The sequence below is a fragment of the Poecile atricapillus genome, chromosome 2, assembly GCF_030490865.1.
Source record: "Poecile atricapillus isolate bPoeAtr1 chromosome 2, bPoeAtr1.hap1, whole genome shotgun sequence".
NCBI classification, from domain to species: domain Eukaryota; kingdom Metazoa; phylum Chordata; class Aves; order Passeriformes; family Paridae; genus Poecile; species Poecile atricapillus.
This window is the reverse complement of record NC_081250.1, coordinates 49,848,280-49,992,458: the sequence shown is the minus strand read 5'-3', so window position 1 is coordinate 49,992,458 and position 144,179 is coordinate 49,848,280. Positions and strand designations below refer to the sequence as shown.

The 144,179-nt window shown below is 38.7% G+C and overlaps 2 protein-coding genes across 10 annotated transcripts; one reads left to right on the top strand and one right to left on the bottom strand.

Moving 5' to 3' along the window:
- The first annotated feature begins 27,352 nt into the window (after positions 1-27,352).
- On the top strand, positions 27,353-81,249 carry CUL1 (cullin 1). Of its 3 annotated transcripts, XM_058831775.1 has the most exons (22): positions 27,353-27,494; positions 43,914-44,206; positions 56,515-56,689; positions 57,372-57,539; positions 58,585-58,635; positions 59,579-59,669; positions 60,389-60,552; positions 63,793-63,955; positions 67,594-67,724; positions 70,399-70,506; positions 70,607-70,713; positions 71,876-71,924; positions 72,276-72,407; positions 72,946-73,063; positions 74,021-74,097; positions 74,871-75,002; positions 75,807-75,899; positions 77,015-77,062; positions 77,156-77,238; positions 78,708-78,813; positions 79,569-79,682; positions 80,620-81,249. In XM_058831775.1, exons 2-22 carry the CDS (start codon positions 44,067-44,069, stop codon positions 80,698-80,700), a joined length of 2,331 nt encoding a protein of 776 aa, XP_058687758.1. In that variant the 5' UTR covers positions 27,353-27,494; positions 43,914-44,066; the 3' UTR covers positions 80,701-81,249. The 3 variants fall into 3 exon arrangements, with proteins under 3 accessions (XP_058687758.1, XP_058687756.1, XP_058687757.1); XM_058831773.1 differs by lacking the exon at positions 80,620-81,249 and having other exon boundaries at positions 79,569-79,781; XM_058831774.1 differs by lacking the exons at positions 27,353-27,494; positions 80,620-81,249 and adding an exon at positions 42,212-42,361 and having other exon boundaries at positions 79,569-79,781.
- A 1,947-nt stretch (positions 81,250-83,196) lies between these two features.
- Positions 83,197-134,033, bottom strand: EZH2 (enhancer of zeste 2 polycomb repressive complex 2 subunit). Of its 7 annotated transcripts, none has more exons than XM_058832694.1 (21): positions 133,023-133,191; positions 131,386-131,451; positions 112,059-112,182; positions 111,462-111,590; positions 108,560-108,676; positions 107,054-107,192; positions 104,764-104,895; positions 104,108-104,210; positions 103,377-103,540; positions 96,805-96,896; positions 95,646-95,886; positions 95,054-95,223; positions 94,580-94,674; positions 88,865-88,905; positions 87,576-87,701; positions 87,022-87,200; positions 86,063-86,158; positions 85,361-85,442; positions 84,488-84,568; positions 84,288-84,372; positions 83,197-83,538 (listed from the first exon to the last, which is right to left on the bottom strand). In XM_058832694.1, the coding sequence occupies exons 2-21, from the start codon at positions 131,421-131,423 to the stop codon at positions 83,478-83,480; spliced, it is 2,295 nt and encodes a 764-aa protein (XP_058688677.1). In that variant the 5' UTR covers positions 131,424-131,451; positions 133,023-133,191; the 3' UTR covers positions 83,197-83,477. The 7 variants fall into 7 exon arrangements, with proteins under 7 accessions (XP_058688677.1, XP_058688679.1, XP_058688676.1 ...); XM_058832696.1 differs by having other exon boundaries at positions 104,752-104,895; positions 111,489-111,590; XM_058832693.1 differs by having other exon boundaries at positions 104,752-104,895; positions 133,023-133,190.
- Positions 134,034-144,179: the final 10,146 nt, after the last annotated feature.

Below are 144,179 nucleotides of genomic sequence, written 5' to 3'. Positions count from 1 at the left end.
CATCTGTCCAGGAATGAAAATACCTCACCAAGTTCAGTGTCACGGTAATGAAAATTTCTTTAGGTGCTTAGCAGGGCAGGTCTCAAATTTTGCAACAGTCATGGCTGCTCCACTGGGAAAGGTAGCTTCTCCCTCTTAGGGACTCCAGCAGAGAAGTGGAGTGCCATGGGAAAGGCCCCTAAGACACTGGCCATTGTAGGAACATCCCTGCTGAGTGGCAAGCTTTCCTGGGCTGCTGCAGGAAGGCATAGGAGGAATGCCAGCAAATACCAAAACCCTCCTCTGTCTTTCTTTGATGGTTCCTTGCTTCAGTTCCCAGCACACCTATTCAGCTCCATGCCACGACAGGGCCACAGGCTGTCACCCTGATGATTATCTGCTGCATGCTGAGAAGACATGGTCTCTATTTTTTGAGAGATGTAACAGGCTTCAAGCTGTTTGCTTATTACAGCTGCTGTCTGGGCAGCCACTGGAACATGCCAGCATCTCCTTTGGAGTAAGTAACAGTCCTGGGAGGAGGATTAAAAGGGGTGAATGTAAAGCCAGATAGAAAGGGGCATCCAAGCAGTTGAAGTGGTTGGGTTTGGTCAAATGTGTGCCACTCACTGAAGCAACATGCCAGCTATAGAGATAAAAGAAGGTTAGCTTTCTGCAGGTAACCTGCAAGAAGTAGAAGTCCAGCCAGCAGATGATGAGATGTGGATGGCTTATGGACAGGAAAAAAGTGCAGCAAGGCTTGAATGTTGGTCTGAACAGAAGCTGTTCCTGCAGCTTTTCCTGTAAAATGAACAGCATTTCAGAAGCTCTGAAAATCCCTCTCTAGCTTATTCAGTCAGGGGCTAGATGGCACTGTGTACCCAAAGAATAAGATGTTAGTCACAGATTTTATAGTCAGATGTTTCTGTACAGGGTGTGAAAAGTGAACAGCAGTGAAAAGCTTGACAAGACAGGAGCAGCAGCCAGAGAACCAGGCTTCTGATGTTGTGGTCATATATACAGGAGCCTTGTTGACTGAGAAAAAATTTGAAGGACCCACCCTCTGAGCTGAATATCCCCATCTCTCCCCATCTCTCACATCTCTTTCCAGACCTGCACATCTCTTTGCAGTCCCTTGCCACCACACGTACCTGGTGTGTCAGGCTGGTTGTTAGTGTTGGGAAAGAGCACAAGGTCCTTTCTGTCAAACCACAAGCTGCTTTTCTGCCAGAAGCATGTGGCAGCACCAACACAGCTTGTCCCCACCAAGCGGAAGCTGACCTCCTCCCACAATACCTGCAGGGCTGCTGGGACAAATGCCAGGGCATCCAAGCAGCAGATTTCTGTGCCTCTCATGGGAAAAGAAATTTTTGCATCAAAATAATTGATAAGGCATGATAAAACACAGCAAACTGCAATCACCTCTGAATCTAGGGGGATTTAAGACTTTTATAGTAGGGAGAAGGTCTTTTTTTCCTTTCCTCATTAAAGCCATGAAGGCAGACTATTCAGTTTGTCTTAAAGCTACAAGAACTTTTCAAAAGCTGACAGTTTTCAAAAACCTGGTATTTGCACACGCAGAAGTATACGGAAACTTACGTTGGCAGGTTGTTTGGGGTTTTTTTCTGCTTGCCCCCACAACACGCACAATTTGGAAAAGTGGAAACAGTTCCCCCAGAATTACCCCACAATGATTCATTCCAGCAATGATTCCCTGCAGCACCAAGTCTTGCTTTCTTGATTATGGTACATTGGCACACAGTGATGGGAAATAAAGCAGCAGCTTAAGCAGTGAATTCTTTACAGGCTTGACTCTGGAGCTCTACCACTGGTAGAATAGGAGGAAAACCAACCTGGATGGGGAGAGAAATCCTGTGTCCTTCAGGTAATATCTTCTGAGGAGATCATTTGGCATTTTGTACGCACCATTTGAAGCAGCTGAGAGTGGGCCAGAAGCCACAAGCAGATATGGATGAAAATGCCACCATGTTATTTTTCCTGCTCCAAGAGTATTTGATGTCTGAGTTGCAGATGGAAGCCTGCAATGGTGGGGAAGAAGGACCTCCTGAGGAGGTAAGCCATTCTCTGAACCATCTACAAATTACTAACAAACCCTCCACCACTGTCCTGCACACACATTGATTGAGCTGCTGGGTACTTGTCGCAACATGCACCTTTTGATTGCTTTCAGCTGTCCTGAGGGGATGAAAGATTTTTTTGGCTCAGAAGGCCATCCTTCCTGTCTGCTCATTATAGGGGCTGTTGTCTCTGAGTTCCTCAGACCAATAATCCCAAGCAAATCGATGGTATGGCTGACTCTTCCTTGATTTGCCTTAATGGGTCATGGAGATGAATACACAGATTAGGTGTCTTTAGAAATGCTCTGCCCCACTGAAAACAGTAACATAAACAGGAATACAACAAATCCAAGTTGCTTCTATATAATGCTTTCCTGAAATTGCCATTTAGATATTTTCTGAGACACCAAGGAGTTATGTTTTGTTAAACCTTAGGGAGATGAGCTTTGTTGCTATAGAAAACTAAATGAGAAGTAAATGCAAAGAAAAAATGTCCAAGGTAGTTGATATAAATAAGTGCAAGTGGAATATGAAGACTCAAGTCTTTTGGGAGCATACAGGAAACAAAAATGCTCCCACCAAGTGGGCAGGATCAAATAGCAACACCACAGTAAGAAATATTTTCTCATATCATCAACAAAGGTCTCTGAAACCATAAATCCATTTTAAAAAATCCTCAGTTAATTTTCTGCTACTTCCAGCTCACATCTTCCTACTTATCCTTCTTATTCTTCTATTTACCTTCAGGTAAATATGTGCAGACATACCTAGAGCAGCCATTAACACAGAAAAACTGGTTACCAGCAGCAGTCAAGTCATAGGGCACATCCACATGATGTTTTGCAGGGAGTTATGAAGTTACCAGCCCTGAACTCCTGGGCTGTCCTGACACAGCTGTCCCCAGCCTGGGTGATATCCACAGCATGACATTAAATATTTGGAGCCTTGAGTGGACTTTTACAAATGATTGATGCATGTGCTGGTAAATCTTCACGTCCAAAGCATCAGCCACTGTCAGGTCCAGAATATGCTCAAGCCCATTTCCTTGTCTTTCCCTCTTTTTTTTTTCCTTCTATTCATCCCTACACCTTCTAAAACACTACTATAATAGGAAGTTTTAATGAACTACCAAGTTCATCTTATCCTCTCCAACCATCATCTTTTCTTGCAGAAAGGAATGATATCAAGTATTTGCAGTGCATCTTCGTCCCGTACTCCAGCCTGCTCTCATCTCCAGCACAGGGAAGTTTGAGTTTCAAATCCATCTCACCAAGCAGGTCACCAAGCACAAAATACACATTATCTTTTCTTTCCAGCAATCAGAGAAACTTGGGCAAAATTAACCTGCAAGCAAGTAATTGATCTGATGGCTACGGAAATGAGCCACTGCATTTTACGTTCTTGGCTTGCACAGTACTACTAAGGTGCAGTCTGAGTTCATCTTCAAATGAATCTTGTTTTCATGATCCAGCCCTGGGCAAGCTGGCAGAGTGAAGCAGCCGTGGTAGGTGAGAGGCATGGCAGGTGAGTTGTGAAACTGACCAGAGCATTATTTAACTAAGTGATGTGGAAATGCACCAACAGACTCTCGCTTCCATATGTAAAGGGATTTCTAAAGGGACTGGTTGAACTGGTTGTGATGACTGATTTACATAAGCAGAGTAGAGAGAACCGATTATGGCAATGCCAATATTTGTCCAAAAGTGTGGATTTACCCTGTATTCAACCATGTAAAATGAAAGGACAAAAAATTTCAGCAACTGTTCTGCTTCTAGAGCATGCTAAATCACACCTACTGCTCTTAATGGCAAGGTTAAGCTCGGCATTAACTTTCTCCTGTGGATCCTCGGGAAAATTGCAAGCAATTGCTCAAGTGCAGGTTCAGCCAGGGTGTGTGCAAAGCTAACACAGAGAGCAAAGGTGTTTGGGTGTAGCTGAGGGCTTATTTTGGTCTGGAGCATGGCTATAAACAACAAAAGGCATGATAAGAATGCAGTCAGAGTTCAGCGTCCTTCCGTAAGTATACAGGACTAAGAGTTAATAAAAACACATCCTTACACATGCAGAAGGTAAATATACACCAGCCTCCACAAAAGCATTGTAATAATTTCATAACTATGATAATTTAATAATTTTAGAGAGTATCAAAGCTTTAGTCATCCTGAACTTACAGGTTGCATTACAGGTAGCATCACCACTGACCTGGGTGGTGACCCGGTTAGCTGACCTGGAACTTAGAGGGAACCTACAGAGAAGTGAGAGGGATTGATTCCAGATTAAACTCAAAGCCTGCATCTGCACAAATATTTTTACTGCTGTTTTGGTTTTTTTTTAATCTATAACATGGTTATTCTGCAATATCAGTTTTCCAAAGCCTGTAAATTATTTCCAGCTATGCAAGTTTAGACTGTATCTCTACAAAGATTGTGAGATATTGTTGCCATCTCATGAACTAAATTTTTTGTCTGCTATGTGGATGCAGTCAAAGAATGAATTATTGAGCAGTTGTCATGGGTTTTTTTATGATTTACCGCACAATAATTTAGAAACTGTAGCTCCTGCTAAATTCAATTATTTCTCCTGCAGCTTGGCTTTTAAAGGTGCCATGTCTGTCTTACATCCAAAGGACTTTTCCTCTGCCTTAGAAGAATTAAGAAAATTTACAGGATGAAGTTTAAGTGCTAGTAGGGGTTTAAAAAAAAAAAAAAGGGCATTAAAACCATTAAAAGCAAGCACTATAAACTGTAGATGAACAGCTAGTAAGCTGAAGGAAAAAAAATACCCAATTTAGCTTTCATACATGCACCTGATAATCCCTGAATATTTTTAAGTGTCTCTGGGATGGTTTTTGGGTTTTTTTTACAGCTATACTGCTAATACAGACATGTAAGATTAGCATGAAAGTTCAGTTAGAAGTATTTTTTTTTAATATTACTGAAAGTATTAGAATTTTTCCTGCTTTATATCACAAATGCATAGCTGAATTCACATTTATAGCACCAAAAGCTCTGGGCAGTCATTACGAAAATGTAGAAGCACTGCTAGGAAAAGAGGGATGTGGGCAGCAGTGATAGGTCTACTGGGTTAATCAAGACTGATTCTGTCATTAAATATGTATAGCTATATGTATTACATATGCACACTCACATATATATATATATAGTATGTGATAGAAGATATGTATGATATACAGCATATTGTATACCACATATACCACATATTACATTACATATGATATACTACAAATATAATACATACTCTGTATTCTGCTATACTGTGTTGTGTTAAATTGTTACATTATTTATAGATATACTTACTGTCTTTTAATGTTTTTTTGATAGCTGACTATATTAGAAATGTCCAGAAATTCATAGATTCAGCTTTTTTCACCGTGTTTCCTGCCAAACATGCCTACTTTCACTGGACCAGTCTTTCTGAGAAATCAAGTGTTTTACTGTTCTGGAGGAATCAGTTTTAGGGAAGACACAGGAACCACATACACTGCCATGACAGAAAGTCAACTTTTGTACAAAGTTCATCCCCTTAGTGCTTTCCTGTGGGAATGGGGTGCAAATGAAGGGGAAATCCAAGATTTTGAAGACAAGATCTAAAGCACACAGTAACTTGCCTTCCGCATTTCAGGAACTGCAAGGATATTTTGTCCTGATTATATCAGCTGTCTGGGAGTGCCTCTTTTCTAGTCTATTCTGTAAAGATAACTCTCATGCAAATTGTGCATTTGGGGTTCAAAAGGTGGGCTGGTGTAGGAGTAATCAGGCTGTTGTTACTTTTCAAACAGTTTGAAGAAATTTCAGTAAAGGTTGGGAACCACGTGCATCCTCTCTTAGACTTTTATTTAAACTTTGTATATGATGCATGAGAGAACCCTCTGGGCAAATACCATGGTAGTTCAGCCACGGTCTGATGGTTATTTTTCTAATGTGTGGTAGTCTTGATAAGTGCATTAGACCAGGGCTGTTGATAAAGAGCTCCTGAAAGCAAACAAGTGGTAGTGCCGTATTTTTACAGAAGGGTTGTAGTTTACACAGCAGGCATTCCTGGCACTTGGACAACTTTGAGCTAATCTACAGCATGCCTAATCTCCATCAATGCCTAAGCTGTGACCCATTAAGTTCTCAAATCAGTTTGGCTTCTGTTGTTAAATTGTACAGCCACTTACACTGTAACATCATGGAGTTCCTCAGCAACATATTCAGGCTGAAAACCCGAAGAAGAAGTGCAGATCAGATGGAGCTTTGAGCAACCTGGTCTAGTAGAAATTGTCCCTGCTCATGGCAGGGGGGTTGGATCTAGATGACCTTTAAGGTTCCTTCCAACCCAAACCATCTGTGATTCTAAGTATGTGCATATAATGTGAGCTTGTGTGTGTCCTCATATGTGCACAGAATATACCTATGTGTGTGTATACATGTGCATGGAGATTTGTGCACTTGCGTATACTAAAATACATGTACATAAAAAAAATTGGATACAGAATGGACTACTTCAGCCAAGCATTTCTGGACATGATTTCTGAACCTGAGAGAATTTCAAGCTCTCAGACACTGACTGTTCCCAAGGGAAATTCTTGGGAACCTTTTCTCGCTCAAGGATTATTTGTGTAAATAAGGAATTACTTTCCCAAAATAAGACACAGATGTTCTGAGAGTGTTGTCTCTCTTGTCCCACCAATGAGATGAGGGAGGTGTTGTTCCTTCTACCAATCAGGATGACCTGAACGAAACTGCTTATATAAGGGTTGAGAAAACCCCACAAGAAAGGCTTTTTTCGCCTCACGAAAAGTGGCTGTGTGTATGATTATCTGAGAACCATCAAAGTACTTTGTGTCCTCTAGCAACAAGCATTTATAAGCAGATGATCTCACAAACAAGAGCAGTGTATCATATTCATCAGTGATGAAAAAAATACTTTGTAGGGTAGCACCCTGGAGCCTGCAAAATTCTCATTACAGATCCTCAGAGCCAGCTTTTGCTCTGCCAGAAGATACGATGCAGGCAAGTCTTGCCCACTTTAGAAATATTACTCCCATTGGTTAATAAACCAATTTGGTTTTCTTAGCACAGTCAAGTTTTGTTCTTTAAAACTGCTGGTAATATCTTAAGCAAATACTTTGCATCAGTCCTATTGCTTCATTTAAACCAAATAACACATGCTGCTAATCCAATCTGTTTCTCAATCACACAGCCAGCTGGGTACTTACTGTGCTCCTGTGCTAAGGTAGTTTCAGGGGTAGTTTCTCTGTATGCATCTATAAACCACAGCTAAACATAGCATGGCGCGATGAAGTGACAATGAGTTGCCAACAAAACAAGAGACATCAGCAAAATGCCTCTGACTTCTAACCCAGCCCTGGGTTCCTCACAGAAAAGCTTCCTGTGGGTTTGGGAAAACTGTTTATCTCTTCCAAGTAACAGGAACCAAAAAGAGACCATGACAGATTTTGTACACAGAGTACATGTTTTATAGGTATATGCTCTAGCTCATGTCAACAAAGCCAGCAAAGGTGGAAGAGGGTTGCAGAATGGCCCATGGGTTGGATTTTCTTCTTGTCCTCTGACCTGAAAACACCTGGCACTGATACTACTTCATTCTGAAGGCAACTATTTGCTGTGCAGAGTACTTGCAGGGAGAGCAGAAGTTATTGCTACCTGTTGCCAGACCAAAGAATTTACTCAAGGAGATGAAAGACTTCATATTCCTTCTACCTCAGAAGAAGAAATTTAATGACATACTTCTAGGATATCCCCCCCCATACTATCCAGGATATCCCAGGATATTTATTAATGAATAAATGAATAAAGAGCTAAATAAATAACTTTAACAAAAAAGTCATTATGATCTGTATTTACCTAAGTTGCATTTAGGGAAACTGAACAGATCAGAATGGAGATTACGCTCTGAGAGAATTAAACCAAAAGTATCCTACTAGTCTCTGTGGAAATGCATGTGCAAAACAGATATATTATTTGCATCTGACCAACAGCTTGCTATTACAAAAAACAGCTGGAAGTCAGCCCATGTTTGCTTTTCCCTGCTGATCATCTTTCTATTCATCTTCTATTCTTTCACAGCAGACTGAAAAATACCTTGAAAAAAATTATTAACTGATAACTACACACATACACCCATGCCTCTCTGAACAATACCACAGTCTTTCCCTGCATCTAGAATTGAAAATAATTTTCCTATACGTAACATTAACATTTATTTTTTCAGCATTGCTGGTAATTTGTTTTTATTTTACACAGTATCCTAAAAAGCAATTCTTGTGCTGCGAGTGCTATGAAAATTGCATTTTTTTTCACCTTTACCAATACCTGTTGTTGAGAATTCATCCTGCAGGATAAATGAGAAAAAAAGCCCACATCTTATCTACCCAGATAGAAAGTAACATGAATTTATGGGGCAAATAAGATCTTTTATAGGTGCCTAATATTTGTAGGGGACAAGTCTCCAGTTAGAAGTCAGGAGGAGACAGTGAAAGGATATCCATGGAGCTGGTTTTAGCCACAGGAGTAGCCAGTATCTTCTTAGTCCAGGGGCTGATTGGACACATACCTGAGGTCATTACTTTCAGTCCCTAGTGTTTGTTAAATGATGAAATTAAGTTACAACCAGACATGAAGTAGGGAGACTTGAAAATATTCCTCCCCAAATTGCCCTGCTTTAATGGAGCACTGGCTTGTGCTTTTTTAAGCAGTTACACTTTATGACAGCATTTTAAGGGCAGTGACTTTGATTTACTCCCATCCTCATGTCAACAGAGGTCTTCTATTATTTTCACCAGAACATTTTTAGTTGCTTCCCTCCCTGTGTCAGTATCTGGAAGTGACACAAAGAAAAAAGATTTCCAGTGACACAAAGAAAAAAGTACCCAGTTGTGCATCACAGAGGATGTCAACCTGGTTTAAGGTGTGGAAGTCAACAGCTAATAATATTCAGATTGAATGAAAATAATGATACTGAGGATGATGGGTTGGCTTTTTGGTTTTTTTAAGACTTCAAAATTTTATATTACAAAGTATTTGCTAACAGTACAAACAATATATAAAGTTTTCTGCTGTTTTTTTAATTAGAAATTGTACTCATGTTATACAAACTTAAGGAGCAGTGATTCTGGAACAAATTACCTGAAAAAAGATTAAATAGTATCTGTTCCTAAATGCAACTAAAATATGAACATAGAAATTTCTAGAGCACCTTAAAACAAACTTAAGGAACTGAAGGCTCTGCAATACATAGTGCAACCAGCAAGAGCTTTCAGTGTACTCTAACTGGGGCATATTAATTTCTGTTAATACCTTCTGGTGTACTCATCATACAAAGAGCTGGTCTTAGATGACTTGTGCAACAGACTGGATGAATTAACTATGAATTAACTATGTTATTTGCTAGGCAAACATGTCACAAAGTATTTTTGCAATAAAGATAAAAAATTATTTTATTTTAATTTGAGAGCTTGAAAGTTTTGTAGGGTGAGGATTTTTAAAATTTTTTAAAGTTTTATTAATTTTTCATTAGAAGCGTGAAGAGACATGCTTAAGTTCAAAAGATTTTCTATACTGAAAAGAACTGAACTGAATTCTTAGTGAGATAACATTACATTTTAATTCAACCTTTTAAATTTTTTTCCATGAGAATGATACCTGAAATTGCTTATTTTAAAATGCCATTTATTTGAACTGTTTAGGCACTAATTTGTTCTCTGTTTTATGTGTGTTTTCCTTTCTTCTTCTTTGGGATCAGATTCATAGCTGGTTACAATATACACCATTAATATTGAGGAACTGAAAAGGTTAGTGTTAGATTTAGCAAGACCCCAAGAATGAGAACCATTTCTCAAAAATCCAGAATATCCTCCCTCTCCCTGAGCTCTCCCACTTGAGGAGCTTTCCAGATCTATTAAAATAGATGTGAATACCAGGTTATTGCCTGTAACAGATCACCACTCACCATGGGTGATAGTGCAATCTCTTTCACTTAGCCAGACTTGACCTAGAAATACCAGTCAGCTGAAAAAGCTGAAACATTCATGGACCAAGAAGACGCTGTCAATGTCTCACTGTGAGGCACGGAGATTTGGAGACAGTCTGGTTTGTGGGTTGTTTCTCCTCTTTAAAATGGTCATTTTACTTCCCATTTCCAACTGGGGATATAGCACCATGCCTGCTGTGAAGCGAAAGCAGCAGCTGGGCAGGGGAGGAAAGGGCAAGGGGGGAAGAAAAAAGTTTGTCTGCAAATCTTTTAAACATGAGCTTATTGAAATGTTGACATCTATGTGGAAACAGTCAAGAACAGACCAATCTTCTTGCAAAAGCCAGCTGTGGCCTTCTTGGTAAGCTGTAGCATGTCTTTGTGGGGACAAAAATGTTCATGAACGATTGTATGAAATGTACATATATATATATATCTTTAGGATCTTGGTATTTCTATGTTAGCTATTATTTGTATTTATGAGTTTAATTTTATTTCTATTTGCAAGATTCCAAAGTGGGGGAGCAAAACCAAAGCCACAACATCTAAGTCATGACCTGGTCAAGGCTTAGAGTGGCAATAAGATCACAATCGTAACCTGTCCCATGTTCCCTGGGTATGATAGCATCCTGTCATGGGGTTACTTTACCTTTAAGAAGGTTAAAGTTGCTGGGGACTGCCTGGAGTCTTTTCTCCTGACCAATTATCGGTCATTGCTGAGAATTGACAGCAGTTTAGGCCACTGAAAAGGGGGATCAACTTGTGAACCCCACCTTAAAGTGTAAAACCAGAGCTTTCTTGCTCTCCTTGTTTCCTGGCTGTGAAAGGTAGCAGAGCTCCAGCTGGCCTCCGGTTCCCTGCCCAGGCCATGCGGCCGCGGGCGGGGGCCGGGCCGGGCCTGCCGTTCTCCCGGCCGGGAGATGGGTCCTGCGGGGGGCTTGCCCCGAGCCAAGCCGAGCCAGGCCAGTTCCTGGCTTGGCTGCAGGTTTTGCTGTGATGAAATTCACCAGAAACTGCCGAGTGAAGAAAGAGAGAAGCTCTGGGCCTGCTGCAAGCAGAGACGGTGACCACACTCTTCAGAGCAGCTATGAAGAACTTTCCATCGCAGACGGCTCCAGCTCCTGTTCAGCAGAGGTCACCGAACCATCTACAAAAGCTTGGGCAGGATTTTAACTCTTTCTTACCCAGATGAGACTTGTGGATTAATCTTTTTATCCAGAGAGAGAAAAGGAGAGTGATCAACATGAAAAGAGACTTTATAAACTACTAGTGGCAAGAAAGAAAAGAAGCGTCAAGAAAGGTAGAGAATTAAGAAGATGCTTTAATTAAGCTGAAATATCTTTCTGTTAAAACTATGGGGATGGACAATGAAGTTCTGAAAATAACTCCTTTAATTCATGATGGAGTATGGGGAGGAATAGAGTGTTCAAAGTAAAATTTGAGTAAAAAGTAGAGTGATTGAGGTATAATGAAGTGCTAGAAACAGTAAAGCAAAAATTTGAAGCCTTGGGAGGGCAATGAGAAAAACTGTTTTCTGGTGAAGCTCACAGAAAACAGATGAAGAAAACTTTTGCTTTTGAACAACTCATCCTTAAAAATGGTATCCCTAGACTCATGGCCCATAGCACACCTCAGAGTGATGTGAGAATGGGAGGAGTGAGCTCTGATAACCGCAGCTCTGGGCAGCTGATATCAAGGAAATGGAAAACTATAACAAAAATAGCTTTCTTGAGAGAAACTCCATAAATTAACAGAAAGAAACTTCTGTTTCTCTACAGAGACTGGTGAAAAGACTGTAGAAGGAATTGGGACTGTTTAAACCATCAAAGTTCTAAAGTTTTTGTCTCTGTTGTCATGTGAACAAAGGAATGGTGGGCAGTAAGAAATGAAAAGGTTTTTCTGGAAGTTTATTCTGGTGTTCTTATTATTGTAGTTTGTCAATAAACTTTATTTATTCCTTTTAAAATTTTATGCCTGTTTTGCTCTTGTTTTAATCCATATCTCACAGCAAGAAATAAGTAAATTTTTTTCCCCTTTTGTTAATTACTGGTTTAAAACCACGACACATCCCCGGCATCTTCCCTGCTTAGGATGCTTGGGTTATTACAAAATACTCCTACTAATAAAAACAAGCACCCCAGAGCAGGCATCAGTGTTATCCTTATAGCTGGTGGATCATATATATCTTAGGCTAATAATTTCTCATTTCTAAATCACAAGGCAGAAATCACTGTAAAATAAAAGATAAAACCAGACAGGAATCTTGCTGGTTAATAATTCCATTTCTTTAAGCATCTTTGTAGTATTTTCTAAGCATTATTTTAATTGATTTAAGGTAATCCCAAGCAGTGAATGTATTCTTTCTGTTCTACAGTGAATTAGAAAGCCAGTTAAAATTAAGAGGATGTTATTTTTTATTCTTATTTTAATAATTTCAATTGCTATTATTTATTTTATTATTTTTAAGAGGATGTTAGTCTTTTTTTCACTCTCACCTCCTGCAATCTCAACCCCCCTGAACAGCTTAATCAGCCCAGGTTGTGCCTCCTGCTTTCCACTCCACAACTGCTATGGCCTAGTGAACGTGTCATTGTTGAGCAGAGGGATCCAACCTCAGCTGCCTCTCTCCCTCCTTTTCCTTAGGTAGGCTTCACACAGGGCCCTGATGAACCCCAGATAGGCAACACCTCTTCTCCAGAGGCTGCAGCATCAAAGGCAGGTGAATCCTGACTGAGCTTCCCTGCATCCATACTGGTGTCTTCCCTGCTGCTGCTGCTCACCCTTATCCAGGGCCATCCTGCTGAGGTCAGGCACCATGCCCAAAGACCTGCCCAGCAGCAGGAGGGCAAGCAGGTTCAGCATCTGCTTTTGGCTGCAGCACAAGCCAACTTTCCCAGACCTCACTTCTGCCTTTCGTAAATAGACACGGTCTTTTCACTGTGATTTTGAGATCTGGGAAGGAATTTGAAAGAGTTATTGATGCCAGCTATAGGCACTGCCAAAAGAGGTTATTGTCTAAGCATAGACTTAATCCAGCTTTCAGATGATATGGAGCTAACCTGAAAACAGACCCAGCCACATCCTTTTAGGCCTCTGCCAGGTATCTTACTTTACTTTCTGTAATGATACATCTGCAGGAATGCAAGCTGAAACAGAGCTTAAAACAGAGACACCCTATGAAAACTTGGGCATGCCACGTACAAAACTATTTGCCTGTTTATATTTTGTAAGATTACCCATAGTACTATTGCACTATGTATATTTAAAAACCCAAGGACAACCCATGATGAACAAAGTTGACATCTGGAAACCCTGAGATTTGAGTGATGGTTGTCCCAGTTTTTCATGCAACTTGTACCAACCTCTTGCAGATAAATATTTCAAAATCAGTGGCCTGACTTCATATACTCTAATAAAGTTGATCTCTTTGCCAGAGCCACTAAGTTTAGCTGCTGCTTATAAGCTATGCAAAACCTGGGGGTACTCAATAATTCTGATAATCAGGCTTCCATTTTCCTTTCCGGTTACTAAATTGAGATAGATCTCAGCACAAGGTGAAATTCATCTTTGTAAACCTTGTTCTCTGTTTTGATGAAATTTTCCCTTGAGAAATCTTACATAGGCATTTAAAGCCTAGATGAATATTAACTTTAGGACCAGGAATAGGATTTTTCTTGTTTGCATTTAATTGTAAAATGGAGGTATGGGTATTAACCTCATTCACCAAAGGCATGAATAAGCACATCCATTAAATTTGTATATTGCTAATCTTGTGTTTGAGGTTCTCCAAGATCAAGGACTTTTTGATCAATTGAAACTGTCCCCTGAGCCTATCTTTCATACCAATGATATCTTCTCTTTTTTGTGTTCCAAAGATTGTCTTTCAGTCTTTGAAGTCAACCTGAACATTTTCTGGCATGTTTTGAGTGTTGTCATTCATGATTCTCAAAGATAAACCAGACAGAAGACAGAGTTAAATAGGTTTGGAAGACTAAAGAGGCAGTAAAAAGAAAGACACTAATAACTGGAAAAGATAAATATGAATGAACAAAATGCAAAAGGTTAATTTCAAATTTCATAAGAGAAACAAAATACCAGAGAAGAAAAGTTCAGAAATGAAAAATATCCAGGAAATCAAAGACAAATGTCCAGAACTAGTTTTGTTGCTTTGTTTTGCTTTGCTTTTAAATTGAAAAGGTCATATAGCCTATTAAAACTTTTAGGATTTAAATGGTTAAAAAAAAAAAAAAAATGAGGTCATGAAATAGAAAAATTGGTAAAGAAAGGCAAAAGAAAATGGAGAGAAGGGAAAAAGAAAATATTTGTGGTGACTTGCATTGCTTTTTTAATGACAGAAATGCAAAGACTGAGAAAAGTTACAAAGAAAGACATCAGCCTTTATTTAAAGTCGTGATTACTACACATTTTAGCTGTAATGGCTTTGAGACTCCTCAGGTTTTCATAACTAAAATCCTCACTGCTCAGTACCTATGAAGGTTACAATGTTATAAAGCAATTGCAGCAGATTCTATGATTACTGTGCAACAATAATTGAATAACTTTTAAGCATGTCTTTAGAAATACAAAAACTTGACATTAATAATTATTAATGCAATAATATTACTATATAGTTTTAGTGTTAATAATTAATATAGTATTAATGCAGAAACAGTATTTTTCTGAGATAATAATTTTTCATCTTCTGTTTCAAACAAATTCCTTCCCTGAGCATATTTATTTCCCCAGACATTTTATTTCCTTGGGCATGTTCAAATGTCACTGTTTTCTTGACTGACTGTGCTAGACCCAGCACAAGAGACAGAGTTCATAACCAAGCAAAGAAGGCATAAATTGCCCATGAAAAGGAAAAATGGGTGTGGCTTCACAGCCAACAACATCTGCCCTTTTCTGGCAAGGAATTGCCCTTCCTATTCCTGGCTTTGATGCCACTTCACAGAGTTAGAACAGGGTAGATTAGCAGGGCTCAAGCACGTTCATTGCTGGGCAGGGTTGGTGGGATTTACATTATTTTAGCAGTATGAAGGTCAGGTGCCTTGTCTCTCCTACACTCAGCTTTCACTGGCATTTGTTTCCCTAAAACTCTCAGCAATCGCTGGCTAGAACAGAAGTTAAAAACTTGCCCAGTTCACTGACAGCTATAGAATGGAGAACAACCTCAATTCACAAAGTAGCTGAGTCCTGCATCTAATAAACTCTGCACAGGTTGTGGTGTTAACTTCATAAATATTTGCTTTTGATCAACATTTGAACACAGAGGTAGTGAACAGATCCTGGTGCTGTATGAAAGGCCTGTGATGGTAAATACCAGCTCACTGCCCATCTCTGTCCAGCTGGGAGCATGTTATGGTTCAGGCAAAGGGATTCTTACCTCAACATGTGCCATTCTCTGTGCTGCCTCCATCTAACAGCGCATCACTTGCCAATGGTTGCAATATATTTTTCCTCTGACTCACCATATTTTTTCAAATGCTTTCAGTACTGAAGGTTTCTCTATTTTTTTTCCCCAGAGCAAATTCTATAGAGCTAGAAAAGAAACAAATGAGAGGGAGGGAATCAGTTCCTGCAGGCTTTTGAAAAGGAATTTATCTATTTCAACTTGCAAATCACAATTCAGGTAGTATTTTTAACACTGTGTCCATGCTTAACTTCTCTTTAATGCATGAGGGGCTTGGAACCTATGTGTTTGGGAAATCTCCCTGTGTACTTGTCTTCATCTTTAGATGTGAAAAACAAGACCTTAGAATTTCAGTGCCTCTTGCAGTTTCTTACAAAAATAGTGCCTCCCTACAACACGGATGCACTTTGAAGAGAATTGCACAAAATTAACACTGAAAGATTCTTAGATTCTCTCTTGTCAGGATCTTATAAATTAAACAGCAATGTTAACATGCTTTTTTAGTTGCTGTGGTGTTCCTGCTGTTGGTTTATTCTGGTATGTTGGTGGCTTCAATCAGACCAGCTGATTGCTTTTGTTAGGCAATAATTCTGTAAATACTGTAAGATTCTGGTATTTTATATTTATACTGCAGAAATTCAGACTGCACCTGCAACTAGCACTATGCATTTGACTCCATCATTGATCAGTTTTTCTCTGGCACACACCCCTAAGAGAAATCAAGTCTTTTCAATCCATCATGAGCTGCTGTAAAAACTTGCTTCACAGAATTTTGCACTTTCCACTAGCAATACTCAGAGATGAAAAGGCACAACAGCTATATGGAGCACACTGCAACCAAGTACTACGCTCATAAAGTCATGGAAGAATAATCTTGCTAAGTTTCTGTGCTTTTTTATAAAGGATCACATTTTCAAACTTGGAGCTGTAATTGTTAGGCACTTCAATAAAACACCTTCAGTGCTGAATACCAACAGCAGGCATAGAAACTTAGATTTCCTCAGCACCTCTAAAAGGTAATCTACATGCAATTTGACTGCACAAATATGAGGCAATATACCTAACCCAGCTCTGAAGAGTTGTTCTATGTTATACAATATCCTTCCAGCTTAAAAGTGGGACATTTCAAAACCCTCCAGCTATACTGAAATAGAAACTTTGCCTGTTAAGATACCATTATTGAAAGATTCCTTTCCTCCTCCTCCCCCTCAACCAATCCACTATCTTTGGAAGCACAGACACCATCCATTCTGAGCACCACTGACTTCCAATAGAGCAACACTGGTCCATTAATAACCTCTTTGATAAAAATATCCTAATAACCAGCACATGGGAGCAGCAGAGAGGGTGGGAGTCCCATTTCTTCACCAGGTGCCCCCACACACATGCAGATCACTTACTGCCTAATGGTGCACAGGGACTGTGCTTTGTGCTGGAGCCAGAGCTCAGCACTTACCCATCATCTCCTCCCATTGCTGCATTTACAGTTTTTATTTAGCAAGAATTTAATGAGACCGATTGATGATGCCTGGAATTTTGGAGGGTAGAAATGTCAGGGACAGTAAACAAAAACAACAGCCACCATATGTCCTTGCAGAAAATCACACAAGCCTTCTGAACAGCCTCAGCAATGTGAAGCAGCCAGGACTCGAGTGTCTCTAAATAATTTGTAATGCTTTGTAAAAATGGCTGCCCAAACTTAATAGATAGACCTCTATCTGTAGAGGTCTGTAATTCTTACCTTTAAGTAAATTCTCAAAGTCTTAACAAGAAGGAATCAGGCTAATATAAGACATTTACAGTAATAATAGTTTAATAGAGCTCCTTAAATCTGTAAAAAATTGAGAGGCCATTACAAAATAAGAAACACTTGACTTTACATGATCCTTATAAGGCAGATCAGTATTGCTTTAGAAAAAAATATTAAAAACCAATATATGAATCACTTTATTAGAAGTTAGGATAATTTCACTGTTTATTTAATCAGAAGTAAACTGAGAACAGATCACAGCTCTGAAGTAATGGAGGCTTTAATGATAGTAATTGAGTCAATGAGCAAATGAAAATTTTTGGCTCACTAGAGATCAGTTTAACAAATATTAACTAATAGTTCTCTTAAGTGCTAGTTTCTGAATATTTTGAAAACCAGATCAATAACTAACTATACTTCAGTAAAATAAAGTGCAAGAATGTAGATTCCCACTTAAAAATCTCTCTGTGTGTACTTCCTTCATTTGGACAGTAATAGATTTTCTGGAGATTCCTGTAATAGAGTGTAGTCTATTGGCAATGGTAGTCTTCCACTACTGAAATAAATCTCAGTTGCATTTCCAATATTAAGCAATGGTATTCAGGATGTTTCAAATTAAATGGAAAGCTGTTCATGTTTGTGTCAAAGAGGAGTAATATTTAGCACCTCGAGTATGTTTACACCAGCTGCCCTGCTTGAGTACACAGCACCTTTGTGGTGGAGCTTATCTGCAGTGATGCATCAGTTACTATCAAATATTGACCAACGACACTGATGTTAAATATTTGGCAAAACCAAAATTATTCACATTGAAAACTAAATCACACTTAACATTTTATTCACTTACGTGTTCTAAAGCATGGTAAATATTCCAATTTAGACAATCCATTGGGCAAATTTCTTGAACATGGCAAATAAATAAAAAAAATAAAACCCTTAGCAGCAAGCCCAGTGCACGTTGTGTAGAGAATCTTGGTAATTATCAGACGCAGCTTTATCAAGTCATCTTATACAGCATGGAAACAAAAGGAACAATCAGTATCGTATTTACTGGTAAAAACAGAGGAAAAATAAGATGTCTGCAGTCCAGCTGCAGCTGCCCTGTGTTCAGTCTACAACTCTACACCTTGTGAATTGACCATTCACAGTGTGTACTCTGAGGGTGTACAAAGCACCTGCATGATTTACTAACTTTGATGTCATTAGAATTATTACCAAGTGTTTTCATATGTTGTGGCCCAGGGATTAGTTGCCTTGGGAATCACTTGTATTATTTACCATTATTTTCCTTACTGACATAGCATGATCTTGACTGATAGCCTTAACTGGTGCAAGAGGTGGGGGTAGTATACTTTTTGACCATCAGTCTCATACTCTGATGTAACAAAATTGCTGTGATTTTAAAGATAAGTAATCCTTCCCAAGCATAGAGCCAAGCTTGTATTAAAAAGTCAATATTTATGCTATTCTGTGTCTTCAGCAGAAAAAAAAAGCCAACAGGAGTTAAAAACTGATCTGCATAGAGCTGAGGGGTGTTGTGGTGGCATAACACCCCAGATATGGCATCTAGACCCAAACACTGCATTTAGTTCTGACAAAACATTTTGTTGTCTTGCTATATTGTATAACTGAAGTCCATGAGGCTCCTACAGATATGTGAATCCATTATTATTATTATTATTATTATTATTATTATTATTATTATTATATTATGGGAATACCTTGTTTCTGGAAACCAAAATGTGAAGAGTAAAATGAACACATTTTCAGCTTTTGGGGCTATTTTTGTGTGTTTATTTCTAACAGAGGTGGATGTCTTTGAGACATTGGGTAATGTCTCTAAGTAGATGGCATTCTAAACTGCCCCAGATTTTAATCAAGTTTAGTGTAATCACAGTTTCTATGATGAATTTCAAGGAGTGGAGACATTGTTGCCTGGAATTATTGCTCAAGTGTACTTATAATGGCTTTTTGGAGCACTAGGTTTTTCAAATACTAATACTACTATTATTCATTTTATGTAGTCTTTTGCTTAGCAAAGAGATAAGAGTATTTATTATCCAGCAAAGTGGGCTAATTTTGCAATGATATGCAGAAAACCCACTGTACATGGTTGAAGAAAAAAAGCAGACATAATGACAACTAAGAGCATCAGTCATAAACAACACAATGTACTTGGTTTCTTTTACAACAGCAATTTTAATTCCTTCATAATTGACTTGTAAATTACCTTCCTTTTTAACAAAAAAATGTACATCATCTGTTACTATCTGGGTTTTGAGTACTTCACTGAAAAAAACCCAAGAGAATTAGGGAAAAATTGATTACTTGCTCCTCTAAGTCTACCACTTTTTTCTGCAATGGTGTGAAGGCAGTTCCTATTAGCCTACAGAATAGGTGTCCAAGCTATATAGATTCATTATTTTTTTCTCAGATTTCTGAGATAGGAACATTAAGGCATTTAGGCAGCTCTCATTAGGCAAATCACTAAAATCTATCTGATCTAGACAGTAATCACACAAACTAATTTTGGACATTTAGTGATTATATTACCTCAGTATGGCAAATTAATTCAAGGTTTTGACTTTATTGGACCTTTAAAGACTAGAGACTTGTGCCCAGGAGGTTGTCCCTGCCCTTGGAGGCCATGTGTTGGGTATAGCTGCAAGGCATCCCTGTAAATTCATCTGGACATCCAGACTACGTAAAGAAAGGAATTTATACCATGGGTATAAATGAGTTCTCACCAGGGCTTTACATAATCAACATCTTTCCTATGGGAAGGCTTGGAGCACTTCAGAAATCTCCTTTGCTCTTGTTACAGAGAGGAATTTAACATGAGTATATGTCTAGTTTGGGAGTTTACCATTTGTATTACTATTGCTGGTCTCAAATGCAACACTTCACTGACTACTGCTTAATTTCATGTTGTTGACAGATCAGTAAAGCCACTTGGATCCCAATTTGCTTTAAGCCATGGGGAATGAACAGGTTTTCCCTGCAACACTCAGGGAAATCAAATAACTGACTCAGTTGTGTAGATCAGTTTAAAACACCTCAGCTAAATATACCTGAAGGAAAGGGTCCTATATAGAGGGTAGAGATTGAGACTTTGAGAATGTATCACCCCAGCAAGTTTGTTTGCAACCCTGGAATGCAGAAAAACTATTGGTCTCTCCACCTTAAGGCTTATTTCTTGAGTGGTCTACAGGGGAAAAGGGAAAGACACCCAGTGTGTCATTGGAGATGTTGGTGTAAGCTACTGAAGACGGATGGATTCCTGTCTGAAATGAGGAAATATTTGTGTCTGTCTGAACATACTTCTTTTAAGCAAAACACCATTATTCACATTGAAAACAGCAGCAGAAAATGGTACTGCCTCTGCCTACTTCTGGTACAAAACAAGCAGAATGATGTCTTGGAAACCAGGAAAAAAAGATGCAGGCACACAGGCACACATCTATACCTATGCCTGTATCTACCCCTCCAGTGAGCTTCTGAGTTAGTGCCCACAAACCTCACATTCCAGCAGCAGTGGTAAGGGCAATGGAGGGCCTGTGCTGAGGATACTAGTTAGAGACAGCAGAGCTGCATCCAGGCAAAGCTGGAGGAAGCTGCAGCAGCAGTGCTCTTGCAAGAGCTGTTTATAAGCAAAGGCAGGAAACAGAAGCCATGAAGGAGCAGCTTGTTTCCAATTCATGAGATGTCCTGAACTAGTACCAAAAGGGAAGTCAACCCTAGAACTAAAAGCTCAAGAAACAGTGACCTCCCTAGCTGATAGAGGAGCCAGACCATGCGGGAGAAGAGGCAAAGGGTTGAAATCTCTGTGTTAGAGAAACACATTACATGCTCAGTAAAGGGCAGCACTGCTGAGTTCTGCTGTGCCAGGCAAAGGACCAGTGTCCTCTGGCACCGGCTGATGTGTCTGTTCATGAGCCTCACTATCAGACCCACACCAAGGGTCTTTTCATGGAAAGAGCAATCTTCAAAGCCTGTAGATCCCCCAGAGGTGCTGGAGCTCCTTTTGACTGTCATAGGTACCCACAGACCCACACACAAATATCAAAAGCAGAGACTTGCAGAGATTTCTGTGGACAAGGCTACATTTCAGACAGCTTTTCAGGTATCATCTGATTTTCTGACTGTGCAAACCACCTGTCTTCTTACCATTCCTGCCAACATTCATCTTACATTGGTGCCATACACTGACATGTACAGATAACACATTAACTTACTACAAATCATTCTCTTCAGGATTGTTTTAGAATCAGAATGTTAAGGGGCTGGAAGGCACCTTAAAGACCATCTAGTCCCAACCCCATTTCCATGGGCAGGGACATCTCCCACTAGACCAGATTGCTCCAGGCCCTATCCAACCTGGCTTTGAACACTGCCAGGGTTGGGACATCCACAACCTTCCTGGGTAACCTGTTCCAATGCTTCACAACCCTTAAGTAAAGAACTTTGTCTTAATACCTCACTTAAATTTTCCGTCTTGCAGTTTGTACCCACATATTTAATATATAACAATTCACTAGGTTTCCCTGTCAAGCTAGTGAGAAGTTAGCATACAAATATTTCCTCCCCCTATTTTCTTACTAAAAACCACTACAAGACCAAAACTATAAGGTTTAAGCACATAAACTCTGAAGTTTCATGGCACTGAAGGAAAAAATCAGAAGCTTGTCAGTATTAAATACACTACAAAAAAATCTCCTGCCATGCTCCACCCTAGACCTTCCTGCTTCTAGGAATTCCTTGCAGAGAGGCTAGACCCAATGCTGATAAGGGAGAGTCTAATTACCCTACAAGACAATGTGTTCTGTGAAGCATCTCAGTGGGCTCAAACCAAGGAAAGTGAGCCTTGGAAGGTCTGAAGGAAGCCTGAGGAAGAATGCAGCCAGGATAAACTCTTATTTTGAATATGCTGAGTGTGAAAATCTGACCTACGGCTTGCTCCTGTGACACTGCTCTTCCTTGTTCTCCCTCCCTCAGGTGAAAATATAGTGAGAAAAAAGCCCAAAGAGCAGTGTTCCTCTGCGTAAAATGTTCATACAGAACATCAATTTCCTTTGTTACACATGCTGTGTCTGAACAGCTGCCTGTTAATCATCACAAAATATCAAATAACTACAGAAAAAAAACCAAAAAGAATACTAGCTTTAGTAAAGATCAATGAAACTTAGAGTTCTGCTGCATTAGCAGCAGATTAGCTGCTACTCAAAATTTACAAAAGAAAAAAGAGAAGCATAACCAAGGTTGTCTTTCAGTCTATAAAAACTCCTACAAAGAAAGAGCTCTAATGAGTTAAACCAATGCCAAGTCTTGGATCTCAGGCCCAAGAAAAATCTTCAGCCCTATAAAGGACAGGATGGAAAAAGAAAAGGCAGTGGATCAGTGCATTATTTGCCACAGGAGAGGCATTAGTAGAAGGAGACTATTTTTGACTGAAAGCTTTTAGTCTAGAAATTATTGCAAAGAAAAAACCAAACCAAAACAACAACAAAAACCCAACCAACCAAACAAAAAAACTACCACCATCTTCTATTATGAATACCCAGAGCACATGTGTACCTTTAGATGTATGAACAAACACTCTTCATTTTGTAATTTAAGTATCCTAAAATTGAGCACAAGGTAAATATTTGCTCATCTTCTACCCAAAGAGATGTTAATTGTCTTTGCTCTGGATGGGCAATGATGCTTCACTTCTTGTGATCCTACTCTGCATAACACCTCCACATCCCAATTTGAGGTCAGAGCTGTTAGAAGTGATTAGGCCAAAGTGCTCATGGAGCAAAACATGGTTGTAGCTCTCTTCTAACTCAACTTTTCTCTGTTCCTTTTCTCTGCTCTAATGCTGGAATTCAGACTGCTGCAAACCTCTGGAAAAAAAAACAATTGTCCAGGTGACAGACAACCTGTCAGAGAAAAAAACAGAAAGCTTGAGGAGAGCTGGTCGTGTGCCCTCTATACAAACGTCTGTATACACATTGTATTGCTCCTGCTGGTGATATAGCCAGAGTGCTTAACAATAAAAACATTGGCCTGTGCTTATAAAAGGAGCAGATTAACCAAAGGTTACTGTGTTTGTGAGCGTTCCTAGGCTGCCTTTTCATTCAATATAGGAGCCTGGCACTACCTGTCTGACACATGCAGAGACTGGCCTTTGTGAAGAACAATTTCATCTCTGCAAAATGTTTTTCACCTTCCCATAAAGGTTCACAGCACAAGAAGCAGCAGAGCAGTGGAGTATCATCTGTCATTCACAGATTCTTTTAAGCACCTTTGAATTTGGAAGCACAGAAGATATCTCTTCTCAGTTACTTTATACAAATGTGTGTGACAGACTGAGCCCAAGACTGATTACAAGCAATCATGGAAAATCCTGAAACTCAAATTTTCAACTCAACAAAAAAGCAGAAGAAATTGGTAGTATGTTCACATACTGTACACAACTATACATCCCTTTCCCAAACATGCTGTTTTTTATTTTCTGTGTCTTAACTTGCAACCCTCCCAAGAAGAAACATTAAGAGGAAAACACCTGCAGCCTCTCACTAGCTCAAAAACAGAGGCTCTCAGAGCTAAGGAGAAAACTGTGCTCAGCTCAAAAGCAGGAATAAAGCATTTAAATGGGGAACCACCACTTAGGAGCTTAGCCAAACATTCTTGACAAAAACACTGAGGAAAACAGATCTGCCAGAAAAAGCAAGAGATGTTCAATACAGCCATGCAACCTTTACCAAATCTGGTTGTCATCTACCCTGCCTATACCAAGCCTGTCCTCCTGGCAGCGTGGAGTGGGTGATACAATTACTGTTTTCAGACCATCACTGCCTTTGTAGCTAGCAGGGAAGGTATCCCTCCAAATCAGCCTAGATTCCTGACAGTAGTAATAAACTAGCAGCCTCTGCAACTCTGTGTCTTTGAATGACTCAGGCTTTTCTTCTTTGCTGAGGGAGCTACCTACCTACTTAAACTGACAGCAAACATAGTCATGATAATTTTCTTGCTTAGTGTATGCTGATTCACTGCTGATGCAACAAGTGTGAGACCTGCAAGTTATTTTGAAAACAGGCCCCCCTCAGCAGCACCACAAATTCATTTTAGTAAAAAAGAGTGGATTTCTCTCACTGCCTCAGTCTCTAGGGAAAGTTTCTCTCCTTTCATACAAAGTACATAAATTCCATTGGACAATTTAAAATGCATTAGCCATCCTGCTATGAGTACTTTGGTAACAGGTATTTTGGCATTCAATTCCCTGCATTCAATTCCCTTTTCTCTCTGTCGTTATTGCTTCATGTACCCTGCTGTTGGAATTCTTTCAATGGATGTATGGAACCATGTTATGCACCATGTCCAAACTGTGAGGCTTTTTTTATGGCCTACCTTTTCAGAATGTCAACTTAGCTACCACTATCATGAATAAAACCAGGGAACTGGGCCTTGCCTCTATAAAGTGAACACAAATCGTAATGCAACCCTGGGGAAAAAGAGAAACAAATTTCAACACTCCAAACTGTCAGATCTCAGGCTGCAGTTAATCATAAAAGCTAAAAAAAAAAATACAGTTTAGTGGAAGGTGGTGACAATCCAGGCCTTCCTTTTCCCCTTGTTTTGTTCCCCTCCTGTCATCTCTCTTCCACTTTCTTTGCTATCCATAGCTCTACTGTCCCCTTGTTTTAGGTTTTAAAACAATTATGCCTTTACCTCTTGCTAAGTCAGCTGCTGTAAAAGACAGCACCAAAATTTAATTTTCCAAGACTAGTCTTAAAATCAGCCCTTATTATTATTCATGATCAGTCCACCATCCTTTGAATTTGGTTCCTGTCCCCCACAGACTATTTTGTTTGCCCTCACTGTCCCAGCCTTTAACACACCATGCAGAACTAGCCAAGCTGATACTGACCCACACAAACGCTCCTCTACTACAATTCACATATGTCAGCAAACCAGAAATTTAGTCATGCCCAGGAATGGTATTTGCAAAGTATATCTACATAGGCAAAACTAATATAAGTGTTGTGATGCTACCCAACCAACCGAGACAGTGTCCCTGCTACACATTAAACCAGTTCCTCAGACAGTGCTCCTTAGTCAGCACTGTTTCATTGGAAGAGCTGTGTCACTGACTTTGCTTGTGTCCACTTCAGTAGGCTGGGTCATGGGAAGACATTATTATACAGGGAAATAATTTTTCCAGCACTTACATGACTAAGGACCATTAGCTTTGAGAAGGCCAATTTTCAGGAAAGGTGAACAGCTGGTAGAACCAGAATGCAAGTGAAGCATTTTGCAAAGAAAAGAAATCTTGTGTTTCTTCTTATTGCTTCCCCATTTCTCTTTCCTTTCCCATGAAGATACTGACTTTCATGGGTTTAACTCTTGATACTAATAAAAAGGATAAGACCTTTTTATGACATCTTTATAAATCTTGTTCTTTTCCTTCACAACACTGCTCCAGCAATTTAATTTCAATCTTCAGGAATAAATAAGACAGAACTGACACCAAAACACTACTTTTCTGAAACCTGTCCTAATTTTGGTATGATTTTGTATCATCAATTTTATACTTTCAGAAAGAAAAAAATCACTGCCCCACTTTCAATCCACATATAAGTGATTAAAATTTGCTAGGAGGTTTGTTTTATCATCATACATTAAAGTTATCTACAGTAGGTAGCTTTGCTTAAATTTGTTTGCAGATTGCAAACAGGTTCATGTAACTTATCCTTCAATAAGTCAGACCAAAAACCTTAACACATCTTCTAAGCAGCTCACAGTTGAACAATATAATATCCTTTCTTTCAATTTCTATCCTCTTCTCTCCACAGTGTTGTTTCCAAGTTGTCTTCTTACTACTCTGAAACTCACAATTACAGAAAGATTTCTATGTTCTTATAAAAGCCACACTTTAATCAAAGTTTTCAAAGCAATGCTCATGCACTTAGAGATTCCTGACATGAATAACTCAGAGAAGCTTCACAGTTTGATTTAACACTCAATTGACAAAGACACACTGTTCATACACAGCTGTACCATCTACTCAGGGTCCCAGACTTGGTGTGGTGCCATTCACTGTGTCCAGGACACTTTAGAAACCCATGTTTATCATAAATACAGAAGCAGCTGCTTAGCTATGGATGGAGGAAAGTCCTTATCATATCTAATGATGTCATCCCGAAACACATGGAATCATATGTAATGTAACATAACCATGTTAAGTGTTTGGAATGGATCTCAAAGATCATCTAGTCCCAACACCACCAGCCTTGTGCAGGGACACCTCCCCCTAGACCAGGCTGCTCAAGGCCTTCTCCAACCTGGCCTTGAATACTGTCAGGGTTGGGGCATCCACAACCCTGGACAATTTATTCGCTTGTTCCAGCATCTCACGACCCTAACAGTAAAGAACTTCTTCCAAATATCTAACTTAAAATTCCCTTCGTTGAATTTCTACCCATTACTCTGTGTCCTATCACTACAGTTCCTGACAAAGAGCCCCTCTCCAAGCTTCCCACTAGGATTCTTCAGACAATGGAAGCTTGTTGAGGTCTCCACACAACCTTCTCTTCTCCAGGCTGAACAGCCCCAGCTTTCTCAGCCTGTGTTCATAGGAAAGGTGCTCCAGTCCTTTTATCAACTTAATGGACTCCTTTTGGCTTTCTCCAACAGCTCCGTGTCCTTCTGTTGGGGACACCAGAAGTGTACACAGCACTCCAGCTAGGGTCTCACCCAGAGCAGAGGGGCAGAACTACCTCCCTCGCCCTGCTGGCCCCAGCGCTGCTTTTGATGCAGCCCAAGTTGGACTGGCTTTCTGGCCTGAGGAGCGCACACTTGCCGGCTCATGTTGGATGTTTCATCAATCATCACTCCCAAGTCTTTCAGCTCACTCTTCAGCTCTTCAGGCACTGGCCTAACTCGGGGAGGGGTCGGCGCAACGGGCAGGGCAGGGCAGGGCCTGGCAGACAAGGAGATGGCGGTGTGCCGGCCGGCCGGCCTCCCCCGCCGAGCAGCTCATGCGGGCGGCCAGGCTCCGCCAGAGGCAGAGACCAAGCCCCAGCCCCACCGGGCCCTGTCGGCGCGGGCAGCCGCAGCCCCGCTTGCCCCGCTTCCCCCGCCCGCCGTGAGCCGGGGCGGGGCGATAGCGAGGGGCGGCGCCTCCGCGATCCCCGGGCCGCGCCGGGGGGAGGCGGCGGCGGCGGCGGATCCGGGCCCGGCGGAGGCGGAAGGGGCGGGCGGACGTGGCCCTGACTCTGCGGGACGCGCGATGCTGGTGAGTGCGGGGAGGCCGCGGCGTTGTGTCGCAGCGAGGCCCGGCCCAGCCTGACCCGGCCCGGCAGGACGCGAAGGCGGCGGCGCGGGGCCCGGCACTGAGTCACGCCGCGGGGAACGGGGGAAGGGGCGGTCGGGCCCGGCCCGCCCGCCTGCCAGCCCGCCTGCCTTTCTTCTCTCGGGCGCGCTCCCGGCCCCGGAGCGCGGGGGCGGCGGTGGTGGCAGCCCGGCCCGCTCGTGGATCCGGCCCCGGAGCCGCGGGCCGGGCCGGAGCGGGGAGGCCGCGAACTGCGCACTCAGAACGCATCGCCCCCGCCGGGGTGCGGGAGCGCCCCGCTGGCTGCCCTAGCCCCGCAGGATCTGCCCGGCCGCCGGGGGGCTGCTCGCTTCCTCCCTCCCTCTCTCCGTCCTTCCCCGGCCTTCCCCCGTGACCGCGGCCCCCGCATGGCCAGGGCGTCTCGGTGGCTGCCCCAGCCTTTCCGTCCCGCCCTGGCGGCTCTCAGACCTCGGGCCGTCCTCCCGCAGCCCTCGCTGTGCTCCCCTCGACCCCGGGACTGCCCACCTCAGCCATCCCAGGCCCTGCTCGTCCCACGCCTCTGCCCTCTTTTTTTCCTGTGAGCTTTTGTCCGTAACTTCGCCGGGCACTGTTTTGGGGTGTTCACTTGCTCAGTGTCCTCCCTGTCCTTTTCTGTGCTGCTTCCTTTCACCCTATTGTATCCCAGAAACCCTCATAACCCTAGTGATACTCAGGTCTGTCTAGGAGCTTTTCGGTTCTACCTAGAGAAATTCCCTAGTGCTCCCAGTACCATCGTGGCTGAGGGATATTTGCCACCGTTCATCTTTGTCACCTTCTCTAGGTTGCTCTTGCTCTCAAGGACTGTGCACCGGGCTTCCCCTTGTTGCCACCTACTGTTGTGGCCTTACCAGAGAAGGTGCCCCCTGTAACCTTTTGTTTGTCTGTGTATTTATTGTCTCTATCCAGATGACTAGTCCTGCATTTTTTGTTGTTTCAAATAACCAGCTCATTTGTTTCCCAGTAACTTTGCCACTGCAAACTGTGTCTTGATTGGGATCCTTTCCCCATCCTTCTTGTTTCCTCTTGAAGTTAAATTCCAGTACCATCATTATCCCTCTGTTACCTTTCCCCTTTCTGTTCTCTTTTTCCCAGTAACCATTTCCTTCTTCATGTTTTTTTGCTCTTCTGATCTTACTTTCCTGTCATTAAAATCTTCCTTGTGATCTCACCTAATACTCTTTTCTTTCCATGTACTCCTTTCCTTTGCAGATTCATATGCTATCTCCCCCACTTTGTATTTAAATCCTCTAGCTATGCCTTTGAGGAGAGAACCTAGGGTAAAATTCCTTTCTGAATACTTGTGTTCTGGTTTCAGCTGGGGTGGAGCTAAGCACTGAAAAGGCAGAGATGACTTACTTGTTTTACTTTGTTTTGTTTTGCTTTTTTACTGACTTCCTCAGCAACCTTTCCCTTGGCATATGTGTGCATATATAATCACATACCTCAGCCCTGATACAGTCACATGCCCTGATGCTACTCAGGGAGAAAAAACTCTGTATTGGGAATCCTTTTGGCAGGACTGGGAGGAATAGTCCACAGGGACCAGAAATACCTGGTGGGTACATAGATTGAATTAGGCCAAATAATGTTTGTAATACCATATTGTGAATTGGTACTCAATTGATATGGAGTGTATTTGGGATGTCTCCTCATTGTGAAGCAGTAAAATACTATACAGGTACTACTGTATGTAGCTTTTACTCAAAATGAGCTGCTGTAATATTGTGTGTTGATGGTTAGGTGTCCATGTGGCATTGGCACTTTGTGTCTCTGATGGTGACTTGATCAGAAAGAGGTCTTCTCCATCTGCTTTGTAACTTGTTTTTAGTATTTGTTGTCCAACTTCTTATTTTGTGCCTGTCTTTTTGCTTTGATTTTAAGATTGGTTGCATTTCACGGTCACCCCGTGACCACATATTTGAGGTGCAGTTTAAACACTGGACACACTTGGCCCATGGAGGCATGGTGAACACATTTGATCTCAGGGGTAATCTGTACACCTAACTCTAGAATCTCGGTTCAGTGCCTTGTGTTAACAATGTCTCTGGAGGAAGCTTCCATTGCTGATCCAGGTATCACATAGAAAACAGTCTTAGTTTGGGCACCTAAATTAGGCATATGTGTTCTGCTCCTTGGCTGACAAAATAATGTGGTGGTTTAGTGAAATGATTCTTCTTCCACCTTACTCCTTTGTATGTTGGTTTGAACTGGCCTTAAAACTTGGGCCTTCTACACAAACTGCTGGCATGAGAAAATCACATTGCTTTAATTTAAATAACCTAAATTCATTTAAGCTAAATGGATGCACATCCTTATTTGGGTACTGATTTGAGGGGGTGCCTCCTTTTTTCATTTAACTTATTTGTAGTCTTGGTGCATTATTATGTATTATCTTAGATGTATTATTATGAAAACAATACTGAGTCCTTAGAGAAAGTTCTCAGATACTCAGCTTAAAAAGCATTATCCTACAACTTAAATGTTAAGATCACGGAATACTGCTTTTCATCTGTTGTATTTCTTAAGTAGTGCCTAGTTTTGTGTAGTTACAATTATTTCAGTAGGGCCTGACTTAATGATGAGTCATATCCCAGGTGCCTGTGGTTGCCTGAATTGGGAATACCTGGAATTTTCTCTCTTGCCACTGAAGTCTGATTTTTTTTTTTTTAATTACTAAAAAACCCCACAAAATTCTAGTGAATGAAACAGCTTTAAAGATGCTCCACTTGCACTTACACTACTCTCAACATAAAAAATTTGTGTTAAGAGCATGAAGTGAGGGATTTCCTAGTGAGAGAGGTCAGTGTGTTACCAACTCCGCTGTTGTACTTCCCATGCTGTCCAACAGGGTCTGTCTCTGTGCATCAGAAAGAAGACAGGGCAGATGTCTCACTTGGATGGGATATCAGGAGGATGTGCACAGGCAGTCATAGCAGCCTGCAGATTGATGCAGTCTTCCTGCTTCACAGACCTGGAAGGAAGAAGAATATGGAAAACATAGCCTTGGAAATTCTGCATATGCTTTAGGAATGCATGATCTCATTTTAAACAGAATACTTAGGTGCTAGCATGTTTTATAGGTAAGAGTACATTAATAGAAAAATTTTAGTTAACTGTATCTTTCAAGCTTATCTCCGTGTAAAGAAGTGGTTGTTGGAACCAACATTCAGAGGTCTGGTTACAAATTATAATCTATACAGCAAGCAAACTTAAACTATTTTTTTTCTTGGTTTGTTATGGAGACCACTGAGTTTCTCTTGCTTGATAAAGCAGAATTTTCAATAAGAAAATATAATGATTGGAAAATTATAGAGACATGTTGAGCTTGTCTACATGAGTAACTTACTGTTTTATTGTAAGAATTGTAGATTTTTCAATAGAAGAGCTACTAGAACAAAAACAGATTGACTGTTCCTGTTTCTACAGTGCTGCAGTCCAGACCTGTTACAGACATGACTAAATGACTTGGTAATAAAATTGCTCTGAGCTGATGTGCCCTGCTGTAGTGCTGTAACTTGTAGCCTTTAATGTAACCACATGTTTAAACACTCCTTGCACTATCCCAGCTTCTGGAAAGAGCGCTGCTTTAGGAAATTATCTGTGTCCCAGTGGATAGTTCTGTCAGTTTTCTCGTTACCCACAGAACCTCCAATGTCACAAGAGAGAACTTCTTCCTGTTGCTGCCTTACCTCTTATAAATGATACAAGTCAAAATCAAATACATATTTTTTTTTTTTACTAAACATTGATTACATTCCACTTTATTTAATGCAGTGTTTTTCAAATCTTTCTTTATCTGTGAGCCTTAGTAAAATGAATGAAGGCTACTGTGAAAATAGGAAAATTCGTAGGAATAGTAATTTCATTTTGCACTTCAGGGAATGCATATAGAGTCATATAAATTTTTGCCAGAGGTGTCTCTTTCTCTCCAAAACTGCACTACTTTCTTTGCTGGTTGTATCCTGAGCTTGTAAATAGAAGCAGGTGATTCTCACCCTCTGTTTTGCTCTCTGGTGACCTTACCTGGAGCACTGCATCCAACACTGTGGCACCCAGCACAAGAATGACATACATCTATTGGAGCAGATCCAGGGGAGAGCCGCAAAAGTAATCAGTGATGGAACACCTCTCCTGTAGCAGGGAGAGTTTGGGTTGTTCAGCCTGCAGAAGAGAAGGTTCCAGGGTGACCTTATTGAAGTTTTCATTCACTGTATAAAGGGGGATTACAAGAAAGATGGAGAGAGACTTTACAAAGGTCTGTAGTGACAGGACAAAGGACATAAATTTTAAAGGGAAGGAGGGTAGATTTAGATAGGTTTAGACAGGAATTCTTTACTGTGGTGGGTCGTGAGGCATTGGAACAGAGAGCCAGAGAAGTTGTGTATGCCTCGTTTCTGGCAATGTTCAAGGCTAGTTTGGATGTGGCTTTGAGCATCCTGATCTAGTGCCAGATGTTTGTGGCAGAGGGGTGGTTACTTAGGTGGTGTTTAAAGATGCCTTTCAACCCAAACTGTTGTATGGTTTTTGAATAAACAGTGTAACTTCAATGTGATGTTCTTCCAAAATCTCAGGAAAAAAAAAAATTATATTATCTCCTTTTCTTCTCCTTTGGAATGTTCTGGTTTTGGAGTCAAAAGGTTCCCTGCTTTAGTTTTGTCTAGTGGATACAAGGCATTGCTTGACAGCAGGACTAAGAGTAAAGGATTAAGAAAATATATTTTCTCTGACATCTTTGTAGTTATGTGCTAGATTTGAATATTAGTTCAATATAATTGACTTCTGCTTTTCTTAAAATTAAAAGTACCTCAAGGTGATATAAAATTCTTGTCTTTGGATTTCATTAGATTTGCTCTAGTTTATGTTGCTGTATGTCTCAAGCTTGGTGTTAATGTGCAGAAGAAATGGATTTTCATGTAAGATGGTGAGGATCATGATGATGGAAAGTTTCTGCAGTGCAGGGAGCTTCTCACTCTGCTCTGGTAATGTACTTATCTTTTGAAGATATGCACATGCTTCTCCCATTTTATTGGAGATGAGTGGCTTTGCTACTGAGACCCAGATGTATTTGATTCATTTATATTCAAGGTAGACAAAGGTGAAGTTTTTTAATTTGAAGCAGGGACCTACAAAAATTTGGGTAATTAGTAAGGCAATTTCAGCCATAACTGAACTCAAAAACTTCTTGTATTTTTAATATGTATTTGATGTAACTTGGCTTTTTGTTGCTCTTTGTTTCAGGTTGGACAATATCTTAATGGGGATTAGAGTTCAGAACTTAGGCTGGTGGTGTGACCTTAGTTCACCGTATTTTGCTCTGTAATTTAAACTTAATTGCATATGTAAATTTGCAAGCTCCTCTAGTCTCACTGGCAGTGGAGACTGTCACTTGGAAATTTTTTCTAAAGTTTAAAGGACTGAATTAGGGGAAAAAAGAGTATTTTAGGAAATAGTTCTTTGTTAGCTGTTAGTAATAATTTCATTGGCAAATGCTCTGCTTGCTTCTGGGTACCCAAAGGATAAACTTTTCGCTGTACAATTGAAAATGCTTTTTTAGAATGTTTGCATTTTCTTCTTAAGAAAATGGACTGTTCTCTTACAATCTTTTTTTTCTGAGATAACTTTGAAAAAGTTTCGTTATTTCTGAAAGTGTGCTTATGCTAGGATGCCATCACTAATAGGAGTTGCATAAAACCAAAGTTTATATCCTTAAGTAGTTAACTTGATTTTGTTAGATTCTAATGGACGCTTAGCTTTAAAACTTAGTGGTGCAAGCCTAATCAACAAGAAGGAGAATTTAAATGTGGGTGTTAGAAATGTGTGGCAACTTTAACTTTTACAAAATTAAGTTAAATTGTTTCACTTCTATACCAAGGGTGCCTGCAGCAGTCATTGGAGATCAAAACTGATTAAAAACTTGCTGAAAATGATACTGAATTTAAGCAGAACTAACTTTTTGTGAGGTATAAATACTTTGCTGTAAGTTAAGACTGCTAGAATTCAGACTTCATAGCTGAACCAGAAAAATTGCATATGAATCCCTTTCTAGAATTCAATGAGAAAGCTCTCATTCTTTTTTGGGCTGATTGTATTAGGCATCTAGAATAAAATATGAGAGTTCTACTGTTCATTGCCAGCAGTGTTTGCAGCATTACACCACAGTAGGAATCAAGATCACTAGCACGTATTCCGATACTTAATGTAGACACGATTTAAAAGGAAAAGAAGAAAATAGAGGGACCAGCTTTCACAGGTTGTGATTTTGTCACATGCAGGAAATGAATGTAAGTAATTGCAACAGTCCTTGATTGGTCCATTATTTGTCACTTCAGAATGAAACATTAGTATGAAGGTGAATATGGGAGGAAGCTCTTCAGTATTTAAGCTGTGCTCTTGTGGTACATTGGAATGTCTGAAAATATCACTGTTTGCAAGATTAGTCGGTGTGACTATCATCTTTATATATAAATTGAAGTGGCAAACTGGATTGCCTTGACCAACTGAGCTCTTGCACAAGTAACAAGAGGGAAGAAGTTGTAAAATTAGCAAGCTGTTGGGAAGAGATTCCAGCCAGAATTGGTTTTCACTTTTTAGCAACATGTTAATGGTTTTAAAGTTATTGGTAAGAACTGCTGCCTTCCAAGAGCATGGAAAAACCGTTGAAAAATTATTGCAGGTGAAAATTCCTGTTTGTGTCTTTAACAGGGCAGTATGGAAGTGTGTGTTGTGATGCATTGAGTACTGTTGAAATGTTGGGGATTTGTGTTAGGGATCAGAGGCTTACCCTAGACGTTCTGGTGGAGGTCATGCTGTGTGTGAAGCAAACTGTAAGACAACACTAATGTTTTCTTGTTGAAGATCAGTAGGATTATGATGTTTTAGCTTATTAAGTTGGATTTAGTTGAAGTTTTGATGTCTGATAAGATCTTTTGGGAAAACAGTTGTGTGTAAGAATTGTCCTTGCAGGATCATTAATGTCTCTAAACTGGCCCAAGGTATTTCAGAGTTTCCAGCCCTGTGTGTTTGTTCTTTCTGAATTGCATTGGATTTAACTCCCTGCTGCTGTTGGATTTTTCTTTTTCCTTTTTTTTTTTTTCTTCTTTTTCCCTTTCTAAGAAAACAGGTGTATTACTCTGTCTTTTGCTTGGCATATTGGGTATCTAGCAGTTTTCATAGTTTGTCCTCCCTCATTTTCCTTTTCTGCTTCTTTCTGACTGATTCAAGATTTCTTCATGTGCATTGTCCTTCATTATCTATGTTTATTTGGGTTTCATTGGGCTTTGTTTAGTCTTGCTTTCTTGCTTGTTTTGATTTTTGTTTGGGTTTATTATGCAGGTTGTATCATATATATGATTTAAGCCAGAGAGAATGTGGGAATACTCAAGGCTCTTTATCTTACTGTGGTGGTTTGACCCTGTCTGGATGCCAGGTATCCACCAAAGCCATTCTATCACTCCCCTCAAGTAGACAGGAGAGGAAAAATACAATGAAAGGCTCGTGAGTTGAAACAAGGACAGGGACAGATCCCTCATTGATTACTATCATGGGCAAAACAGATTGGACTTGGGCAAATTAACTGAATTTATTATTAATCAAAATCAGAGCAGGTTAATGAAAAGGAAAATATTGAAAACACCTTCCCCCCACCTCTCCCTCCTTCTTGGGCTCTACTCCTGCCCACCAGCAGCACAGGGAGACGGTCTGAGGTACGGTGAGTTCACCACAGGCTGTTTCTAACACTGCTTGGGGAGAAGAGTCCTTCCCCTGCTCTGATATGGGATCTTCCCACGGGAGACAGTTCTCCATAAAGTTATCTTGCATCAGTCCTTCCCATGGGCTACAGCTCTTCATGGACTGCTTCAATGTGGGTCTCTTTCCACAGGGTGCAGTCCTTCAGGTGCAACCTGCTCCAGTGTGGGTTTCCTCACAGGGTCATAAGTCCTGCCAGGAAACCTGCTCCAGCATAAGCTCCTCTCTCCATGGGTCTGCGGGTTCCTTTCAGGAGGAGGAACCTGCCCTGACACGGGTCTCCTCCTTGGGCTGCAGGTGGAAATTTGCACCCCTGTGGGCTTCCATGGTCTGCACGTGGGTCTCTGCATCCCGGTGGTCCTCCATGGGCTGCAGGGGCACAGTTGTGTTTCACTGTGGTCTTCACACCGGCGGCGGGGGAATCTCCGCTCCAGTGCCTCGTCCTCCACTGACCTTGATGTCTGTAGAGTTTCTCTCACATATTCTCATTCCTCTCTTCTCTGAGTGCAATTACATCTGTGCAATAATTTTATTTTCCTTCTTAAATATGTGCTCACAGAGATGTTACTGCCCTCTCTGCTTGGCACAGGCTTGGCCAGTGGCAGATCCATCCTGGAGCCGGCTGGCATTGGGTATCTTGGACTTGGGGGAAGCTGCAGCCAGCTTCTTACAGAACTCCCTGCCACTACCAAAAACTGGTCACATAAACCCACTACACTTTTGTAAAACTTTCTTCCTTCTATTGCACCCATATCTTGACTTGATTTTCTTTGTTTCCTAATCTGCAGCATTCCTTTTTCCAAAGTGTAAAGCCTGAGCATAATCAGTGTTTGAAGAAGCTGTGAAGCACATTAACTGCAGGCTCAGTTAAAATATACTGTAGGGTCTGCATCATGTTTTTGACACAGGAATATGCAAGACCTTAGGTTAAAAAGGACATTTCAGTTTAGGAGAAATCCACAAACTTTGTGCATAAGAATTACTTCATCAACAGCAAACTGAACTCTGAAGACGGCCAAGCAAAACTGAGAAGTTTTACCTACATAGTACTTAAGGATGTAGTCCCATGCACTGTTTTCCAAATTGATGTTGATGCAGTAAAACAACCATGAAACTTACTGTAGGTGGGGTTCTAAATATTGACCAGTGTTTACTTTGGCTGAAATTGCAAAAGGGAAAGTTTGCTTGTGTAGAATACAACAGCAAACTTTGTTGAATGTAGATCTTGCCTTTGTTTATGAGGCAACATGTATATGTTGGGGTCTGGTGTGGGTTATTTGGGATTTTTTGTATTAGCTATGGCATTATTGTAGGGAGATACCTGTCAAAAGCTACTGGAATTGTTTGTTCAAGGAAGACAAAGGTAAAGCTGAAAGGAAGAAATAAAGAAAATGTTAAAGAACTGGTAAAAAATAGGCAGAGAGAAGGGAAAAAGTGGCACACTCCAAGTTTCTTGGTTTTCTTCTGAGGAATATTAATATTATAGAAAAATCCCTATATTCAGGCATACAGATAAACCACATCAGTTAAAAAGGCTTTTAGTGAGCAAAATCATGTATAATTTAAGTAAGAAAAGTGTGAAAACTGCAATTCCAAGTTCCTTCCATATATTGTGTTTAAATTCAAACACAAATGTGAATTTTAGAGTCTTTCTAACTGTGAAGAACATGTCCAGGCTTTGTTTTATTTTTTTCAGCTGGCAACTGTACCATTGGCACATGAAGTAAAGTAGGAGTGTATTAATTACAGTGCTTTAGATATCATTGATCAGAGCTGTAAAACACGGAGGAGGGGGTGTGGGGAGAACATTGAAGCCTAAATGAAGTCATCGTTAGGAAGATACAGTATTAACCACCCAAAATTTACACCGAATTTACACAACTTGGTCTTAAATTACTGCCAAATTACACATACTCACTTCTGCTTTTTTCTTTTTTAAAAAAAAAATCTGCACAGAATTTTTTACCACCCAAAGACAACTTTTGGAAGGGAGGAATGAATGCATAAATCTCTGCCTTTTCTCATAATGAGGTGAATTTAACTCCCTTGAAAATAAGATGAGCTAAAACTTTTCACACTGCATGTAACTCAGTGTTTTATAATAATACAGAGGAACTGAACATTGTAAATTTTGTAATTTCTCTTAAAATACCTTTATTGAAAAGGGAGAAAAAAATGTAGTATTTATCTTCTGGTACTGATTTCTGGAATAGCCATTTTTACAATAGTTGTGTAATTTTGCTGGGGCACAGTGAAAATGTCTGCTATAGGCAGATTATGTGGATGTTGATTAATTGAACATTTGTAGCATGTGAAGTGCTATGGACATTATGCTTGTTCCTAGTCTTGCTTTAAGGATTGTGTCATGTGAAATGCATAAACTGTCTCCCTAGCTTATAGCCTTTATATTTAGTAGCCTGAAATAATTCTGGACAGAAATGTGAGTGCTGTGTAATGTTGCATGCAGGACCATGGCTCAACTAAGCAATGTTACAGTTTAGAGCTTATAATGCTAGCCTCAACTGAAGTCAAGTAAACACTAAATTAATTTGCAGGTACATGGATATGAAAGGTGTCTTTGAAATCATAAATTGTGAGTGCAAGTGATTATAGGGACAAAATAGAAATATTTCTCTTGTCTCCTTCCATCAGACAAATATGTGCTGGAATGGAGATTGCATCCTTTAGGAGTCAAGAGGCATTTTTTTAACCTGGAAAAAATTTCAAAGAGATAACTTATAAATCATAAAGGCGAAGAAGTAAAAGGTGAAAACAAACAAATATTAAATCTCTCCCCACCTTATACTTAAATACTTATATAAGTATATACATATATAAGTATACAAATATATACTTATGTCAGGCTCCCAGCACGTATATCTAATTAATCATGTAGGTTGTATCTTACAGGCTAACTCCACAGCAGTAGAGGGAGGTGCATTGTTCTTAGCTCTGTACTTAGTGTTTGCATGCCTTTTTCAAAAGGTGTTCAAGAAGAATCTTAAGCCTGGTTTGTAGGCTGGATCGTTGGCAGTATCCTTCCTATCTCTGAAGCTGTCCAGGTTTGGTAAGAGAGGATATATGAATATTGAATTGACTACTTTGGTTGCAAGAGGGGTTTGGTTTATTTTTTGGTATGTTTTGTATCGAGCTTAATGCTGAAAAAATAGGTGTACCTTTGGATGGGTATTGCAAAGCAAAAACTTGCCAAATATTTTGATATGGTAATACCTAAGGGTCACTTCAACTATAGCCATTTTGAAATTTATGTCAGCTAGAGTATAAACTAGCATGCGATGTTTTAAGTTGTTTTTAAAATAAGAACAAGCACATGGCTTGTGCTAGACCAAAGGTAATGTTTAGTCTGCTTCTGATTCAGGTTTTTTAAAATACTTGCATGCTTGTGTCATAATGTTCAATCACTATTGAATATCTTGGGTAACCTGAGTAGTTGCCTTGGCTCTGTGAAGAGACTTAGAGGGAGTAAAACTGGTCAAGAACCTTATTCAGTGTCGCTGTTTGGTGAACACAAGAGCATCTGTTGAATTTCTGAACCAGACTTGCTGAAATACAGCATCAGGAGAGCAGAATGAAGTAAGTTAGAGGAGTTGGACTGGAAGAATGTGGGAAAAGGGAGTTTAACAAGAGGATTTTCATCCTGCATATTTAAGAGAGTGACTGTACCAAATTTAGTAATTTTTCTTGACTTTTAAAGCCAAAGATTAAACTTTTGTTATGCTTTATTCTTTCAGATATATTTCTGTATCAGAGGGCTGATATTTTGCTTTTAGTGGCCATTAAAGTGAGCATGGTCACTGCACCAGTTTTTACAAAAGATACCAATCTGTAGCCACTGTCCAAATGAACTAGCACTGTACTCTCGTTACTGAAGAACTTGGATTCAGTTTTAGAAAATGGATTTGAGCCAGTGTACAGAGGTGAAATTCTGACTTTTAATATGCATTCTTGTAAACTTTGGAAACTTAATAATGCTGAAGGTTTTTGAACTTATTTTTAGTGTCATTCATTCCACCATAGCTTATTAGTGAAACTTGGTTTTCTTCCCAAATGGGTTTGGGTTTAGTATGATTAAATCCGGTCACTTAAACTCATGCTACTAGACATGGCAAGAGTTATGCCTCTTTACTGCATCTTTAAAACAGTGCTATCTGGGCTCTTGCATCAGCTGGGAAACCTTACTCTGAACCTGTAAGTTCTTACTGTGCAAGAAGCTTGACAAGTTCAAATTCCATCTGTAATTACTGAAGTAAACTATCTTGAAGTATGTAATTTAGAAATAAGGGGTTGTAGGAGAACAACAGGTGATGCACAGGCCTTGAGGCTGTAAAGCTGAAAGTTGTATTGTGTTAGGATGTAAAAATTAGGTATTTGCTCCAGCAGATGGCTTGGGATGCTGAAAATCCAGTGGGATTTATTATGTTTTTTAGATAAACACAGGGTTATCTTTCACATTTTCCTGAAGGCCTCTTCTGGTGTACACATCGTTTTCCAAAGATGCGTGAAATCTAAAAAAATACTCTTTATTATTAGATTATCAATAAAAATAAGCCCAGTGTTTTCTAATGCATATGAGGTTTATCTATCATGATGTGTGTCTCCAAGTAATGAAAAAGAGGGAGTAACATTTCTTCTAAGTCCTTCAAGGCTGTTCTAAAGTTTTGGCAGAAGTGTTAACTCCTTTTGTTTGGACTGGTTTAATTGCAGAACTTGAGTGCAGGGTTGAAAGATCGTCTGGCACTGAACACTGTCATCCTGCTGCCTCAAACTGTGCATATATTGTCTGGAAACTACAGGGGTAATATTTCTCATGCAAATATAGCTGTTTCTGAATCTATAATGAAGTCTGGGTTCTCTGGTCCAAAGCTACAGAGTGGATGTTGCAACTCAGGCAGCTGGTTTTATTCTTGAAGCAGGTCGGCAGCAAGTCGCATCTGTTTGGGTGAGAAAGTGCAGTGATGGTCAGTTCAAGACCTGCCTGTACATTGTCCTGCCAAGAGCACTTTGCAAGGGAGAGATCTCAATGATTTAAGGGTCATGACTTAATGGTGAGGTTTTCATTCAGGCAGTAGCGCACAGCCTGGGCACTGAGAAATCTGGCTTAGGAACTCTTTCTCCCTCTTTTCAGCAGTTGGGATGTTGGGTGAAGAAATGCGTTGTGACTGCTGTGGACTTGCTTTGACCTTCAAGAATTGTTTGCCTAGGAAAGGGTTTCTTTGTGTGTGTGAATCAGAATAATAGCACTTTTCACATGAAATAGAATTTCATATGTTTGTGTATAATAACAACTGTGCCAGGTAACAAAGCCTTGCGTTACCCCTGCTCTTTCTAAGAATTTAATACCATAGTTTAGTTTAACCACTAAATAAGAATAGATCTTTTCATAAATATGCTTTTGTAGTTAAAGTCGTATTACATATTGAAATTTTATTCTTGTTAAAGTAATATATTAATAACTACCTTTCTGTTTTTCTGCACATTAATAAATCTGGAAAAAATTGATAGTAGCTTATAGAATTACTCATCTATTGCTCTATTTTCTGATTGTTAACCAGTAATTAACTGGAAAAAGTAAATTGTTTGATTCTAGGAAGTTAGTGAGATGGTACTGTCATTCTGTATTGATGTGTTTAATTGCAAAATTCAAATTGGAAGCCAACCAGAGGACAATGAGGTAGTGTCAAATGCAGTGGATTTATGACTTATAAAGAATATTTTTATGTAATGGACTTAATGAGAAAATAAAAACCAAAATTAAGTTCTTTTTCATAGTGTTTTTTTTTAATACTGCATCCTGACTTAAATACAGAGGTTTACTTTAGGGGAAGGGGAAGGAAAATAAAGTGTGAATGAGGAACACCGAAAGTTGAAAATATTCTGGGAAAAGATGGTATTCATCGATGCACCAGGGTTCAAGCAAACTAGGAGATGTTTTATTAGAGAAGAGAGTTAAATATATCCATCATCATAGAGGGGGAAACTCAACATCTGCTGGTTATGCTTTCTGTTAGCTAGCACAGGGTTGGCCTTTTGTTAGAAGCTCTTATACAGCAATGAAGTATTTTTACACAACGTTTTTACACAAATGCACTCTAACCCCAGGCTGCTTGCTATTGGCAGATTAATAAGCGAGTGACAGTGAGTTAAATCTTACACATACTGCAGTTGTCATGGGATTGCAGATTCAGAACCATGTCTTCTTTAGTACCAGATTTAAGAAATCAAAGTGTTTCTGCTCTCTTGGATTGTAGACATTGAATTAATTTTCTTGCTTTTATTGCCATGCTGACTTTGGATCACAGTCTAAGACAGTGGGTGTGTAACAGGCACAGAGTATTTCCCACAGCAGAAGTGAATGGCCACTGGTGGACCTTTGCTCTTCCTGGCATTTGTTGCTTAGTCCTGAAAGTCCATCATCAGTAGTACTGCAGCAGGTTCAATTTCCAGAAATTAAAGAAGTTAAATACAAGCAAGGTATGATCTAGATTGCACTTCAGCATTATGATGCACGATTGTCATGCATGTTTAATAAGTAGTTTGCTGTAATTAGAGAAACAAAAATGGCAGGGTTGAATTTTCAGTGTGTGTTTTTTAAGATGTATTATCAGTTGGAATTCTTGCTTTTCCACTTAATCCTCTGAGTAACTGTTTCCCCTGTAAAAAGGAAAAGCTACATAATCTGTTGTATGTCAGATTAAAATGAGACAGTACTTGTTGCTGAGACTCACATAATGAAAATACTGGTATTTTCGCTTAGAGCTTGAGATTTAAATGCATATGGGTGTTGGGAAAGCAAAAGACTGTGAGGAGTGGTAATTTCTGTATTACTGTACTAAGACAGTCATTGACTGAAAAGAATGAAGAAATGTCTGTCTCTCAGCTGGTCTTTTTAGGGTCCAGAAGAAAAGGCAGAAGAGAACTTCAGATAATTGGGTGGAGCTCAGAGAGGGTATAACAGAATACTTAATCTTCAAAACTCTGTGAAGCCTGGAGTGGAACATAGAATAGCCTAGAAGTATGACTTAACGGTAGGTCCTGAAGGAATGTTTTTTATTTTCTGCTGCTCAGAGATCAAGAACAAATAATAGGATTTCCTTGGTCTCAGCCTGTACTATTCTCAAAATTACAGAAGGGTTCATATGAGCCTTGTATGATAGATTTATCATAAAGCTGTATTGTCTGTAGAAAACTAGAAAGCCATATTGTTTCACTGTGGTTTGAGTATTCCAGTCAATGAGCTCTGGGGTGTAGAATGACAGAGTGGTTTGGGCTGGAAGGGATCATCTAGTCTAGTCTCTTTGTCTTGGGCAGGGACACCTTCCATTAGATGAGGTTGCTCAAAGCTCCTTTCAGCATGGCTTTAAACACTGCCTGCGTCAGGCACCTGCAACTTCTCCGGGCAGGCTGTTCCAGTGTCTCACCACCACCCTCACAGTAAAGAATTTTCTCCTTATATCCACTCTGAATCTCCCTCTTTTAATTTAAATCCATTGACCCTTCTCCTGTAACTTCAGCTGCTAGTAAAAAGCCTTTCTCCATCTTTCTTACAAGCTTACTAGATGAATGGAAAGACTTCAGTAAGATTAAGTTGGTCCTGACTTGGTACAACTCTCTTACTTGTGGACTAATTTTTTACATTGTCATTTTCTGATATGTTCTTAATTTTATTGCTTTGGAGGATAAGGCATGTTAAAATTGCAAACATGTTTTTATGGACTTGTGTAAAAATGGATCTTCTCTGCCTGATGTTTTCAATGGGCCTTTCCAGGTGAATGTGTTCTTTCTCCATAATATCAGGAGGCTGATGAATTGGTAGCCATCTCTTCACTGTGTCCTGAACATTGTGCACTTAAAACTCATGGGACTAGTGTATTTTCTTACTTTCTTATTGTTTCATTCACAATTCATTCAATATTTATCCTGTGTGCTCCTATTAGTAGTTCTTTCTTCCCACCATTACTGACTGTATGTTCTCTTGCTCGTAAAATGACATTGAGAGTAGTGGTGTCCTACTTAGCAAAGAAATTAATGTAAGCATATGCTTGCCAGGTATAAACATTCTCTGCTACCAAAAGGCCTTAGCCTTTCAGGTAATCTGCAATAGAATCTCAAGTCTGGAAGAGTTATTGGTAACTGAAGAAAAAGTTACCTGTAGTATCTTCTGGTTAATCTTTGATACCCATAAGGGGGTTTATTAAACGATGAGCTACCACAGAACCCAGAGTTACTCAGAAGTACTGGATTTTCACTGTTGAATGGGAAGGAACTATTTACACTTGCTGGTAGGTAGTGTCTGCTGCTTGGAAAGCTTTTTACCATTATGTTTTGTTGTTAGCATTAGGGTTTTGTTGTCAGCTGTGCTGATCTAAGTACCTACAGCCTTTGGGTAATTCTGGGTATTGTCTCATTTTGCAGTGAATTGTAAAACCAAGGAGTTGGTATTTCACATCTTAAGATGGATTTCTCATCTGTGTAAATGACAGTATTTCAATGAAATATAAATAATAATAAATTTTGAATCTTTAGTGTGGATAAATCTGGGCTGTCATATAATGTGAATGTTTTGTTTTCCTGTTGCAGGTTATCTTCTTGGGAAGCATCACTTTTTAAGTGTGAAGAATATCTTGCTGAGTTGCTGCAACTGAGTTTAGAATGTTACTTGACTTGTGATTCTGATGGAGGAATAACAAGAGCTCAGGCTGCTGCACTGGAAGACTTTACAGGAAATACAAAATGTCATCGAATAGGAGTCAGAACCCACATGGACTTAAACAGATTGGTCTTGACCAGATATGGGATGACCTAAGAGCTGGAATTCAACAGGTTTACACCAGACAAAGTATGGCGAAATCCAGATACATGGAACTCTACACGTATCCTAGCACCCATGATAGTTAGTGCTTTCACTGCTGGTAGATTAGAGAGAGCTTTTTACTTTTTTTAGACACAAAATTGCTCCATAACTATTTTACTTAATGGTTTTTAAGAATACATGGTTTTCTTCTGAAGATTGTCCTTTTCTATTTAATATTACTGGCAAATAGCAGGAACATTCTGTTGTCTGGAAAACTGGCTTCCATAATTATTAAGGCTACCTCTGTATTTCAGGTTTGATTACTATTATCTTTAATAGAGCACATGTTTAAAGAGATTTTATTAATATGTCAAATTTTGAATCCACAATGCACACAAAGAAAACAGAAATTCTTTTTTTTTCTGTTAGTCTCTGGCATTATGCTTCAGGTCTTACTGATAATCATGTCCACTTACCTGGAAATGTTTCAATTGTCATTCTCTATGTAATACTTCACTCTTTACTAGATTGTGTAGTTTTCCAGCTGGAGTGAGAATGTCTCCAGTGGATTTTGCTTCAATTCCTAGCTTGCATTGGAGAGCTATTTTCCAGCATCTCCCCATTCTGGGTGTTGTTAAAAGATTCTAGAAGGAGGTTCACCTCCTTGTAAAAGTGCGCTGAGGTACTGTTTGGAAGATTGTAGGAAACTTGTTTCTGTCTGGTAGTGTATAAGGATTTTTTAAAACTAATTTGAAGGAGAAATGTGTCTCTTGTATTTTAGCTTCAGTGTTTGACTTTTCTTAGAAAGGAAATACAGTTTATTTCACCTATAAGGTGGCATGTAAATGGACGGGGAGTGATCTTTGTTTTACATCTCCTGTTCTGCCTTGACTCTTGTAACCTTGTATTGCTCAGTAAAGTCAGCACTGCTTAAGAAGGTGGTGGTCTACACACTTCGCTGTACATATGTTAGAAATGAGGACTGAATACCTTTCCTATCATTAAGCAGTTCTGTTGTTTTTCTCTATCATTGTTTAGAGTTGGGATTTTTAAATTAAGTTATTATTCTGAACTAATGTCTAGCTATTGCTGGCACTGATTTGGAATTGCAGCATATGAAATTTTAGTCTGTATTGATTTTTTGGAAAAGACAGAGCTTTTATAAAAGAAAGAGACATTTGAAGGCTATAAACCAGTCAATTCTGTAGTTTCCTGGACTTTCTAAGGAGGTAGGAAAGTTTTTCTGTACATGTATCTTAGCATCAGCGTGTAATCTTTTCTATCTGTGCCTGCAGAATCCATGCTCCAGGGTGTGGTGGGAGTACCTCTGAGCAGCCTGTTTCTAGGATACTTCTTTAATATTGATGGGAAAACATTTGTTTAGGGTCAGAACTTTTCCTAAGATTTAAAATTAAGGATTTCTTGCAGCACTAGGTACAACGTTGGTTTTGAAGCAGTGAAACAAGTCTGTAAAAGTTGTCTGATAGAAATTTGACATGTAATACAACCTCTGAGTTATTTCTACTGAGTGCCTCTTGTTCATGAGGTCTCTTAATCAGGGCAGCTGAAGACTAAGTACTGATTATAATGGTAGTGGTAAAACACTGGCTTTTTCCCTCTCCTGATGTTCTCAAAGATGCTCAGAATGAAGCTGTAAAAGGGTTATGCTGTCTGTTACTCATTTCCTCCTTGCTTCAGCTTCAAGGAGCACTTGGTTCAAAAATAAGGACTGTTTTTGTTAATTTTGTAAGTGAATTAATTTAGAGGGTAATTTTGGTGGTCAACTTGGATTAATACGATAATTCAATAACTCAGAATATTTGCTACTGGTTAGGCTAAGTATGTAATCAGCTATGAAGATAGCAACACATTTTGCATCCTATTCCAAGTACATGTGTTGAAAAGTTGTGCTTAAAAGATTACACCCCTTCCAAAGCAGAAACTGTGACATATTTGCTCATTCTTTGTGTACAGCAAGTCTTGTAGTCTGGTGGACTTTTATTTCAGGAAGCTTTGCTTATCAACCGGCTTAGTTTGGAAAGGGGAACAGCTGCAGATGAGTTTCAGCTGCAGCTGTAATTGGTGTGAAGATCAGCCCTACTTACAAGAATGTCTTGACAATTGACAGTTTAGTCTTTCCTCATCCTCTTTTGTCCTCTTGCTTTCTTTCCCCACCCACCCCTTTTTTTTCTTGTCAGGATATTGCTCCTGAAATTGATTTCATTTCATCCCTCTAATTTTTAAGAGCAGAACCCTGCATACAACCAAACCTACCTTCAGTCCTATATCTGCTATCAATTTTTCAACCAAAATAGATTGGAAATGTAGAAGATTTTGTTGTGCCTTGGTCAAGTCCCTCTGGAAAAGAATTAGAATAGTTACGCAATTCAAGCATTCAGACTTCTCACACCTGCACTTGTTTTCTTCATTCAGAGGGTCTCTTTTTGTGAAGCACTAAATTCAGTCTCAGTACAGGCTGGAGCCTGTGCTTAAGGTGTTTTTTTCCCCCTTTATTTCAATGGCAGCAGAAACAGGTTGAATATCCCAGGAGTTTTCTAGATCTGAGAATACTGAAGAGGTGAATGAAAAATTTTGTTTCTGCATCGTGGTTACCAAGTTCCTCATCTATACTTCTTGTAATTTAGCTTTTAATTGCTAGGTACCTTTTATTGTGAAATCATCTGATTATGTATTTCCTTCTTATGTGGTTTGTTGTTTTAGTGTTTCCTTCTTTTCCCCCACATGTGAGATTTTTGAAAATGAAATCTAGATTTTTTCTGTTCCTTAACCAGATAGTATGTAATTTCTAGTACTGAAGAGCCTAGTTGTTCCTACAACAGTAACTAATATCCTCTGACAACCAGTATTACAAGCTAGCTCAGAATTACATGCCTAGCATTGACTTTATGCCAAAAAGATAAATAGTCAATAAAATTAACTAGAATTCTAGGAACAATAGACCTAACAGCACTACTGATATTGTGAGGGAAGGGCCTGTTCACCCTGTTTTCCATTTAGTGATTATTAGTTTGGAGGCTGTGATCCACAGGACTCTCTTGCAAAAGTCAGTGTTTGTGGTATATGTATACAGAACATCTCCTGGTGTCATTTAGTCTGTTTGAAGGAAACTTCAATTAGTCTGTCCAAGAAAGAAGTGTATTTTTGTGTAACAAGTTTGGAGTTTCTGTTTTGAATTGTTGGTTGAAAACCTATTATTTGGTTTACTAGAATTATTCTTACTCAACTTATTTATGTTGGTGTAGGCCACTTGTCTTTATAGCCACCTCTTCTTAACTCCATTTGGCAGTGATAAAATATTCATACAACTTGTGCTGTTTTCTTCTCTTTTGGCAGAAACTGATGTCCATTTTTTACAATAATTGTATGGTGAGCCTGCGATTTATTTTCCTCAGACCTCATGGTATGAGAGGATGAATTGGAGTTTACTCGACATTTGTATTGAAACTCAATGGAGAGAAGGGTTTTGTTGCTTTTCTTGTTTTATGTATCTTGAAAGATTCTCAGGCCAAGCACTGAAATGTCAGAAAACTTTGCTGCACTGTATCGAAGTAGTGTAATTTTTCACAGTGACTTAGACAAAGAGCTGAGTAACTTTCCTAAAATACTTCTTTCATTGTAGCACATATCAACAGTTTTCAGATAGCACTGGTGAATGGAAAGATTAGTGGTGTACTTCTCTGTTGTACATGTGCCTTGTTCATTTGAAATGCCAAAATTTTTACATAAACTCATGCTTTCACTGCCCTGATTTACAAAACATAAACTGATAAGCACTTTTAGGGATTATTTTAAACAATGTAGTTAATTTATGCCCATACAGAACAGATTAATGTTTTTGTCCAAGTTCAATATTTAAAGAAAAATTGAGAAAAATGAGTTTAAAGATTCCAATTGCTATTAATTTATAACAAATATCTGCATGAGGATATCTAAAAATGTTTTCATTGATAAGAAGAGTTTATAATACTGTGGAAGGTATGATGTAGTTGTTTAACTAAGGTATAAATTGCAATGTCCAGATTGTAGTGTTCAGGTTGGCTTTCAAAGTCTTTCAAATGTTATATACATGAAAATTACACTGTTGATTTCAACAGGTTCCTAGAATACATTTGAGTAGTTGATTGGCATCATTATCATGACATACCAGGAAATTTGAAGAAAATTACTGAATTTATTATGACTTAAAATTTGCTGAAGTCTTACACTAGTAAATTGGATCTTAAAATGTGTTTCTTATATTATTCCAGTATTAGCCATCATTAGTAAATATTTTCAAAATAATTGCTTGAAGTTTGTCAAGTATAGGTAAAGGCTAGGCTGTTCTGTCTCACATTTCATTATTTTATGAAAAAGCCTTGCTATTGTGATTCAATCTTGTTCACTTTAACAAAGTGGTGGATATTGAATATCCATTGGATCAAATATAAGTAATTGTTTATCAGAAAAGGTTACTGTAGTAATTTTATAAAATAATTTTATAAAATAATTTTATAAAATAATTTTATAAAATGGGATTTTTTTTTTTCCTCACATGTTAGCAAGTGATATTGGAAAATACTGTGTTGAACATGAAATAATTAAGTGTAATATGCTAACACTTCAAAAATACCAGATGATTCAGGATAATCTGTCTGTAAAATAGAAAGTATAAATATATTTAACTTTTTTTTTTTTTTCCCTGTGAGTAGATTCAGCACCAGTAGTATATGTTGACCAGGCAAAACCATGATGCCCTTTTCCTGGCATCCATTTGCCAAGGTCTTTTGTAGTTGCTTCTACTGCAATCTTTTTCCTTGTTGAATTCCTGTATTTTTGTAGGATTTTAGATCAGCAGATGCATATTAAAACTGTGAAAATAGTTTATTTTCTAATCACATGAATCTGTTGTTACCAGGCAGCACGGTATGTTCTTGTTTTTTTCTTTCTGAACAGATTATTATGCTCTTTCTATGCAGAAAAGATACTGAGGTGTTAGAGGATGCACTTTTTATTCACATCTCAGACACTGTTCACTTTCTCTTAAGATTCTGTCACTCTAAGCCATCCTTTCACTTCAATGTCAAGTTGTTTAAGGTCATTTTGGATGCATCAAGACAGCCTCTTCTGTCTGCTAGTGTTAGTCCTGCATATATTCAATATCCTATTTCATAGGACTTCTCATGTTCCAGTTAGTGCTTGTGTGAAACATGAAGATAGAACTAAATGTATTTGTTGACATGTTTGAAGGGTGCATAATACATTTTTTTCTTGTGTGGAAAGGTACACAATTGTATGCATTTGTGTATATTTACAAAGATTGCATCTTCAATTTGAAAGAAGGGCAGAATATGTTTATATTTGTGCACTCATTCCCTTTCTTTATGCACTCTTCCACAATGATTGCTTGCTGTTCTACTTGCTTTTTATAGTAACCAATAATGTTCTGTTCAGAACCAAATTCTGTCAATGCAAAGAAAGAAATTTAAAAGCAACCTCAGTTATGGAGTTTCTTAGACTCACTGGCATAAAGACTGTGCACTTTGTTTATACATTTGGCTTTGAAATTTTGTGTTTTCCTTATAAAGCAGTGCTTTTCTTGAGTTTATGCCGTGGAGAGGGAAACAAGAAGTTATGTATTAGTCTTCAGATGGCTTTTGCTGAAAGTGTGTCTGACCTCAGACTTGTAGAAACGTGTTTGAGCTGAGTTATGCCTGGATTTTCATAGCAGCTGCATGGCTGATGCTGTAATAGCTCCTCAATCTCTTGCCTCGGTCCTTCCCTGACTAAAATGGTTTGTCTCAAATGGAGTAATTTAGCATAGCAGTTGTATCAAACCTAAAGACATAAATGTATCAATTAAAACTTAATAGCTTAATCAGTTTTTAGCACAAGTGGTGAATGTGTGGGGTTGAGGACAGGATCTTGATTTTGTTTGTTTGTTTGTTTTCTCTGAATTGTTTGTGGGGGTCCTTACTTACTGGATGATGAACTGAACATACATAAAATCATTTGCTGATACCTTCCTGAAAAGAATGAAGGTTTTTGGGCTGTTTGTTCTACTGCTACTCCTCACAAAGCTAAAGTGAGTGCTCAAAGCACCTGTTCTGAAAAACGATTGGTTTTTGACAACCTCATAATTTCATAAACTCATGCAAAATTTCCTCATCCATTTGACTCACAAAACATTAAAGCCATATAGGCATGTCCAGTTCTCTTAGCAGCCTAAGTCTGGGGTAATCCAGCCTAGACTTCTGGATTTCAACAGGACTTGAATGGCTTTAATTTTGAGGAAAATATGTAAAGCTGTTCTTTAGTAAATATAATAAGCTGTGTTGTTTGTATTAGAAGTGATTCTACAGTAATACAAAGCTTCTATAATCTTCCCTAGCAATTTTCCTATCAGTGTTTTCAATAACTCTCTGTATGGTATTCTTGCATGCCTTTGGTCTAATCTAGGAAAACACAGATTTTTGACAAAAGTGGAACTAATCTCAATTTAGTCCTGTAGGCCAGCTGCTGAGCGTGAAGTTAATTACTGCTTAAGGTCTGTGAAATAGCAAATTTATGCCTCAAACTGATCTTTATAAGGATATAAGGAGACTAGAAGTAAAGAGAGAGAAATTGCAATTGAACAGTTGTTCGGCTTGTTTTTTTTGTTGTGGGCATCTCTGCACTTTAGTTTTCTGCTGTGTTGTGTTAATTCTGCATCCCTTTCAGTTCCTTTAATTTTACATACCTGTTCCTCATGCAGACTTCTTCCAGTTATGTGAACTTTTCATAGCAAAATGGAAGAACTCCGGGGACTTAGTTGTGCTGGTGAAAGGTGAACCAGTTACTGCCTCAGCAGAACTGTTTTCTTTTAAAAACTTTAAGAATCACACAAAGCTCAGTGATTTATACTCATCAGTGTAGAGTCTGAGTGCTTTCTTGTTGTGTGTTGAGTTACAAAATTGATAATTTTTCTTATATAACTTTGGTTTGAAGTCGCTTCCAGAGGAAAAAAACCTATATGGAGTACTTTGGTACTTTTCAAGGGCAGAGGGTAGATTATAGTTGACCACAGCATGCTCAACTTGTGTTTTGTTGGCATACTTGCTCAAAAAATGTATGCAGTGCTGCTGAAAGAGCCTGTTTCACTTCCCCAGTGTGGGCACAGAAGTTCAGATCTGCTCACCAAAGGGTTTGGGGACAAGGGGCCACAGTTGGTTTTAGTGTTGGTTACTTCCCCAGTCCATGTGACTGACTGCATGAACTCCCATGCTACTGGAAACTAGTTGGCAAGTAAGCTCTCCAGCTAAATTGTGTGTTAGGACCATTTCCCTCAGTGGAAGTGATCTTATACAAGGCCTTAAATCCATTAGGGTGTTGCAGCATGGGTTTTTTGGTGGTTTTTTTCTGTTGCCCATCTTTAGAAACTGAGCCAAGGCTGTCAAAAGTAGTGTAAATTATATTGATGACAGAGGTGGTAAAATTAATTTGTCTTTGGCTATTTTTTGTTGTGAAGACTTCAGGAGGAGAATAAAGTTCTGAAAAATATTTTTCATCTTGACCAGCACAATGGTGAATTATTTCATAAATTTTCTTGCAGTTTTCCACCTCAAATTTACTTTAGACAAGTAAATTAAATTTCACCTTCACTGTAGAGAAGGTGTAGAGAGAGGTTAGAGGAGATTGATCTTGATCAGTTCCTCCTGTAGATAGTTTGTCTGCTTGGCCAAATCTGAAGTTCAGCAGTCCAAAGCTTAGGGATCAGCACAGCTTCACTGTGGTTCAAACTTTTCTATTGATGAATTAACTTCACTGCTTGTTATGGTAAGCAAATTACTATACAGAATTGTGCAAACGCCCCCGAAAATGTTTCCTGCTAGCTGTTTGCATATGTATATAGCTTCCAGCATACAAACCATTGAGGGATTTATTTTGCATTCTCCAACTAAGAATTCTTTTCATAGCATTCCCCTTGTGATTCTCAGATGGACTGTCATACACTTTGTTGTAAGCAGCACAAATCTGATTTTGTTTTGAATATGTCAGTTTTTCTGTCAGTGGCTGGCTCTAGCAGATGGGGGGACAGATTGTAAACAAAGTGTGAGAGAGCATGCTTTATGTAGAATATGTCAAAGAGTTACACTTGCAAACTGCCTTCTGCATGAGCAAACTAACTTCAGTTTGACTTGTATGGAACAATGAAACGAGAGCACTTCAAAAGTGCTATCTTGAACCCTTTGGCTAGCAAATCTCAAGCCAGAATAAAAGGTAAAGATGAGCATTACTGGAACTGTAGCTCTGAAATGATTACTGTCACGCATGGACAAAAGGTCTCACTCTCTTTGTTTACTTTACAGGGAATCCTGGGTTTAATAGTAAAATGTATGGGGTAAGAAAAAGGCTTATGTCTTCTAATCTTGGCCTTTTATTTTTCTGAAGTCTGTTGTGATTGCTTGTAGAGATGAATAGAATGTTTTTGTCAGGCAGTACTCTCAAAATTGCAAGAATTACCATTCATCTGAACAGTTTTCATATTTTCAGGCTTGCTCAAAACCACTTGGGATAGGAGAGTTAGGAGAATAAGGAGGCAAGACTGTCAAGGGGGTGTTTATGAATGAACCCTAAATTCCTAGTATAATGATGGAGAGGTTTTCCATAAACAATCTAGAGAAATTTATATATTAGCTATTTTAAAATTAACCTGTGGGGTAAACTTGCTTTTCTTGTTTGTAGCAAGAAAAAGAAGGAAAATGCTTGTGCTGTGTGGTGTTCTTCACTTGAACAGGGAATTCTGAAATCAAAGTGTAGATAGTAAAAGTAGCAACAGTGCCAGGGAATTTGAACAAATAAATAACTAGGAGGTGAAAGAAATCATTAATGTCCAGGAAATCAGTGTCTGATTAAGAGGCTGATTAAAAGTTCAATTGCTTCAATTCAATACAAATGAAGGCTTTATGTTATTGGTTGACATCGCTGGAAATTTGGTTACTGACATCTGGATGAGCTGACAGATAAGAAATAAATGTACACTGTGTATTTTCAACATGGGGTAATCTTAGGTGAAGAGCATTACTTCTTTGCACAGAATGCAGTGACTTTCTGAACAAGCATGTAAATATAGACTGTGAGTAGGCTTTCCTTGCAGTTTGATATGAAGACTCTGAGCCTTGCTCCTGACAGCATGCAGGGTCATGATCATTAAACCCAGTTTAAGGGTATGTTTTGTCCGTGAAGTGTTTTATAAAATTAATTACAAGGAAGTTAGTTGGATATTTGGAGACAATTTTCTTCCTGAGCTTTACTACTTAGAAGCAAATCTGTTTATTATGACTGTAATGCATCATATATTTGTGGTTTATAATTCTCTTGGTATTTAATTGTGTTGATGTCTTCCCATTTTGTTGTGCTGGACTTCGTGAAGGGGAAGATAAAGTCAAGTCCCTGCAATATATTAATTTCCTAATTTGTGTTGTGCTGTGGAGGGAACCTGTCTAGTGATTAAAGCTGGGTCCACTTGTGTTGAGTGATGAAGTACTGGAATGGTCTGCCTGAGCAGGTGGTGGAGACACCATCTCTGAATGTGTTTAAAAAATGACTGGATGTGGCACTCAGTGCCATGGTTTAGTTGAGGTGGTGTTAGTGCATGGGTTGGACTCGATGATCTTGACAGTCTCTTCCAACCTATTGATTCTGTGTGAAAACACGAAGCCAAATTAAACCTTCTGGATTGGTTAATCCAGTGATTTACAGGGATGTGACTCAAAAGCCTGTCCTTGGATTGCCAGTAGAAGAGTAAGTGCTCAGTAGCTTCATTCCTGTTGGCTGATTGTTGTTTGTGTGAATCATTAGGGTGATTTTTGTTGTCAGATCTGAGTCCTCATCAAGTTAAATTTGAGTGGTACCTAGCTAGTTTCTTTTTCTTGCTTGTGGAATGCAGCTTCTTTAAGGATGCCATCTTATTTGAAGTGTTTGGGGCAATGTGACTTCCACTTACTGCTTTGGCAGAATTCTGAATATTTGAGTTTTTTAGATGAGAAAACAGAATGTGTTCTTGAAATGTTACATTAACAGTTACAGAAAGTCTTCCAGGCTGTAGCAGTATAAGAGGAAAAAATATTGCTGCCACTTGCTAGCATCATCTGCTGCCTCTCTGATACCTGGCTTAAAGAGGTAAAGATCAAACTTCCTACCCTGGGACAGTTCTCAGATTTTTCAGGTAGACAGCAGTGAAGTTGCAACAAGAACTCTCAAGGTAATCAAGAGACACTTCAGGGACTTGGGATGACAGGTTAAGAGACCAGAAGCTGAAGCAGTTTTCACCTTTCTCTTTCCAGTTGCAAGGAATGGTGAAGGAAGAAACAGGAAGAGCTGGCAGATCAATACTTGGCTCTGAGCCTGGTATCAGTGCCAGAATTTTATCAGGGCTAAGTTTATATGACACTAGGTCTGCTAGTGACAGATGTGGTACACCTGTCTCAAAAAGGGGAAAGTATCTTTGCAGATACCAGAGTTACTAGGCTTAGAGAGAGCTTTAAACTAGATTTGAAAAGGAAAAGAGGCAAAACCAGGGGGAAGTATCCTGATATTTGAGGGATGGTCTGCTAGTGAGGTCCTTCAATCTGGTATCTCAGTGGAGGTAGGTGATGGAGATCCATATGGTGGCAAAGAAATAGGGGTCACTTGTGAGGAGCCACAGAATTCCCTGGTCACATTGGAATTAGGTCTTCTAGCCGAAAAAAAAGGTGGTGGGATCAACAGCCCAACCAAGCATATCTGTATGAATGCATACAGCACAGGCAGCAAGCAGGCAGCCAGTCACAAGCCTTCTTCCCAAGGGCTCAGTGCTGGAGCCAGTTCTGTTTCATTTCTTCAGCAATGACTGGGACAAGGGGATCAAGTGCACCCTCAATCATTTGGCAGAGGGTACCAAGTTGGGTGAGAGTGCTGATCTGCTGGAGTGTGGGTAGGCTCTGCAGAGGGGTCCAAAGAGGCAGGACCAGTGAGCTAAGGCGTCACTCGTACATGGTACGAGGTTCAGCAGGGCGAAGTGTTGGGTCAAGCACTTCAACCAAAACGACCCCAGGTAGTGCTACAGGTCAGGGGAAGAGTGGCTCGAAAACTGCCCCATGGGAAAGGAACTGGGGGTGCTGTTTGACAGCTGTCTGAACATGAGCCAGCTGTGCCCAGGTGGCCAAAAAGGCCAATGGCATCCTGGCCTGGATCAGCAATAGGGTGGCCAGCAGGAGCAGGGCAGCAGATTGTCTCGCTTTACTCAGCACATTGAATCCTGTGTCCAGTTCTGGGCTTCTCACAACAGGAGAGACATTGAGGGGCCAGAGCATGTCCAGAGATTGGCAGTGGAGCTGATGAAGGGTCTGGAGCACAAGGCTGATGAGGAGAGGCTGAGGGAGCCGGGTGTGTTTAGCCTGGAGAAAAGGACCTTGTTGCTTTCTACAACTACCTGAAAGGAGGCCATAGCAAGGTGAGGATCATCCCCTTCTCCCATGTAACAAGCAGCCGGACAAGAGGAAATGGCTCTAAGTTGCATCAGAAGAGAAGGTTGGATTTTGGGAAACTTGCTTTACTATAAGCTTTGTCCTGCATTGGAATGATATGCCCAGGTGGAATCAATCAATGTCACTGGAGGTATTTAAAAGACTCTTAAGATACGGTGATCAGGGAGATGATTTAGTGGTGGACTTGGCGGTGTTATATTAATGGTTGGACTCAGAAGTCTTTTCTAATCTAAACAACTCTATTTCAAATTCAGTGATTCTACACTGAAATTTTGGGATTAACTTTTAGCCTGCAATTGGGTTTTAGTGAATCTTATCTTACGGTGTGCATTTAAATATGTGTGTGTCTCACCATTGTTGTTTTCCAGGTTTGTCCAGCTTTGTCTTAAGTGGCCAAATCTTTTATAGAGGATGCTGTTTGAAGGAATGCAAAAATATTCTCTTGTGTTTTCAACTAGTGAATGTTGCTTGAGGCTACTATTGAAATTTCTTTCAGTTCAAATGAAAGCCTGTGTATTTGTAGAAGACCAATATAATAGATCAAATAAGTTCCATTTAAAAAATCTTATCAGCAAGTTCCACTGCTTTGTTTTCTTGGTGGTCTTGTTAAGTGAGCATTAAATAAATTTAATGTTGGCATAAGTACTTGCAGTGCCCTCAGCAGTCTGACACAATTTCGCTGCAGATAATTCTGCTGAAAATTACTTAATTTTCTTAGCAGTTTCTTAGTGGTTTGATTTGACGTGGGCTAGTGCATCTTGTCATGCATTATGTTTAAGTCATTCACAGTTGTATAAATAACAGCATACTGAAATTAACATTGTTTTTCATTGTATTTTTAATGTCTTACGGTGGCAAATGTATTCCTTAACTTTCCTGTCAGTCACGTTTATAACTACTGTACCAGTGTACACCAGTCTAATCAAGCACGGGGAGCTGGAGTACCTCCTTCTAAATCAAAAAAGGGCCAGACACCTGGAGGTGCTCAGTTTGTTGGCTTGGAATTGTACAAACGGCTAAAAGAATTTCTGAAGAACTACTTGACAAATCTCCTTAAGGTAAGATGGGTTATGAGATCAATAAGCACTTGTAGTAAAATAAACTGGGGTTAGAAGAAAAGCTGTATCAACAAGCCTAGAGCTGTAAGCAGCCACTGGAAGTAAATGGAATGATCTTAAAATGTGCTTTTGTCTCTGTAGCCATTAGAATGTTTTGTTGGCTTTACCTCAGACATTGATCAGTCCCTAAGCTTGTACCTGTTCCTGCTGCTTTTCCTCTTCAAGCTGAAACAGCATTCCTGGGTTTTATAGAAGTGATGTTAGATGACATCTTAAGCTGTCCTATACTTGAGCAAGAATAGCTAGACTTTCCAAGCAATTAACCAGCATATTAGGAATACTGAAAAAGTGAATGCCTCTCATGTTGAAGATGCCTGATGGTAGCCTTTATTTTAGTTTAATAAATAAACTACCAATAGAGCTGGATGTTGTTTTGCGTCCAGAGGGACAGGGATGTCTTCTGGAGCTTTGTCTGTATTGTGCATTTTTTTCCCAGCCTTTTAATTTCAAAATCTCATACTGGCTTTGTGCTTTATTAATGTAGAACTAAATGTATTAGCAGTATGTTTCCTTTAAATACTTTGCATGGTATACATTTATTACACAGTCAGTTTGTATACCCTCATACGTCTTGATTGTACCTTAAAATTGTGCAACAGTATTGGCAAACTTGTAATTTCAGGATGGTGAAGATCTGATGGATGAGAGTGTGCTGAAATTCTACACTCAACAGTGGGAAGATTATAGGTTTTCAAGCAAAGTACTGAATGGGATATGTGCCTACCTCAATCGACATTGGGTTCGTCGTGAGTGTGATGAAGGTCGTAAAGGAATATATGAAATTTATTCAGTAAGTAGCTTTTTGAAATGAGTGATTTATCCATCCCATCTGCAATGTTTGCATTATCATCCTGCAGATCACTCCTTGAATCTTGCAGGAGGTTCATAGAAGTTTTGAAGAAGTGGGCAACGTGGCATTCTCCTTCCTTTCCCTACTCCTACCCCAGTATATTTGTAAAAATTCCAAAGGTCTAAGTCTATGAGATGTTTGATCTGCCTTGTATGTATTGGGACTTCCAGTAGTAGACTACTGAGGGTTGTCTGTGTCTGAATATTTGCTGCTTAGTGTTACCTCTGTGCCTCAGCGTGGCCTTGTCATCCCGCTTAGAATTCAGCCAAGCATTTCAAACACCAAATCAAGCAGTAAATAGTTTTGTTTTTTTTTTTTTTCTGGTTACTTCAGTACATTTCTACAAATTTTTTAGAATCCAAGCTAAGATTCAGACAACCTTTGGTTCTTAGTGTAAGTTATTTTGGTACAGTTACAAAAGATTGATATGTGATTTTGATTTTTTTTTTAACGTGAAGTAATATAAATAAGAACTTAACAGAACTTCTGTATCTCAGGTAACTAAAAGGACTTTTTTAAAATAACAGATAATTACTGTCCATACTGGTAAAGCATTAGGAAAGTGCTGTGCTATTTTCCTGCTTCACTAAAATAATCTTGCATACGGTAGAAAAACAGTTGGTATCCTTAGTTCTCTTCTCTTAACTTTAGTAGCCTAATGCTAAGGGACTATGTCAGCTTGGAAACTGCCTACAAAAAAAGCTGCATGTTTTCAAAGTAACACAAACTGGGTTTTGTTAATTTCCAGAGTTGGCAGTGGATCCCCTGGTAGAAAAAGGAACAACCTAGCAAAGTTACTGGTAAAGCCGGTTGTAATTTTAATGTGAAACAATCTCATTGCTTGAAAAATGTGTCAAAATATAATTTTAGAAGTTCTGATTGGTTAGCATACCACATCAGGTTTCATTAAAGGGAGTTACATGTATATGTATATATGTAAATATTTTCATTTTTCCATCTTTCTTCTCCCTTCTTTTACTTCTAGCTTGCCTTGGTGACCTGGAGAGACTGCTTATTCAGGCCATTAAATAAGCAGGTATATGCATTACTATATTACAACTGCAGTGTTATTTTATAGGGTTAGTTTCATATATTGTTAGTAAGGAGCTTCAAGGACTGGGGAGGGGGTGGGGGTGTGCACAGACCTGGAGAATAAAATAGAGCTTTCTGCTTCTCCTTTTGTAATACTAAAAAAAACAAAACAAAACAAAAAGATAAATATTTGAAGGATTAGGCCTTTGTGTATTTGATTGAACCTTGATACCAAGACTGTTCTGTTATCTCTCTGCTGAGAGAGCCTTTGGCTTTTCTTAAAAAAGCTAAGGGGACTTGAAGTAGCAATTTTAGTGGTTGCTAAGCTAGGCAGGAGTACAGGCTGATGACAGTCATGTCTTCAGGTTTGGTAGGCAAGATTGGATGAGAACAGATAGTGACAGCCTGGGATTTTGGTCTCTCCTAATGTTATTGTGAGCTGTTACATTTACATTGATGTGGGAGACTGAGGTCAGCCAAGTGTTTAAAATTTGTGAATCAGCACAATATGAAACAAGGCATTCCATCACAATTTTTAGGTACGTGTATATGTTGATTTCACTTCTTACCAGTACTTCATGATGAAGTAGTTGCAGCAGATTATTTGTCCAAAGAGCAGGTGGTTAGTAAAGGTCTTGCTACAGTGTTCTGTATTTCAGGTAGGAAACAAAGAGGATTTTGGCTTAGAAGGTGTTTTTTTGAAATAAAAGTACCTAAGCACTTTAATATCCGTATACACCTTGCCACTAATCAGACTGTAATTTTGTTGTATAACTCAAGGGTGTCATTCTCTGTAGGAGCTTTAAATGTTCAGATCTCCTTAAATGTTGTTCTCAAGGAACCTGACTTCTCTTGAATATGGAAATACACTCCTAATTAAGTATGGTGCTTGATCTACCAGCTGCTTTCTCTGTGCTTGACTTAACTTTTAATCCCTGTTTTCTAAGGTAACAAATGCAGTGTTGAAATTGATTGAAAAGGAAAGAAATGGTGAAACTATCAATACAAGGCTGATCAGTGGAGTTGTACAATCCTATGGTAAATGTGATTTCTTTAAGATTCCATTACTTTCTTAAAAATAAATAAATTTATGTACCCTATCAGAGCCCAGAAGTAACATCCCACCTCCTCAGATGTCCAGTAAAGATTTTTTTTTTTACAGTAACATAAATGCAGTTATGTATTGCTAACTTCACATTTTTACCAATACTTTATACAAGAACAATTGATTATACTGTATTTGTAAAACTTGAGAGTGCAACTGATAGACAAGAGTGTTCATTGTTTACAAATCAGTTACTAAGGAGCTAAATTTAGAAATGAGGAAGGATGATAGCTCGCATAGCAGAGTGGAGTTGCTTTTTCCCTTTTGCATAATATTGAGAGCATTGCCATCCAAATTGCTGACTAGTTTCATTAAAAAAAGCAAAAGCATATAACCTGGAACTCTCAAGAGGAGAAAAATGAAAGGAGAATTTGGACTAGTATTTAAGATCGTGAAGTTTTCCAAGTCCTGTAATCTTACATTTAAGAAATGTATCCAAAAGTGTAGTTGATATTAGTAATGTCTTGTAGTGATACTTTTTAAAATGCAAAATCAATGTACTTTTTTAAAAGTGGTGCTGATACAGTCCCAATTGATTGCTTTCATCTAAGTTAGGAGGAGTGTCCTTGTTTAATCGAAGGAGACCACTTCATAAAAAACAATTTTGTCATTTCTTGGTCTTTTTTGTTTGGTTGTGGTTTTTTTCCTTTAGTGGAGCTGGGGCTGAATGAAGATGATGCATTTGCAAAAGGACCTACACTAACTGTCTATAAAGAATCCTTCGAATCTCAGTTCCTTGCTGACACAGAGAGATTTTATACACGAGAAAGTACTGAATTCTTGCAACAGAACCCAGTTACAGAGTACATGAAGAAGGTAAATTACTTCATCTGCTTTGTGATTTTTGTTTTTCTGGATACATATTTTTTTAGAGGTAAAGGAATATAAATTTTAGGCTTTTATTATCAGTTTCTTAAAGTGATGGTTATTTTTCAGAAACAGCTGGTTTTCCCTGTAGTGATTTGCTTCTGTATTTATCTGGTCTGAAGTTTTTCTCCTTCCTGCATTTCAGTGAGTGCAGTGAAATTATATAACTTTCTGAACAGTCAAAACAGAAGATTAAGTTAAAGTAAATTCAGATTTTTTTTTAGACTTCAAGACACCAAAACAATAATTCTGCTTTAATACCACAAGTTTACCATTCCTGTACAAAAAACAGTATGTTGACACATTTATTGAAATACCTTCCTGAGCAAGCTGGCTAAGGAAATACATCATTTATTAGCTTTAATACTCTCAGAATACTTTAGTGTCATGAACCCCTATACAGTACTCCTTATCAACAGAGGCCAGATCTAAATTCTTAATTTGTGTCTGGTTTTGGGGATCCCAGACTGGGCAACTGAGAGTAAGCAGAATAAACATTGGCTATTTCTAGCCTGGTTATTAGGTCAGTCTTACTGACACAGGAGTGGATAGAATCATCTTCCACCTTGGACAAGTGTTGCTTTATATATCTTTTCTCAGCACATTTCTTCACTTTCTTAGTTGCTGCTTGTTTATTCCCTTTCATCTTAGTTAAAAAATAAGAGAGCTTTTCAAATAATATACAGATACACATCCCTCCCTGCAGTATTCTTTGTGGAATGCTTTTTACCACAGAATACATCCTTTCTTGGCATTAAAGTCAATGAATTACGCAAAAAGAAAAAAAAAGGATGGGAGGGGAAATCCTAGAAATAACACAGTAAAAGGAATTGTGCCTTTAGTAGTTTCCCAAGAATTACCAGACCAACCTATGTTTACTTTTCTGTTGTTGAATTATTTTTTGCTACTTCCCTTTCAAGTTCTTGTTTTACCTTTCATCCTAATATATGTATAAAGAGAAAGTAAGAAAATTTCAGTCATTCAGAACCTGAATGACTGGCTCATCCAGACTTCCTTGGTACAGGACAGTAAGAAGCTGTCTCAAGGTCATTGCTATTTCAAGAACTAGAGATTACTGGCAAGTAGAAACAACTTATTAGTACCCCAAACAATCCTGAATACTTCAGAAAGCCACAAAACAGCAACTTGCTTTGCTTGAAGCTGATGTTGAAGATGAAAGCACATACAAAATTAGCAGACAGCAGAGGAAATGTTCATCAGGAAAGTGTGTAGCCTTATGTATCTGCTCAAATTAATACATCATCAATTTGGGCACTCATGGCATCTCCTTACAGACTAGTGGCTATAAGATTTTACAAGTAATCTGATGGAAGTATGAACTGTGGATGAAGTCATCAGCTGTTAGTATACTTACTTGACATTCTCACTGGAGCACTATACTTGGAGTTCTGTCTGGCAGTAAATAGCATTGCATAATAAAAAGAAATGGTGGAGTACCCTAGGGCACACCACTATAGCATGACTGTTACTGGGTTACAGTAGAATTGTGGTAGTGTCTTGTAGAAAAGTCAATGAAATCTTAACTAGTGTGTGTATGTAGCTATATAGGCAGACTTACTGAGTTTAGAAGGACTGTGAATTTTTCTTCTCAGGCCAGAACTCATGAGTAAAGCTGGCATAGCCTGATGTGCTGTAGGGAAAAAGGTCAGTACTTCTTAAGACTATCCCTTGAAATATAGTCTTACACTGAACTTTTCATCTTTATAGTTGAAACAAGTGAAGATACTGTTGTGTGAACTGATTACTTTTCCCTTGTTTCTGAAATGTGACTTTAAAAAGAAAATGGAGTTATAAGAATACCAGAAAAAAAAGAGAGTATAAGGAAACACGACGTTAGAGTAAATACTTCTTTTCATAAAAGAGCTTACAATGAGAGTCAACTGTTAATATTAAAAGTGAAGGTGTAAGGATATTTTAAGAAGCAACATTAGAAGCAGTGGAATTTCCTGAGCTACAGAAATACAGACTTGGTTAAATACAGCATAAGTTGTTCCAGTGTTCATAAGAAAGATTTGCGGCTATTTCCTGTCAGTGAGGAAGTTGATTGTAATTCCTTACTGGTAAGAAACTGGCAAGTACTCTGGAGCTGAAGCTTATATCCCTTCTCAAATTGCTGATTTCATTTCCTATATTTTGATCAGTCCTGGTTTAGCTCTAGCAGACAGTAATCCCAGGACCATTTCACAAGACCTAAGTGCAAAATCATTACTGAGTGAGTGAAGCTAACAGTAGCTGAGATGATTTAAAGCTGTCCGTATATGATGCAGTGCACTTGCAGTGTAACTGTTCCTTTTTTATTGTCCAGAATATGATCTTTCATGCTTACTTGTTACTTTGGCAAACTAGGAAAATGAATTAACCTAATTCCATTTTCTTGGTGATGTTGTTAATTTAAATAATTTGGACTGATAAGAGGACATATACACCCTTGGTCCCTAATAATGTGCTGGAATTAGAAATGGTTTGTAATGCGAATCCTTAACACTTTTGCAAACAAAATAGAGGTAACTGTTATGTAAACAATTTCAGTTTTACATTTCGGCATAAGTTCTATTCCTTCAGTGACATTTAGAATTTTAGTTTGCCAGGAAGATATGCATATGTAGCATTTCATATGCCAAATTAAATGCTAGTATAATTTAAATGATTGTAGTTTATGGGCAAGGTTTTCTGTGTAAGAATGTAGATGAGAACATTCAAATAAATTTGTCATGGGCATAGTGTTAAATTGCAGTTTCCTGCCCTTTAGTTTTGTGGAGCCATGAAATACATTCATGTTTGTCTTAAACAAAACTACCTCTCTAGCAGGAGAGCTTGCTGATCCTTAAACTGTCAGCATCTCATGTCAGTGGCTTTCTCTTTTTCTGACAGCAGATTTCTATCTGCAAACTCCTTATTCACAAGCAGCAGGAAAACAGTCTTGCTGTGATTTTCCCCTGCCATTTAAACAGCACATAGTATTTTCATCAACATAAACATCAATTCCAAATGTATATTATGATTCCTGGAAAAAGAACTGTTTAAGTAGGTGGCCCATAACACCAAACTAGAGAGAGGTTTGCTTGTTTTTGTTTTCTAGAAGAATTTTTTGAACAGTCACCTGTTTTCTGTTGTTGGATTCGTGTTCTGCCTTCCCTGCAGGTTTCATGTTTATCTCTGTTTCTGTAGGCCGAAGCTCGCCTTCTTGAGGAACAGCGTAGAGTTCAGGTGTATCTCCATGAGAGCACACAAGATGAGTTAGCACGAAAGTGTGAGCAAGTACTTATCGAAAAACACCTGGAGATATTTCATACAGAGTTTCAGAATTTGTTGGATGCTGACAAAAATGAAGGTAAGGAGTTTCAAACACTGGTTTTAGGCTTAGAGTTCTCCTTCCTATGATTTGTGAATGATGTAAAATCTGGTGCTAGCTAAATGTCACTTGTTCAGGAATTAGGTTAAGATAGAAGATAGTCACTAAACTGATGGGCAAGCAGGTTTTGATGAAATAAGGATGACTGATGATACTGTTTCAAAGGACCCCACCCCAATCCCAGATATTAAGGCAGAACAGCACCAGTTTGATTTCTCTTAATGTGGCTGGAAGAGTTGCAAGAGCACTTGAGCCATCTTTCCAGCAGGAGCTGAAGCTTATGTGAGAGAGATGGGAGGTGAAAAACAGACCACTACTCTTTCCAGCTGTTTCAGTTTAATCCATGGATCTTCTTGAGTCAGCACTGAGAATTTTAAAATCCAGAGCGTTCAGAAGTATGTAAAGGAAATGCTAAAAGAGGAATAGATGCAAATAAGTAGCTTTTAAAATAGAGTATATAAAATACATAATATTGCATATAGAGCACAAGGAAAGGGTGGAAATTGTTAACTGATGAGTTAATTTTGGCTGTGAAAGTTATCCTTAAGTGTTGCTAATGGATCAAGTTTATATTGTCATAAAGAATACGTAGAATAAAAACTTCTTCAACACTTTCTCTGCAATAAGTGAAGATTATTTCAGATATAAATCAGATATATTAGGTATCTTTAAGTAATTTTCAATTGTATTGGTTTGTACGAGTTTCTTCAGGAATTAATAGCGAGCACAAAATAACAGCCAGAACTAATTCCTGTGGATCATGCAGATGATAGTGATGAATGATGATTCTGATTTCCCAGTTGGGAAACTAATCAAATCTGTATTTCAAATCTGAGTGTGTCTGTATAACTGAAACACTGCTCTTACAAAAGTGGCAGAATGTAATAGATGCTATGGTTAAGTTACTAATGATGAAATTGTTCATTTGAGAGTTTTAAATTGTAACTATGACTCTGTCTCATTGTATATCAGTCTTAAAATAGCAACTATGAATTATTACTATCTGTAAATGTTATGTTGATAACAAAGAGATGCTTTGAAATCAAAAAGGGCAATTCAGCATGATTAGTAGGTCAGAAGTTAGCTGATTCAAATGTAAATCATCTGTACTAGTATTTGAGTCAGATGTTTGTGTTTGTAAATATTTACTCCGTAATTGGAAGAGATTTTAATGGCTGTTGGTTTGTGGAATGACTTCATAAATGACTAAATTATTTCTGACAATTGAAATAGCAATAGAACAAAGAAAGTTTTTTCTAGACTCAAGACGCCTTCACAGACTTTTTTCTTCCTACTTTATCAAGCTCATGGTTTATGTGACCTCTCACTACGATCACTTACCATAGTGCAATAGATGCAGTTCCAAAAGTTTGTCTGGATAAAAAAGAAAAGAAATACCTTGTGTCTTGGGCACTGTCTAGTTACATATCTTTGGGTTTACTTTCATGTGGGTTATTTCTAATATTAACTAGACTTTCTTTAAATGCTTGATTTTTTTTTTCCTTCTTTTTCAAAATATTTTCTCTTCTGTTATCTTAAGGAAATTTGGTATCTTAAGGAAACTGTAGCAGTTCCCTCACCCTTTTTAAGATTCACAAAGTTTCAAGATTCAAAAATTTATTTTCAATAATAGTCTGGTAATTTACTCTTTCATCTCTGTAATCAGTTCATTATCCAGTTTGTCATATACTAACATAGCCTTTGGTAGACTACCCTTAAACTTACAAAAGGTTGTTCTTGATTAAAATATTTATTGCTTTGCTCTTGAAAGTACAGTGGTTTTGGGGTCCTCCCATGCAAATTATGTTTGAGCATATCATATTACAGGCCACTCCTGTTGGTGCTCTGTAACTTTTTAATCTATTGTGCAACTAATGCATAAACTGGTTGTAAAGGTTGTGGGACACATTGCTCATGGGTTAGGTACTCATATCAGTATGATACCTCTGGGAAACAATTGAGTTTATTGGGAGAGGGCTGCAATGACGTAGGTGGAGTTACCATGCAAATCTTCCACGTGACTTTGTAGCATCTCTTCCTTATTTCACCTAACGCAGACATCCTGGTAAACCAATCTGTGAACACTTGTTTTTGGGTAGATACAGCAGCAGCTTATTGTATCTATGCATGGCATTATTTTCCTACCTGTTCTCTTAAGTTCAGCAGGGTATTCTTATGTTCTTATAAAAGTTAGTATCGGGTTGCAATCGTGGTTTTCACAGAGAGGAAAAAAAGCTTCATTTTCAAATCTGCAAGTTTAAGTTTGACAAAGTTTTAAGGAAAGTGTTGTACAGAAGCCTAACTGAACTGGAATGTCATCCCTTCAGTATTAGAAGGCATAAAACTGTGTTGTATCTCAGAGTTAGGTAGAGCACCAGCTCATTGATTGCTCTGTTTTGTTTAATCTGATAATCCTCTGGTGGTAATAAATTGCTCACAAGCCCTTCAGAGAAGTCCTTGCAGTTGAGAAGACCTAGATGCAGCTGTCAACCTTTAGATGGGTTTCACAAGGTGAAATAACCTCCTTAGTTTACAGTAAGTAATCTGATTGTTTACAGTTTTACTGGAGTGCCTGTTCAGTGAGGGCAGGATTGCAAGAGGTGACTGGAAGCTTTGATTTATGGCAAATTTAAAGTTTGCTTTTTTTTTTAAAGAGTTCTGCTCTCAGAAAGTACAAAGCATCTATCCTGTTGAAACTAAATAATAAAACCCAAAACCCTCTTCAGTATTAGACTTTCCAAAATTGCAAATTGATTCAGAAAGTCTTGGCTGAAAACTGGTGAGATTTTAATGTGAAGCATTAACGTATGTGAAAAGATAAGCAGTTTATTTTTGCCTTAATTGTATTAATTCTATTGTAATACTTTTCAGATTCTCTTTTGTCTTTCAGATACAATTATTGCTACTGACAATCAGTCACTTAAAGTTTTTTGTAAAGAGTTGTCTTTTACTGACAGTGCTTTATTGAAGTAAATTTGATTTATAATCTTCTGCTAAGGTCATATCAATATGTAACATTTTACCTTAAATTTCTAACTGTTACCACTGATGCTGCCCAAAGTAAAAGTGTTGATATGCAAAGGGCTACAAATAATATTAGATCTCTGAGAACTGTCTTGTTCAGAATAAGATTTAAAGGACAGTGGTCAGCTGGAAGATGTAGTGCTTGTAGCACAGCCAGCAGTAACATTAATAACAGTCTCAAATTCATGGCAGCACCTCAAAATGTTATTTAAATAATAAGACAGGTTTAACACCATTTGCAATAAATCATTGCTTTAAACCTGTGAAAACTAAAAATCAGAAGTAAATTTTCTACTGTTCAAATGGTAGGTTTTTATTCTTGAGATTTGTTGCATTGTGAAGCTAAATAATACCTAATATAACAGATTGTTTTCTTTTTAACTAGTGCTAGCTTTCCAGGTGAGTGCAAAGGTTTGCTGTACTGCATAATCGTTTACTGTAATTCTTTCTGGCTTTTTACAGGAGCAGTTGCCTGTGTGTTTTTGTTGACAATGGATGTTTAGCTCCTGTTGACAGCTTGTAAATGAGAAATTGAAGTAATAGCCAGTAGAGATGGGAGATGTTAGCTTTCCTTTTTTTTTTTTCTTTTACAGACTTGGGTCGCATGTATAACCTTGTATCTCGAATCCAGGATGGCCTTGGAGAGCTGAAAAAACTTTTGGAAACCCACATTCATAATCAGGGTCTAGCTGCAATTGAGAAATGTGGAGAAGCTGCACTAAATGCAAGTATCCCATCAAAACAAGTCTGTGTGTAGTTGCTGCCACTTTTACATTAGAGGATAGTTAATGCTTCCTGATAAAACTTCCAGTTTGATTCTTTCCCTCACTAATTTAATTTGTAAGGATTTGGCAATTCTCAAATGTTGGTAGAAGGCTTAAAACAAAACTTACATCACTCTTTCTACTTTTCATATTTTGGGAGTCTTTGGGGTGGTATTTTTTTGTTTTCATTTGGTTTGGGCAGGTTTGTAGCGGTTTTTGGTTTTGTTTTGAGGGGAAGGATGAGTTTTCTTCTGAGATTTTGCTCTTTGTCAGGTTGTCATGCTGCTTGGAAAGCTGGCTGTGCAAATACAACACCCATTACTTAAAATACAAGCACACCTGAAAGTCCACTATTTCAAGAAGCATTATCTCCATTTGACTGTATTTTATTTCATCATCTTAAGGAATTCTGACTTGAATGGGACTATCTAGAGAAAATTTCTGTTGGTTTGTTTTTTTTTTTGATAATGTCTTTATTCTGTTTGGAAAAACATGTGTAATAGAAGAAGGAACTGAAATAGTAGGAAAGGTCACAATATAAGGAGGTCAGTCTTTGGAAAGGCTGCTTTTTCGATTTTTATCCCATGGTTGTAATTTCAAACTTAGTTTTGTATTGATTAGGGTTGTATCTTGGCAACATTAAGTTGTTTAAATCCTTTGCCAACCTTCCTCTCTATAGACAATATGTTTTCCAGGGTAAAAGAAAGAATAAAACACAATGTTTCAATGCACAAGGATAGAATATAGAGTCTGGTAAATTTTATTTAAAGTGGAATTCAAGAAGCACTTGGACAATGCTCTCAAGCATTGGCACTGATAATAACATCAGTGTGATTCTCAGGGTGGTCCTGTGCAGGGTCAGGGGTTAGAGTTTGATCCTTGTGCGTCCCTTCCAACTCAGGATACACTATGATTCCATGATTAACTTTGATTTTTGACAAAGTTTATTTTAACTTGTTGCTTTCCTTAGAAATTCTTGAAATGGCTTCATACTAAAGCAGTGATCTGTATTGAAGAGTGTAGTGTTTGTTGTTCACTTCTACAGCGTTAAGTGCATAGCTTTTTAGCAGTGTTGATCTTTTACAAATCATAAAGTAATCATGAAGAGAGTTCAGGAATCTTCAGTTTAATTTGTAGACATCTCTGTAAATTTTGAAATTAGATCTGTTCTATGCTTGGCACATCCCCCTAGTGGTTATCAGTCTTGAGGGTGTTTTCCTGTTTAGGCCTTCAAGAATTAGGCCAGAAAAAAATAGAAGCTCTTTCTCCAGGAATTGTTTCACCTTTCAGAGTGGGGAGGTCCAAGATTTGTATGTATTAGTTGACTCCAACCATGTACAGAACCCTTCCTGCCTCTGACACTTTTTCTTGTTTCCTCATGTTTTGCTTTTGTTCCTTATTCCACACATTTGTTCTTCATTTTCATAGCAGTATCTCTGGCTGTTTCCCTTGGGAACAATTTTGCCTTTTCTTCCAGAATCCCTCACACCACTGTATTGCTGTTCATTATTGCACTGTTAGTCCTCTATCACACTTCAGTAGGATTGATTCTTCCTAGCTTAAGTTACGTGTACTGAACAAATGCTTCTCAGTTTCTCTGTAGTTGGTGCAGAGAAATAGTCATACCAGCCTGACTCATTTCACCTATTTTAGTTTTTTACTGCAGAAGTACTCTTGCCTCTGTTAACTGTGTTAACAGGACTGCTTTTCAGTCAGATTTGCTACATTTTGTGCCTTTGGTTTGTTGTTTTGTTTTGGTTTTTTTTAGTCCTTGTAATTAGTACTTTTCTGAATGTCCTTCAAATCCACTTGCATTCCTTATCTCAGAAGTTCTCAATAATCTCAGCTCTGTATCTCAAGCATGGCATTAGATTGGTGGTCCATGGTAGTCCGTGTCTGTCTTCAATGGCAACAGGAAATGCTTTTCAGGATCCTAATAAAAGCCTGCCCGTATTCTGGCACTTCTTGCCAATGAGGCCTGATCTCCAAATTGAAGACTTCAGCCTTTTTCAGTCTGTTGTGTAGTAGCTGTCCTACGTGCATGATGATTCACTTGCCCGTCATTGTCCCTAGTCCTTGACTCCACTTCATCTTTATTGAGAGGCAAAGATCAGTAACTGCATATAGAACTCAGTCTGAGTACAATAAACTTGATGTTTATTGGCATTTGGCTGCCACTGGGTGTGGAGCAGATAATTTTTAAAAACTGCCAATGACTGAGCTGTCTGTACTAGGTTGTACCTACTGGATATACAGCGGTCACATTCTTATTACAGAGATTTTCCTCTATAGCAGCTGCCATTTTATGATTGTCCAGCTCTCTCAGGGTGTGGCTTGAAATAAGCTTAAGTCTTTGAAAATATTTGCAGTGGTTGATTAAATACTTTGTTGTCTGTTGTGTAATGTGGTACACTCTGCACTCTGGTTGCTGCAAATGAAAGCTTGCAGTAACATCAGTCAGTCCTGGACACAGCACCTGAACCAGTCTGGGTACTAGTTTACCTTTAAATTATTTCTAATACTTTATAGACTTTCCCCACACAAATTTTCTTGGGCCAGTGAGTAGCTCCATTTTGGAGGAAGTAGAAAACAGAAAGTCAGCAGGTTGCAAAATCCAGTCTTTCCTTATTGCAGGATCCAAAAATGTATGTACAGACAGTGTTGGATGTCCATAAGAAATACAACGCTTTAGTCATGTCTGCGTTCAACAATGATGCTGGCTTCGTGGCTGCACTAGACAAAGTAAGTGCATGTCATAGCAGATGCTGGATTTAATTTTTTATTTCCATGCAAAATAAAAAAAATTGTCTCCCAAAATTTCACTTTCTTTCGTGATTTATAGGCTTGTGGTCGATTTATAAATAATAATGCAGTGACGAAAATGGCTCAGTCATCCAGTAAATCCCCAGAGCTACTGGCACGATACTGTGACTCTTTACTAAAGAAAAGGTATGTGCTCAAAGGCAAATTATTATTTCATGTTGGCTTTTATTTAAAAAGGTTTTAGCCTATGAAGTTTTATACTGTCTTCAGAAACAGAAATTCACTTTGCAAGAAATGAATTGTATCAAAATCTGGATAAAAACATTTCAGTAGAACAGTTCCTAAAGGTTGTGTTGTTCGCTTTTCTTTTTATGGAAGAGTGGAGGAAATAAGCAAACCTTTCTTGTCATATAGGAATCTTAAGTTTTTGTTTTTCAATAAAACTGAAGTAGGAGGTGTAGGTAGGGTTTTTTACACTGAAAAACTTAAATTGGGTCATACATTGTAAAGAGCTAAACATTCCCTTTTTCCATTAAAACTGTTGCTTTCCTCCTGTTGTTTTTTCAATACCTTCTTCCATTTGGGCAGAAACTGAGGACAAAAACTGCTTTCTAACTTCTCATAGTTCATATTTTAATTCAATAAAGCCAAATTTTATTTGGCTTTAAATGATTCAGCAGTTCTTATGCTGAGTTGGTATCAGTTCAGTTCATACTGGATCGGTGTCAGTTTTGTCCCTGGCAACATTTATAGTTGTTTTGGCAGAGGAAAAAAAGCCGCCACCGAACAACCCAAAAATGGGAGGACTTGCTCACTTTTCCCTTTCCCATCCCCTCCTTCATTCAGCAAAGGGTTTATTTTCTCCTTTACAAATACTGACAGTGTGCAGGGTAGGTTTGGTGTTTGCCTGGTGGACAAGCATGAGATGGAGGAAGACAATGTGGTGCCACTTGAGCTTTCACCCACTCAAGTCCCATTTCTGTGAGCTGGTTTCTTCTCACTGTACTATCTAAGATAAGAAATAAAGATAGCATTTAGCATCAGGAAGAGAGAGGTTCATGTTTAAACTCATAAATCCTGAGAAGTACCAGACTACCAAGTCACGATCAAGTCATGGTCCGGGACTTCAGCCTGTGACATTGGGAACATCAGAACTGCTGACAGGTGCATTGAATAGGTGGAGCAGTGAACTGTTAACTTCATTACATTGTTTCCTTTTTAAAGAGATTTTGATCCCAGAACTACTCAAATTTGCATTCTTTTATTTCTGAAGCTTCCATATGTATCCATATGTTGATTTAATTCTGCCGGTTTAGGACTCATTAAAAATGCACTTCTTTAATTGCAGCTCAAAGAATCCAGAAGAAGCAGAATTGGAAGATACACTCAATCAAGTGGTAAGATGTCCATAAATACATATAAAATAGAAAAATTATTTTGTTTATTAAAAACTCCTTTACAGCAGATTTAATGTGGCTATATTGAAGCTATGCTTTTACTTAATCTGTATATACATATAAAATATATAGTTTTCACTACATCTTTTTATATCATTATATATACATATGTGTATGTGTTAAAATAGTATCCATATTTAAAGCAAACACACACCAGCAGTCCCTCCACCCTCCCCCAAAAAAGCCAAACTAAGTTTAAAATTTAGGTGCAAATTAAGTAGCTCCTGCTGCAGCTTTATCAAGACAAATGTTTAAATATTTTTTCCTTACAAATTATATTGGCTTTTCCAGATGGTTGTCTTCAAGTACATTGAGGATAAAGATGTGTTTCAAAAATTCTATGCTAAAATGCTGGCAAAGAGACTTGTGCATCAAAACAGTGCTAGTGATGATGCTGAGGCAAGCATGATCTCCAAACTAAAAGTGAGTATTCCATGACTGTCCCATGATCTACTGCCCTGCAGGTCTTCACACTGTTTGGGAAAGCATTGATGTACATCCTTTCATTTGTTTATTTTATGCACAGAAAAATACACAACCTAGATCTTTTTTTCTGTTTTGTTTTTCTTAAATCATAAGAACTTCTAGTGTATATCTGTCTGATGGAGCTAAGCTTATTCTTAACCAAATGAATGACATGGATTTAATTATTCAAGGGAATGAGTACTGAGAAGTTGCTTACTTTTGTTAACCCATATTTATACAGAGTTAAGCAAAATACAATCAACTGCCCTTTTGAGTAGTCTATTTCATTACGTTTTGCTTAATTTTTATATAAAATTTTCTTCAGTTTTCAATGACAGCTAAAGTTCATATCCCAGGGGTGATTGATACGTTGAGTAGGGGAAATACAGAACTTTCTACATCTTCTGTTAACAAAATAAGTTCCAACACTTTGTTCTTCTTATCATCCAATGTCAAAAATGTGTCTTCCTGATGTATCTGTGCTTTTAAAATACAGCAAGCTTGTGGTTTTGAGTATACCTCCAAGCTGCAGCGGATGTTCCAAGATATTGGTGTAAGCAAGGATTTGAATGAGCAATTTAAAAAGCACCTGACCAATTCAGAGCCATTAGATTGTAAGTAACACCTTTACCTAAGTTACTGTTGCATTATATAGCTTCCTCTTACATCTACAGAACTAAGTGTGTGAGGGAAGTATTTGTCTTACTCATACACAAATTAGTGTTCGTCTGATCATGATAGCTGGGATGTTTAAATTATTCTTCTAGGTCTGTTCTTTGTCATTTAGTAGCTCTTTATATATTTTGTGAGTAGCCTCCTCCTGATTTTGCAGTTCACATTTAGGTACATAACTAAATTAAGTTGAATACTGTCATGTCTTTCTTCTTCCTTTTTTTCTTCTATTTTTAATGTTTGATTGGAGAGATGTTTTTCTTTAAACAGTTTTGATTTTTAACCCTTTTATTACTTAGACTTATGTGAAAGTATTAAGGATAAAAGCATATTGCGTTCCAGGTTGTTAAATGCCCCTTTTTATACTTACCAATTTATACCTTTTTATACTTTCCAATTGAAGCATGTTGATCAATTCTGTCAAGAATTGATAATTATTTCTTGGATTACAACTAGAGTTGTGTATTGTCAGGCTAAAAATTTACTTAGTTTTGGTATTATTCATGCTTGACTTGACCAAAATGCCTTACAAGTATAGGTGTGAAAGGTCTGTTCCTGCAGTTATGTAATGTGGAGTGATGATGAGCACTTAAAATTTTCACACTTCTGTGTTAAAAGAGAAACCCACTGTAGGGATAAAAACAGAGTAGTAACTTCTCCAAATGAGAGAGGATTGAGTGCCTGTAACAGTAGATCTAAGGCTCTCAAACTGCAGGGATGCCTCTCATTAATAGCTTTGGTTATACTCTGATAAAAATAAATAGTGCTTAATGATTTTTTACCATGTTAGTTTTACCACAAGGCCAGGACCATTTCTGTGTTAGAATTGGGACTGTGTTTGAAGAGGGGGTTAGGGGAGAGTAAGATAATGCAGCTCATCCTCTTCACCACTCTTTCAGTGGATTTCAGCATCCAAGTGTTGAGTTCTGGATCGTGGCCGTTCCAGCAGTCCTGCACATTTGCTCTTCCATCTGAGGTGAGGCACTTGCACTTGGTTCATCTGAACATGGAATGATGATGTGAGAAATTTATTTTACGAGGCTGGTGTCTCCTTCTGTTCTGTTGTGTATCAGACAGGACTATAAGTATCTCTGGTATTTGCCTATTTGGCCTGAGGATATTTGGAACAAGATAATTGAGTCAGGTAGTAGGGGGGAACTGTGTGAAATATGTGTTTTCATATCTTCCCCATGAAAACTCCCTGGTTAATGAATCTTTCTTCAAAATATTCAACAGCAACTAAAGCAAATCTTTGTTAGTGCGTTTTTCTGGGTATATTTAATTTAAGAAACTTTTTCATACCATTGCTTCAACTTTGCCCAGTAAAATCTTTAGATATTAAAAGCATTAGTTTTTGCTGAGTGCTTATCCAGAAAAGACAAGAATATATAACATGAGAGATAAGTTTAATGCTGTTACCTGGAGGATGAAGGTGGTTAAAACAAATCGTTTTTCTAGCCATGCTTAATGTAGCCATGCTTAATTTTAATCCTAAAAGGAAGAATGAACTTTAAATGCCTGTTTACATTTGTACTGTAAATGATACTTTAAAGGGGAAGTTCATAACAGAGGGGAATTTTTCATCCAGTCTGCTGAATTTGAATACTTTGAATTTGTTTGTGTTATTTAGATGACATAGTGGTTGAGGGTGATCAAATTTGATGATCCCCTGTTGCTTCCATAATGTGGACAGGTAGGTAAATGAAGGTAAATAATATTTATTTATTTCTTACTGTTGTTTTTATACAGTTAGAACGGAGCTATCAGAGATTTACTGCATTTTATGCTAGTCGTCACAGTGGAAGAAAATTAACATGGTTGTATCAGCTGTCTAAAGGGGAATTGGTTACCAACTGTTTCAAAAACAGATACACATTACAGGTAAGGACAAGTCATGCCAACAGAAACACTTGGTGAGGGCTGTATTCAGAGGACTGGATGCAGCCAGTAGAACCTTTGTTATATGTTTATTTACTGTACTGGTACCAAAGATCTGTGTTTAAAAGAAAATTGACTTAGGAAATGGAACACATTGCCTGTGGTTTGAACAGGTGTTGAAATGCATTTTGTGAGACAAATGCAACCTCATGCTGTTTATACTTTCCTGTCTGCTTTCTCTCAACAAATAGATGGGATAGGGAGTTCATAACAGTGAGAAGAAACAAGATAATGTCAGACTTTGACCTTGTCATCAACATATGTTAACCCTGATGTATCCATGTGATAGACATGGATAAGCCATTGATAGCTGCTTGGTGTATAAATTTGGTTTTCTGCTTGAGCTGGGTGGATGAATTCAGTAGTCTGTATTGGGTTTAATGAAGATTCAATGAGTAAGAGTTGGAGTGACTGAGGAAAACAATTTAAAACTGTATTAGCCAGTAGAAGGATAATGCTTTGATACCATAATAGAAGATTTGATGAAGTGTCTGAAGCATGCTAAATGATCCTAATCCTGTCATTTATGTTTAGATAATGCTGGAAGGGGGAGTTCTGGTTGTAAAAGCAACATTAGATTTTTAATTTTTTAATATTTTTATTAGCACATTTGGGTATTCTTTGTTGTCGAAATATTCCAGTGTATGTGTTTAACTGATGAATTTCAGGCTGTTCAAATTCAGAAAGTGCTCATAAGTTCTCATTTTCTGATTTCCCCCCTCTCCCCTCTGTTCTCGGATCTGTTAGGCATCCACATTCCAGATGGCGATTTTACTGCAGTACAACACAGAAGATGCCTACACCGTGCAGCAGCTGACAGACAGTACTCAAATAAAAATGGTAGTGACTTTGCACATTTTACCACACTCTTGTGAGCAAGTGTTTTGGTCTTCAGGACTCTTCCTGCTATCATAAGATATTTGGATTACACATGCTTGGAGCCAGAATCAGTTTCTGTCCCAAGGGAGACAGATGTGCTCTATTCTTAGTCAATTCACTTTCCTATAATCATAATTGCCTAGTGTTCTGATGAATCTTACTGCTTGTACATTCCTGTTCATGACTGGAGTGAATTGTCTATCTTCCTGCTCAGCTCTGGCTGGAAGTTTTCAGTGTTTCAATGCATACATTCTAATGTTAAAAGACAACATTCTAGCAAAAACAGTGTTTTTTCTAAATGACTGATCCATGCATCTGTCATTCTTTTGTATCTCAAGGCTTTTTTACATGAACATAGTAAATCTGCAGTTCATTAGCTAACTCTGTCCTGTGGAAAAAGTTCCCTCCTTTTCTTTCCAAGCAGGCTTTATGACCCACAATTTGGCATTTATTTGACCTTTAGTAGTGTGTTTGAATCAGGTCTGCTCTGACTTCTGGAAAGTTAGGTATTCCTATTCAGTAGGATCTTTACTTCTAGAAATGCATATCTAGAAAGTTATTGTTGCTGATGGATTGCAGCAAACCCAGAAGTCTTAGGGTTTTGCCATTTATTACAGACTGGTAACCTTCTGGGTGATGCAACAGCAACCAGAATGGATCCCTGTAAAAACAAAAATATATTAATCAGAAAGCAGAGAGTGCTTGCTTTCTGAAGTTTAAGCTTGCCATGGTATATATATTTGCATGGTTTGGGAAAAATGATTTCTTAGGCATATAAATCTACTTGCAAAATAGTTCCTAAAGCAGCAATTGGAAAGGTCTCTTGTTTGGAATTAGTATTTCTTAAGAATTTTATGTTATTTGACCAACCACAAGGGGGATACGTCATAACACCCAAAAAAAGAACATTGTTTTATTTATGTGAACTATGTTTTTACTGCTTTTTTTACCTCCTCATTTTGCAGTGTTCTGCACTTATTAGTTCTTAGTCTAAATATGTACATTCTTGTTCAAGTTTCCAGGTTAGACAAAGGTGCTGTCTGTCTGTGCTGATAATATTTTCTTTAATTCTGTAGGATATCTTGGCACAAGTTCTACAGATACTGTTAAAATCAAAATTGCTTGTAAGTACTCTTGCTTTCTTATGACCTGCTTAACATACAGTGAAATATGTTAAAGACTATTTATTTATTTGTTTGTTTGCTTATTTCTTGCAGGTTTTGGAAGATGAAAATGCAAATGTTGATGAAGTGGAGTTAAAACCAGATACTTTAATAAAACTGTATCTTGGTTACAAAAAGTAAGCAGCATACATCACTTAGGTGTAATGGGTAGCATCCTCCTCGGCTTTCAAAATCTGGGTGAAACCTAATATACTTGGGATGAAAGCTTCAGGGCTCAAGTGCCAATTCAAATGTAGATCCAATGTATACCAGTATTAAGGGAGAGGGCTAACAGGTGGTGGGGGATGGTTGTGATTTCAGCTCTTTGACCTGTCATAGTCTGTCAAGGCCTGACATATTTTCATGTCCTTTTTATTTCTTGCTTCCTGTCTAATTCTTGAATAATTGATTCAAGTGCTGCCATTTCACCAAGGTGTGCTACTTGTATGCACTCAGCAAAATCTGTGATGTTTTATAAGGTTACAGTAGTGTCCAGTGACCAGCAAAGGCATAAATGTTCATCCACTACTGCTAACGTGAGACAATCAGGCTTGTTATATAACCACAGAGTATAGAGTGATTTGAAGACTTAATAAACATAATTTTCAGTAGGTTTTATCACTTACTTTAAACAGTTATGTATTTTAAGCTGTTTACAGCACTGTGGTACTTCTTATCATGCTTACCAGAGCATAGATATAAACACACATAAATTCAGTGTGGTGTTCAGTACTTCCCTAAGATAAGATCTCAAGTGAAAGAAACATTTTAAAACCTCTCCTTGTACCTCACCCTTTATCTGCTTTCTATTCCCCTTTACCAATAATTAAAGGTTTGAGAATGCATGGTCTGTTGCATTAATGCAGTGATGGAAACAGCTTGGTGTTGCTGCATTGTGCAGCTGCTGGTTCCCCATTTATGATGCATGCTAAATAAACAACTCTTTATTTATTTACTGGGATCGTCTCCCCAGTGCAGCTAACAGGCTGAGCACTACCTGTGCTCCCTGGTGCTCCGGTGCTGAGGTTTGCTCCCCATTTCTGACACAGGAGTGCGAGAGGTCTTGAGAGTGGCCAGGTGTGGTGATGGGCTCACCTCAGCACAGCCATCAGTGCCAGGGAGCATGTGAAAGAAAGACAGAGCTCAGTTCTACAGAACAAACAGATTTCTCCACATTATGGTCAGAATCCAGTCTGTAAATCAGAAGGGTGATTCTTTTTCCATTTACTTCCTTTGTCCCCTTCACTGACTCCCAAACTTCTTACTACACACAGAAATGTTTTGAATTCAGTGTACTTTTACAGGGCTAGTTAGACCTCACATATCACTAGGATGGATTCAATAAGTTGTGAAATACACAGACACCCACCAGAAGGGTATTTTGTTTTGTTGGTTAGTTGTGGGCATTCTTTATTTTTATTTTAATTTTTTTAAACTTGAATAAGAGCATCTAAAGTTTTCAGAAGAGCAAAAGTCCTCTATTGTTGTAAAATAATTATGGTGGTCTGGCATTTATTTTTGAGTTGGGTTTTGTTTGGAGTTTTCTCTGTGTTTCTTTGGTTTTTAAACAGTACAAATGTTCATTAACTTCTGCTTTTCTTTACAGTAAAAAGTTAAGGGTAAACATCAATGTGCCAATGAAGACTGAACAGAAGCAGGAGCAAGAAACCACACACAAAAATATAGAGGAAGATAGGAAACTACTGATTCAGGTGACTTATTGCAGAATGCTGCCATGAACTCAGAATTGCAAATTTGTAATCATTTAATGAAGTTTCCTAATTTTTATTAGAAGACAACATGCCATTGCAGTGCACTCTGTTAGAGTTCAAAAATGTGTTTAAAATGGTCTTAAAGGTGACTGGAGTCTGTAGTAGAAATTCTGGAGGAAGGCATTTCTACAGACAGGATGTGTTCTTCACATTTGTTCTAACCTGATGTTGATGAATGGTTGGGTTCCTTTGTTGCACACATTCACCAGACTTTGTCCTGGGTGAAAACTGAGTAATAAAGAACTAGTGATACCCGGGTAGTATGAAATTACCAGTGGATCTGTGTTAGTTCATTTGGAATCCACTTGAGAGGCAGGGGAAGAAAATAAAGAGGGACCACTAAGAGAGTGTCACAGTTAAGGTTAAATATATAAAGGCTTTTTGCTACACAAGTAGTTTTGTGTGGCTCCTGTTACCGTTGGTGCTATTATTACTATGACTGACTGACTGTAAGTACAGTTCTAAAAATTCAGATGTCAAAACCTCTTTTGATGACTCTGTGCTGTGGAGACTCTGAGTTCTTGAAGTGTATGTGAGTAACTGACACTCATGGGCAAGCTTCTCCCCGTCTGGTGCTTGAGCTGGTTGTGGTGGTGCTTCTGCACGGGCAGACATGATTTAGGGGAGTTCAATGGCTTTACACAGAGGGACAGGTACTTTGTTCCTAAACACACCTTCCCAACTTTGCTGTGCAGGCTGCTATTGTGAGAATCATGAAAATGAGGAAAGTTCTAAAACACCAGCAACTGCTTGGAGAAGTGCTAACACAGCTGTCCTCAAGGTTCAAGCCACGAGTTCCTGTAATTAAGGTATGTGAGACCCACATCTCTGAACCTGGATTCCAGGAGGCGAGGAGGATATATAAACAGACAAAATGCATGCTTCTGAATTGAAAAGGAAAGCTAAGGAGATGGGATCAGCAATGACAGATTTTTTGAGTTGCAAGTAGGAAATATTTTAACCAGAAATACTGTATTTCTCTTAAGGTAACATCCATTTTTGCATTGGTGGTAAAATAGTAGCTGGATTCCATCTTTTCACATCAGTGTCAGCTTACCATAGCCCTTGGTGGGCTTACCTTTTGTTCCTGCTCTTCCAGTTGTGGGATGACAGTCAGCCTTAGGGTTGGTTCAATAAAACAGCTTCCTGCTTTCCTTTACAGTAAAAATGTTGGGGAGGGGAGCATTGTATTTAATGCTTTATTCGTAATTATATTGGTTATTCATTTATGTATATTAATTGTATAAATGTATATGTATATTAATTGCTTTATCAGTTTAAGTGAGCCCACCAGCAGTTTTTACATCCCCAACCAAGGGGTATGTGGGGCAAAGGACAGGCAGTCAGAGCAGTTGCATAAACTGGCACCAGTGCTGGGCAGTGACACAGGCAGCTCCTCACTGCTGCCACTGTCTTTTGTGACCTTACATAAGCTCTCTGCATCTCGGTGTAATTCTTTATTTGCTGTCTTACTATGAAGTTGCTCAGCATACCAGTGATCTCCCAGTCACACCCCTGGAATAGCATCCAGTAAGTGTAGTTCAGTTTAGTAGATTAGCAAAGCCTTCTGCCTGGATGTGGTCAGAAAGAGAAGAGTGAACTGCTGTGGTTTGTGTCCTTTGCTTACTCCCATCCTCTGCTTGGAAGGGAACTCCCCCAGGGGTGAAAATCAAAGTTTGGAGCAACCCCAGAGAGGGCTTTTATGCCCATGTCCCACCTCTTACCTCCGTTCTGTTCCTCCCACAGAAATGCATCGACATCCTCATTGAGAAGGAGTACTTGGAACGTGTAGATGGTGAGAAGGACACCTACAGTTACTTGGCTTAGCATTTTTATTAGCAATTACCTGACTGTGTGACACTCGGCAAGTAGGTATGTGATGGAAAGAATGAAAGCGACAGAACTTCATAGCAGCCACCCTGCTGCCATTTGGACCTCCCTTTTTAATGACTGAGACCAGGACTCCATCAGCCAGTCTCAGATTTACATCAGAACTGCTCAGGATTGATACATTTCAAGTATGTAAATATGGACACCAATGCCATTTAACCTAATTTAAGAACAGAAAGGAATCAGACCCTTCTCGTTTAAGGGTTGCATGCTACTGCATTTAAATCAATACATTGGCTATATGATAAATAGCTGCCATCACAGGCAGCACTTATACATGTTGGCAGCACTTGGAGAGCAAGTCTGAATGGACCCATGTGTAATCTGCTATGAAAAACCATTTGTATAGTGTGTTTCATTTTTTAATGTGTGATAAATAATAAAAAAAAATTTAAAAGATTTCTGTACAAGTTGCATTTGGTTTTATTAAGTTTCATGACTTATCTTTCTAAATGTAAATAAAAGGTATAATGGTTATGAAAGCTATTAGAAATTCGTTTTGCTTTTCCTCCCTATCTTCTGGTGCTTTAAGAACATTTTGTTCTCTGAAGATATTGTCATCTATCATTATCTGTGCATGTTATTTCTTTTGGAAGAGGAAATGTCCCTTTCAAAATAAAAGAAATTTGTCATGATTCCACAAGATATGCAGCATAGAAAATACTCAGAATATATGTGGCAATGCTTGGTCATCTGAAATTGGAGCTGGTTTTAATATTGCTCATTTTGCTATAAAGTGCATCACACTTGCATAAATGCTGCCTAGAGTGAAGGTTTAGGCTGCTCATTTCTGTGACTGGAGCAGAAAATTGAGTGTGTTCCTGAAGAACAATTCCCATTAAATGCAACCTGTGATTGGAATTAAAATACTTTCAAGTGTTACTACACTTGATTGACCAGGCCTCATTCCACTTTTCTCACATTTTATGAAATGAGTATTGGCTTTCCGCATGCTACAAGCAAAATGCTGCCATCCTCACAGGTCTCATTTTTGGTAAATCTATATTTTCTAATATTGATCATGAAAAGGACTTAACTTCTGTAGCTATTTTACCCTTTATGGGAATTGTGAATTGTTCAGTGTTCCTTCTAGCAGGAAAGGAGCCAGGTTTTGTGTTGCTGCTGTTTCTCTCTTGAGGGAAACTAATGGTTAGAGTTGAACTCAGGGTTTAAAAAAAATATTATGGAGCAGTACTATCTGTGATCCAAACTGATTTGGAAAAAGGGTGGGGTGTCATCTGCACTCTAGATTTTGTATGCTTGCTATTTCTGTTATGAAAGAGCTCAAGACTGCCATTAGGGGCAAGAGAAGCATCTTGCTGCTCAGTTCTAAAATTGCTTTTGAAAATTTAGAAGAGTGGAGCTGGTGATGCCTCTTAAATATTTTTTTCTAAGATGCAGTTTTGTTTTTGTAAACCCTTCTTGCAGAAAGTACAGGGCTAATAGATTTTTTTAGCAGGATGTGTGTGCTATGATGACAAAGAAGCAGCCTGAATTCCTTTCTTAGTTGGAAGGCCAGAAATCACCTGCTCTCAGCTGACTTTCCAAGCCCTGGGCTGATTAAAGCAGTGCTTTGTGTACTGTGCATCCAGGTTCAGACCAGGAGCTGCGCTCTACCCGAAGAGGGAGAAAATCAGGTTTTTACTTTTGGACTGTTCTTTTACTCATGAACACTTCATTCTTACTTGGGCCACCACCATGGTGGAGGGCATGTGGCAGCTGCTGCTGTACATGGAGTGTGGAAGCAAGAGCTGAACTCAGCCCCAGGCTTGGTGCCCCCTCAGTGCAGCAGGTAAATGGTCACCATGACCAGGATGTCATGAACTCAGTTTGGCAATACTGCCACCCTCTGCCTGCCCTCTGACTCCAGCTGATTTGACCAGAGCATTGTGATCTTTGCAAGAGGCTGCAGAGTTCACAGTCCACTAGAAGAAATAAATGTGGTAGCCCTGTACAGAGATCTGGCTGCAATCTAAATTATCTTGGATGAAAAACTATACATTTCTCTTCTGAATCTCTTAATTTTTTTTAATATATATATGTAATTACCGTTACTCATCATTCAGTATTGTTTCAGAGAAGCCACAGTGAGGGCACCTTGTACCACACTTATCTTGAAAATAGTTTGTTTATGAAATCACAGATATTCTGGTAATTGTAGGAGTTTCTGGGCTGCAGCCATTATCCCAGAGACCATGGATGTATCTGCATGCAAAGGGAGCAGAGAAGCTGCAAGACCACACCTGTGTCACTTGGGCACTGCAGCACCACAAGCACCTGACTGGCAGCTAACACTGCATCTTCACACTCATCTGAAATGTGACCCAAAGCAACCATAGCAGAAGGAGACAAGTGTGGAGCTGCCATTGCACAGAACTTACAGGTTAAATTCAGATTGCTTTCTCAAGGGGCTGACACAAAATTCCAATTCAATTCCAGTAAAAATGAAGAAGTTCAAGTATCCTTTATTCAAGGTTGAAAAATGTACCACACCACATTATTGCAAAAGTTCATAGGTACAAAACACTTTGCAGCTGGTGAGAAGGCAATAAAAAGTTGTTTTTTTTAAAATTTGTTACTATAAATTACTGTTACAGTACTTTGCAAATACAGAATTTCAAATTGCATCATTTTTATTTTTCTAAAATTGCCCACAGTACTAGAAATTCCTGAAGATAAGGCAGCTGTTTGTTTAAAAGAAGAGGTAGCTGGTGTCAAGGGATTTCCATTTCTCTTTCAATGCCCACATACTTAAGGGCATCAGCTTGGCTATATCTGAAATTAAAAAAAAAATAAAAAAATAATCAAAATCAGTATCATGGAATGTTTCAGCTTCATTGTTCTGACTGAATGGCACCACAACCTGGAATTCTCTCAGATTTCCCATTGTTTCCTCACCAGCTGTGGTGTTTCCTCCTTGTGTGATTGTGCAGGTGCATAACACTGCTGATGCACTCAAGAAACTACTTTCAGTAGTGTTTGATCAGGAGGAGACAAATCACTAAAATTCCATATTTTTCACCTTGAATCTCATAGTCCTGAAGTTCATTTTCAGTACTGGAAAGCAACTGCATTTCTCAAGGTTAACCTACACAGTAGTGCCACTGGACAGTTTACTTTTTGTCAAGTGTGGTAATTGTAGAGGAAAGATAAGAACACATCCTTAGCAAGCACTTGTCTGTAGTAATTCTGAAATTTCATTCTCTGAAATTCTTGTCTATTTCTGAATGATGGGGGAGTTAACTTGTACTGGTACCTAGGGAACCCAACCAGAGAAAGTCTGTTGCCATTTGTCACTACACTCTGCTCTGCACAAGCTGCTGTTCCAAGTTTGCAGGCTGTTAACCAGCTGCTTTCTCAAATCAGTCTTCCTATGGCATCTGGGTTAACAAAACCAGTGTGGGGAATGCTGCCTCTCTGCTGCTGAGCCAGGCCTGAGGTTGCAGGGACCAGGCAGGCACGGGAATTAACTCTGAGCTGTGCAGATACTGGAAGTTAATCCCATCTGAAATCTGTCCACCCACCTGTAGTCAAAGAACAGTTCTTCACCAGTCTGAATGGCTCTTTTAGCAAATATTCCTATTCTGTGATCGCCATTAACCATCATAACTGTTTTAAAAGAAATTATTAAGTGTGTTAGTACAAATACTGACAAAATGCAGGCTAAAGAAATATCTCACAGTATTTCATACATTGATGAAAAGCAAGTAAATGTGAAACTTACCTTTTGCATAGCAGTTGGGATTTACTGAATGGTTTGCAAATCTAATTTTGTTGCCCTTGCGTGTTGCATCAACCACAAAATCTACGGGGGGCAGAAAGAACAACAAAACCCACAAATGATGGATGGGTCACCTACAAGCACATTTTTGAGTTTAATACCTAGTGTGCTTGGATCTTAGCAGCTGGAGAAGATAACAGCACAGCTTCCCCCATGGAAGAGCTGGCCCACCACCCTACAACAGCTGAACTCTGCTGTCTCACACTGTGCTTTTCCTTAACCTCCTGCCATGGTGGCACCACCTTAGCTTCTCATTGAAGCTTCTCTACCTTTATTCCACAAGGACAAGCTCCATAAACATGCTAAGTCAACACTGACATAAAGCAGCAGGGGTTTTTTTCCCTCATTTCGATTATTTTCTAGTATTTTATGCTTGACAGGGGGAAGTTTGTGTTCTTCTAGTGGCAGCAACCACACAGCACATATCTGTGTGGCTTTTTTCTCCCCAACACAATTACCATCATAGCATACTGCTGATTTAATTCACTAAAATTACTTCAGACAACACCTGGCAAGCCTTCTACATTCTTTCATCTACTTAATGTCTGCACATACTTTTACTCCATGAAGTTCTACTCTTGTACAGTTGCTTGTGCAATAGGCTCCATCACTACATCTAGCTGACTAGTGTTTAGAGAAAAAAAAACAACCCAAAGACTAGCTATCAACAGGATGAATCCACACACTGATAGGGAAAAATGTGTGGAAAAAAATTCTCATTGCTGGCTGCTGTCTGCAGAAGAACAGGGCTGAAGGAAATCTTGAGTATATGTACTTTACTGATGCTGCCAAGGGTTGCAACTAATGCATACATACCATTATTCAAGTTAAACAGAAAGCTGCACATGTATTTGTCGTACACTTTTCCTCTTCTGTCTGCCTCATCCTGAGAAATAATCTGAAAGAAAGACTACTTGTAAAAAAGAGAAGCACTCCTCCATTGTGTGTAACCATAGCAGCTTAATGTCAAACCTCCCCCCACAACCTTCTGAAAGACAGGTGGGAGATTTTTATTCTCTGAGATTCAAAGTATTCCCAAACAAAGTGTTCTTTTCAGCAAGCATTCTGCACTTACCAAACATCCATGCTTTGCTCTTAGCATAAAAAAAACTCTTTCAGAGCAGCAGAAAAGCAAGAATTGCTTCTCCTCCCAAAATCAAGACTGCATACCTGACTCAGTGTTTTATTGCTACAGAATATAGCTTAGTGAAAGCTCCTACTAACTGACTTTCAGTACTACACTAAATGATTTGCCACCAAATTCCAAACATGTCTGAACTGAAATTCCATCTAAGATAAAAAGAACATTCCAGCCTCTCCTTCTGACAAGAACCTGTTTCAAAATTTTTGTGACATTTCAGTTGTGTAGCTCCTGGGGTTTGAGCCTGTGACACTTAGTCAGGCACATGGCTCTGTCTGAACGTGATACCAGGTTACAGACAATGGTATCCCATAGTCGGTCCCTGTCAATGCATAACTTCACCAATTAGACTCATATCCAGTGTTCTCCATCCTTACCTCACCACAGTATTCAGAGATGAATTCATTCTTCTGTACAGGATCTTTGATAAAAATTCCCCAGCCTGCCACATCTGAAGGTGCCAATAGTAAATGCTGTGGAACAGAAAAACCAAAAAGTTTAGATATGCTTGGCTTACATTTGAGTTCAGGGGGTTTTTTTTTCCATTTTGTTTTGTATCACTTAGTGAAATGTATATACTGGGACTTCAGGAGAGTAGACAAATCCAGAGTCTTCTAATGAACAAATACACACTGGAATGACAGTGTGTGGATCAGAAGATGCGTCTAAAACAAAAATTACCAAGTATTTGAAAACTAAATTAAAAATCTTAGTTTAACCACCCCAAGACACCTTGAAATGAGGGGGTTGCATAAAAATTCATTTACTAAAGACTTCAACCTCAAAAGGTCTGCAGACAAAAGCCCACTACTGATTAACTCAGGAATCAACTATTTTGTGATGAGACGTTCCAGAGTAGAAATAAACTTTGGCTTATTTATTTATTTGCTGGAACTGAAAGGACTTTCAGAACTTAGTAGACTGTATACAAGTCTATGCCTTAGAATCAACAACTGAATAAAGAAACAGCTTCTAGACTCTGGGATAAACTTCTTTATGCTGACCTGGGGAAAAGCTGCTGAGGTATCACTTTAAAACAGCAGCCTTTTTGTAATTAAGCAGCAAAGCCTGAATAGGGAAAAGGAGATATTCTGCTGCAGTGCTGCACAGAAAACACTAATTGGTACATGACAAAATGTAGATAGAGCTTAATAGCACCACATGAACAAGCTAACAAGTCACAACTCCCTTCCTTGCTGTTTGGTTTGGGGTCTTTTTTGTTTTCTTTTCCTGTTTGATGACATGAAGGCAAAGAAATTCCATTCTCTGGTTTGAATATACAAGAACACCTCAAAACCCAGGCAATAGAAATGCAGTTGTATAACTCTGGACGTACTTTTTTGGATCCTCTCTGAATGCTGCAGTTCTTGCAAGAAACATTTTTGCTGTCCCAATGGTCAGCTGCTCCACAAGTCAGGCAGAGGTCAGGATCACACTCACGGACAGCCAGGTAACAGGGGCATTGCTTGGTGTTGCATTGTGCTTTACAACGACACCCAGGAAAACGATTTTGGCCTACAAAGGAAGGTGTGGAAAAGAAAAAGAGCAAGTATGAAAAAAATACAGCGTAAAAATTCAGACTGTATAGATTACAGCATATCAGAATATTGGTAACACAGCCACTGATATCTGCATAGGACATTCAGAAGTACTGCAGATTCTCTCCTTCCCTGATTTTAATTACTCTTCCTCCAATTTAAGTCTAAAGACTGCTTCTGACCTCATGCAATGGCCAGTTACAATGACCAAATTGAACTGAACGTGCTGGAACTGTTTGACACAATTTGCTTCTCCTGTAACTGTCTGCAGTATGGACAGACTTGGTAGTACACAGCTCGATGGTGGGACAGTGAGACAAGTTTAGAGACAACTTTTAAATGCTTTACTTACATTCTGAGCTGCACTGACAAAACTTCTCACAGAAGTTTTGAGCAATTACACATGGGCATGAGCTATCACAAGGCTGACGTGGGTGATCACATGGCTGATAGTTGTAAACGTGATTCGATGACCCATCTGAATAAAAATAGCAACATTTTGTAAAGTTGAAAGTTGCAAACAAACAATATACAGTTCCCCTTGCAGTAAGGCAGAAATTCCCTTTTAGTCATTTAACTAAGAAAGCCCAAACATGAACAAAAAACCCAAACCCCCAACGAGTGGGGTATAAAACCCAAAAGACACAAAACCAGAACTGTAACGTTAGTGAGGTGTTTTACACCATTACCTGCCTTCCTAGTGCACCTCGTTCTGCCACTGCTCAGCTGCTTTGAGTATTCAGAGCTGTAAACTGTTTATGTGGAAAACTGAGAAACGAAACTACAATAGTATAATTTCCTCTCTGAACATGTTTTGGAATAGCACCGATATTAATTCCGCAAAGTAAATTTGCTTAAATACCCAAAGCAATTTTTAATATGGAACAACAGTCAACTTTCAAACAGGTAACACTAGCAATGTAATTCTATTATTATTATTATTATTATTATTATTATTATTCTACCACTGTGCTTTCCCAAGTCAATTTTCCAGTACAAACAATGCCGAAGTCTTCTAGGCAAGAAAGGAACTACCAGGGGCAAGTCTTTACTTACAGAGCAGATAGGAGAATTTGGTGCTATATAAATTATATTTGCTATTAATACTCCTGAGCTTGTTTTGGGTTTGCATGAATTTGTAAACTTGTAAAAATGCTCAAGTTGGCAATCAGCAACAAAAAAGGAGAGACAAGCTGATCAATTATTTATGCTGCTAGAAGTCCCCATCATTTTCAACAACTTTTCAGAGAACTATTTCTAAATTAAGTTGGCTTACAAAAAAAAAAAGGGGGCACTTTTTAATGCAGCTCATATTCTTAATACCTTTTTTACCTGTGCTTTAATGAGGCCATACTAGAAAGACTATAAACTCAGCCTCCTTTCCTTTTTAGGGAATTACACAGAGCTCTTCCAGCTATGTAAACCAAAGAGTACCTTTTTTCTCTATAATATGTGTAGCAAGAGTTTATGTTTTTAATTTTCATTCCCCTACAATTTCTAGCTCCCCACAGAACATATATAATGGCCTAACACTAAAAAAAACAAACAACCAGGCCCCTCCCCCACAAACAACCAAAACCAAAAAAAGCAATAGTAGAATCTTAAAAGTTCAGGACATAAATTGAATGGAAAGATGCTAACCCTTTTTCAGCTGTATCTTTCTGCAATGAGCAGCCCACAACCTGCAAAAACACAAAACAAACAAGAAGGTTGACAGGAACTCCTCCTGCAGTGGGCTGGGAAAGGCAGCTGCATCTTGCACCCATACTTGACTTAAGATGGGAAAGTTTCTGGAGACATGAACACCTGCTAACTGCACACAAGTCAGAGGGGCTGCAGCAGAACCACCCTGTCCCAGTCTCTTGGGCTTGACAAGATCAGAGCTCTGCAGGCTGCTCCCCCCGCTCCCACACCACTCCTCTAGTCCCAGGATTGTACAGATGAGCAGTCCCCCCCAGCCCAGCCTAGAGATGCTTAAATCCAGATGGCCTTGAAGGAAACCCTGCCAAGAGCAGGCTGCTGGAGCTGCATCGGGCAGGCAGGAGCAGCAGCAAAGGAAGGACACGAAGTTGCAGATCTGGAGGGAGATGCCCGAAGAGAACAGGGGGTCAACACGGGACAGCTGTTTGCTTCACAGGACTTGGCCCCAGCACCACTCTGGTTGTCACCTACAGATCACAGCCAGGTCCTACCCTTCCCCTGAGGAGCTCCAAGTACTTAACAGGAGACAGTGTCTGCCTGGCACAGCCACACTGATGGGACCTCAGTATTCCTTCTGGCTGGATGCTTTTCCCCAGTTGTCTTGCGGAGCTGCACTGAGCCTTTCCCCTCTGCTTCAAAGTCTACACTCCTTTCCCTTCTGTCCTTAGTTTTCCTTCGGTGTCTCCTTTCTCAGGTGGCTCAGCCAAGCACACCCTTTGCCAGAAGTGGTGTTTGTGTTGTGTGGTGGATTTTATTGTTTGTGTTGGTTGCTTTGCTGTGGTTTTTTAAAGAATAACATAACGTAACTCACTATACTTGAAGGTTCTTGCAAGTTACATTTACCCCTTTATTTTGTATCAATTTCAGATTGCAAACTCTTTGGCCAGGGAATATCAGCTATTCCATAAATGGTGTGTCAGATACAATCAAGCAAAAACACCTGACTGGACCTTTAGTACTAAAGGTAAACCAGACTTTTAATTTCAGTAGCTTTAAAATTAAAGGAGAAATCAGTTGTTTAATTTTTTTTTCTTCAATTCTATGCATTCTAGTTACCACCTGTATTTCAGTGAACACACATAACAAAAAAAAATTAGATCAAGGATTTTCAAAGTTTATACTTCTTGGACTTCCTCAGTGTATCATATATTGTCTAATATGGGAGAAGCCTCATTCCTTGGCCAAATAATACATTGCCAGCTGCACAGAGCAACTTCACTTTCTCTGCAGATTTACTGAGCTGCCCAAAACACTCCTGAACACAGGTAACTGAAAGATCCCCAGCATAGAACACCTACAAAAGCTATTCTGCCTTTCAGTGAATGCAACAGTCCTCAGAAGTTTGCACTCTGAAAAAAATATCTCCCACTCTAACTACTTAAATAGGACTTTTTAGCTGCTGCTTCTTTCATAAAAGCATAGCAGCTTTTACTTCAACCAAATGGTGTGCAGGGCTCTCCAACAGCTTCAGATAAGTAAGATTCTCTATAAAATTGCCCTTCTAAAGCATTACGATGGGATTTAACTCAACAACCAACTTTCTTACAAGCACTGAAGGAGCCCATACGAGTTAGAAACCCACAAAGGCCGATTTGTTCCAGTAACTAAGGCTGAGGGGAGGGAAGAAGCCCAGCATCACAGAGTACTATAATAAATAGATGACATTCCTATTAAGAGTGTTTCACTCTAGAAGAAAAGGCTACCAACATATATTTATGAATTATGAGACATTGACTCTGCAAGAAGACACTTCCCATTACCTGAAAGGAGCGCAATTTTGACTTAAATTACTCTAATGCACAAACTACTTTCTTTCTTGTCTACCTGGTATTTGGAAAATGTAACATACCACATTTTTTAACAAGTCTCCCACAGAAATTTTTATGTCACCCCAAGATAGTAAGAACCTACTAGCACAGCAAACACTTAAAAGCATTCTGTGGCCAGACTTACAATACTCTTTCATTATCATTAGCAGCTTTATTTCTTTTCCTAAGGTAAGCACTATCCTAATACTGTAAATGTACACAAATGTGCATACACATCAACAAAGCATTAATAATAACAAGTCAAAGCAAAAAGCAAACTACAGGTGGCAAGTCACAATGGGAAAGGTATCCAATCTGCTCTGCCCCTCTTCTGGAGAGACTGGAGTCACAGGAGGGAGAGGGGGCTGGAGACACACAGTGGCAGCAGGAACTGTGGGGAATGACACAAGGCAACAGGAACCAGGCTGCCAGCACTGACCAACTCGACAGCAGTTTTGACTGGCACAATCCAATAGTATGTTCATTCATTGCCTTGTAACTTCCAAAAACTGCTGCAAAGCACTGCAAGTTCCCCTGGTTAGTGCACAAAGCTGGATCCCGAGCAAGCACCATACTAAAGGCAGAGTCATTTTTTTATCTACCCTATATAAATCTGCCATCACAAACAGAAGGCAAGACCTGGTCCCATGCAGCAGGAAGCAAAAGCAAGGGAAAGACAAAGTTGGGAAAGCACTCAGAACTTGAAGCTTCATTGTTTCATTTTAAAAAAAGCCAACTGGAAATTCCGTGGCAGGTTTCCAAGCAAGCCAGTGGATTTGTACATCTGGTTGCTGACATCTGCAGGAGAGCCAGCTTAGAAAACAAGTGTTTCCAGAAGCATCACGACAGAAGCTGTCAAAGATATTGTTCTTCTCTCCTAACAACCTACTAGACTTTGCCAGTGATTTTAGGCAGCAGCAGTGTCAGCCAACCCAGCACTAAAAACACTCTTTGGAAGAAGCTGCTCCAGCACTTCTTGCTTTGCACAGGGATATTCTGCTATCAGAAAGAGCACTGAAAATTCAAAATACATGCCAATTATGTTAAATATGTAGTTGAGTCTTTGCAGTGTTTGATTTTCTGGCAACACTCCAAGACTACAGTCCCCCAGATCATCTTATCCACAGCCTTCCCACCACTCCAAAACTCAACCTTCCAACCAGGTAGCACATAAGAGTATCTGTGCCAACACCTCAGCTGCACCTTTTGCCTGATAACAGTGAGACTTTAAATCCCAACAAAAAGGCATCCTGAACTCTTGGCAGAACTACATAAGCTATTCAAACACATGCAGTGAACAGCAGTCCAGCAGAAAGTAGGTACAGAAGGAGGAAAATGAGAAAGCAGGGGGGAAAAAAATAAAATATTTCAAATAAAATTACTAAGTGGCCTCTGAATAGGGGATGAGGAAGAAGAGGAAAACCAAAATAATAAAGAAGCAGCTTTACGTGGCTTTAAAATCAGTACCAAAATAGAGGAAGGAGTGCTGATTAGTTACAGCAAATTCAACTCGGCTCCCAGAAATGGAAGAAAAACATACACATGAAAGAATAAACAGTACTGAAGTACACTCCCCCTCCAGCACACACCCATGCTTTTCAGAATTCTTTCTTTGTTCAGGTTTTTTACTGGCTTCTATGCAAATACTCACTTCTCATCAAAGCAGAGTTTTCTCAACATAACAGGTTAATCTGATACATAAGCCAGGTTCTGACACTGGTTCTCCAAAAAGCTACTATATTATAAGTCTTCTTCTCCCACTGATCAGTCTTCTTATGGCTATCTTGACAAAAATGACACAAGAAGGAGGGAGACGACATTTCTTTATCCAAGAGGGGTGCAATCTTGCCAGCTAGTTGTTCCATATGCCCATATGGGCAGCAGGATGACATAGGGAACAGGCAAAGTCTTGCAAGAAAATACTTTAACTGCTCTCAAATCTGTTACAAGAGGCCAGCAAAAGCAGCCTTTTGCTGCTGCTTTTACTTCTGGTGACACTGCTTTAGCTCAAAGCCAAACGCACGTGGAAAACCTGCAGACAGCTATGAGCCCTGCAATGGAAAAGGACAAAAGGAAAGGAAGGGCCTTCCTGGCTCTAGGATTGGATTTAGTCTAAGAGTAAACTCAACAAAAAGAAAGGTAAGAAACAGGAAAATATTTCCGGATGGTTGTCCCAATTGCTGGCTGTGGGAGATCTTCAGACTGCTCAGGTTACAGCAGGACGTAGGCGGGCAAAACTGCTTTCCTTTTTGAAAAGGCTAATGCCATAGAAGAATGGAGACAGCTTGACTCTCACATATTCTGGGACATGAAATCTGTAAAATTATCTCCTTCCTTCAATGAGAGTTTAAAGAATTACAAGGCATTTCAAAACTAAACTGCCACCATTAAAGTTTTTATATTGGCAACTAATAAAGAAAATCAAGTCAAGAAACCCCATGCAATGGAGTGTGCTTTCATTTACTTGGGAAGAATACCTCCTAAACTAAAAAAGTCTGAGAACTACTCCAAAACAATGTCAGCCTGGTAATCACACAATCCATTTCAGCTGCAAAAATACACCTGAGCCTTTTAGCTGCTCTTTTTAAATAGATGCAGTGGCACCATTTTTACAGCAACTTGAATGAATCTGACAGCAAGCTAATTCTCAGCTGCATATTCCAAACTTGTACCATGGCTAATAACCTAAATTTAAACAGCCAAGCCCACCAAATGCCCAAACACTTGAAAACTGTGCCAAGAGCATTAAAATCAATAGCTTTTGCTGAGAACAAAATCTCTTCCAGATGCTCACTCAATCTTTTCCCAGCTCACATTGCCTGCCTCTATCCTACAAAGCAGAAATATTCTACTCCACGTCAACAGGATCTTTGAACCAGTTCAGGAATTTCACCAGGCCTGGAAATAATAAATAGATGAGCTAAGACAGAAGCAAGAAGAATTGATGGGAGAACTGCAAGGACAAACTTGACGGAAAATAAAGAAAGTTAAAGGGAGAAATAGGAAATTATATGGAACAAAAGTGTACTTACTGTTTGCTAAAGAAATGTTTTTGCTAAATTTTAGTCAACTTTTTATCTCCTATGCTCTTATCTCTCAGAATAAAAATAATCAGTGCAGAGCTGCATTTTCCAAACCTCAGAATTCTCAAAGAAAAATGCATTTCACTGACAGACAGTAGTCACCAAGCTTTGCAATTTCAACAGAAATTGTGTCAAATGATTTTTGTGGATCCAGAAAAGCATAATTCTGTTCTTCATTGCAGCTTCATTTCAAATAAACTTGTTAACCTGGTTCTTTAGTTGGTGTTCTTAGTGCTAATGAAACTGGGGTGCTACAAAGGAATAGTCTCTCCTAAAGAAAGGGAAGGCAATCCTACTAGCTTGCTATCTGAAGCTTGCTAGAATACACTTCATCTTAAAAAACCTGTAAGTATTAATATTAAAATACCATATAATCATTACTCAATCCTATTGAAACTCTTCTAAATTTAATGTTTATCACAGTAAAAAAAATAGTTTTACCACACTACCTTCAATGTTGCAACAAGCTGCATAGGTGATTTCTAATCTAAACAGAGTTTTGACTACTCACATCAATATACCTACAAGAACCTGGCTATTAAAGTTCTTCAAAAGAAAGGAAAGGGAAAGAGAAGAGAAAGGTTATACCTGCCAATGCAGTAAGACTTTTCTGAAACTAAACCACCATTTTGTTTTATTGCTGCAACTTTTGGTTTTGGAAGCAAAAGAAGAGTTGCACAACTTTTCCTCCAAACCACTTTCTGTTCTGATCCCCTGTATCTCCAATTTATTGTTATGCTAAGGGTATTTAGTAACAGATTTACCTGTGTTTCCTTTTCTTCTTTCTGGGAGGAGTATCAACATCTTCAGCAGGGACTGGTGCAATAATACTAGATTCCTTTACTCTAAACTCATACACCTAACAAGAGATACCATAACACATCCACGATAAATCTCTCACTAGTACAAAGTTGCTCAAATTCTAAGTTAGTATGATTTCCTCCAACCAACAACTTACAGATTATATCCAGTCATAGTCTCTTTTCAATACATTTAAAGTTGCTTATTTTTGTCATTTAAGAACTGATACTCTAATTTAAACCTCCTGTAAATTTAATTTAAAAACAATTTTAAAACTAACTTTTATGTATTTTTGGTATGAATTCTGGACCATAGCATTCTTGGGAAAACCAAGAAAATTAATTACTTTTCCCTTTTAGTAATCAATACTAGTATTTGTATACTTTAGCTTTAAAAGTAAATCACTATGATTCTTAGCAAGCAGCTTCCCTTCTTACCTGTCTGCATGTTTTGGTCCCAATCAGTCTGGCAATTGCACAGAAGTTGTCATAGTAGGTGCCAATAAGAACTCTAAACATTGAAGCTTCTGCACCACTCCATTCCACGTTCTCAGGAGGCTCAATATTTGGTTTCATCTTTATTGGTGTTTGACACCTAGAATTTGCTTCTGTAATAAATAATTGAGAGTAAGGCTAAGTTTCAAAATTTACACTGCCCTTCAAAATGTCAAATCATTAGCTGCAGTTAAGAAATATCCCAGGTTTTCTGCTGTGTTTCCTAAGTGCCAGAAAAAATGAGCACTTTTCACAGGCCTCTTACAGAAGGTAGCAGTAGCTAATCGAATTACTTGACCTACACATGAATTGAGACAATATGGACATTCTCTTACAGCTTGACTGAACTCATATTATTATTCTGTCCTTTCACTCCGTTCCATACGTTCTAAATGCATATTTTCTAGGATTGCACAGCTCAACTTGTTTTGGCTTTTTGTTGTTTTTGTTGCATTGGTTTCTTCGTAGTTTTGGTTTTGTTTCACCCTCTCAAGCACTACAGCTCACTGAACGAAGCAGCACTGACCAGCCTTACCAGAGGAACTGGAGGTTTCATCTTTCTTTTCTTCTTCCTCTTTATCGTTGTTTTCCCCGCCAGTTTCAGTGCCAGCCTCCCGATCACTGTCCGTGTCCTTCGACTCCAGAACGTTTATGGTGGGTGTGCTGGGCCTGCTGGTGTTGTTGGGGAGCCGCCCCCTCCGGCGGCCGCCGGGCCGCTTTGGCGGGGTCTTGATGCGCTCCGCGGTCAGGGCAGCCGCAAACTCCTTGGCGCCTTCCTGAACGCAAGACAGAACAATTCACAGCAAAAGAACCAAAAAGCGTTTTCACTTGTGGTCAGGGCTCATGGGAGAACACCTTCTACTTGCACACTGAGTAACTACCCGTTCTTCTACAAAATAATCACGTGCCCCAAAATTCCAGTTAAAGGCATTCCAACCATGAGCACAAGTACTTTTGATGCTACCGTGAAAACAAATCTACACTCACAAAGTACTCATGTCAGTATTTCGGTTCACATTTTACTTTGGCTGCCAAGTGAAAAATAATTCAGCAGTAAATTTCTATTTTCCCAGATGACAGAAAAACATTAGAATTTCCCACAGAAAACACCCATAAAAACACAACTCTTCTTGCATGTGGCACTTAAAAAATATGTGTTCTGCATTTTTTAAAATGCAAGCATTGGTAACTTCTTTTCTAGTAGAAAGGGGTATGACATAGTGTGGCAAGTTTTCAGATGGGGAAAATTGCATAGTTTCTCATACTAAAAAATTTAGGGGAATTATGAGAGAGATTTGAAATTATATTACTAATTAAGAGCACAAGTTCCAGATATAATCAGCCATTGGTAAACTAAAAAATCCTTTATAACGTTTAGTTGTGATATAATTTACAAGAGAGCAAAGCCTGCAGTTTCTTGACTAGATTGGACAGAATAGCAGCAACACCATTATTAGGGGGTAGTAATCTTTCCTCCCTACAAATATCTCAGGCTACATCTCCAAGTATTCCTACTCAAGATGACCGGAGGTTATATTTTTCCTCTTGCAGCAGATGAAGGTGACATTCTTGACTGCAAACGACCCACAAGCAGATGCACTATCCTAGATCCAGCATATCCTTAAATTAAGTATCCCGCTATACTGCAGCCAGCACGAACACTCAGTGAGTTTTGACATATAAAATTATCTTACCAAATGTTGGTAACAGTGAGGTCCACAAGGCTTATTATCTAATGCTGTTTCTGTATTCTTTCGTTTATAAGTATTGGGAGTTGCATGGAATGCTGTTGAATCAAAACATCACATTTTTAAGTTTTCGTATAAAAATACATTATATATGTAACCTCAAACTGTATCCAAAAAACAAGGTTACCAAGAGTTTACTAAAACCAGAATAAAAATACTAACAAATGAGGGGGAAAAAATGAAATAAAATAAACCCCATGTAGTGACATGACTTACCACTTAAATACACAGAGACAGTACATAGGTAAGTTTCACATATCATGGAATGGTTTGAGTTGGATTAAAAATCATCTGGATCTAATCCCTCTCTGCCATGGGCACCTTCCACTAGACCAGGCTGATTAAACCGCATCTAGCCTGGCCTTGAACACTGTCAGGAATGAAGCAGCCACAGCTTCTCTGGGCAACCAGTTCCAGTGTCTCACTTCCCTCATAGTGAAGAATGTCTTCCTAAAACCAAATGTAAACCTATCCTCTTCAAGTTGAAAGCCATTATTATGCCCATTTACATCAGCAAAGACAATAATCACCTTTGTTTCATGTATCAAGGAAGATTTGGTGTATCACCCTTTCCAAAGAAGGAAAATACTTTACTTTGTTGTCATGTTAAACAGAATTATTTAGGGCTTCTCCTATTAATGATCACCTCTTTTATGTGTAAGATTCAGATGGCAAAATTCTATCTTGTCAAAAAATCTGACCCCATACACGCTTTGGAAAGGTAATAGGACCCACTTTACATTTTCATCAGTGAGAAGGACACATAAGCATTTTTGCTCTATTAGTTTATCAGCACTCCAGCTAAGCTGTCAGGATATAAGAATTCAGTTCCTGTATCCCAGCTGCAGGGTAAAAATAAGTGAGCATTGCACAGTCACTCTGGATAAGTGAGCCAAGTCTGCACCTTGCAGAGAAGTGTCTGTCCTGTACCTGAGGACTGTGTATAGCTCTGTAAAAGCTGCAGAACAGTGACTCAGAAAGGAGCAGAACTGGGTATGTTACACATGCAACACGAGCACCTCGATAACAGGAGGGCACAGCTTCCTACCCATTCTCTTTGCCAGAGCCAGCTCTCCTCCCTGGCAATCCCTGTCTCCCACCAGGGTGTTTTCAGAGAAACTGACTTTTCATGGTTTTGCTGGAAGTCTTGGGAACTCCTCTGTACCCCTTACAGAGCTCTTCTGAAGCCTGGAAAACCTGCCACTAGACTCTCACCAAAACTCATACATTCATGCTCCCACATTTTATTAGGAGCTTTTTGAGACACTATCATTAGTTTTCTGCAATTGTCCTTTGAAAAACAACTCATCTGTGCTCAAGGAAAAGTTACTTTATTTTTTATAGAGAGATAGATATCAATAAATGCTTTTTCCCTCTAAATGTGTTAACAGTGGCATACAGAACTGCAAGGAGCAAAAATAAAGAATGGACTGCAATTTAAAAAAGAAGAGACTGCTCAGTGCTAGCTGTCTGTTTGCTAATGCTCCATGAAGATGCTTGACTCAAAATGTTCAATTTCCAAGCTATGCAGAAGCACTTATGCTGTAGTTTTACCACAGCTGCAGTTGGGCAACTGTAACTTACAGTGAAGGTTATAAAAATTCAGTGAATATAAAGTGCTAATATGTTCAAAATTAAAGAAGAAATCCCTCCCCTCTTCCGATACTAATCTAAAAGGGCTGTTCCACACCAGCACCCCACACATCTCCTTCATTAAGCCATTTCTAATTCATCTTATTTCCAGATCATGCTCAAGGCTTCTCTCTCTATGTCCACTATGCTTTAAAGACTCAACTTTTTACATGCAGTTCCTTCCCTGTTAAAACATGTGTGCAGAGCCCACGTCTTCCCAAACAAGGCTTTTAAAAGCAAATTTCATTTCAGTGGTCTGGTTTGCAGCATAGCTCTGCAAACACTTGTTTTGGCACCAGTGGGAAGGGTGACCAGTTCCAGCTTGGAACCATCACTTCAAGTTTGCCTCCCATAAAGGAACATGATTTGAAAAATCAAAAAACAAATTCTATAATAGTGTGCCTGAATTAATGATAGCAGCACATGGGAACCCCTCAGGAAAGCAATGTACTCTTCCAAGGCTTTCTCAAAATGGTATAAATAATATAGAAGTATCACTAAGGAAACATTACGTCCCTTTCTCCAGACAAATACGTTACATTTTATAAATCTGGAAACACAAAAAAAGCTTTAATTTGCTATATATGGGCATATAGATATGCAAAAATTATTTACAAGCAAGTATAGGAATTTAATTTATGTATACTGTTGCTGTAAGTGCTCTTTCTTCCCCCAGATTCCAGTTAAAAGCTCTCATTGCTATGCCACTTCTCGTTTCACATATGCTTCAAGTTTTCATATATTCTGTAGGTAAAATATGTTACACTTTGTTACAATAACAAAGAAGCCATGCAATTTAATGCCAAGTTATTCCACCTTTTTCCATTGTTTAAGAAAAAACAAGATGATGGGAGCTCTTTATCCAAAAGGTGGGAGGGAGGAATAAAACTCCCATGTTTTTCAACACTGCATCTTTACATTTGCACAGTATACCATTTTATTCAGGATTTTTTTCCACTGAACTGTTTTACCTTCTCTTCATACCATAAGGAAAATGATTTTTCAGCAATGCAAAAGAACAGTAAAACATTTGCAAGCCATGATCTGTACCAGACTGCTGCAATGTACGGAAATTAAAGTTATTCCTTTTACATGTCACTTGCAGATGCACTCATTTTTCTCACAAATTTGTTTCTGCAAGGTCCTAAAATGAGTATTTTTTTGGAAAACTGTTTTCCTTTAGAAAATGAAGAAACGCTTAACTTATAATAAATGAAACAAAACAACCTTTGTTTTTTTTAAACCAGTGAGACCTCAAAAATAGGTTTCATCTGATACTTAAAATTAGAATCATATCTTGTGTTCAACTATTTGTACCAACATGGTACAGTAAAGACAACTACAGTCAAAATCTACCACCTCTATTGTGAGGCATCTTTTGGAGAAGCTTGTTATAAAAGACCCAGGACAAGAATAAAACTATTTGTATAGCTGTATTATGAATTTTTAAAATATCAGTAGTAATTTAAAAAAAAAAAAAAAAAAAAAATCACAGAAAGCTTTGTAGAATTTCCTCAGCACCTGGAGTCTGTATTTCTTTAATGATTTCCTTAAGAGAAATCATTCTAAAATGGCGTCACTGAACATGTTTTCTGTCTTAGAGATTTATTATCTGTCTCATCCCCAATAGGCTCAACTCTCATTTTCAATAATGTGAAAGTACACAGGCAACAGTTTAGCCTGAAATGTACATTTGCTTCACAGTCAAGCTGTTTGGGAAATTCTCCCTACCTGATATTTTTCCTTCTTCTAAATTCTTTGTTAGTCCAGACATTTAGGCATAATTCCTTGCTGTCAGCAAATGAAGTCGGTACACAAGTTTTTTCAGTTATGTCATCACCTGCACATAAAGGGATTGCCAGGTCGTCAAGGGGACTTGACACGTTAAAAATCTAATGATAACTTTTCCTATATTTAAGTCAAATGTTCTAGAACAAAGACTGGAAACTCCACAAAATAAGGCTAATCTTAACAAAAATGGAATCTAAGAGGGGGAATACAAGAAGCAAAACCAGACCTAATAGAATTCCTGCATTTTTTTAATTCTCTGTGCCTTCTCAAGAGATTGACGCCTTTCAAAGTACAAATCTGATCACTGTAGCCCACCACATTACCAAAGTAATTCATCAAAAATGTCATCTGCAAAAGTCAGTACATCATCCCACAGCACTTGGAAAGTGCATGAAACAGACCATAGAGAAAACTGTAGAAATGTAATAAAAGTTGAATTGTTAAATTGTTGCAAAGACACTGAAGACTGCTACTGCAGCCTTCCAATAACCAAAGCAATTTGGTTTTGGGGTTTTTTTTCTCTTTTTGATGAGTTACTTATTCCCAGCAATGAGCCTGGCAAATTTTGACCAACAGTCTTAAGATTTCACAGAAAACAAAGAGGCCAAACAACTGACTCTCCAGGTTTTTAACAAAAAAATTCTGTGTTCTAGACAGACACGCAGACAGACAGACAGACAGAAAATAATCCTCTTTCCTTGGTGTAACTACAGACAAAAGCAAAAGGAAGCAATGCATCCAAAGCAGCGAGCAGTCATCATTGCGGTGGAATTTGGGTATGTTTTCAGGGAATGGCAACTGAAGCATCAGTTTACTACATTCAGAGTCCAGTGTTGAGCCCACGCAGCAAATGTCAAGAGAACTCTTTGCTGTGATTACATATCAAATACATTATTATCAGTGACAATGAATGTTCTGCACAGGCTGTCACTAAGAGCACTGTCATAACTGGTAATTTCACCCTCTGTCTGACACAAAGGTACATCTTAAATGCCTCCTCAGTGAGAGTGCTATGCATCCCTCTTCCTGTCATCACCCTAAAATCCTGAAAGGATGATTTAAAGTTTGGGCACTTTTGAGTACGAGGCACAGTTTAAATAAAGTCTTGGACATACACCACTTTGACAAGAACACCAACTTGTTTAAGCGACATATCAAAAATCACCAGCAACAAGAACTTAGGCAATCTTTTAGTATAAACACTTTGTCTTCCATCTCAAGATTATGAACCCAGAGAAAGAAGGCACAATGCTTTTGGCTGAAAGTATGCTGCTGTGAGAACTGAAGTCCTTCACGCTCTGGACATTCTCACTGGCTGAACCTGACACCCAAGAACATGACCTAAACTCCAAGACTGTGAACCCATTCTTTCACAGCACTTACATAAAAGAAGTCTCAGAACTGGTGCCTCAAAACTGTGGTCCGGTAAAATAGCCAGACCACAGATAGAATAGACTTCTATCAATCTCCAAAAATGACCATGAACAGCAAATCTACATAGACTAATGAAATAGAGTAGTGAAATACATTATGTTTTAGAGGAGCCACCATCTCCACTGAAAAACTCCTAAAACTTTATAAAATCATGGGGAAAAATGCCTAAAATCACTGCAAGCAGAAATATCTTAAGTCTTCAGAGGTGCCACTAGAGTAAACCTGTTCTCATTATGTCCAGACAATGCTTTTTTGTTGACTTAAGAATCAAAACTGGCACCCAATCTTTCTGCTAGACTACTGAGAGTGTCAAGAACTCCAAAACCCCCTGCCAGACAAATGGATTGCAAAGAATGAGTATACAGCTTCATCACCCTGTCCTACAGACTAGGACTGCACACAGCACTTCTGGAATGAGTGTCCAGGCAACCAAGACTCCACAAGACCTACAACTTCACAGAACACACTGTGCTAAAGCTGGCTGGTCAATGCAGCAGCTTACTCCAGAAACTTCTTTAATGTTATGCAGAAGTAACAGCTTCCTTTTATTTTTTATTTTGTATTTTCTAGCAAGGCATGTGAACAGAATATGTGGAGAAAGTGAAACTAACAGACCTAACTCCAAAATGCTCAAGTACTAAAGGAACTAGGAACATGAAAAGCTTCCCCCGTCCCCATCATCTGAGAACAACTCCAATTCCTCCTCAAACTGAAAGGCAACCAAGGGATATGAAAAAGCAGCAGCACTGTGCAAAGTCTTCAGTGTGGAGTACAATTACAGGCAGGCTGCATGTGTGCTGGATGAGGAGCTGCTGACAAAGCACAAGGATTCCCAAATGAACATGCATGCGCACTCACAGTGGAACATGCAAATGAACAGCTAAGTCAAAAGCAAAAATTTATTTGATATAGAGGGCATCACAGGATACTGCTACAAGTTGAAACCACTTCATATTTGACTGTTAGTTTCCCCTTTACATTTAACTCGCTGTCCAGAATAATTGTCTCAAGTAGCACTTCAGAATCTCTTCACACTTTGCAGCTGAAAACAAACATCACTGCTAAGCTCTTGTCAGCTTGTTGGCCCAAAACAATGGGGCAACATGAAAGCAGTTCAGGGGAAAGGATATCACATTTTCTAAAACTCAACTCTCTGAAACAATTCTTCAAATAACCAAGTACAACTAATGTGACTAGAAAATAACATGGCAGAATAAAAGAGAAAACTGTTCATGAGTGTTCATTCTCCCTACTGGAAAATGAAGCAAGTCTGATGAATAACCAGGATTCTTAATGGAAAAATACATCCCATTCTTCATGCACAAACTGAGAAAGTGTAACACAGAAGCAATAGTAGAAAATAATGTCGTTTTCCTGCAGACTTTATAAAAAGAGAAGTGATGTTACAGATTGGTCCAAGTCAGGAATTCTATGCAAAGTCCTAAATGCAAGAAGGATAACAAACTAACACAGGTGCATTTGTTTTTCTGAGGTATAATTTTCACTGCAACATATATGAGCTGTTCTCAAACTTTAGAGACAGTCCTGCTTTTATTTTTTCTTCTCTTTCCTTCCTTCTACATTGGCTCTTATGGTACTTTTAACCTCCTGACTTACAAAAAGAAGTAAGATATATACAAGCACACTTCAATTGTACTTACGATGTAAGAAGCAATCATATTTAAAACAGCGTCTACAGAAGAGTGTGTGAAAAGAGTGCAGGCTTTGCTCCCTCTGAACAGATTTAGCATTTGGTCCATCTATGTTCGGTGTGCACTCAGGAGGAAGAGCTCCAGGAAGCTGCTGCTCAGTCAGTTCTTTGTATCTTTAAAGGAAAAGAAGTTATTTATTAAGTATATTTTTTTTATAAAAGTGGTTTTTATTCCAGTACCACTCTGCATTTTCAATGACAACTTAAAAAAACCCCTAAGAAATATGTGCCAGCTAAAAAAGGCCAATCTGTTACTACATGACAAGTTATTAATACCATACTCATTAATTCAAACTGACTAGGAAATAATGCGTTTGTTTTCAAGACCATCATCACCTCATACATAGTATCATTAACTCCAAAAAGGAGATAAGGGGTTTTTTTAGCAGCAGCCTTTATTTTACCATCTCGAAAAAAAAAACCAGATTATTAGAGACATACAAGTACCCACTTATCAACAGTTTACAAAAGAAGGCTAACAAATTCTTCTGTATTGTTTGACTTAGGGGAAAGAGCCAAATCCCTTTCAGTGTCACTTTCGGAAGTTACACAAATGCCACAGAACTAGCTGCAAGGGGAACCATTCCTAATCAACAAGTTTTTAAGTAAGGATTTATTTCATAGTGGAATCTTTGTTACATAATGCAACACAGCAATATACCCTAAGAAATATGTTCTTACTTCTCTTTCAATTCTTCTGCTGTACCCTTGTCTGGAAACATTGAGGAAATGGCTTCAAATATCTTATCAGAAGGAAATCTCCGAGGTGGGTGGGTTTCTTTCTCTGTCAAGGAAGCAAAAAATTTGGAAAACAAAAAAAATATATATCTTCTGCTCCTTTGCGACCTCAAGGTGTTCAGAGAAAGGGGGAGTTTGCCAAAATTCTAATGTAAAAAAGGTTTTTATTTCTAAATTGCTTACAATTTTAACTGTGTTAACTGATCTTTCCTGATGAGAAAAATCTACTAGTAAAATAGGGAGAAACCATTATTTCACCAGCAGATGGAGATGGAAATTCAGAATTCTTCCTGCTTTAGAATAACGATACATCATTATCTGAGGAGTCCCAAAGCATTTATTAGATTGATACCTGACTTATTTTTGGTGCATTTAACTGCCTCAGTATGCCAATGAACAAAAATTGGAAAAGTGCCTTTTATGGTGTTCTCAATACAAATCTTGAACTAAATGACGAAAGAAATTATGAAAATTATGCTACTTTAGACCTGGAAACTATCACATAGGAAGATGGGTTAGAACAAATTTATTGAGTGCTTAAACAAAATGTTTTGGGTTTAATTTTTAAGGTCTGCAGATAGACGTACCCATTCTGTTACCTTCCCGATCTTTTTGCTTCTCATCTCTTTCATCAGGATTGTCATCTCCATCATCATCATCTTCATCATCACTATATTGACCAAGGGCATTGACCAACTCAACAAATATTTCATCATTGATAAATCCACATTCTGAAATCCAGCAAAATTTGGAGTGAACAAAAAAAGCACAAGGTGTATATGAAGTATTTTTCATCCTTCCTACACTTAAATTAAATTAATGCAAATGCTGTCATTTATAAAAAGCAATTTTGTAGTTTTCCCCTCTTAAATTGCAATGTATGAATCAACACAAGTCAAAAATGCTCATTATTCATTTCTTAGACTGACAACTGGGAAGGGAAGACTAAGAATTCCAACATTTTTTTTCCCAACTCCCTGTGCTACATATGTATATAAATCTCTCTTCCTTGTAAGATAAAAAATACTACCAACTACATTATTTAAGAGATTTTATGCCAGAATCCCAGTTCCAACATGGTTGGGAGTCTGGAGCCAGTCTGGAAATGCATGCTAACAGTCTATAAACTAATCCTTAGGCAGTGAAGGAATCTCCAGAGAAATTTCTGGTTGGTAGTTCCTTAGCATCTGCTTCCCACAACAGATCCCAATGGCTGGGTGATAAAAAAAAGGATACAGTTATATACAAAAAATTCAGGAGAAAACTGAAAGATACAATGCTGCATATATCTATTTATTAGATTATATTCTGCTGTGACATTCAGATGGCAGAACAGATTAAACAATAAGCCATTTCTGCACAAAGGAAAAAATCATAGTTAGTGCTGACAGAGACTATTTTTTCAAAAAAAAACCAAAAAAACATGAACTGTGTGAGAACTGTAGTGCTTATTACCATCCTTTTGAACCTGGACTGGGTTTGGATGTCAAAATAACTTGACAGAAAATAATAGTTTTATTACTATGTAGACAATGGAAATACCACTCAGATGTTTTAAACTGACTCTTAATATATTCACACAGGTTAGTACAAATTATCTCCCAAAAGTGCAATTACAGAGCTAGTGTAGAATTCTGACTCTTACATGGGAATGCCTTTGGATTACAGATTCCCACAGTATTTACATTTAATTACAGTCACACAACACCAGTTATTAGGAGACTAGAAAAACTCTTTCTACTTCTAATACGCTTTATATATTATGGAGAATCCATAGTAATAGCAATTGTCATCATAAACTTGCACCTCAAGGTGCTCAAACAGGATTAATTTTAAAGCTAAACTCCTTTAATAATAAATTAAATCAACAATAGAAGACATTTAGTAGCAATGTCATCACTTTGACATAACCAGTTTTCTGACAGAGAAATCAGTAAATGTGTAAAAATATTCAAAGGCCAAAGCCCAAGAAACATTCCATGTTTCTTACGAAATACACAGGCACCACCTATAATGAGGACATTAACAAGTCTAGTGTACGGCTGAGAAGCATTTATTATTGAATCACAGACTTAAACTTCATGAATGGTACATGATGAACTCAAAAAATTTGGTTCTCTTTCTAAGACACTTCAGCATTAACAGGAATATGATTAATTTTAAGAAGCTATTCTCTGAGTGAATGGGTGGAGTGTGGGGGTAATATTTCTGTGAAGGGAGAATCACAGTAGCCAAGAGAAACCTCTACAACTGAGGGTTGTATAAGCCAGTTCTGAGGGAGCACAGAGCAAGTCATAGGTCACCATTTCACTGAGACTTTAGCAAAGTGAGAGACAGATTACACTGCAGGTAGTCCAGCTCCCACACAGGAGAACAGGTAAACTACATCTCAGAATAAATATATATATAATACTTCTGTACCAACAGAAGGATACAACTTCTCTCTATAAGCTGACTTGCAGAGAGGAGGTTTTTAAATGGCTAGCAAGTTCCCTAAAGAAAGGAAGGGGAAAAAAAACCTCATAAACCTACAAGAAGTTATTCTGCTGAATCACATGTGCAAATGTTATTATTAGCAGAGTTCTGCATAATCCTCCTGCCACTTTCGGCTAGGCAGGACACATACACACATTACAATATATTCCAAAACTCTGAGCACAAAACTGAATACCAAAAATCACTGTATGGTATAATAAAAAAGTTAATGTGCTTAATTTCTCCGCACTACTGTTTAAAACTTTGCAGCCTAATGAAAATGCAGAACAATACATTTAAATAAGGAAGCCTCTTACAGTGTTTACACACTGTAGAGACACTACTGTAACAATCACACCAGGCCTTAAGCAACACTACAACAATAATTTATATAGGAAGAAATTATTAGTATACCTGAGTGTTTGGGCTCACCTCTGTCTCCATGCACTTTCCCATCATAGTTCTTGATCAGTTCTTCAATAAAGGTACCATCCTGGTCAAGTACTTCATCTCCCATATACGGAATGTTATGTAAAACAGTTTCATCCTCTACCTAGGAACAAAAGTGATAATCAAACAATTTTAAATTGTGTTGTCAAGCAACCATTTCTGCACTGCTTTTCACTATCTACAGAAGTCTGCCTATAACAGTAAATTAGCTAGTTTCACTGCTTTAGCACATTTACCATTAACTAGAAAACAAAAACAAAACCCTCAATGACTTTCAACAATTTTTTGCATTCCTGGTGGCTGGCTCAAAGTACTAACACTAGCTCCTAATCTTAACATTAGCAAAGCATTTCCACGAAGTTTCTAATATGGAAACTCATTAAGTCACCCAGCTTTGGGAAGCTTGCTTTTGGTAAATTCATTTATCCCCGCCTTGGTTCCCTCTTAAAGTGACGTAGGAAACCACCATGAGAACCACACTTTCATTGTTTGGCCAGAGATAAGAAAATATGCTACCAAAAGACTCTAAATTAAAGTTGTCTAAAGAGAAAACAGAGAAATATGCCTAACAATTTAATCTCAGCTGCACTGCCCCTTTTTTTTGACTGCACATAGACTAAATGCATCTATACTCCTGTGTTTTATCAATTGAATTTATGGACCTTGATACTCAGCTGCATCTTCCAATACTACAAAAGAAATCTCTATTGTTAAGAAAATAAATTTTCCCACTGATTATGATCCTGTAGCAATCCAAAATATCCAAACACTCTTGAATTAAAAGCAAGGAGAAAAACATGTGGAAATGCTCTGTACGTATACTGACAAAAAATGGTTGTTTAAACCACTTCATAATAATTATTATCAAAATAACTACTCAGCAAAGGTGGTCATATACAAAAAGATGTGACAGACATTTGCAATAAGCTAAGCTTTGAAAAAGTCAAATACCTATATCACAAATTTAATGTTATGGCTTCTGCACACAGTGAAGTTAATCTGAAAAAAAAGGGTATACTCAGATATGAGAATGACCATTATGGGGACACTATTTCAGGATTTAGTTCCCTTTATTCCACAAAAATTACTATTCTGTTACAGATATGTTGGTTGATTGCCTCACATTAAAGCAGTCATATCCCAGAAAACATTTCTCACTACACTAATTAGATGCTTTCAAATAAAACTACATTTGCTAACAGCCACAAAAGACAATAGGTCACCTGAATTAAATAAACTTTACAGCAAGATTTTGGAGATACTTGGATACAAGGAGGATGGAGATTCAGTTTGCAAAGTCACCTTTTTATTTATTTTATTTTGAGGGAGCTTGTTTTTGATTATTACTGCCCTATTACCAATACCTGAAGTAGGGAGGGTAACTGGCAATAGATTTTGTAGGCATACTTCTCAAATTAACACTTCCCTTTTCTCCATACCTTTCTCCTCCCTGCACTTGTTTAATCTTACCATAAAATTCTGTTGAAGGGGAGACCAAGAATACATTATAGGCACAGAAGCAACAGCATTGAGAGTCTTCAGTGGGATGACTTGTTTTGGAAAATCAATATCACTGGTAACAGAGCACTGAAATAAGAAGTTGAAGTTACACTTACATAGCAACATCACAAAAAACACCAAACAAAAATAAATCACAGAACACTCTACAATGTACAAAAATCGAAGAGTTTCTCAAAATTAGCCATATCAACCTTTGAAAAATGCATCAGTTCTTTTAGGCATAATAGCAAAAATAGTTTCAGCAAGAAAAAAGAACCTTAAGAATTATTTTTATGTCATTACCTCTGCTAATAGATCATGATGAGGTTTTTCCACTTATTATTAAGTGTCTGAGATAGTATTTTACTCAGACTATTAAACCTAGAATACAAATTAGGTTTGGTATCTCAAAACGGATTTAGTACCTGTTGCTGCTGCTACACTGATGTTAGTGTATTTACTCAGATCATCTGAGAGGCAAGTGAATTCCCCTAGCTTCAGATCAATACACTGCAGAAATCATGTATTATTTATGTTATAAAAATAAATAAAATTTTACTTTCATGCCAACAAGACACCTTATATAAATAAAAACTCCATATGTCTTTTTAATTCCTGCCTTGTTACCCAATTATTGGCTGTTTATCCTATCCTCAAGCCTTTTATTATGTTCACTGCTTGCAAAGGGAAAAATGCAAGTTAACTCTTATGTAACTCTGGATTCATCAATGAATTTTTCAGCTACAAGACTTCCATTTTGGATATTCAGAGATTTATGTAGCCTCCAAAGGATAAAAAATCCATAGAAATACAGACAACAATTAGGTTATGCTCACATCTAATAATCGACAGTTAACAAACACAGATCAACTTTTCTCAAATACTTGGACTGTAGTATGGAGAACTCTGAGAAAAAAGTTACAAGCTAAAGCAGACAGGAACATTCAAAGTTAGGGGAAGTATAACAGAGAAGATTTGGTGGTAGGTAAAACAAAGTTTAGAACAGCTATCATAGCTACCTGAAAGGAAAAAAGGAAGTGGAGACAAAAGATCTTTCTCCTTTCCAGAAGGGAAAGATGAACAGAGCTTCACATTTCTAAAGAAATACACAAAGTAATGTAACAAACAATATACAGAGACAGTACCCCGGCAGAATGACACAAGCCAGATTTCTTTTCTTTTTAATCTGCAGCAAATTGAATTAGATTTCTGCTGTGTATATTAATATTCTAGACACCATCCTATGGTACCACTTAACTCCCATTTCAGGTTAATGTTTAATTTTCTAGCTAGCAGCCACCTAGCATATTTTTCATGTATTTTTAAAGCAAAATACAAAAGTAAAAGAATTAACTACTTTTATCTTTGGAACTAGAAGTCTTGGGCTGACAAATGGGCTAAGTCAAAGCGACTCAGTGCTTGGTACTAAGTCTCAGTTATGCTGCTCTGTTTTTCTGATATGGAACTCAGGTTAATGTCTGGCAGGCCTGCACTGGGCATCTTATGGTCTCCACTTGATGCTGACTGTCACCAGCAATGCCCTGCACTCTTCATCAAACACAGGAAGGCTCTCACACAACCCCTTCTATTTCTAGCCATTGCCTTATGCAACTCTGAAAAATTCAGCATATTGAGAAAAGAAGATTTTAAAGTAATCTTTTTAAGTCTCTGCCATTTTTTCATCTCGGTTCTCTCACTATAAATTATAGAAACCTTAAATCAAACATTAGAGTTCTGATTCATGAGACAGAGACTGTATTGAATGTAGTAATTAGTGTGCTCCACCAATACAGGCAAGAAATTAACATAAAGAATAGTGAACACCATACTTGAAAGAAAAGAAAAAAGAAAGAAGAACAATCTTCTACTAACAGAAAAAACGTGAAAATTGGATGTGTACCTGTGTCAATTATTATCAGTTCTGAGCCCACACAATAGCTATAGAGCTGTACATGAGTAATTGCATATTCAAGAATATTTAAAAGAGAACACCTGAAGGTCCTCACCTTCTTGCATTTGAACATGCATGCACACAAATGCACCTCTGTGACACACTCCCACTCCCCAGTTCTCCACTAAAATTTTAGGAAAAGAAACTGCAAATTTCTTTGCAGATAAAGTAATTTGGTTTGCTTTTTTTAACCTATTCATGGTAAATTCTTTTTATTCTCACCCTACTGAAAATGGTTCATGTTTCAAATTATTACAGATAAAACATCTTCAAACTTGTTAAACATGAAGAAGTGCTTAAAGAGAAATAAGGTAAATTAAGCTGGGATGAATACAGAAAGCTGGAATAGGCTTAAATCACTGCTGAAGCTACCATGACACAGGACACAATCCTGAGTAACATGCTCTAGGACAACCCTGCTTGAGCAGGAAAACTGCACTAGATGACATCCAGTCGTCCCTTCCAACCCTACCAATTCTGTGGAAACCAGTTCAGGTGCCCAAATTATGCCACAACTATGGAAGTGTTTTTCACAAATTTAGCATCCAGTCTGCTTGTGCAACACAAAGATTTATAAATCTAACTCCAACAGAAGCAAGAGTAAACTCCCAGTACCATGGAGACAGAACAGTCTGATTAAAGGATGCTGAGGTATGATCCAATCATTATCAGAAATTAAGAAGTTTCACTTTTGTGTGTCATTCAAAGCCAGCTAGCCTGTTACATATTTATTACTTTGCAGAAGTCATATGAACAAAGTACACAATAAATGAATTTTTAAGACACTCATACAAAACATTGAGCTGCCAAGTCATATCATGCTGAAAAAAAAAATATAAAGAACAGCCAACTTTCCAGTAATAAAACGAAAACGTGCTAACAACCTTGTAAGTGGAATTACCACAACACATGTTAACCAACCTCCCTGGTCCCGCGCAATGAGCTCACAGAAGTCATGATGTGAACAGGCTGTATCCTACGTTGTTTCCATTCTTGATTTAAGATTTCAGTTCTTTCCAGTATCTTCTGACGATTAGAATTAAACATACTCTAAAAATTAAACACAACATTATAAATAAATGAAACCCTAAATTCATCTGTTAGCATCCTAAGGCATTCTAACATTTAACCAGACATTTTATAACAAAAAGACTCAAAACATACAAATTTAGTTTAAACATCAGTGACGTTCAATATAGTTTATACCATATTCTCTCATTTAGAGTCACACATTTAGCACAGAAACAAATTCTAAATGAAATTTGGAAGAATATGCAGCTAAAGAAATTGCCTTATTAGGTCTCCAGAACCTCTTCTGATACTTAACATTCTCAACCCAATCACATATAAATGTATCATACCTGTTTATAAGACCATAGAGTTAAGACAAGTTCTCATTAGGTTGACAAAGTATTCAATGAAATTGCTACAGCAAGTGTTAACTGTAAAGACACATACTTCAGAAAATAATCAATACTTGTAAAATTTTATAAGCAATAGACCCAAAAGATTAAGTACCTTTACTTCATCAGCACGTCGGAACCTCTTGAGCTGCCTCAGTCTCATATATTCTGATTTTACACGTTTTCTCCAACAAATTGGTCCCTTCTCAGATTTTTTTCCGGTTTGACCCATGATTATCCTGCAAGAGACAATGTCAAGTTTGTATTACCAAATCTGACACCCCTGCTTACAGAAGTTAGATAGGAAAATAACATTCCTTTAATATCTTTTATATTTAATTCCTTTCAATCACACTTGCAATAGCATCCCAATCCAACAGAAAAAAGAGGAAAGCACATTTAAGTAATAGGCACAAGAAAATAGTAATTTTAATTGCAAATCAGTGGACCCTTCACATTTGTACTTCTAATGGCTATATTAAAAAAGTTACCAGATGGATTTAAAGGGGTGAAGAGGAACAAATCAAGATTCCCACTACAAAGATACACACTGGAATCCTTGCAAGTAGCCTTGTAAATTAACTTCTGAAGAACTATGTTCATTTTTCCTCTTTGTAGGAAGGGTCCTCTTCACTAAGACACCAATTCCTACAACATGCTTCTGGAGTTGATCTCAAGTAGAAAGAGGTACCCCAAGGAGTACTCAGTCTTCCCACCCAGCCACTCAAGCGTGAAAAAATTGTAGAAATTCAGACGATGAGTTTTGCAACAGCCAGAGTAAGAGATTTTGCTCTTTTCTTAAGTTTTCTATAAGACCACAAACTGCCCACTGATTCCACTTTACTGATCATCCTCCTAGTGCCAAGTGGTTCATTTTCACATTACAGGACTGTTGGAAATGAAGTTGTATTTTTATGTTATAATCCAAATGCCTTGCTAGAATATGCCAATCTGCTCCGTATTTTTCAAAATCAAGGACCGTATGCTACAGCTATGCTGGCAATGACTATTTTGACAGCATCCTGAAACTAAACCACTACATCAAAGACTGGCTTCCTCTCAAGAGCTGCATTGTAAAACCTACAATATTTCACTGAACAGCTCAAAATATCATTCACATGGACTGAAAGGCTGAAACATCCATTAGCCCAGGGTTAATACATTCTCAAACAAGCATAATCAGTTTGAGCAGAAATAATTCCAGCCCTTCTAGTTATCAAGGCAGGTCAACATGAATAGGTGTCATCTTTGGGCTTGAATCCAATGCCCACTGCTACCTTCACTGCCCCACACTACAGCTCCCCTAACAGTCATAAGTACAGCTTTATCCCAGTTACTGGAAGCTTACTGCTCTACTTTCAGCAATTCTGTAGAGGTCAGATTTGAATTCTATCAGACTTTATGATGATGATGAGAGGGAGAAATCGATACAAAACCTGTTTATTCTCAAGACTATGCATTAATTTACAGTGAACAAAAAGGCAGTAAGTCTATAAAAGCCTGAACCCATTTTCATTCAAGACTTAATAAGATTTAAGAATATGCAAGAAAAAATGTGGGCGTTTTAGATTTAGGATGAAAAAATAATCTACAAACAAATAGCAGAATTACCAACTCAAATAATGGGAAATATCCTCTGAGGAAAAAAGACACAGGATACAAATAACTACATAATGCACCTGACTAGACAGAGGGTAAGGACAGAGAATTCACCATGGGGAGAGAAATCTAGAACAAAGCATCAAACCCAGTTACCCTGCTTCCACACAAGACAGCAAGTAAAATCCACCTGTATCTCATTCACCACAACCCTAGTGATTACAAAAGATAAAAAATAAAATTATACTTAAAAAAATTATCCTGGACCATTCATGTTAGAACACATCAGTGTCATTGACAAGACTTGTCATTGTCTAACAAGACAATCAGTGATTCAAAGTGCACTATGATATTGATTAAAGAGCAGCATAAAAGCATTATGAAGTACAGAAAATACACTGCATCATATGCTAAACTAAGCAAAGTAACAATATTGAAAAACAACCCATTAACTGGAAAAAAATTAGACATAGAATAAGTACCATTAAATAACAGACAATCTCAATTTTTAAGCAGTATAGAACATCAAAATTGCTTCAGTTATGATTCAGCCAAAAGACCCAGGAAAAGCATCAATGAACTCTAAAGATAAATGAAAGCTCAGCTGACAATACTGAAGTGACATAGCCCATAAAACTGAATCACAAATTACATTTACTTACTCTAATACTGCCCCAACCACAGCCCTTCCTATTCTAGTTTCCTGGATGATAACAAATGACTCTGGCTTATAAAAAGCTTTCTTAACTGAAATTAAATTGCCAGATAAGCCCTGCTCATCAGAAGCAGATCTATACAGAAATCACATACAACTGAATTAAAAACAATAACAAACAGACAAACTCAACAGAATTTTCATCTTTCTTTCATACAACTTAAGTATAGCCCCAAGAACACCCCACAAAATGATTTAAGACATGAGAGAAATATATCCCCATTAAAAAAAAAGAAAAAAAAAAAAACCAAAAAACCAACAAAATCAAGTCAATTCAATTTTCCAGTAATAAACACTACTGTTACCTGTTGTATTAAAAGGGTAACAAAATAATACTTCATAAGAAGATTAGTATTTCCTTTTAAAATAGCATCACTTACAGTCAGGTTATTCATCTGAAAACAAACATGACTTATAAGAACACTCTCCTCTTGCACTAGTTTCAAGTTGCTATCTGGAGTACAGCACAGACAACCTAATGGCCAAGGCACTAAATAACATAATAGAAAATTAAAAAAACCACACTGTTGCTTATGTCAAGTTACAGCAAGAGAAAGTTCTCCTACATAAAGCCGTAATGTTAATATGCAACAGTCAGTGGGATATACAAACAGATTAAGTCCAATATGTATAAACAAATTAGAAACTACATCTTAAATAGCAAATCCATATTAAGAGAAAAAGCACTTAGTGGAAAGGAACCATATGCACAGAGTATACAAAAATTATATCTAAGAAAAAAGAAGTGTCCTGGATGCATGTTAGTAAAAAATTTTCAGAGATTGTCAAAATTAATATATTACTGGTTTCTGAGCAGCAGAGCCAAGTGAACTCTGTTTATATGTTTCTGGGCAGTCTAACATAACCCAAGTAGAATTACTGTGTTGCCAACATATGTACAGTGGTAGGAGACAACTGGTTTTGTGCCCCAAACCTCAGAAGAAAGTACAGAATAAAAATTAACCACAGTGGGGGGCAAGGCAGGAAAAGCATACTCAGAGAGCTAATTTTCATACTGCAATTGATCTACCATCTTCACATCTGGACTACAGACAAATGCCACTGATGATTTCTCATGTCAGTTCAAAGGTTGTCCTGAAAACTTTAAATGTAAGAAGCTAGACCTGAGAAACTGTGATAAGAAGTTCCACAGGCAAGGACAGCCAGTCCTTTTTTGGGGAGCAAAAAACAACTATGAAAGTAGGGTGCTTTACACTGCTTCCAAAAGCAAAAGTAATTTGGAGAATTCAAAGACTTCAGGAAAGCATCAACATAATCTCTGGGACAAGTTCAGAGTTGTAGATGCTGTCTCAAGCCTTCTAGCGGTCCACTTGCCTACTACCTATGTGTAAGACAAACCTCTCCCAAATCACTTTCTTGTGCACATCAACAGTAGAATTGGTCAAAGTGCTCTGAACTGTAACAGACTACACAGTTCCTACTTTGGTAGATAGGACAAAAAACCTGCACATTTCCTTTAAACTACATTGTATGGGAGTCACAGCTAGGACTGCAGAGCACAGAAGCTAGTGAATGTTAAGATAAATTTGTCAGAACTAGTCAACTTTTCGTATAAAGTTTCAGAATATTTCCTACAGCAGCTGAAGTGACACAAACTAAATCCCAGCTGTCTGAGAATAGTTAAGCCTGTCTTAAAACAGCACAGTTTGAAACAGTTTCCATTTAAAAAATAAAACATGATACTGGTTGTCTTAGCGCAATGGTCTGATTCGATTCCGAAAGCCCCTAGGCCTTGTCCCTCTTCTCCGTCCTCATTTCCCCTTCTGAATCCCACCAGTTGTTTGTATTGTTTTAAAATCTTATTGTTCCCCATTTTTAAAATCCTTTTGATTAAAATGATCCAGAGAAACCATGTAACTGCCAAAGAGCCAAGTCTTGAGAAGTTCTATCCAAGCAAAAAGAAAAACTATGTAACAGCCAACACAGCTATTTACCGGCAGAGTACTGCCTCTCCAGAAGAGATACAAAGAAAGCAAGCATAACTAGAGAAAGCGCTTCTCCCAAAGTGCACTATGACTTCCAGGCAAAACCTCAGCTAACCTGGATAGATCTCACCTGGCACCACAGTAAGGAGGGAAACCTTGCCATAACTCCAGCAGACTGTCCCATTCCACACTAGGCAATCACCCCAAGGCCATGAAAAAAAAGGAGATAATTATACTAATGAGGGGACCAATGTTATTCCAGACCCCCACCAAGTACAAAAAAAATAACAAAACTAACCCCTCTTAAGGAGAACAATAAGGGATTATTAGGAATGAGACTTAATAAATCCACCTAAACACCCATTTAAAAGAAAAAACCTACAAGAAAATAGAAATGAAGACATAGCTGATCTTTTCAGTTTCTACTCATACTTGCATAGCTGGAAATGAAAAACAAAAAATAGCTGTGTCCTAAATCATATATATATATATTTTTTTTAAGAAATCCTGCTGAGCATTTCATAATTCTGTACAAGACCCACATCTTTACACCAAGTTTTTAAGAAAATTCATGCCTATAAGCTTAAATCAGGCAACCTTTACTCTCAGCAGACAAATTGTGAACAATACATCTAGGATTCATAATGAGACAAAGTGTAGAACAATTTCTGTTCAAATTGCTCGTGTTTTGCCTACAGAACATAGAAATAGCCTTATTTAAACACAATGTCCTATTTTTCTTCGATCATTTTGGCAATATCCATCAGTGACAGACAAGCACACAGATAATTCTCTAAATTAGGCAGCCTATTCAAACAGTCATATGGCTGTCAAAAACTATATTTAGGTTCCTCTGGCTACCATGCCAAATTTCAGGAAAAAAGATAAATTAATGAAAATTTTCAACTGAGAAGCATGGGGGAATAAATGAAGGGGTCTGCCCTTTTAAAGGAACACTATTAGTTTGTAATTGTGCTTAATATTAAAGAGTATTTTAAACTGTAGTAATATTACATTATCTTCCCACTCAGGATTCCTATTTGGAGATATTTATGAATCAAAACATATTTTTTACAGTATATTATAATTTACAAGCTCCTTTTTTTGTGAATTAATCTACACTCATAAGGTTATTTATATACTTTAAATATATGCTAATATAATACAGCACTTCAGAGCACTCTTAACCACCAGTTTCAGTGCAGGGGGTGGGGGGACAGTGAGGTTGGAGGAGAATATAAAACCCAGTAGAGAAACTGCATTTGTTATCCGATGCAAATAGAATAATGAAATAAGTTATCATGGGGTTTTTCGATGCCTAGAGTAGTGGGAAAGTAATGAAGGTACAAAATAATTCAAATGGGGCATGGGCAGACAGGGGAGAAGTACTGCTTCTACCTCCCACAAAGCCAAATGCTTTGACATGTACTTCTCAGAAGCTGGAGGCCCAAAGGAATTCTTTAACTGCAGGACCCTGCTCAATGGACAATACCACAGTGCTGCTTATCCCCCTTCCGGCTCACCTTCAGCATGCCCACAGCCCTGTCTACTGCCACTGACTGGAAAGCTCAAAGCCTGCACCAGCACTGGCTTCAGGAGCTGTCATTTCAAATGCTATACCCTTTATTACTATACCTAATTTAGACTCAATTCTACATGGTGAAGGTACTCGCCAAAGTAACTTCCTCAGCAGCAATGGCACTTTACCATTATCCCACCCTTCTCAACTCTTTATTTTCACCCCATACAGCTCATCAACTAGATTCAACTGACCAATGGTAAATAAAAACTCATGACTGCACCTGCTTTTGGAAACACAGACGAACTTCAAAAATCCCATCCACAGCTGTGGTGTCCTCTGCACAACTACAAAGCAGGAAGAATTTTATAGAAAATCAGGCCAACACTACAGAAAAACTAGTGCAGGCAGTGAAACCACAAACGGGCACTGGTTTCGTACATCAGTTTGCTCTGGAGCTGCAGGCATGCTCTTCAGCTGTAAGCTGTTATCAGATCCAGACAGCGTACATTTCAACCCGAGCTTATGCAATCTTACTAATGGACAAATTATTATATAATAAACCCTACCTGAAGTCAACACAGAACTCCTTCAAGCATCTACAAAACTTAAAGAGAAAAAAAAATACAAACCAAAGAAAACCAACCACACCCCACCTCACCCTTCTATGTTTTTTCACAAACCAAAAAAAAAATTTCTCTTGGGCAGCAGAATTTAGGACAACTTTCACATTCAACTCAAAAATGCAGAATTTTAGCAATAGAAGGGATTAACAACATTTTTCCACAAGCCTGCAAAAAGATTCAGTACTTGCTAGAAAACAGGAAAAAAAAACAAATAACCCCATAAAGAATGCATTTCCAGTATCAAAATTCAGTGAGTTAAGCTTAGACCTGAAGCTGTTAACTTTACCAAACTACCTCATAAAAAACTCATATAATCTTCTTGTTACAGGATTTTACACAGCACAACACAATAAAATGATTGTTCAACTGCAGCTAACTATTTTTCAGATGTTAAACTAAACTTAACTGCTTAGAAACTCTTAGAAAGTACATTTTAGCATTCTGTTTCATGCACCCTATATGCAAAATAAGGTAATACAGTCCATGAACTTATCCTAAATCTTTCCAGAGTAAGCAGTTTCTAGCACTCTTACTACAACTATCAAGCAAAAAAAAAAAAAAAAAAAAACAAACCCAAACCAATAAAACACATACATATAGCCAAACTTCAAAAAAACTGACTTGAAGATTAATTATAAATTAATGCTCTAATCTACCAGATATTTCTTTTACATTTATATCAAACTTTTTTAATAGCACAGAGAGATTCATAGAAAAAAAATATGTTCAAAACCCAACACTTTTCTTTTGGATTAAGTAAGAAAAAATGCTCAGTTGTGATTTCAGAGCAACTAATTCTTTCCACATTAAGTTATGCAAGCTGTAGGTGTGGGGGGAAATGACACTCACAGAACCTCAAAGGGCTTTTTACCTGTACTATTACAGCAAATACGCAAAAAGATATGACTAGAAGTTTTATAGTTGCCACTCTGCTTTCTGGATTTTCTAAAGCAAAACAAAACATGGTTTTCTTTCAAATTTATCTACGTAAAATACCACATTCTCATTTCCATGGGAAGAAAAATATTCCCAAGGCCACTGTCAACTTGGATATTTCAGAGCCCACACTAGACCAACTCACAAAAATCTCTATCTCTGAAATACAGCATAGGAAAGATTAATATAGTTTATTAATAATATTTTACTACAAAAAAAAAATACAGCACATTTAATCTTTTAGAGAAATAATCAGAGAAATAGATGGGAATAAACTGTAGTGTTTTCACTATTTTATATCACAGAAATGTGGTGTTCTAAGTTTGTAGCACAGTTCAACCTATTTTCAAGCAAGAAATACCTAAAAAATACTTATATATGCTTTAAAATTTAAAATCATGTTGTTATTCCATATGCTGAGGTACTGCATCATTAAAGACATCTTAAATTCCAAGAAATAACTTACATCAAATGCTACCATCGGTTCAACTACCTTCCTCAAATGCTATTTGGTGTCAGTTTGACCTGGAAGACATCATCTGTCCACTGTATCAGTGGTCACTCATTTCTACTTCTACACAGCCTTCTCTACTGAGAGTGCTTAAGTGCTTACGATTCTGTAATCAAACTAGGTCAGGAGGGAAAAAAATAAAAAGTCTGTCTGAACAGCCCAGAAAATGAACATACTTGGTTTTCAAGTACATTTTTTCAACAAAATCAGCTCCACATGCTGGTTTGTTCAGCAGCCACTGATTTGTTCAAGCCATGAATTCTTGAATTCACACAAGGGACACAGGGGCGACATTGGGGCAGAACCAAGAGGCAAAGAACTAAAATTGGAGAGGACAACAGTTCAGGCTTCAACACAATCATTTGTCAAACCATGCCATCCCTCTGACACTCAGTTTTACTGGTACAGAAAAATTATTCTTACAAAATAGAGACAGGAAACATTTATTAAGCCATCTGTGCCAGTCTGTGGGCAGATAAAGGCCAGAGCTTGTATTTGCCTACAAAGGCTTAACCAGTACCAGGTTCTCTTTGGAAGTATCTAAGAGAAAAGAATCAGTTTGTTAACTGATCCAAGCAGGTAACTCCAAACATTTCATCTGTTCTTCCTCACTTTGACAGGCATCAGTGGTTGTGGACGATGTAAATCAACAAAACACTCATTATCAGCTCTGTCAAGATTACATGATCTGCAAGAATGCTCTTTACCATTCAAGATATGGAAACTTACAGGCTATTATCAAAGACAAAACTATTAACTTTAACTAATCTGATGGAAGGATGAGAATCATCAACAGCCTCAGATATACCAATGCCAACCCCAAACTGAGGAGCAATGGCTGTGTGTGAAAACTCAGAATATTTCCTCTTTTTCTTCCTCAACTCAGCAGAAAACCCCTGGCTTGCAAGTAGAATTAAAAACCTGTTCTGCAGTATGGGTAACAACTGAATCCAAGACATTTTAGTGTCAGCCCTCACACCAACATAGACTGATGGTGGCTATAGACTTTCCAGGTAATATGGCAGCTCCAAAAGCAGAAGGTCTGCTGCTATAAATAGGCATGCTTTTATTATGAGCAGTCTCATTACAAGTAAGCTCCTATTATTGTGACAGCTATTTATTTGTAATTACTATTTGCAACACTAAAATACTTTTCAATTAGTAAAATCCCTTTTACATCAACCTGTCACTACCATATTGTGGGGTTGTTTATGTACCAACAACATGAAGATTTTGCCTCCACTGGAACTGCTGTTAAATCCAAGGCCGGTGTACTTTCTCCTTCCTGATACAATTGCTTATTAGCAATTACCTAACAATTTCACTTTGAAAAACAACATTTCAACCAAAACTAAACAGTACTTACCTGCTTGCTTTTGGAACCTGATGACAAATACATTCTAGTGTACTTCTCAGCTAGAACTGGGAAAGAAGTGGGATCTCAAAGTGGCATTCATTTCCTCTCCTCATAGTAGTAGACACGTAGACACAGTAGTGTCTGTCTACACTACTTCAGCATCTCAGACAGACTTTACATAGAAAATATGTTAAGTTTGATTGTGCTGATCAGTTACTTCAAATTATATCTTTTCTGCACCCAAAAGCAGCACAGTTTTCTAGCTGGACTAAAGCTGTTCAAGCTGGCATCATAAATATCCAAATCAGCAAGCAAGAAGCAGAACCATTAAACCAGAAAAAACCTCTCTTCAATGCAAGCAAATTCCAGCATATCATCCACTTGTCTTAGACTAGAACATTTATCTTCCACACCATGTAGAACATATCATTCACACTGCGTAGTTTTTTGTTCTTTACAGCACTTTGAACAATCAATGCGGTTAATGCGTTAACTACTTCTGCAGGAGTAGCTTTCAAGAAGCTGTTTCCTGCTATCTCTTGATCAACTAAAGATTGCTCTGAAAAGATGTAGTCAGTGGCAAACAATAGCAGCAAACTTGTCTCCATCACTTGCAAGACAAATGAAAAGCTAGTGCAGGTTCCTTCGATTGCGATTGCGTTCTGCCTCATACATCCCACATCCTTCTACGGCCACTCAATGAGAATTAGCACAAGCCAAAGGCTTCATGGCATGTTCCATTTATTCTTACAAATATTCTTTTAGAATATCACATTTAAGCTCCCCAAACTCCTGAACACACGCTTAAGATTGTGTCATACTTCTGTCTTATCAAAATTGGACGAGTCACTCCCGAGAATTTCAATCACTACATAATGGAATTAAAACCCTGAATAGCTTGCTTTCCTACACAAATGAGAACTAAACACAATCACAGAATTTGAGCACTGTTCTAGCTCTTCCACTGAAACCCGCTAATCTATGCTAAAATGAAAATACAAGAGGCAACAAGACAAGACTCAGTAAGGGGTTTCATTCCAATACAGGAAGAAAATTCTTCACAGTGAGTGTGGTCCAGCATAGGAATGCATTAAATAGAGGTGTCAGAATCTCCACTCTTGAAAACATTTTAAAAGTGGTCTGGAAAATATGATTTCAGTGTTGGCCTAACCCATGTGGGAGACTGGATCAGATGACTTATAGACCTAAAACCATTCTACAAACTATAGACCTAAAAATTCTCTCAGCTGGGCCCACCATCTCAAAACAAGGACCACACTATTTCTGAACCTCACACCAGGGAGTTTGCCTTTTAAATTTCAGTTAATATTCAAAAGATGAAAACAACCAGCACTAACACTCCCTGTATTTCAATCTGCTACAGACGCAATGTGAAAAACACTACCATTAAAGGATCAATAATTTGTGAATTAAAATGCTTAAGAGCTTAATCAGACTAAACTCTTGAGTCTGGTGTGCAATCACTGATTCTTATAATCAGTAGAAACATTAGTTTCCTTTAACAACTCCATCAACTAGCTAGCTCACACACTCCTTCCCACTACTACTGCATGTGTTGGTTCATTTGAAAGATGCCTTATCTTGTTAACAGTACAGTTGGAACTTTCAGCTCCCTCTCTTAGAAACTGTAATTTAAAAAGACAGATTGGAAAGCTGCTCACTAATTAAGAAAGAAGTCTAACTAAAATGCTTAAACTGAACATTATGTTTAAAATAAATAAAAGAACATACAAGGGCTGTTATTTTCAAATTAGTTGTCTTCTTATCCTAATGGGGTTCTGCTTCTCTTATAGCCCAACCTTTGTGCCTTTGAAGTGTCACTCTTATCAGACATTTTACTTTCTGCCATTTAAGTGACTGCAGCCTTAGCTTGCACTTGGCATACTTAAGATCAGAAGGCTGATCTCTATCCTGGTATATTAAATGGTTGGTTGTCTTTTGGTTTGGGGTTTGTTTTGGCTTTTTTCCACTTTTTTTTTTTTTTCCCCCAATATAAACTTAAACTTATTCTAGAAGAAATCACTAAGTGAGTCAAGTGATACACATGTTCACAATAAGCAACTATTCTATGATTTGCTTCCCCAAAACTTGAAACATGCGCTGCCTCAATTATTTCTTCCCAAACACAATGTTTTTTTGGGCCTTGTTACTACTCCACTAGCTCTGTAAGTTAATAGCCCCCAATTCATACTTCAGGATACTCAAGAGACGTATCAAAACATCATTTTTGAGTAAGAATTTCAGCTAATTTCAAAACAGGCTTATAGAAAAATAAAAAACCCCATTTTGTGGAAATTTCACACCTGGTCATGACCTGCTACCTTGATCTATCATATACAAAATTACTATGCACAGCCTTTTGCTCTCACAGCTATGTATGAGTGGCTATCTCAGTGAACTAAGAGTAGAGTTTTGTGACATATTTAATCCATTTAAACTACTTATTTGTAGTAGTACTACTGTGAAACTAACTTATTAACTATAATGACTATATTTTTTTATTTGCAGGATTATTTCCCAAACCAAAACTAATTACCTAGAAGGGTTATTAAAATACTATAACATAGGCAATATCTTGAATCTGAGCTAAGCAGCATGTCAGAATTTTCTCTAAATGGCTGATTTTTAGCCTTCCTGTGATAACAAGGCTGATGAACCCTTCTGCATACATACTCTACAGGAACTTCTGATGAAAATGGCAAACATAAACAAAATGTGACAGTTTACTGTCCACTGAGTTACATATATGTTCTGCAACAGTTTCATGAAGGACTACAAGTGCTCTGGCATTATGAAAAGCTTCAGCATTCACATATATTCTGTAAAAAAATAACAAACTTAGAGATTGGGGAAGTCACTAAAAATAAAATTACTAGGGAGAAACACCACTTAGGGCTACAGACACTAATGTGTCCACAGAGAGCAGCCCCTATCCAAGCAATACCATTGCAGCCAACCACCATTCCAAAGACTCACTGTCACTGCTCTCTGCTCCAGTATGTAACATAATTACATACAGTATTTTACAGCAGCTACAATCCCGCACTGTATGCCTAGATGTTGCTAGGGAATGCTCCTATCTTAGATGTTAGGAATTCCAACCTTCAGTCCAGATTTGGTAGCAACTGGTAGGAGCACCTGTTTCCCCTCTGCATATTTAACCACTGACTTAGGCTTGCGTTGATCACAACACTTACTTTCCTTCATCAATTACCATTTCCAGTCTGTTTTTAACAGTCGAAGTAATCTCTCCAAACACAGTTCCTCATTACTGCCCAAACATATCAGACAAAAACTGCCAGCCTTGACTTTCAAGCATCACCCCTACTTTACAAAGGCATTGCTACAAAAAGAAGCCCTTTTACTTGCACCTGTGCTACCATTGCCCTCCTGACAGCAGGAGCATTTTTGCATCCATTGACAGGAGCAAGGAAGTTCTCTAGCTGAAAATATCTTGCTGCTTTTGACTGAAGAAAGTGAGCATCCAGTCGTTCTGGCCTCACCTAAAGATACTGACCCATGGCCTTAGCATTCTAATTTTCAGCTCCTTGTGACAGTATTAAATGCCTACATCTGCAGATCAGTTTCTGGATGTGCTCAGTTCATACCACTTATTTTTTCAAATGCTCTCCTCACTTAGCAAGCCAGAGCAGTTCAGTTTTACCGACACACAAGACAGGAGGAAACATGTCAGCTCAAGGGCTCACAGAACTCATGTTTTCTTCAATCATGCTTACCATCTGATTTTTTTTTTTTTTTAATTATAAATATTAGTTTGCCTCCTACAGCAATTTATTTCTTACTTTCTCCCCTAACAGCTCATTCACATACATAGTTTAACACTATGTTGCATTAAAATCCTTCTCAGGAGTTTCTACCACTATTATATACTGACCAGGCAGATATTAAAAACTCCCACGGACAAGGAAGAAAGAAAGGAAAGAATGAGGAGTCAAGAAGCTCTTGGATATTAAATAGAAAGAAATGGTTTTTCACTCCCTTTTGCTTCCTGGAAAAACATGAGAAATTTTAATTTATCTTCTTGCTCTTTTTAAATGAGAATCTTCTATTTTTCTGCATTAGAAAACTAGCAAAGCAAAGCAACTGCCAGTATTCAACACCCCTTACTCTATCTGCCAGCATGTTAAAAATTTTGCAGCTCAGAGTTTATAAGTAACTCTTGACCTTCCAGAAGCATTTCAGAAAATAACAAATTTCTGTTCCTTAACATCTAAAATATTTGTAAACAATCTGCTTCAGAAATTAAATCATCATTAAGAAAGCCCACAAGAACTCATCAGGTCATGACAAAACCCCCTAATCATTTTAAAAGTTTTCGTAACTAGTTGTAAGTTGATTAAACAATAAGTACCTGAGCAAGATCCCACAACAGCACTGTTCTAGAAATCAAGCTTATTTCAGATTTTCTATGAGACAAAGAAGGAGGGCATCAGTTTGATGACTTCTTTTTTCCTAATACCACACTGCCTTTGAATTTATCTTGACATTATCCCATTTTGTGGGAGTTCTTCATTTAGAACATTTACTCATCAAGAAACACTGGTATGGATGCTTCTCAGTTTCATTCACTTCAGTAGAGAAAAACAAAAATGTTATGTCTGTTTATAAGAAAACAAGATTTCAATACAAATAATTAGTTTTTCAATACATTTCCTTAAAGAAATACAACAGTAGAACACAAAAAGTAACTCAACATAATTTGTTTTCAGACAGTCCTTAAAAGAAAAAGATAGGACACTCCAGTACGGATTTATCTGTATAAGCAAGCCTGCAACTTTCAAAGCTATTCTTCCCTTCAAAAAAAAATCTTCCAGTGTCCCCACTTCAGGATTTAGAGAAACAAAAACAGACACAAAATCATTATTGAATACCATTTAAGGAGTAGGAGTAACCCATTTAAAAGAAAAAAACTTCTGAATTCCCCACATTACCACTTTCTTCCAGCACATTTCAACATTTGATACTTTTAGAAAAATACCGGTTTGGAAATAAAAATAAGAAGTTTAAGTACTTGTCCACTTGGGTGGGGGGAGGGGAAAGAGCAAACAGGGAGATCGTAACCAAATATTTTATATTAAAGACTAAACCAAATTGGCAGTAACTGAAACTGACTGACATCACACTTCACTTAGGGCAACATGCAGCAGGTAATGCAACCATTTGCTTTTCACTTAGATATCTGCATCTATAAATACTTCTAACATTTGCATGGATGAGTAAGATTATTTGGCTCAAAAAACAAATAAAACATTTAAAACTCCAAGCAGCACCACAGCAACAATAAGTTTCAAGCCCGAATTTGATCATACTTTTTACGAGTCACAATTAAAACCATCCCACGTTCCTCACAGCAAACCAAGCCTGGTTATTTGTTAGGAGAACACAGGGTTTTATGCATAAAACTTGAGCTTCACCTTTGAGTTGCTCAAATGCGTACCTCCAGAATTTCCCTCTTCACACTCATTCACAGACACCTAGAGGAGTTAGATGACTCCCACACACATTCCAATTAACCTCTGTTGCCTAACACCTCCATCTCTTAAAAATTTAGCTTTTTGATATCCTGGATAAATCTGGCAGAAAAAGTAACACTTGCTGGGAATACTTAAGACATGTCTCCACAGGAAAAATAATTTATGATATGAATTTGAAGAGCACAAACTATTCCACCTGAACTTGTTTTGTGGACACACCTTTTATACTCTAAAAGCTAAAATAGCCACAGGTTCTTCTGTTCAACCCATACTTGCAAAAGCAACATACACTTCACACAGAAAAAACCCTGATGCACAATCCTTCAGGTTTAATAGTTCTTCCATACTCTTTCCCTGCTTAGGCAAATAGCCTAAACTTTGAAAGACATTATACCTCCATGTATGCAGAATTTACAGTAGAGCAGTCTGGCAAAGTTGAAGCTGAACTGGTATTTGCCATTTGCCTGAGTAATTCTAAAATGGGCCTCAAATGATGAAAGTAACCATAAGAGTTATTTTTAAAAATGATCATTTAAACACAAAATAACTGGGTCTAATGTATGCCATCCTTATTCTGTAAGGTATACAGCAATGAATCCACCTGCACATTTTATTAGGTGCTGCTTGAAAAGGAAAAAAAACCACAGACACTACTTTTCCAGAAGCTTGATATAATACAGAAAACTAATTAGAAACAGTTTATCTTGATAAAAAGACAAAGAAAAAGACAAAACAAAACAAAACAACCAACAGGCAACCCCAAAAAACTCCACCACCCTTCAATGAAAAGAAAACATCTTCCTTAGGCTGTGGAAGAGAACTGCAAATTCAAATAAGGTCTTGGGACCTTATGTCTCCCAGTTTCAAAGTAACCATGTACTGAACACCAGGAATGGTTAAACTATGTTAAGAATAAAACAACATATGTCGATCTCATCTTCTAATAATTACCGGATTTAGCTTTGCACTAAACACATTGGTAATAAATACTCCCTAGAAACATGCCACAGACTACTGGACATATAACAGAAAGAAGTTATCACAAAGGACAGAATTTATACCGACCTGGTTATATACTGTAACACTAAAAAAGAGACAATAATAACAACTGTAATGCATTTGCCTGGGCACAGTTACACAAGTAAATCAAGTATCTATAACACACATCCATACAACTTCTTACAGAAGCAGAAAAATTCATTCCAGCTCTAGAATTTTTTATCTTATTAGTAAAAACGAAATCAGACTACACACCAAAAATATAAAGCTTGCCAGATCCACTCATGCTAAGGAACATGGAAAGGAAACCAGCACACATTAAAAAAAATTAAAATTATGTATGAGTTATAAGATTTGAGTTTCCTTCCTTTCAAATACTTTGTTTCTTTAAATTACATCTGATGGCTTTGGGATTTAAACCAAACATGCAGGCTGTGAATAGAGAACGCATAGCAGGAAAAACTGAACTAACCATGTAAAAGGCAGAATGGAAAGGAGCCAGATACTACAAAACACTGACAAGGGAAATAGGCCGGGTTCTAGATAAAAAAAACAACTTAAAAATATAAAGAAATCATATCCTCCTGTAAAGATTTATTTTCAGTTCATATCTAAAAAAACATAGGATGTGAACCACAATTTGTACTACTTTGCTTGCATAATTACACATACAATGTTATTCAAGCAGGCACCATATGCATATACAAAAAATGAAAACTAATAGCAAATTCTGGAGTATTCTATAATTGTATAGCAAGGAAGTCTTTATTTGCACACAGTAAGACAGCAGTTTTACCTCATTTGCTAATGAAATTGTATATATATCCTAATTAGAAGCTTTGGAAGTGCTACATCCCATTTTCAAGCAAATGACAACACTGTGCTGATCCACTCACATCATTACACTGTTATTTTTATCCACAGCATTCAGATCACGTGCAGTATCTAAATGTCCAAATGGCCTTCTTACCTTAAGAGTACTACTGATTTTACCACTAGATAGAAAGCAGAGAATGCATTATAAATCATTCCAAGTCAAAAGCAGTTTTTACTAACAGAGCAGAGGCACAATAAATGAAAACTCCAATGTCCAAGCTTCAGCCAGGTAGCCAAAAGCTTTCTTAAATAAGACCGTGATCCACACTAATTTGGGGGTGACTCTTATTTGTTTATATTTTCTTCTAGACACAGCAGTTACATCAATAGACTCCCTCTTCTCTCCTAATATTTAAAAATTACAATCAATTTACAAACCTGTGGCTAAATCATTCATTATATACTTAAAAATTCCTTTCTTTTTCAGTATTTTTAAGAGAAGTTTGTCAATTTTATATGCAAATTATATCTTTCACTCTTCTTAATAGTTGCCAAGTTTAATAGTGTTACTTTACCCCTTAATTCAGAACCAAGTCCACAGTCTGACCCATCCTAGTGGAAATCTAGGTGTACAATTAGAAAAAGACTGTGACAGTCAAACTGCCTACTACTATCAGTTACAGAAAGCAGCCTGTTTTAGAAAACTTCCCTGTTTCTTGCTTGCAGCTCAATAGAACTGTCCCTCAGTAGATTTTATTGTTAGTTTCACCTTATCCATAAATAGACCTACACAGCAACATCCCTAAGTTTTTAACTGATCTCTGTAAGAACAGATAGGATACCTACTTAGTAATTCCATACATTGTTTTCCTTTTAGTCTTTAGCCCAACAAAACCCCTGTGCATATGCTCAGAGCTAAAAAACAAACCTGAGCATTTGACTAACTTGTAACAAGTGTTGTCACCATCCCACTGTGAAGCACCCCTATCTCTTCTGCATACAAATTATACAAGATTTTGCTGATTTAGGTACATTTTATACAAGATTTTAGCTTGCCTCACTATCCTCAAAGAGATAGCTACTTTAACTAAAAGTATTCCTTCAACTATATTAGTGCAGGAGTAATTCATCCATTTAAAGAATGACTTGGCCACTCCAGAACAGTTGTACAAGTCATACACTTAGGTGTTAAATGTGTAGATACATTTATAGATAGATACATTTACAGATGCTGTCTTCAATCAGACACCACTTCAACGGGCCCAGCACAGCTCTCCGTGGACCTCGATGACAGAAGGAACAGAAGGTTGGAAGCAGCTTCAACATTAAAATAAACCTCCAGTTACTGTCCTATAGCTTCTGTTAACAGTGGTCATGTTGGTTAATACAAGTGTAATGCAAACACCTCCATCAAATCATTAAGAATTGTATTTACCGTATGCAGCCCATTTCCTTCACTCTTTAAAAAATTTGTTACAGTGAATTTTGCATGGATAGGTAATACTGTCAAAATTACTTTATTTTTTATTACTATATTACAGTGAACTTCCTTGCTTAGCAAAGACAAGGTTCTGTTCCTGAGATTTCCAGCATCTCTGCTGTGGAAAATATTATTCCCCCTAAAGTTTCACAGATACTTTTTCTTAAGTCAGATAAAATCCATCCCTAAGTACGAAGAGTAGAATTATGGAACTTCCAGATTACAGCCAACATTAAAGGTTTTCCACAACACTTTTGCTCAAGCACAACGTAAAGCAGAAATTTATTAAATGTGCCTTCTGTCAGCATTGCAGCAATTTTTAAAAAATAACTCTCACTGTTCAATCACATGAATATAGAACCGTCATCTAAAATTTTTTTTCAGTTTTAACATTACAGCTGTGAATTTATTAAAACGCATCCACGATCTATACAGCTAAGGAAGCTGAACTGTCTCGTGAATGGTGACAGAACACTTCTTTTGATTAACTGCAAGAGGAATTTTAGAGTGCACTAACTTTCCTGAGAGCACTGTTGGCCTGCACTGGATTCTAGATGTAGCTTATTCTGACATAAGCTGCTTTACAGAAAGGGGCTTGCACTCTATATCTAATACAGCTCATGCATTCAATAATGCACTACAAAAATTCCCTTCTCCCTAAGCCAAAGTTTCTTTGCAGGTAAGAAGTAGCACAGGAATATTTACATTTCAACTACGAAGGTTGCAATGTTACAGAAAAAAACAAAAACCGTTTTGAAAGCATGTCTTCAAAGAAATCACCATATTTCAGCTTGTTGGCAATTTCAGCAAGAAAGGAAAAAAACACAGCAGGGGGGGAAAAAGTTGAGCTTGAATTTCAAGTCTCTGGCCTAAGTTTACACACCATCACTTTAGCTCGTTTTAAACAGAGTGGTGACATTTTATGACTTTTTGAAGGTGCAGATTTCCAGTGTCTGCCACTTTCCAAGGTGAAATTACATATTAAAAAAATCTCTGAAAGAACACTAAAGTTTTTCCCAATTTTTCTCCTAAATTAAAGTCTTGAATCCTTCCAAAGCTCCAGACGAAAATAGCAGTTGGCATCTCATGGAACATTATACTGTCACAGACTTCTGCACAGGTTGTTTAACTTTAATTGTTACTTTCATTTCTCATGGAGGCAGAGGAAGGAAAAAAATATTTTTCCTTTTTTTTTTTTTCTTGTAAAGGAAACTCCAGAACAAGAAATGTGTTGTTTTTATCCAGTACTTCATGAAGTACTAGCTCTTAAAAACATTCAACACATCACAGAAAATTTTTGAGTCACATCTCCTAAAATACTGGAAGCGTGTTTTCTGAAAGACTTTGTGGCTTTCAAATATTCAAATTTTAATAATAACTAGTGAGACTAGTTATAGTACACTATGTAGAAGTAATACTCACCCTTCTGCAGATGCTTTATTGTTACCACAAATAAACATTCCCCGGACTCTCAATTTGATATAGACACTGGGGACAAACAAAGAATTACCTTTAATTTTTTATAAATTGCATAAAGAATCTGAATGTGCCAACCCCTAAAAAAAAAATATTAACCTACCTATGAGAAAAACCCTCACTTAGATGTGAAGATTACACTAAATGTGCTGGTAAAAACTCTTCATTGAAATCTGTATTAGTAAGAACCAAACTCACAATAGCTGAAACTGGAGTTGCTAAACAAGCAAAGACAAACCTATCCTGCTAGAATTAAATTACGGTCTCCAAACTGTTAAATGCTTCTCATCAGGGAGAACAAGAATCTGAACTTCCAGCTTTAAAAATGCAAAAAACTTTTTCTCTTAAAATCAGTGTGGTGCTTTGTAAGTTAGAAGTAAGTATCCCGGGTAATGTACAAGTTTGTTATCCCATTCCTGCCGCACATCTGTGCACGCACTGCTTTTCTTTCGTGTATGAATAACAATCTTGGAATCACCACAAAGACCTGGTAATAAATAAATGTGCGTGATGCCACAACGCACCTATTTCTTTATCCAACCACACGTTTGTTGCTCACGGACGGCTCAGCCGAGTACCCTCCTTCGCACCTCCCCAGACACCCTAGCTTTAAACAGCGTTTCGTATCGCCGTGCTTGGCGACATTAGACACAAAACCCCAGAATTTTCAGCAATCTGTTAACTTTCTTGGGGCGCTCTGGAAGATCGGGATCGCACGGTGTCCTCCACGATTAGGAAGTTCGCCGAAGCGGCCGACAGACTGAGTTCCCCCTGGCCCCTCCTGTGCTCCCTTCCTGAGCCTGGAGCGCCTCAAAGCCGGGGCGGGAGCCCCCAGCCCAGCCCCGCCGTCCCGCGGGTGCGGGCGGACGGCCCGGGGCGCGCTCAGCCTCCCCGCCCGGCTCGCTCCGGCTTCCGGGAGCCCGGGCGGACCTGTCCCAGCCTCCCGGGAGGAGAGGGACGAGCTGCGTGCCGTGCTGCCCACGGCGGGCACACGGATTTCCCCTGCCCGGCGTGCGCCGGGCTCGCTCACACATACATACACACACTCACTCACTCACTCACATACACACACACCACACACACACCTCCCTCTGCCCGCGCCGGAGCCGCCGCCGCGTGCCGCCGGCTGGAGCGGAGAGGAGGGGAAGGGAACCGCCGGGTCTGCCCCCCGTTCTCCTCTCGCCACCCGCCCGCCGCCCACCGCCCGTCGGAGGAGCGACGGCGAGCTCGCCCCCAACCCGGGTCTGCGCCGCGCCGGGCGGGGATCGGAGCCGCCGGCCGGGCTGGACGGAGCCAACTTAGACAAAGGGCACTCCAGACTCCATGTCTCCCCCCTCCAGCTGTCACCGGCCGGGAGCGCGCGTGTCTGCCCGCCGGCGCCCCGCGGGAAGGGAACGCGGGGGGCGGCTGCTCCTCAGGAGCCGGAGCCGCCGCCGCCGCCCCCATCCTCCTCTCCTTCCCTCCCTGCCGCCCCCTCCCCTCCTCCCCTCCCCCATGACAAAGGACCCGGGTATAAATAGCCGCTCCCGGCGCCGCAGCCGCCTCAAGCCCGCGAGGTGTCGCTCGCTCGCCCGCTCACTCACCGGCCCCCCCGCCGCCCCGGCTCCGCGCCGCCGCCGCTCCCGCCGGTGCCGCCGCCAGCTCCGCTCGGCGCTCCCGCTCTGCCTCCCTCCGCCTCCGGCTGCCGGATTCACCCTCCCGGACCGAGCGCCAAACACGCCGGCCCAATCGCCATCGCGCTCATTGGCGAGCGCCGAGCGCCGCCCCCATTGGACGGACGGACGCGGCCGGGGCCCCGCCGGGCCAATCGGGCGCGGTGGGGGGCGGGGCGAAGGGCGCGGCCTAGCTCCCCACGTGCGGGGGGGGCAGGGAGGGGTGGGGAGAACTCTTTGTTCTCGCGCTGCCCGCGCGGGGGGACGGGAGGCTCGCGCTCCCCCCGCTCCCGCCGCCCCCCGCCCCCCGCGCGCCCGCCCCCCCCGCGCCGCGCGGCGGGGCCGGGCCCGGGGCTGCGCCGCGCCGGGGAGGCTTGAAACTCTCCGGCCGCCTCACGTGGAGATGGGGGGGAGAGGGAGGGGAAAGGGGAGGGAGGCAGGCGAGAGGATTGGCGGGCACCGGGAGGGGCCGCGCTCCCGCTCGGCGCCGCTGCCGAGTTTGAATCGGTCCGAGAGCGGGAGAGGCGTAACGGCCCTAACGGTCCCGGGGGGCGGGAATGCCCCGAGCGGGCCCTCCGACCCCGCCGCCGCTCCGCACGTCGCTCCCCCGGTGCGGGAGCTCAGCTGCTGGAGGTCACTCCAGCCTTCCTCCATCTTCAGCAGGGAAAAATAAAATTGCCTGGATAAGTTTTCCTAGCGGGTATTTAGCCCTTCCCTTGCGACCGCATCCCTTTCTGATGCGTCCCGCATCGAGTGCTGCTTCCGAGATGCGCAGCAGCCGTCGCCGTATCTTACTTCCACAAGTCCGGTCCTCCTTCCTTACCAAATATCACCTTCCCTCTTCCTTGTGGCTAACTCGGAGCATCTTCAGGGGCAGAAATGAGCAGCGGCCACTGTGAGGGGTCCTGACTGCTAAAAGTCCCTCGCGGAGGAAACAAATGACAAACGCGCCCTCATTGCCAAATCATGCCGTGGGCTTGCAGTGTCCGATCTGCGAGCGTGGCTCACAGATCTGACACGTAGGGAAAACGAGGATGTATCAGCCCCGGAGGCTGGGGACAGCCCACGCCCGCGGGGCAGCCCCGCCGCTCCCCGGCGGATGTCTCGGCCGGCTGAGTCACTTCGCAGCGCTGCTGCCTCGCGTCTGCGTGCTTGACCTTTGCTTGCCCAAACTTTACCGCCACCAGCCCGCCTTTTGTGCATCGCACCGGCGGCTTCCTCTCCCTCGCTGCTCCGCATCCAGCGCGGTATCCCCCCTGTCGCGGGGGGATGTCATTAATCGCGGCAGCAGCAAAGCGCTCGCTCCGCGTCAGGCTCGCATCCTGTTGCTCGCTACGTGCTGTCTCCAGCCTCTAAGGTTGCTATCGTTTTCCCTCGTTTCTAATCCACGAGCCGTGCTCATCAATCTTGTTGCCGAGGTTGTCTTTAAACCTTGAGGATTCGTGCATCGTTACTCTGCTGTCGTCTTGCTCTCTGGTGGCTCCAGCCTTTACTTCTCTTCATCAGGGAAAAATGAAATTGCCAAGATAAGTTTTCTAGTGGTACCATGCCCCTCCCTTGTGACCAGATCCCTTTCCCATGCATCCCACATCGTGTGCCACTTCCGATGTGCACTGGGGCAATCGACACATCCTTGCTTCCATCATCCTTCCTCACCAAATATCAGCTCCCTTCTTCCTCGTGAATATCTAAGTGCTTCTTCAGGGTCAAAGCTCAAAAAATGAGCAGCGGCCACTGTAATGAGGTCCTGAGTGATAAAAGTCTCTTGCGGGGGAAATAAATCACAAATACACCTTCATTCCCAAATAATACAGTTGGCTTATGTGTCAAGTGAGGCTCGGTGGTGTTCTACTTAAAGGCGATGTGCTTGTGTGTTTTTATAGTCTCTTTCTGTAAGTACTTAAAATTTCCAGACTTCATTGTGTATTAAACTTGGAGTGAGATCTCAAGCGTGGGCATTCCTACACTGTATGCTCTTGATTTACCTCATGGCCTTTAAAAGAGGTTTCTAATAGTAGCTCTTTTTCTTTTCTTTTTTTTTTTTTTTTTTTTTAATTTTTTTTAATCTCTGGGGTTTCATGAGTTATGAGCAAAACACATGCAGCAGAAATTATTTCCTGTTATGGTTGCATGTCATATAGTGGTAGATAGCTGTAACCTTCCTCTAAATCTAGTGTAGTGGCTGCCAGTTGGGAAGATTATCTTAAAAATATTAGTCATTTCTGAAAATTCAGCTATTTTGAATCTATTCTGCCCCAAGATGGCTGCCATCACCAAAATGGCTACCCAGTCCCTTAACAATTTAGGTTTTGTAATTTATTTTGATCCTTCAAGTCGCACTTCGTGAGATCTGGTTTTGGTTAACAAGAAAAGTAACAATTGCTAGATACGGGTAAGGTAACTTAATGTAACAGGTACACTCAGCCACAAGTCGGAAAGATCTGCATTGTAGAGCCTACCCTGTGAACTAGACCTCAGCACTGATCACATCCTTTTCCTCTCTTGCACAGAAGATTATTCATCTGCTGTACCTGAAACTGATGCTTTCAAGAAAACTTTACATGTTTTGAACTGAGTTACTCTTTCTCCTTTGCTCTGTAGCAGAACAACTTCTCCTGCAAGGCTCTATTCTAGGGTCTTAAAGAGATGAACTCCTGTCTAGAAACTCCATGAGATGCTGATTTCCTGATCCATAGTTCAGGCTGTCTCAAACATTCCAGAGAATTTTAGCAACTGTTTGATTCTCTACACAGGGGTTTGATGTTGCAACAAGTGCCATACAGACTTCTCACAGAATAAACCACTTGAGTGGTTTTCTGTTTCTGTGTGTATTCTGTGATTAAAGGACAACTACTTGAACAAGGATCTGTGTTATGCACAGACATTCAGATTGGATCTTTAGGCAAAACTAGTGCAACAGTTTTTGAAATAATTACGAAATCTGGTATTTTGAAGAGCCCTTCTGAAAGGAGTGGATTCTGGTGGCAGCGTGGAACAGTGCTTTTGAGGAAAGTGGCTAACATTGAAGAAATACATATGTGTTACATGATAACAAAATAAAATCAGGCTCAAAAAAAAAGGTATCAGTTTTAGATCCTTCTGGAACTATTGAAAGCATTTGCCCTTTTTTTATAGCTAATGCACTATAGAAGAGCTTTTTCCATGTTCCCAACACATGAATGTAACATGTATGTTCATATTATAGGTATGACTAAAATAGTAGAATAAGGATTTGTCAGTGCTAGATCACCAGCATCAATTAGACATAAAAATAATTGTTTGACAGCATCAGAGGATGTCCCTAACTATGATTGCTTCCACGGTGGGATACTTCTGTGCCTCTTTTCACCCTTTAAAGAGTGGCATTTGAGTCCAGGATAAAGAAGGTGCAAATAAAATTTTGCTACAAAGCACAATTAAGTGGTTCCTTTTAGATATTTTTAATGTCTCAAACAAGGTGGTATTTCCAAAGCAGAGGTTGTTCTTTATGTACTATTATCCTAAGATTTCCTGGTAGTCAGAATCATATGGTATTTTATCCATCTGGCTGGGGGAACCAAGCAAGACCTGTCTAGGAACTACCTTGGCCTGGAATAACGAGAGATGTTGGACAGTTTTCCCCTTGCCCATCCGGTTTCGTTCCGGAGAGGCACAGCAAGGCTGCTCCCAGCGCCAGCAGCCCGGAGCAGACACGCCGATAGCTGCCTCTGTAATTCTTGTAGATAAGCTGGTGACTTGCTGATGGCAGCGTCGCTTTCCTTTGTGCTCCGGAATGGCAGCGTAACAAAGCTGTGTGCAGCTTTGGGCTGGGTCTCCTCTGTGGCGAGGGCTGGTGGGCTCCACGGATTAGTCACACAGCCTGCAGAGATTCAGCCTGCTTGTGTTCCAACTCCCTTGCTCTCTGGAGGGGAGGGAAGGAGGATGCACACCCTGTCCTGCTTACACCTACCGCTGCAATTAAAGCCGGTAGCGCTGCAAGTAATATTTCATCCAGCAGAACGTTTAGAGTATGATCTTTGTTTCTTTGTGTTTTGAGGTTTTTTTTTAATATATCTTATTTATTCAAGAAGTCCCATCCATATATTAATGTCCTAGTTTAGGGACATAATAACATTTATCTCTTATCCACAGCAATGATTACACATAAATCAGCATGTACCTTACCCTTTTTAAAGTATTGGCCTCTTGTAACATTATTATAAAAAAGCAGGGATTTTGTGTTAACTTTTAACAAGCAACTAATGATTATGTTTTGTAACTAGCCATTCTGAGATCAGCTATGTTTTAAAATGTTTTACATTAATATCTTACTGGTACTTATGGACCAATTTCTTTGAAAGAAATGCAGTCTTACAAACTGTTTTGCACATCCTTTCTGACCTCTTTTTTTTCCCCATTTGCCATATGCTTCTCTGCAGAATTGAATTTAATAATCAGAAAATAGGCCAACGTAACTTTGGGTATGGTGTTCATTAGGCTAAATGTGGAGGAGACGAGCCATTGCAAGACATAACACATTCAACAGTGTCTGTCAGATCTGCCATATCTCAGGAATGGTACTTGAGGGTCCTGCACCATCCTTCCTGGCCTCCCCCACACTCAAAAGCAGAGTGCTGTGGGCTGAAGGCACAGGGCCTGGGGGCTGGAAAGGACAGCAGACCCAAAGGTGTGCCCCCAAAAGAAGCACCACACCATGCTCTAAGGGTCCCTGCTATCAGGAGTTACTCATGCTGTGGACTTGTTGTCTGCTGTGCAACTAAAGAGTGGCTGCCAATTCATTCGATGCATTTGTCACAAGAGCTGGTACCTGAAAACTCACCCAGCCAAAGGAGATGTTCTCAGTCTAGGTGCCAAGCATGTTCAGTGGCAAGAGTGGGCATATTGTCTAACAATGACAACTAAATAGACTGCGTGCACGGAGAAAAGATGTAACAGGGAGTACATTGCTAAACATAGCCAGGATGTGATGCAATGCTGTTACAGGAAAATGCACAGATTTCTGTGCCATTTATGGGCTGCCTGCATCTGATGCTGTGAATGGTAACACATGCATCTGGTTCCCGGCTCTGCAAACACATCAGTTGCACATACACACACACCTCACACACATCCCCAAGTAATAGAAAGCTACCTGACCTTCCACTGAGTGTTTGCCTCATGATAAAGGTATTTTATACTGGGTTTAAGTGTTTTCACTATGCTGGTCCACCTGAGCTCTGTCATACTTGTGTTCAAGATTTTACTAGGGTGTAAGCCAAATAAAGGTGGGAAGAAGAGTGATGCAAACAATCTATGGTTCTACATAAAATGCAGGAGAGTATCCTTTTTTCTAAGGAGAAATGTTGCTGAAAGGAAAGCACCAGTGTTGTTTTCATACAACAACTGAAGCAAGTAAGTAAGTGATTTCCCGTTAGCTTTCTTTAACACACAGGGATGAAGGTTGTTGCATGTGATCATCCATTTCAATTTGTGAAAGCAATTAATTAACTTCCCCTGCCTTCAACTGGAAATGAACTTGTCTTTAAGACTATCTATAGGAAATTCTATGTCTGATTATTTTGTGGTCACAGAAGCTGCTTAAGTTGTGTGAGAAAAATACTTTCTCTTCCTTTTCTGCTTGCATTTTCCTTTTCTTTTTATTCCTTACCTGACCTGCATTTACTCTTATATTCAAACCACTTAAAGGTCTAAATGGTATAATATCACAAAATTGCCACAAAGATATATGCCTGACAACCTCAATTGCAAAGCCCTGGCCCCATTTCCAGGTGGTTTTGGCAGCATAGCTGTATGATACTGCTGAGTGTGCCACTCACAGGGGATAATTTTGCTGCAAATTTAAAGGTTCAAGTGGGTATTCAATAAGCGTTGATGGATGATGGCTTCCCATCAGGCCAAATCCAAGATTAAAAGCCTGAGCTCTATTTGAATATTGTGTTTCTGATATATCAAAGTTCTCCAGAGGCAGTGGCTAAATTGCCCTAGCAGATGGACACAGTTCACTGACTAGAATTAAAGCTTCATGTTTGGCTGCAGAAGGTACTTCTTCTGGCAGTCACATGCAACATACATATAGTGATGTCAGACTGTTTGCAAAAGCAAATGCCTGTTCATCATTTCATTTCCAAAGGATTACCTCCAAGTGTAACCACCCTTCCATCTCTGTGTGAATTTGCCATTCATATGCCTGTTTTTAGCATCATTTACCCCTCTTCATTTTGTCTTTGATATTTACATTATGTCTGCTTTCAGCTTCTTTGTAAAGGTACTGTCCTGTCCTGTTCTGTCCTAGAATGACATAATCCTGACATCTAAAATAGCAGGAAGTGTTTCCACTTAAGGCAACCCTACATGCCTGTTTTGAAATAATTCCTATTGTATTATGTGTGTTCACATGAGATCTGACATATTCAAGGTTAGTAAATTCATAAGTGTAAAAATGAAAACAATGGGTATCAACATAGACTTGATTAAACTGAATGGAATGCCGTTATGGGAGAAGACTAGGAATACCCATAGTTTGAAAGTGGATTTGATAAACTGTTAAATCTAGCCAGGACTGGTAAGTTATATTGTCAAAAATCAGTATAAGAAGATGTATGGTAAAGACTTTACAGTGAAAGTAAAAAGATAATGATACTCATCCACCCATTAAACAAACTAATGCAAGTCATAAAATAAAATGTTTACAAAAAGTTTATGGAGATGTATAAAGTACAAAATATGTCACATTTGCACCCCAGGCTTTTTCTTTTCTAGTCTTAGTCCTCAATAAAAACATCCACAAATCAATGCAAATTTAGGAAAGGGATTACCCAGAGGCATTCACTATTGTGACATTGTGTCAGTGAGTTCACTTCCTAGGTATAAGTATTCCCAGTTATTTCTAATTATTCTTTGCCAAATATGCATTTCTTTCTAATATACACGTCTCTGAAGATCAAAATGGTAAAAAAACTATACTCTGCTCCTGGTCTGAGGAAGCTGTTACTGGGAGAATCATCTGTTTCTGAAATCAAAAGATGATAAGCTTTTCATGCTTTATGACCATGCTTTATGAAAGGATCATCATTGTAGTGATTTATTTGTATGAACAAATAGAGACAGACCTGTACTTAAACTCTGTCATGCAATGATGCAAGACTTGGTCATGAGATTGTCAGACTCCATTTTAGGTGTCAGCTGAATATGCTGGTCAAATATGTAATGGAAAGAATGGCCAATTTTAATTTGTATCCAACTTGAATCATAGAATAAAAAAGGTCATTAGTTTAACACTTTAAAAGTGTTACATATCACTCTCCTCTCTGAAGCCTTCATGAGGGGTATGAAACATAAAATTAAGAGAAATTAAGGGAAATTAAGGGAACTGGACCTTAGCCAAGAAAATTATTAAGTAACTGAGTGTCTACACAGACTGATGCTGGGAGGATAGATGGCTGACAACTACGTAAGTGTTGAAACCTTGTCTATAATTTACATTTTAAAAGTCAGATTATGCTCTCAATAGTGCTTAAATAATACTGAGGGCAGAAACCTGTCTTTTGCTTTTAAAGCAAGAGAGCTAAAGAGGAGAAAAATAAAAGGCTAGGCTAGGCCTGTGCTGCACTAAATTTCTACTTAGATCTTAAAATACTCCAAGTCACATTGAGGGATTGCTTCATGAAGTTTAGTATCTGTCAGACCGAGGGTGTAATTCTGATTTTCTCAATCTATGTGGGCCTTAAGTGAATTTTAATTGGCATTACTCACTGGGAAAGTGAGATGAGATTCTAAGGCTGAAAGTATGAAGGACTGAGTCAACCAAGTGAGTGAAACAGTGACTAACTAATTAAGTGAATGAGTGAGCACGGCATTGTTTGCTTTTGTGATCATTTCTATGCATGAGTGAATGGCAGGGCTATTACATGTGTGTGAATGAGTGGGGTCAGAGTTGCTGAACAATCCATACATTTGTGTGGTCTTCCCATCTTTGATTAGACTAATGAGCTGAGCGTTTGGAATATTAATGCATGTAGACTAGAGCTAAACTTGTTATTTAGCTGGGAGACAAATTAAAAAAATATGATCTATAGCCTGTCAAAGTCTGGTTTTGGTTTCATACGTGTAACTCTGGATTGGGTAATCAGCTGTACCCTGGCAGGTTGCTTCCAGCTCATCAGCATCAGAGAGCTGAATGCTACACTATTGCTTCTTCCAGGATTATTGTTGTAAGTGACATTATCAAATCTGTTTGTAGTTTATTGCAAATCTAATTGTGTCATATAAACTGAAGCATTATCTGACAATGAAATGATTTTCTGTCTTATTACACTTTCATAAAAGAACAGATTTGGCTATCCTTATGTCAACTATTTTGCTTCCAAAGTAGTTAACAAGGCTAGCAATAATTTTGGCACCCTAAAAGCTTATTCCTTCAAATAGCACAAACAGAAGCAGAATGAAACCTTGTTCTATTATGTCATATATAAATCACGTTCTTTGTCACTTTTCATTCAATAGCTGCATGCAATTAGGAGAACAGGAGTCAACAATATGTTAAAATTCAATCAAATTATAGGTGCGATGTGGGTATATAAAGAAATAGTCTAGAATTTTGAAAAACTCAGAATTTTTTCCCCCTCTGGCTTTTTTTTTTCCTCCTGAAGACTTGTTTGTCTTTCCATTTTTCTAAAGAAAAAAACAAATTTTAAAAAAAGTAAATTCTAGTAGTAGAAAAGGTCAAAGAAAATATATCAAGCACTAGTCGTTACCAGTATTTAACAACTCTGATATCTTGACCTGAGCTGGAGAATGCTTTTAATTATTGTAAATTATTCTGAATTTGAAAGTCAAGTTTATGGGAAACATATGTATATTACATAATTAATCCTACCGTTTTTTCAGGCTCTTTTTTGCATGTTGGCTGATTGTTCCAGTACAAGATATTTCCTGATCCTAAGCCAATTTCTGCCCTCTCATCTGCAGACTACACTGCACTACACACTCTCAGAATGTTTCAGTAAATTGAGCAGCTGGCAGTATTTTTTCATATATCTTATGATCTGACAGCATTTTGCATTTCTTTAAAAAGCACGAATCCTTTGCTTTTTGCATCCTCCAGGTTTGGATGGCAGTCCTCCAGAGAAGGACATGATTTGGCAAAAAGAGTGATTTAGCAAAATGCTGATGTTCTGCATATGGTGCCATCTTTTCCAAGCGTATTTGGTCTTGATTTGAATGCCTTAGAGTATGTAGCTAGCTTTACAGAGAGTAACAGGTTTAGGATTCTTGTGGGTTTTCCTAGCCAAAAAAGCTATCTGACTTCACAAGCAAAATTGTCACTGATGTGTGTTCAAGCCCAATTCCAAAGGTGAAAATTTGTGACTTATGCTCTGATGGAAGTCACATAAGTATGTCCTAGTTATCCAGGCAGTATCCAGTAAAACTAGGGTACAATTTCCTCCAGGTCTCATGACAAAAGTGATCAAACTCAGGAACAAATGGAGGTTAAAATTATTGAAAAAGTTTTAAATGGCAAAATTGTTTTATAGAAACCAGTGAATTATCAGTCTGTGTTTTAAACTGATGGTTAAAATGTTTCAAAATTCTTCTTCATTCAAAACATGTATCCCTATCTAAGGCTACTGTTAGCAGCCACTTTATTAAGAACTGAAAATTAAATTGGCTGGTGTTCTTCCGAGACTCTGAGTCTCCTTCTACCAATTCCAAACAGTGCTAGTGAATAGAGAAGGCTGGACAACATTTCTATGAAATGTACTGTGTTTCAAAAAACCGGGTTTATAGGTTATTTCAGTCTAGTTCTTCAGTTTATAATTAACTGCTGGGAACTTGAGGTGTGAGGAGTAGATGGTCCAGAGAGCAGATGTGATTTACTCTTCCTTTGGTTTACTTTGTGGATTTTTGCAACTACATTTGCATGTGCTAATTCTCACATTTTCAAAATAAGGATGAGATTAATGAATGTTTATAAAGTGCTTTTCTTGCCAAGAGAAAAGGAGGCTTTAGATCTCAGGATATGATTGTTAGAGTGGAAACTTACTTGTGAAACATTGAATTATTTTCAAAGTACATTCCATATTGGATGATTTGAACGCAATATTGAAATACAGTATTGGAAGATAAGTAGGAGTTAAATCATGCCATATTTATTTTGGGTGGCCAAATACATGGAGACAGAAACCTTGCCCACAGCTGGATCAACTTTTCAGATAAGAAAGGGCAATGTTACACCACAGAGCAAGCAAATGCTTGTCTGCCTGTAGTTCTTGCAAATCTTCAAAACGTTGCGTTCGGGCCATAGCTTGACATCTACCATGGATCATGAAGTTTAATTGAAGCGCATTTGCTTCATGAAATTATGTCATGTTTTAACCTCAGCTAGCAGCTAAATACCACACAGCTGCTCAGTCACTATCCCCTGCCTCTCTGGTGTGATGGGGAGGATAATTGGAAAAAACAATGAACCCCATGGGTTAATAACAATTAAAGAATTTAAATACAGCTGAGAATAATGGTGGTGATGATGATGATAATAATAATAATATAGTGATGAAAAGGAGAGAGAGAGTGAGGAATAAAAGCAAGAGAAACAAATGGTGCACAACATATTTGGTCACCAATTGATGCCCAGCACATCTCCCAGCAGTGATCAGTGGCTCCCAACATTTGAAGGCCCCACCACCTATTGTCGTGTTTCATCGTTAACAGTACAGTGTACCAGTAGGTTTTCCTGGAGGCTGGTGCATTATAGGGGATATGATACAGCTACTCCATGCCCTGGTCTTTAGGCCAGGTGTCTTTTAAGTTATTGCAGAAATGAGTCCCGTTGTCTCACTTTTTTCTGGAGAATCATGTCACCAAAAGCCTTGCTTCCCACAGCCCAGGACAGTGTTCTGGGCGGTAGCTTGGATCTGTGTCCGGCCATCCAGTGGCTGCTTCCACCACTGTAAGCACATGGCCTTGGCCCTGGTGGGTTGGTGGGAGTGAGTTAGAGCCAACCTGCCAGGCCCTCCTGTGTTTATACTGCAGACACCATCCTCCACACAAGCTTGCCCTGCTTGATTGCAGCTCATGTTTCATGTTCAT

Excerpts from the sequence above, each read along its gene's own strand:
- CUL1 (XM_058831773.1), top strand. The coding sequence starts at position 44,067 with ATGTCATCGAATAGGAGTCAGAACCCACATGGACTTAAACAGATTGGT. Across the intron at positions 60,553-63,792 it reads TTACAGAGTACATGAAGAAG|GCCGAAGCTCGCCTTCTTGA; the intron begins GTAAATTACTTC and ends CTGTTTCTGTAG. Across the intron at positions 70,714-71,875 it reads GACTCTTTACTAAAGAAAAG|CTCAAAGAATCCAGAAGAAG; the intron begins GTATGTGCTCAA and ends CTTTAATTGCAG.
- EZH2 (XM_058832693.1), bottom strand. The coding sequence starts at position 131,423 with ATGTTTATTTGTGGTAACAATAAAGCATCTGCAGAAGG. Across the intron at positions 94,675-95,053 it reads GGACCAAAACATGCAGACAG|GTGTATGAGTTTAGAGTAAA; the intron begins GTAAGAAGGGAA and ends ATCTCTTGTTAG. Across the intron at positions 87,702-88,864 it reads AAAGATACAGCTGAAAAAGG|ATGGGTCATCGAATCACGTT; the intron begins GTTAGCATCTTT and ends ATTTTTATTCAG.